The sequence below is a fragment of the Hemiscyllium ocellatum genome, chromosome 22, assembly GCF_020745735.1.
Source record: "Hemiscyllium ocellatum isolate sHemOce1 chromosome 22, sHemOce1.pat.X.cur, whole genome shotgun sequence".
Classification (NCBI taxonomy): domain Eukaryota; kingdom Metazoa; phylum Chordata; class Chondrichthyes; order Orectolobiformes; family Hemiscylliidae; genus Hemiscyllium; species Hemiscyllium ocellatum.
Genome location: NC_083422.1, coordinates 42,786,654 through 42,913,366, shown reverse-complemented (window position 1 = coordinate 42,913,366; position 126,713 = coordinate 42,786,654). Strand labels below are relative to the sequence as shown.

Below are 126,713 nucleotides of genomic sequence, written 5' to 3'. Positions count from 1 at the left end.
AGCAGAAATCGGGAAAAACATTTTATATAAAGCTATTCAAGAAATGATCTATTTAGCTTAGAGGCAACAACCTCAGACACAGGGAAGAGATATCTTCAGGAATTTAAGGAAAGCAATCAAGTAAATCCTATGTAGGTGTATAAAAGATAATGAAATAATTATATGAAATGCAAACTTTGTTTTCCTCTGAACAATGGATTTAAGAAATCAAAAATGCTTTTTATAATCATCGGGTTATTGTGCTGCGTAACAATATATCGTGTCATGGCTATCTGCAGCACAGAAACAGAACCTTCGATCCAACTCGACCATCCTGACCAGATACCCTATATAAGTAGTCCCATTTGCCTTAGCCCTCAATCCTTCCTATTCATATACCCATCTTGATGCCTTTTAAATATGGCAATTGTACCAGCCTCTACCACTTTGGCAGCTCATTCCATACACTCACTACCCTCTGAAAACATTACTCCTTGGGTCACTTTTATCTCCCACCCCCTCAGCCTTAAACCTATGCCCTCTATTTTTGGACTCTCCCATCTTGGAGAAGAAACCTTGTACATTTACCCTATCCATGCCCTTCATGATTTTAAAAACCCCTAAGGTCACCCCTCAGCCTCTGACTCTCCAGGGAAAATAACCTCAGGCTATTCAATGCCTCAATATAGCTCAAACCCTCCAACCCTGCCAACATCCTTAAATGTCTTCTGAACCCTTCCAGGTTTAACTACATCCTTCCTATAGAAGGGAAATCATAATTTAATGCAGTATTCCAAATGGAGCCTAAACAATGTCCTGTACAGCAGCAACATGACCTCCTATGTCTTCAACTCTTAAACTCCATGCACATACTTACTTCACTAGCCTATTTACCGGTGACTCCACTTTTAAGGAACCTTTTGACTCACTGGATTCATTGTACTATCTGAGACCATAGCCTTATGATAAGGGTATTTAGAAATTCCAGCCTTGGCAGTACTCCTCCTACAATATTTTTGAATAACAAAGTCAAATACCTGAATATATCTAATAAGGATTATTTTAAAACAAAGTGCTGTTTGTTCTGTATCTATCACAGGAGTGTTATCTAGCTTGTCACTAATGTGTGCAGTGTTTCAGATATACTCAGATGACTGATTATATACATATGCTGTCACTGATTCATAAACTTAACATTGGGCTGAGAAACATCAGGCCCAGAGCATCACTATTAGGCACTCATTCCCAGCCATAAAAACCCTCATCTGTCACCTCATCCAATTTGAGCTGCACCATGAAAATATCAAAACCAACAATAGTCTAACTGGAACTAGATTATATTACTGAATGGCTTCTGGTGGACTAAAGCTATTAACAACAGTTCAACATTATGACCTTTTTGCACAACTAAGTTTGAGTCTGACTTCCATGATTTATGTGAGGTGCTGCATTTTGGGAAAGCAAATCTTAGCAGGACTTATACACTTAATGATAAGGTCCTAAGGAGTGTTGCTGAACAAAGAGACCTTGGAGTGCAGGTTCATAGCTCCTTGAAAGTAGAGTCGCAGGTAGATAGAATGGTGAAGAAGGTGTTTGGTATGCTTTCCTTTATTGGTCAGAGTATTGTGTACAGGAGTTGGAAGGTCATGTTGCGGCTGTACAGGACATTGGTTCGGCCACTGTTGAAATATTGTGTGCAATTCTGGTCTCCCTCTTATTGGAAAGATGTTGTGAAACTTGAAAGGGTTCAGAAAAGATTTACAAGGATATTGCCAGGGTTGGAAGATCTGAGCTACAGGGAGAGGCTGAACAGGCTGGGGCTGATTTCCCTGGAGCGCGAAGGCTGAGGGGTGACCTTAAAGAGGTTTACAAAATTGAGGGGCATGGATAGGATAAGTAGACAGTCTTCTCCCTGGGGTCGGGGAGTCATAGATATGTACAGCATAAAAACAGACCCTTCGGTCCAACTTGTCCATGCCAACCAAATATCCCAACCCAATCTAGTCCCACCTGCCAGCGCCCAGCCCATATCCCTCCAAACCCTTCCTATTCATGTACCTATCCAAATGCCTCTTAAATGTTGCAGTTGTACCAGCCTCCACCACATCCTCTGACAGCTCATTCCATACACGTACCACCCTCTGCGTGGAAAAAGTTGCCCTTTAGGTCTCTTTTATATCTTTCCCCTCTCGCCCTAAACCTATGCCCTCTAGTTCTGGACTCCCTGACCCCAGGGAAAAGACTTTGTCTGTTTATCCTATCCATGCCCCTCATAATTTTGTAAACCTCTGTGAGGTCGCCCCTCAGCCTCCGACGCTCCAGGGAAAACAGCCCCAGCCTGTTCAGCCTCTCCCTGTAGTTCAGATCGTCCAACCCTGGCAACATCCTTGTAAATCTTTTCTGAACCCTTTCAAGTTTCACAACATCTTTCCGATAGGAAGGAGTTCGATTTCATGAGTAGTTCAAACAGTAAGTTGATGTGATATGTAATTATCATTTGGTTGTACAAAAATTTAGCTGGGTGAAAATGTTAAAAATAATCACATGGAATCAATCCAAAGATTAGGTGAATTGGCCATGCTAAATTGCCCATAGTGTTCAGGGATATGTAGGTTAGGTACATTAGTCAGGGGTAAATGTAGAGTAGTGGGTTTGGATGGGATAATCTTCAGAGGGTTGGTGTGGACTTGTTGGGCCAAACAGCCTGCTTCTACACTGGAGGGATTCTGATTCTCATTCAAACTTATAAAAATTGGAGCTGATGGCTGGAGCTATTTGGCAGAATTGTTGTGCAGAATTGTTTAAAGAATAACAACTTTTTTCAGTGTCTGTTAGTGCCATCTTGTGTTACCCCTCCTATTCAGCAATATTAGCAGCATCTGATAACTATTGATCTTAAGTTCTGTTCTTGTCGTGAAACTCATCACAAACCATTTGGATGAAGAAAACCTGATATCCTATCCTCTTCGATTACTCAATGGTAGTAAAAATGGTACATTCACAAGCAAAGTTTCCCTAATACAGAATTGTTTAAGGAAACATTTCACTACATTTAAGACCCAGAATTAAAGGCCTAACATTCTTTTTGCATTTTATTTTTAAGTGCTACATTGAATAATAGCTGCTGTCTATTCTTGGCACCAAATTCATGACGGATATTCAGACCTTTTGGAATGAGCCCAAAAGAGGTTTGAAATGAAAACTAAGTGCTGAAGAAGCTCATTAAGTGTGCCTGTTTTGCTTTTATTTCAAAGGACATTTACTAAAATGGTGTAAGAAGCTCGATCTATTATGCAAGTAATAGGTATAGCACCTTTTTATGATGAAACATTTCAGTGTACTTCATTGTATTATAATGATCCTAAGTTTGACACCAAGTTATGTAGATTGGTGAGGGGGGGGGGCATTTAAGTGGGGCAATGGGTTTTAACCATCTATAGTATCTTGTAAGGTTTGCTTCATGATTTATCACACCACTGACTTTCATGTCATCTGTGAACTTAAAGATCATATGCTTTGGCAGTTCATAAAAAGATATCTCCCATACTAGCTTTGTCCATTTTAATAAATCTCCTTTAAAATAAAAATAAAACAGGCAGACTTGCTGAGCTTCACTGTTTTCATTTCAAACCTCCTTTGGGCTCATTCCAAGGCCTGAATATTCTTGAATTGTGTCAAGAATAGACTGCAATTTATTATTCAATGCAACACTTTCTTAGAAGCCTAAAATGTAAAAGGTTTTTTTTTTAAGACCTAAAATTGAATGCAATAAAATGTTTCCTTCTACAAAATTCTGTAGAAGGCAACTTTGCTTGTGAATGTGTTTTCTTACTACCATTGAATAATCTGTCCATTAGTTAGCTAAGAGCATCTGAGAATTAGCATGATATCAGCCTTCCTTCAGCCAAATGGTTTGAAATAGTTTAATGACAAGAACAGAACTTTTTAAAACCAATGGCTATCAGGTACTACTAATATTGCTGAACAGGAGAGAGCACAAGATGGCACTAACAGACACCGAAAAGCTGTTATTCTTTAATTGTAACAGTAATTCTGCCAAAATGCAGCCATCAGCTCCAATATTTATAGGCGTGCATGTGCTTATTTTTAACACTTTCACCCAGCTAAATTTTTGTACAGCCAATTTGATAATTGAGCAGATGTGATATAATGTTTGAACTCCTCATGAAATCTTGGAAAACCGGCTCAAACCTAGTTGCGCAAGAAGTTCTTAATGTTGAACTGTTCATAACTTTAGTCCTCCAGAAGCCATTCGGTAATATAATTAGCTCCCTTTAGGCTATTCTTGGTCTAAGTGTTTTCCTTTTTTTTTGTTTGTAGCTCAAGTTGGATGAGATGACATGATTTTTTTAATGCCTGGCAATGAATGCCTAATAGTGATGCTCTAGGCCTGATTCTTCTCAGCCCATTACTATTGAGCTTTAATGTATCAGTGTCTATATATTAAGTATATTTGAAACATTTGTGCACATTAGTGACACAAGCTAGATAATAATCCTTGAAATAGTTGCAAGGCAAATTCCAGAGTTTGGGGGCTGGACAGCTAAAACTACACTTAAGTGATAAGTGATTAAAATTGGGGATGCTCCAGTGGCCTGAATTGGATGAGCACAGATCGTTTGGAAGATTTTAGAGTTGGGTGAAATTACAGACCTGAGGGGAGGGCTACACAGACATTTGAAAACCAGGATGGGAGTAAGCAGTAAAAAGCAACACCGAACTATCTGGAGTAGGAGTTAGAACTAGTGATATACAGACAGGATTTGGTGCGAGTTAAGATAGGGCAGCAAGTTTGGATATTCCAGTAGCAGATTCGATGGTAATTTTTGGAAATTAAAATTCATATAACACGAGGTTACAGTCCAACGGGTTTATTAGAAAGTACTAGCGCTGCTCCGAAAAGCGCACCGAAAGCTAGCGCTTTCAAATAAACCTGTTAGACTATAACCTGGTGTTTGTATGAATTTTAATTTCAAAAATTACCATTGAATCTGCTGCGGGAACATCCAAACTTGCTGCCCTATCTTAACGCACCAAATCCTGTCTGTATATCACTAGTTCTAACTCCTACTCCAGATAGTTCGGTGTAATTTTGTACACCCTAGTCCAACACTGGCACCTCCAAATCAATTTTTAAAAGTGAATTAAGATGTAGTTTGAAAATCATTTAATACATTTCAACATCAAGACCGATGGAAAAAGCGATTGAGATACGTGCTTGAAAGAGCTAGTTCAGGGACGATGAGAATCTTACTAATGTAATTCTACGATTCTGGAACGATGGCTCCAAACAGTGCGGTTTTGAAAATTCAAAATGCGTTTCAGACATAACGCATTACAAATATATATGAAGTGTAATGTTGGAGGCGCTATTTCAATCCTGACTATATTTACGTGGTGATTCACTTTATCGAGTGGATCAGCTTTTGAAGTATCCCAAGTTCAAAACCAAGGAGTTGCGCCTTTGTTTTCCATTTGATTCACGGTTTCTGTGTCTCCCCCACTTGCCTGCAAATGCAGTTGAGCTCTTGACCTGTAAAGCACTCATTCTACCGAACTCGATAGTAAGTTTGAAAACGACAGTATGAATCGGCCTTTGGCGCTGTTTTAGGGGCTGTGTGTGTAATATACCGGCTCCATGATCTGTTCCACACTTTCCATTTTAAAGTCTACATTTGTGCGTGTTCCAACGTGGAATTGAGAACCACGTCTCTAAGATTACCCTTTGAACCCAATTAAGTTAATGGCGAATTTAAAACCAGTATACTAGTTTCTAAATAGATGTGGAATTTGCTAACTGGTTGCTAAAACGGCATAAAATTAACTTTAATACAGTATGTATTCCTCTGCGGTAATTTTACACACAGTAGAGTTTACACACTTGGCAATATCATGATTAACTCAAAATCCCCCTTAAAACAGAAGCTCAATCATGACATTTTCTTTCTCAATCCCATCTAGAACTATGGAGTTCCTTTCAAGGAAACAATCTTTTTGTTCCCTGTGGTTTTGTTTCACAGGGTGTGTTTGAGAATTACCTGACTGCAGCTCACTCGGGGTTGAGGTGCAGCTGCAATTGCGCTATAGTATCGGGCAATCTCTCCACTTCCTGTTAACATTTCAAATCCGGGAGCGAGTACATCACTCACTCACTCAACGTTCCCGGCAAAGATGGCCTCTCGTGAGGAAGAAAATCACATCAGAAATCTGAACGAGTTGTCGAAACAAGGTGCGTGCAGCATTATTGCAGATCGTGATTAAACCTGAAATGATTTGAAACATCTCAGGCAAATACAGAAATTGCTAGGAAAAGTTCTGCAGGTCTGGCAGCATCTGCTGAGAGAAATCCGAGTTACTGTTTCGGGTCGAATGACCCTTCCTCAGGTTCTCCTGCCTAACCTGCTGAGCTTTTCCAGCAATTTCTGTTTCCGTTTCTGATTTCCAGCATCCGCAATTCTTTCGGTTTTTATGAAATATCTGAGAGCCGGGTCAACAAGTTGGCTTCCTCGCCTATTTGGAGTGGAGAGGATACCTTTGTCAATCTGCCTGTTGCAGACTCTCAGGGGATGTGTCAAATTAAGTATCACATTTGGCACTTGTCAAGAATGTGGGCAGCTGAGCGCAAGTGGGAGTCCCTGATTCTGTGTGAAATAATTTCGCCTTTAACTTAATTTGCACATCTTGTAAAGATTACTTACAGTGTGGAAACAGGCCCTTCGGCCCAACAAGTCCACACCGACCTGCCGAAGCGCAACCCACCCATACCCTTACATTTACCCCTTACCTAACACTACGGGCAATTTAGCATGTCCAATTCACCTGACCCGCACATCTTTGGACTGTGGGAGGAAACCGGAGTACCCGGAGGAAACCCACGCAGACACGGGGAGAACGTGCAAACTCCACACAGTCAGTCGCCTGAGGCGGGAATTGAACCCGGGTCTCTGGCGCTGTGAGGCAGCAGTGCTAACCACTGTGCCACCGTGCCGCCCAACTTATGAATATGTTTGGATACAATATTTGCTTCAACTAACTAAATCACAGAGGCCTCAACTTCATTGTTGAATACATTCGACGTTAAACATTGCTTTTACATTGGAGATGGGTCTTGCAAAATTCTTGCATTTCCGTGATATTACTCATTGACAAATGTTACATTGTAACTTCGTCATTGCAGTTGTTTTTAGTGGCAGAACTATCAGAAACTAAACGTTATGCTCATCATAAATGATGTCCCGAATTTGTCAATGACGTAATGATCGCTCGCATAATCTTCGTATCAGCTATTTGCCAAAAATAATTCATTTTTTTGAAATGTGTATAAATTGAGCAGATGTCTTGACGAGAGACCGTCACGTCAAATAGCACAAACTCCCTAATTTTCAATGCAAAGGTGCTGCAGTATAATGACCATCTGTCCCATTATTGTATAACTCTCCACCAAACGACAGCATGAAGTAGACTCAAACAAGCTTGCAGAATTGATGTCTTGAAATTGAGTAACACACTGGGTTACATTTCATCTTAATGACTTGGATTGGAAACCAGTTTGAACTGATGATTAAAGGTACCAGTTCGCTTTGGAAATGAAGTCTAAGTTTTCGATATCTTAACCTATTTTAACAGGTGTGAGATTGAGCACTAATTCCATCAGATCACACACATATGAGAAAAACAATGATGCAGAAGATTAGATTAGATTCCCTACAGTGTGGAAACAGGCCCTTTGACCCAACAAATCCACACCGATGTTTCGAAGAGTAACCCACCCAGTCCCATTTCTCTCTGACTAATGCACCTATTACTATGGGTAATTTAGCATGGCCAATTCACCTGACCTGTACATCTTTGGACTGTGGGAGGAAACTGGAGCACCTGGGGGAAACCCACGCAGGCATGGGGAGAATGTGCAAACTCCATACAGACAGTCACCCAAAGCTGGAATTGAACCTGGGTCTCTAGTGCTGTGTGGCAGCAGTGCTAACCACTGCCACCGTGCAGAAAATGCAATTATCTCTTTGATTTTGTAGGGGGTGGACTTTCATGTTTGTAATAGAGCACACTGAAAATTATTGGACAAGATAAAAGATCCACGAATGTTTAAATGGTTACAATGTGAGAAATTAACTCTTAGACTATATTTTCCCTGCACGTATAATTTTTAGGTCTAGTTATGTACATTATGGATATGAACCAAAATCTGCTAAAGGAAGAGACCGATATAGTCACCAGTGGCAGGGTTGTTCATTGTCTTGGGGAGCAGAATAGACTGAGACATTATAAAAATAAGGTACTAAAAGGAGAGAAACTGAGAGTTAAAAGGAAGCACTGAAAAAAAAATATTTTGAAAGGCTGTCATTTAAAGATTTTTTTAAACAATATGTTCAGATATGTTACGGCATATCTCTGGGGCAGGTGGGACCTGCACCTGGGCCTTCTGGCCCAGAGTAGGGACAGTACCTGTTCATCACAAAAGTAATTTATAGGCCAAGGAAAGGAAGACAACACGAGCCTTGGACAGAGTTTGAACAAAGGTTCTTAAATATTGTCTGAAGAAGGAGGACTCAAAATCTAGCTCTGTTTCTCTCTCCAAGGCTGCTCCCTGATCTGCCGAGTTCCTCCAGCACTTTGTATTTGTGATTTTCAACATCTGCAATATTTTGCTTTTATTCCTAATTGGTCACATTCATGTCGCTGTTTGGGGAGTCATCTGAAATAGAAGTAACAAAGAAAGATTGGGAAGTAGCTGACATAACAGCGATCTGTTTTTTAAAAAAGGGGCGATAAGATAAATACAGAGAACTAAGGCATAAACTTATCGTTTGATGTACGGAAGCAATAAAAGAGGGTAGCATAGCTCAGTGGTTGGCATTGCTGTCTCACAGCGCTAGGGACATGAGTTCAATTCCAGCCTTGGGTTACTGTCTGTGTGCTATTTACACATTCTCCCCTTGTCTGCTTGGGTTTATTCTAGGTCCTCCAGTTTCCTTGCACAGTCCAAAGATGTGCAGGTTAGGTGGATTGGCCATGTTGAATTGCCCATTGTGTCCAAGGATGTGCAGGCTAGGTGGGTTAGCCATGGGAAATGCAGGGTTACAGGGATGGGATGGGTGTGGGTGGGATCCTCTTCGGGGGGTCAGTGTTGACTCGGTGGATGGAATGGCCTGCTTACACACTGTAAAGATTCTATGAAAAGGTTTTGTGAATGAAAGTATCATAAAAAAGCTTGGACAGAAAACATGATAGGCATTGTTAACAAAATAAATTCCATGCATTTGATATATTTAGATTTCATTAAAAAAATTATGATCTTGTATTACACAAGCAATGAGTTTATATGGCAGAATGACAATGGAACAAGAGGTGAGAGTCTGAACTAGATTGGATGTTGCCAAGATCAGAATAAAGCAAAGAGTGTTTGTGAATAGATCTGTATCAAAATGACAGACTCATTAGAAGGGGTGCCATAGTAATCAGCACTTAGCCATTGCTGTTTGAGGTGAATATAAATGATTTGTTACTAGGGACAAAAACAAAGCTCCATTTGCAGATGATATGTAATTTGGCATAGGGGTGTCAAACAATGAAAAACAGGCAAACTGAGCGCAGAGATATGTTGGGAAGATGGCTCATGTATATACCCGCATTAACTTGCATGACAAATTGCATTTAATAAGATTGCAGAAAAGAAATAAAGAAAAAGACGACGGCTCTAGGCTAGAGGATGAAACACCAGGCATGGATCTATAAACACTGGTGTATATTCTGTTGAAACCAGTTATGCCACAGCAGTAAGGAAATTTAACTACACTCTGTTGTATAAAACCACAGCACGATATTGAGTCCGTACACAATATTGACAGGGCCAAATCTGACGGACTGTATATTATTCTGGTCAAGATTACAGGGAGCATATTCAGTGATTGTAAATGATGCAGGAAAGGGTAATCAAACTGATACTCAATTTATGATCTCTGGCCATGAATTCAGATTTAAGAGACTACTCTTTTTTACATTATGGAAGACTAAAATATTGAAAACTCTTATGGATTGCTGCAGTACAGAATCAGGAGATATAACGTCAAGCTCTGAAGAAGCAAGGTGCATTGACAATTTTTAGAATTGTTTAAACAAGAATAGAACCCCTTAAAGATCAGCAAGACAGCCTATGTGTGGAACCACAGGAGATGGGGGAGATGCTAGGCACGGTGGCACAGTGGTTAGCACTGCTGCCTCACAGCGCCTGAAGACCCGGGTTCAATTCCCGACTCAGGCGACTGACTGTGTGGAGTTTGCACGTTCTCCCCGTGTCTGCGTGGGTTTCCTCCGGGTGCTCCGGTTTCCTCCCACAGTCCAAAGATGTGCGGGTGAGGTGAATTGGCCATGCTAAATTGCCCGTAGTGTTAGGTAAGGGGTAATGTAGGGGTATGGGTGGGTTTCGCTTCGGCGGGTCGGTGTGGACTTGTTGGGCCGAAGGGCCTGTTTCCACACTGTAAGTCTAAAAAAAAAAAAAAAAAGTATTTTGCATCAGTGTTTACTGTGGAGAAGGACATGGAAAACACAGAATGTGGGGAAATGGATGGTGACATCTTGAAAAATGTCCAGATTACAGAGGAGGAAGTGCTGGATGTCTTAAAATGCATCAATGCAGATAAATCCCCAGGACCCTAGAACTCAGTGGGAACTAGGGAAGTGATTGATGGGCCCCTTACTGAGATATTTGTATCATTGATAGTCACAGGTGAGGTGCTGGAAGACTAAAGGTGGACTAATGTGGTGCTGCTATTTAAGAATGGTTGTAAGCAAAAACAAGGGAGCTATAGACTAGTGAGCCTGTTATCGGTCGTAGGAATGTTGTTAGAGAGAATCCTGAGGGACAGGACTTACATGTATTTGGATAGGCAAAGAATGATTAGGGATAGTCAACATGGCTTTATGCATGGGAAAGGATTCCTGAAGAAGGGCTCATGCCTGAAACATCGACTCTCCTGCTCCTTGGATGCTGCCTGACCTGCTGTGCTTTAACCAGCAACGCATTTTCAACAGTGAAGAAAGTTACCTCAGAGTACAATAGGATCTTGATCAGATGGGCCATTGGGCCGAGGAATGCAGACGGAGTTTAATTTAGATAAATGTGAGGTGCTGCATTTTGGAAAGGCAAATCAGGATAGGACTTATACACTTAATGGTAAGGTCCTGGGGAGTGTTGCTGAACAAAGAGACCTTGGAGTACCGGTTCATAGCTCCTTGAAAGTGGTGTCTCGGGTAGATAGGAGAGAGGAGAAGGTATTTGGTATGCTTTCATTTATTGGTCAGAGCATTGAGTACAGGAGTTGGCGGTCATGTTGCGGCTGCACAGGACACTAGTTAGGCCACTTTTGGAATATTGTCTGCAATCCTCGTCTCCTGCCTATAGGAAAGATGTTGTGAAACTTGAAAGAGTTCAGAAAGGTTTTACAAGGGTGTTGCCAGGATTGGAGGGTTTGGGCTATCGGGAGAGGCTGAATAGGCTGGGGCATCGGAGGCAACCTTATAGACTTATGTAAAATTATGAGGGGCATGGAAAGGGTAAATAGACAACGTCTTTTGCCTGGGGTTGGGGTAGTCTAGAACTAGGGGGCATGGGTTTAGGGTGAGAGGGCAAAAATTTTAAAGGGACCTAAGGGGCAACTTTTACTGCAGAGGGTGTATGCAATAGCTGCCAGAGGAAGTTGTGGAGGCTGGTACAATTACAACATTTAAAAAGCATCTGGATGGATATATGAATATGAAGGATTTGGAGGGATATGGGTCAAGTGCTGGCAAATGGGACTAGATTAATTTGGGATATCCAGTCAGCATGGACAAGTTGATCTGAAGGATCGGTTTCCATGCTGTACATCTCTATAACTCTATGACTGTAATTTTAAATTGTCATTATTCTGCCTGAGCAGAAATGAGCATAAGTATCATCTGATTACACAAAAGTTCCAAGAGTATATGAATACTTTTTCATGTGGCTATTTCAAACGGCAGCTTAAGAAGAAAATCCAAGCAGCACAGAAAATTCAAAACCATGTTGCTTTTCATTGATAAAACATAAGTTAAATGAATGTAGGAATAAAAATGCTGGCTATCTATTAAATAGCTTTGTTGTTCCCTTGTTAAAGAATGTAGTCTGTGGCAAACCATTCCATAGTCTATTCATCCTGTGTATAATATTTTCTTACTTGTCCTTTTAATACTATGTATGATAATCTTACCCAAATATCTATCCTTTATTAGGTGTGACTTTAATATGAAGCTTTGAATTGTGGATAAATACCTCTTTCCAGTATTTTAAGCTTGATGAATAGCCATTGGTAGCTCTACAATGTGATCTCCTGGAGGAATAATTGAAAATTGTACTGACTTAATTTTTATGTGAAGTGTCTTTTTCCTCTATTGTAGCAATTGATGAATGTGAAGAATTGATAAAAGAAAATGAGAGAATAAGAGATGAGGTTAGTATTTTTCCAATAGTTCAAAACTGACTGACTATCCTATACATATAGACTTCTTTAATTACTTTGTGGATTATAGAGACTATACACTTGGTAATAGTTCCTGTATATACCCTCCTACAGAATATAGTGTGGAAGGAGACCATTCAGCCCATCGAGTCCCCACCCAGACCCACTGCCCACCCTATCCCTGTTACTCCGCATTTCCCATGGCTGACCCAGATAGCCTGTGGATATGATGGACACATTGCATTTTTAAAAAGCATAATGTAATAGATATTTTCTAATTACAAAAGAACTGCGATTATCTGAATGAGATGGGTGGGCACTATTTCATTCAGATAATTGATTATTCGGATAATCGATTTTACCTTAAACAAAGGAAGCCGTGCTGACCTAACACTCTGCTCTACCAGAGAATTTGTTTAAGTCTATAATTTTAATGTATTGAGTGCAGATTTCACATGATGAACAAAATAAAGCAATGATAACATGATGAATCTTTTTAAAAATGCAGCAGTAGTTACCATTTGGCAAGGAGTGGTGAAGGCAGCATTAAACAAAGTCCTGAACAGCAGTATTTGTCAGTTTCTGGGAACCTAGTCTCGCAATAGAAAGACAGAAGCACAGCCTCGCACATGCATTGATGTTCTCAGCCTTTTTTTTAATATACGGCCTGGTAAAGTGATGGGAATACCTGTACAATAATGTAGAACACTTACTTTTGCAAAGGGCTGTGTAACTAACCCTTGCCCAAAAAAGTATCCAGTTGCTGATGCTTGGGCTGCTTGTGTTTCTTTGTTTTTGCCATCGTTTTCACATGTTCTTCAGTGTGGTAAATCGAATACCTGTAACATTTTGGCGGGACCATGAAGTCTTTTTTGGAAATTCGGATGATTGATATTCGGATAATCAAGGTTCCTTTGTAACCTGGTCAGAGATGTTATTACACAACTTTGGAGGACATGGGATTGAATCCAGGCTTCCAGCCCAGAGCAGGGACACGAGCCCTCAAGCATGAGCTAATTAAGCTTGCCAAAAAAATCTATTGACAACTCCTGTATGTGACATCCATTTATTCCTGTTATCTACTTCATCACTGAATCAATTTGGCTGTACACATTCCTCGCGCTGTTTTTCATCCCCTCCCCCTGCTTTCATGCCGTGATTGGTCCTGTTCCCTCCATGTTATCAAATCTTCATGCTATTTAAATACCACACCATCCTGAGGCACATTCTGGCTCTTGCCTTTCCCAACTCACTAAAACAGGCAAATACGTCTATTCTGTCTTGATTGATCAAGTACAGTTTTGTTGGCCAGTAACTGAATCCTCTTCCACAATGTAATAAGATGGGTTCCATCCTGCACCCCTTCTCTCCAACCGCTTTAATTGGCCAAATATCTTGCAATATCTTTTCTTTCTCCAACTGTCACCTTGCTCATTCTTTTCCTTCCCTTAACTCTCTTTATCCTGTCTCCCATCCTTTTCCCATTCTCCCCCCGCCTTGTCTTCCTGAAACCCTTTTCTTCTTATTTCCCTATTACCTCCTATATGCCTCATCAATGCCATCATTTTCTATTTTACACTCCATTCTTCTCCTGTAATGCTTCTTTCTTTGTTTGTCTCTCTATCCTGCTCCATTTATGCCTATATCTTTCTCTTCTGACAAATACATCTCCTTTATCATCTCCCATACCCCTTTCTCTCACTTTTTCTTCCTTTTTCTCTCCTCTTCTCCCCTCTTATTCTTCTTTTCCTTCTATGTCCAGTTAGCTTCCTTCTAATACCTTAGAATACTTCACTTGCTCTCAACTCTTTATGTGAAACACCACACAGATTGACTAGTTAATTACTAATTATAACTGGTCTATTCAATTCCCTCTTAATTATAAATTTGAATGGCATTTATAGAAATGTTTACTGCAAAATGAGGTATTGTATCTTAATTGCATTTTATTATTAAAATGTTTAGAATTTTGCTACAAAAAGCAAACATTAAATTTCTCCCATGGGATGTTGCATGAATACAAATTTTGATTTATTGTAAAAACAAGCCATCAGTCACATAACTGTATTTATTATCCTTAAGCTGGACAATGGAATGGAGGTAAGAAACTGTCTTTGTTTTTATAGGCCTTATGCTGCAGATCATTGGTAATGTTGCAGTAATAGAATTTTTCATTAACTTCTGTTAATTTTGTGCATTGTTCATTTATTGTTGTATTAATATATTCATCTATTGAATGTATTCCAAAGTTAATTATTTAATTAAAAATAATTGACTATTTAGTGGATTCTGGGTCAATGGAGTAGCCATTGAATAGGTTGTGACTTTGATGGAAATCTATTGTAATTGTATTAAGATATAATTAACAATTGTGATCATGCAGCATAGTGTTATGAATCTTGAGCAGGGATTATAAAAGGTAATTGCAATATGCTTTTCTAATGTGTTGCATAAAATATGCCTTCCTTTAATTGTTTAATGGAAATATGTAAACCTATAATATAGGTCCTCTTTGGCTCAAGAATACTGAAAGTAAAAGCTAAGTAAAGTTAAAATATTTAACCAGTCGCGTTGATGGACTATACATGAAGTAATCTAAACATGAATTGTAAAATGATCTTGTCCAGACTAAAATATATTTAGTTTTGAATTTCATCCTCATTCAATGTCAAGTTCATGTAGTAATTAAGGTATTCTAAATAAAATTGACCTCATCTTAATAAAGTGTAACGTTATCATCTGCTCAGTCAATCAAACACTATGGTCTTAAAATATAATTTTAAATTCACATTAGTATACATTATTGAGCAGGAAATTCTATTTGTATCTTAGGTGGTTTCTTCCAGTTGTCTCTCCATTAAGTGTAGGAGTTCTGTACGTTTGAGATAATTATTGAAGTTTCAGATTTTATTATTATTGCTGAGGAGTATTGTTATATTTTCTCAGCATTTGGCAATGAGTCACTTAACCTTCCCAAATGTTATATGCACATTCATCATATAATGGTATGATTCCCTTGCTATTAATGTGTCTTCTCTCAGCCACATCATTTCTAAGAAACACATCCTTTATAAAATAGTGCTTTCATTTTTAAATAATTTATACAGGCAGAAGTAGTATTAAGACAGTGCACAATGTTCTGAGCCAGGCAGGGACCTGAGTGGCTCCACCGAAAGAATCCCTTGCTATGGTAATTGTTAATTCGTCATCACTCTTGTCAACTCCCTTTATTTCCACATTGCAAACATAACCTATCATGATGATATATGTGCAAATTTAACAATTGATTCAGTAAAGAAGAGCACCATGGTGGCTCAGTGGTTAGCACTGCTGCCTCACAGTGCCAGGGACCCAGGTTTCATTCCACCCCCGGGCAGCTGTCTGTGTGGAGTTTGTACATTCTCCCTGCATGGGTTTCCTTTGAGTGCTCCAGTTTCCTCCCACAGTCCAAAAATTTGCAGATTAGGTGGACTGTTCAAGTTAAATTGCCCATAGTGTCCAGGGATGTGCAGGCTGATTGGATTAGCCATGGGAAATGCAGGTTACAGGGATAGGGTAGGAAGTGGGATGCTCTTCACAGGGTCGGTGTGGACCGAATGGCCTGCTTCCACATTGTAGGGTTTCTATCAAATTGATTTTGTTATTAATGTTTGAAAAAGAAAGAAAGGGCCCCAACACAAATCTTTGCAAAAACCCCTTGCAAGGCAAACATCTTACAGAGTATCTTCATTTCAGAGGATGTGCTGCAAAGTGTTGATTAAACATTGCAATCTAAACCACTGCACAAATTCATATTTTTACAAATACCTGTTGGCACAGTTTCTTCCCATCCTCTTTAAATTATAAATTCAGTTCAGTATGGTGTTGTCTAGATAACTGTTTACAAGATGGAACTTATAAAATGCAATGCACAGTTGGCAGCCCTATGCTATAATGTGATTTGTATCTTCAGTGGCACACTTGCACAGAGCTTTGTTTGCCAGCCAATGAAGTTGATTTCAGTACCGTAACACTTACAACCTTTAAATTATTTACATTTAAGGCTGGCCAATTGATTATTTTGGAATGTAAGTTTACACCAGATTGGGAAATGAAGTTGTTTCCTTTTGCACATAGCCAGTGTCACATCAATGATTTCCAGATCAGTAAAAGTGCCCATTTATAGGGTCAGAACCATGTGCCATATTTATAAACCTGTAAACAAGGAGCAACAGTAGTCTACATGGCTCTCCCCACCTCCTCTGCCATTCAATAATATCATGAGTGATCTGATTTTAACCTCAACTTTACAATCCTGCACAACCCAGTCACCTTTCATCCTCTTGGTAATCAAGAACCTATCTACCTCCTCCCCAAAAATATTTAAAGATTCTGCATCTAGTGCTTTTGAAGAGGGAATTTCAAAGACACTCAATCTTCTGAGAGTTTTTCATTACCTGTCCCTTAAATAGACAACCCCTTATTTTTAACAATGGCTTCTAGTAGGTGGGATGTGTAAACCTAATATGTTTTAGGGCTGGGCAGAATCATAACTGCATGCAGAATTTCTAGTGATTTTGACTTTGGCAACACCATGTAAATCATGTTTTATTGCTATCCCAGAAAACCCATGAGTACAAAAAGAATGCTAGAGGAAATTGTATAATGTTTGCAAAAGAAAAGTCACAGGAGAGATCCCAAAGGACTGAGGAATAGCCAGTGTTGTTCCTTTATTTAAGGAGGGCAACATACTTAATCCATAGTGAAATTATTGGAGAAGATTGTTATTTGGAAAAAAAATGACTTACCAGTGATAGGCAGCACAGCTTTGTACGGGGAATGTCGTGTCTCACAAACTTGATTGTGGTTTTTGGTGGAAGTGACAAAGTTGATTGATGAGGGCACAGTGCTAGATGTCTTTTTGAACTTTAGCAAGGCCTTTGACAAAATTGCTCAAGGTAGGCTGAAACAAAAGGCGAATCAAATGAGGTCTGTGGTGAGCTGGTAAGATGGATACAGAATTGGCTTAGTTATAGAGGACAGAGAGTAGCAGTAGAAGGGTATTTTTCTGACTGGAGATCTCAGACTAGTAGAGTTCCGCAGGAATCAGTGTTCAGACCCCAGTTTGTCTTGTACAGCAAACTTTTTATTAACTTGTGGGACCAGGTGTGTGGAATATTAAATATTCCAGATAATCAAGAGGTCCACGTAATCAATGTAGAAACACACACTAAGTAATAGAAATGTAATGCAAATGTAACTGTCATACTTTATACTTTACTGTCATACTTTATTTACAGCATAAATCAATAAATAATAAATCAACTTTGCCTTAAACAAAATTTAGCTGCAGGGAGCCTTTTCACTCACACCCTCAACTGACTACTTGAACGTCACAGTAGATCATGGTATTTGAGGTGAAATTGACATGAAATTGAATTGACTGTTGATATTTCATGAGGCTATTCAATTGAACAAGATGTATATTTACATTGAGGTAAATAAATTTATAAACTATGATAATTAGACAAAATAAGAAAGGAAACGTCACCATATTTGAGGTACACCATCTTTGCTGGTTATCAAAAGTGCCAGTTCATAAGGTGCTGGTTAAAACAAAGTTTGCTGAATATAATTGGTTTTCAAGAGAATGTAGGTGACCTGATTAGTAAGTTTGTGGATGATACAAAGATTGGGGGAGCTGGGATAGTGAGGAGAAATTGCCAGAGGATGCAGCAGCATATAGAAAGGCTGGAGACGTGGGTGGAGAAATGGCAGATGAAGTTAAATCCAGTCAAATGCAAGATGATGCACTTTGAAAGATATAATGCAGGACAGAAGTATACAGTAAGTGGCAAGACCCTTACTAACATCAATAAACAGAGGTGTCGAGACATACAGTTCCATCAAAGTGGCAACACAAGTGGATAAGGTGGGCAATCAGAGCATAGCGTATAAAAATTGGCAAGTCATGTTGCAGTAGTATAGAACTTTAGTATGGCAACATTTGGAACATTGTGTATAGTTCTGGTTGCCATGTCACCAGAAGAACATGGAGGCTTTGGAGAGGCTACTCAAATGGTCCAAGAGGATGTTGCCTTGTTTGGGAAGTGTTAGTTATGAGGAATGATGGACAAACTTGGTTTGTTTTCACCGAAAACGAAAACTGCTGGAGATCACAATGGGTCAAGCAGCATCTATGGAGAGAGAGCAAGCTAACATTTCGAATGTAGATGACTCTTCATCAGAGCTGGCGTGAAGTGTGAAGGGGACAGCATTTATGCAATAGTTGGGGGTGGGGGGGTGAGGAGGGTTGGAGTACTGTAGGCAAAAGGATGTTGATAGTTCAGACTAAGTGATCAGAATGTGAAAACGGCAGAACAATGCTGTGTCTAACTGCCAGACTGGAAAGAACAAAATCCCACTGGGTTAGAGGGAAGGGAGAGAGGACGTGATAACAGAGAATGTAGCAAGTAAGATAAAAAGAAAGGGAAGGAATGGAAGTGGGTTCACAATTTCGAGGTGCTGACCTCAATATTAAGTTCAGAAGGTTGGAAAGTGCCTAGTATGAAGATGAGATGTTATTCTTCCAGTTTACGCTGTGGTTTACTGGAGCGTTACAGCATGCCCAGGACTGAGAAGTGAGCGTGCAAACAGGATGCTGTGTTAAAATGACTGGAAGGTTGGGATCAGGTTTACACAAAGACTGGCGGAATTCCGCAAAGTAATCCCCCAGTCTGCGTTTGTAGAGTAGGCCACATTGGGTGAAGCAAATGCAATACACAAGATTGAAGGAGATGCAAGGGAAATGCTGCTTCACCTCCTAATTCTATTTAGGCCCTCAAATGGTGAGCAAGAAGGAGGTGAAGGGGCAGTTGTTGTACCTTTTGCAGTTACATCGGGAGGTGCTGTGGGAAGGGGAAGTATGGTGGTGGTGTTTGAGGAATGGACTAGGGTGCCCTGGAGGGAACAATTCCTGTGAAAAGCAGACAGGGGAACTGAGCAGAAGAGGTGTTTGGTGGTGGCGTTTTACTTGAGTTGTCTGAAATGGCAAAGAATGATCCTTTGAACGCGGAGATTGGTGGCATGAGAAGTCAGGACAAGTGGAAATCGATCACGTTGTGAGTGATGAGAAGGGGCAAGGTGATAGCTTGGATACAGTTGAGGACCCTATCACCACAATGAGTAGGAAACCATGGTTATGGAAGAAGCAAGCAATGTTGGCAGGGCTGTTTTGGAAGGTGGCATCAACTGAACAGACATGACATAAGCAAAGGAACTGGAAAAATGGGATGAAGTCCCTGCAGCTGTGGGATGTGAAGAACTGTAGTGAAGGTAGCTATGGGAGTCAGTGACTTTGTTATGGATGGCAGTGGACAGTTTATTCCACAAAATGGAGAAAGAGAGGTCAAAGAAAGGAAAGGAAGTATCAGAAATAGAAGATGTGAAAGTTATAGAGGGGTGGAAATTGGAGGCAAAATAGACAAATTTTTCAAGATCCTAGAGGGAGCATGAAGTGGCACAGAAACCGTCGGTGAAGTCCCAGAAAAAAGTTGAGGGAGGGGGCAAATGTAAGACTGGAACAAGGATTGTTCCACATACCCCATAAAGAGTCAGGCAAAACTGCGACCCATGCGGGTGCCCACAGCTAGCCCTTTGACTTGGCAGAATTGAGAAGAATTAAAGGAGAAATTGTTCAGTGAGAACACAAGTTCAGCCAAGAAGAGGGGAGTACTGGTTGGAGATTATTCAGGCCTCTCGTTGAGGAATAAGTCAAGAGTTCTCATATTATCCTGGTCAGGAATGGAGGTATAGAGGGATTGGACATCCGTGGTGAACAGAAGGCAGTTAGGGCCAGGGAACTGGAAATGGCAAAGGGCATCAGAGGAATCGAGGTTGTAGGTGAGCAGGGTCTGGATAAGTGGAGAGTGGATGGAGTCCAGGCAGGAGGAAATGAGTTTGGTGGGGCAGGAACAGACTGATACCATGGGCATACCAGGGCAGACTGGTTTCTGTATTTGGGAAGGAGCTAGACGCAGGCTGTCCAGGATTAGGAGACTATAAGGTTGGGGCAATAGGGGAGAAGATCTCCAGAGGTAATGAGATCGGTGACAGTCCTCGCAACAATATCTTGATGTTCAGATGTGGGGTCATGGTCCAGGGGGCTGTAGTAAGAAGTGTCTGAGAGTTAGCGTTGAGCCCCTGCAAGGTAAAGATCAGTGTGCCAGACTACAACAGCACCACTTTTCTCGGCTGGTTTAATTATCGAGTTAGGGTTGGACCTGTGAGCAGCAATTTCAAAAGGGGACAGGTTAGGGTGGATGAGAGGAGCAGAGACATTGAGACAGAAGATGTCACGCTGGCTGTTTTCACTGAAAAGATCATGGGCAGGTAAGAAGCCAGAAGAAGGGGTCCTAGTGGAGGGTGAGTACTGGAGGTGTGTAAAGGGATCAGTGGAAAGAGGGGGGAATCCTGCCCAAAGGAGTGAGTGCAGAGATGGAGGCGGAAAAACAATTTGACATCATGGTGAGCCCAAAATTTATTAAGATGGGGGTGTAAGGGTATGAAGCTGAGTCCTTTGCTGAGGACTTGAATACTGAAGGATGAGTGGTAACCTTATGGAAGTTTACAAAGTTATGCAAGGCATATATCAAATGGATAGTTGGAGTCTTTTTCCTTAGGGTAGAAATATCAATTACTTGGGGACCTAGGTTTAAAGTAGAAGGAGTTAAGTTAAAAGGAAATATGAGGGAAATGTTTACAAAGCATCTGGTAAATACCTGGAATGTGCTGCCAGAGGAGGTGATGGAGACAGACACAATAGCAAGATTTAAGAGACATCTTCACATACATGAACAGGCAAGCATTGGAGGGGTATGGACCATGTAGAGGCAAAATGCTTTTAGTTCAGAGAGGCATCACGTGTTGGTGCATTCTTGGTTGGCCGAAGGGCCTGTTCCTGTGCTGTAATTTTCTTTGTTCTTTGTAAAAAGCTGTTTAGCAAACGTACATATACCCAAGTTTAACCATGCTAAGTCAGTTTTATGTTTAAACTTCTATTTCTCAAAGCAGTGCCTTTTCTGGATAATCTTTCCAAATTAGGATTAATGCTCTGCCTTCATGCTGTGAGTCCATTGGTTGTTGTAAAAAGAAGCAGAGAGTGCACATAATCCCAATTTCCATTCGGTATTATTTTAAAGTAGTGAAATACACTGGGGACTTCACAGAAGAGACAATTTCTGTTAATCAATTACTAGACTTTGGCAAGCAGTGTGATAAACCAGAGACAGAGGCCGTTCAAGAGGGCTGATGGTGAGAAAGAGCTGGATGCCATCCACTTACTTGTGCACTGTGCTGTTGTGGCTTTGGATGATGGTATTGGGAGGATTTGTGTAGATTGAAAATATGAGGGCATTAAGAATGGATTTTTACTGGGGAATGAAACTCCAGGGAAAATGGTGTGGAAGGGGAAGAGATGTTATTCCAGGTCATTTTCTGATTGTGATTCTACAAATAGGAATGAAATTGGATGAAGGCATTCCCAGATAGTTGAACAACAGAAGTGAGATGTTGGGGGGAATTGTGATTTGAAGATGCCGGTGTGTGATTATAGTAAAACTACAAGAAAGACTTTGATCAGAATAAAAGTGATGGACAGAGAGAACTGATCAGACACACCAAAGGTAACTCGTGGCTGAGGCCCATTTTACTGCTGTAATAGGGTGGAAATTTGGTTAGAGACATTCACATGTATAACTACAGGAACTATAGGCCTGCATGTCTGAATGACTCTGTGTCTCCAGCCTTTCTTTCAACTCCAGAGTAGTAGGAGTAAAGGCAGAGGGTTGAGGATGGGTGTTTCAGGAGAGGTTGGTGATGTTAGGAGGCCAGGTGGGGAAGTGGGCAGTTCATGAGTTGAGAGTAACAATATCAAGCCAATATGTATGTGGTGAGGTGTGCTGCCCTTTTAATAGAGTGGGTCAGGTAGCCCAGAGGTGGGACTAGAAGCACTGTCTCGGATGATAGAGCTGAGAGGATGCATAATAGAGCATTCCCTGTTCAAGTTTACCTTATGTTCAATTTCTGGTTCTAGTGAACCACAAACAGAACAGAACCAGAAAAGGAATTGGGGTGTTATGAAAATGAAAATTTTATTGATTTGATTTTAAAGTTGTGAACAAATTATATGGAATACTAACAAAACAATATTGGAAATACTCAGAAGCTCAGGCAACATCTGTGGAGAGGAACAGAGTTGACATTTCAGATAGATAATGCTTCATTTGCTCTGGTTAAGAGGAAGTGGGAGCTAGGTATCTTGGAGAAGCTGAACTGTGGGAGAGCATTGTGAGAATGGCACTGAGACTGGAGTGGAACTAGAGAAGGGTGCAAAGTCAAGGTGAGGTGATGGGGGAACCTGGGTGAATTTAGCGCAGTAACTTTTGATAAAGTGGGGAAACAACAGAAGCAGTTTAATGCTCTGAATCCTAGTGGGGGAAAAACGGTCTCATCGCATTGTTGGAGGAGAAGATCGAGTTGGCAAAGGTTTTAAGAATCCCTTTTACCACTTTAAGTAGCAGAGAAGAGAAGGCAGGTTATCTGAGCTCTTGACATTCCTACATCTTATATTGGTTACCTCACTAAATATTTTAGAAAGTAAATAACTTCTAAATTTATGCAGATAATTAAATATTATTTTCCATTGACAAATAACCACCTAAAAAATTACCTCAGCTCTTCCAGACACAGCCACTAATCTCCATTTCATCATTTCTATGACAATATGAAGGTGAGAGTAAGAAACAAAAGGAGGGAAATTGAAAAAATGGAAACAATGCTGAGTGACTGCAATATCTCCTTCCTTACCTTAGCTGTCTAAGTTTTCATTGGAGAAAGCTACAGTATTATTAAATTGGATCTTAGGTATAAAGGGACTATCTTATGATGAGAGGATAAGTAGATTGGTCCTGTACTCAGTTGAGTTCCAAAGAATGAGAGGCAACATTAATGAAACAAAAAAGGCTTTTAAGGGACTTGGCAGGGCAGGTGGGGAAAGCTTGTGGGAGAGTCTTGGACCAGAGGCATTTCAGATTAAGTGGTGATACATTTAAGAAAGAGATGAGAATTTTCTTCTGTCACATGGTTGTGAATGTTTGGAAGTCCTTACTGCTGAAGGCTGTTGAGATTGTTTCATTAAAGTACATACAAAGCTGAGGTAGACGCATCAGCCAGGAAAGTGGAGTTAATAATTCTCACATCAGCCATGAGCTCCTTCAGTGGCAAAGCAGACTCAATGGGCTAAATGGCTTTATTCCCTCACTAGTGAACACATCTCCTCAACAATTACCCTATCAAGCCCGCTCAAAAACTTGCATTTTTCAACAATATTATCCTTCATTCTTCTAAGCACTAAGAAATAAAGGCCTAACCTATTTAGACATCCTAATAAACCAAGCTCTTAATCTGAGGAACAATCTTAATGAATCACTTTTGAATGGCCTCCATTTTTTAAATACAAGTGTCAAAACCGTATATACAATGTCTGGTACAGCCTCATTAACAACCTGTACAGATGTAGCGAGACTTCCTTATTGTAATCTTCAACTACTCAGCAATAGAGGAGCAGGAAAATCGACGTTTCGGGCAAAAGCCCTTTATCAGGAATGAGGCTGGAAGCTTTGGGGGTGGAGAGATAAATGGGAAGGGGTTGGGGCTGGAGGAAGCCCCAATAGGCTATATTGCAGATTCATTCTGTCCTCATCACAACATGCCCTTCCACCTAGTTTTGCATCATCCATGAATTCTAGTGTGTTATACTCTGTCCCCTCTTCCAAGTTATGACTTCATATAGTAAATAATTGAGGCCTTCGGAATGATCCTCGTGGCATTCCAATTGTCATGATTTTCCAACCTGTAAAGTGCCCATAAATCCTAATTCTTCATCTTCTGATGTTGGGAGTTTCTATCTTGTCCAATCATTTTTTATTTGGCCCCTTATGGAATACCTTCTGGAAATCCAAATGCAATACACCTCCTGATTCTTTTTTTTTCAAATCAACTCTACTTGTTATTATCATGCAAAGCAAGTTTATCAAACATGATTTCTCTTTCACAAAACCACATTGATTCTGATTGTATTAAGGTTTTCTAAATGTCACTCTATTTCTTCCTTAATAATGGATTCTAGCATCTTCCCAAATCCAAAAGTAGGCTAACTGCCCTACAACTTTTGCTTTCTGTCTCCCTCCCAGATGTGGCACGGTGGCTTAGTGGTTAGCACTGCTGCCTCACCGTGTCAAGGACCCACGTTCAATTCCAGCCTCGGGCAACTGTGTGAAGTTTGTCCATCCTCCTCATGTCTTTGTAAGTTTTCCCCAGGTGCACCAGTTTCCTCCCACATCACAAAGATTTGCAGGTTAGGTGAATTGACTGTGCTAAATTGCCCATAGTGTTCAGGTATGTTAGGTGCATTAGTCAGAGAAAATGTAGAGTAATAGGGTAGGGGAATGGGTCTGGGTGGGTTACTCGTTGGAGAGTCATTATGAATTTGTTGGGGCAAATGGCCTATTTTCACAGTGTAGGGATTCTATAACTTCTATAACATCCTTTCTGCAATAGTGGTGTCACAATGGGAGTTTTCCATTCCACTGGACCCTTTAATGAATCCACTAAGTTCTGAAATGTTTTGACCCATGCCTATTATCTTTATAGCTACTTCCTTTGAAACCCTTGGATGTAGGCCATCAGGTCCTGGGGACATGTCTGCCTAAAGTCCCATTAGTTTGTCAAATACTTTGTCACTCATGATAGATTTTTCCTCTCTCTGCTTTTCTGTTATTTTCAGATATTTATAACATTCTCCACCATGAAAATTGAGGCAAAGTATTGGTTCAAACTATTGCCTTTTCCTTTTTCCTCTATTAAAAATTTTCAGTTACATTCACCCCTCAAATTGAATTTGAGATTCCCTCAAGCCAAGATTGCTATAAAGAGGATTCTAAAAATGCGATCTCTTAATATTTCTCGTCATTACACATTACTAAACTGAAATAGCCTGTTCCTGGTTAGGTTCTGTAATGTACTGCTCTCAGAAATAATCCCTGATGCAATCTACAAATTAGTTTCCCATGTTACTTTTGCCCATTTGATTTGGCCAATCAATATGAAAATTAAAATCAAGATGAGAGTGGTGCTAGATAAGCACACCAGGTCAGGAAGCTTCCGAGGAGCAGGAAAATTGATGTTTCGGGCAAAAGCCCTTCATCAGGAATGAGGCTGGAAGCTTTGGGGATGGAGAGACAAATGCGAAGTGGTTGGGGCTGGGAGAAGGTAGCTGAGAGTGCAATAGATGGATGGAGGTGGGGGTACAGTCTCTACAGTCAGCTCTGCCTCAACTGAGGGCCACATTCTCTCAGAACTGCAAAGGATACCTACTGTATTCCACCTCCATCCACCTATTGCCCTCTCAGCTACCTTCCCCAACCTCACTAGCCCCCCCCCCACCACCACCATTTATTTATCCACCTCTGAGGCTCCCAGCCTCATTCCTGATGAAGGGCTTTTGTCCAAAAAGTCGATTTTCCTGCTCCTTGGATAAGACCATAAGACATAGGAGTGGAAGTAAGGCCATCCGGCCCATCGAGTCCACTCCGCCATTCAATCATAGCTGATGGGCATTTCAACTCCACTTACCAGCATTCTCCCCGTAGCCTTTAATTCCTTGTGACATCAAGAATTTATCAATCTCTGCATTGAAGACATTTAGCATCCCGGCCTCCACTGCACTCTGCGGCAATGAATTCCACAGGCCCACCACTCTCTGGCTGAAGAAATGTCTCCGCATTTCTGTTCTGAATTGACCCGCTTTAATTCTCAGGCTGTGTCCCCGGGTCCTAGTCTCCTCGCCTAATGGAAACAATTTCCTAGCGTCCACCCTTTCCAAGCCACGTATTATCTTGAACGTTTCTTTTAACTCTCCCCTTAATCTTCTAAACTCCAAAGAATACAACTCCAGGATCTCAGCCGTTCTTCGTATGTTAGACCTACCATTCCAGGGATCATCCGTGTGAATCTCCACTGGACACGCTCCAGTGCCAGTATGTCCTTCCTGAGGTGTGGGGACCAAAACTGGACACAGTACTCCAAATGGGGCCTAACCAGAGCTTTATAAAGTCTCAGTAGCACAATGGTGCTTTTATATTCCAACTATCTTGAGATAAATGACAACATTGCATTCACTTTCTTAATCATGGACTCAACCTGCATGTTTACCTTTAGAGAATCCTCGACTAGCACTCCCAGATCCTTTGTACTTTGGCTTTACGAATTTTCTCACTGTTTAGAAAGTAGTCTATGCTTTTATTCTTTTTGCCAAAGTGCAAGACCTCACATTTGCTCACGTTGAATTCCATCAGCCATTTCCTGGACCACTCTCCCAAACTGTCTAGATCCTTCTGCAGCCTCCCCACTTCCTCAGTACTACCTGCCTGTCCACCTAACTTTGTATCATCGACAAACTTCGCTAGAATGCCCCCAGTCCCTTCATCCAGATCATTAATATATAATGTGAACAGCTGCAGCCCCAACACTGAACCTTGCGGGACACCGCTTGTCACCAGCTGACATTCCGAAAAAGAACCTTTTATCCCAACTCTCTGCCTTCTGTCAGACAGCCAATCCTCAATCCATCCCAGTAGCTCACCTCGAACACCATGGGCCCTCACCTTGCTCAGCAGCCTCCCATGTGACACCTTATCAAAGGCCTTTTGGAAGTCTAGATAGACCACATCCACTGGGTTTCCCTGGTCTAATCTACTTGTCACCTCTTCAAAGAATTCCAACAGGTTTATCAGATACGACCTCCCCTTACTAAATCCATGTTGACTTGTTCTAATCAGACTGTGCTCTTCCAAGAATTTAGAAACCTCATCCTTAATGATGGATTCTAGAATTTTACCAACAACCGAGGTTAGGCTAATTGGCCTATAATTTTCCATCTTTTGTCTTGATCCTTTCTTGAACAAGGGGGTTACAACAGCCATCTTCCAATCATCCGTGACTTTCCCTGACTCCAGTGACTTTTGAAAGATCTCAACCAATGCCTCTGCTATTTCCTCAGCCACCTCTCTCAGAACTCTAGGGTGTATCCCATCAGGGCCAGGTGATTTATCAATTTTAAGACCTTTTAGCTTTTCTAGCACTTTCTCTTTTGTAATGGCAACCATACTCAACTCAGCACCCTGACTCCCTTTAATTGTTGGGATATTACTCATGTCTTCCACTGTGGAGACTGACGCAAAGTACTTGTTAAGTTCTCCTGCTATTTCCTTATCTCCCATCACTAGGCTTCCTGAATCAGTTTGAAGTGGCTCAATGTCTACTTCTGCCTGTCGTTTGTTTCTTATGTATTGAAGGAAACTTTTACCATCATTTCTAATATTACTGGCTAGCCTACCTTTATATTTGATCCTCTCCTTCCTTATTTCTCTCTTTGTTATCCTCTGTTTGTTTTTGTAGCCTTCCCAATCTTCTGATTTCCCACTGCTCTTGGCCACTGTATAGGATCTCTCTTTTTCTTTAATACATTTCCTGACTTCCTTTGTCAGCCATGGCTGTCTAATCCCTCCCCGGATAATCTTCCCTTTCTTGGGGATGAACCTCTGTACAGTGTCCTCAATTATACCCACAAACTCCTGCCATTTTTGTTCTACTGTCTTCCAGTCTATTTTTGTCAGTTCCTCTCTCATGCCCCTGTAATTACCTTTATTTAACTGTAACACCATTACATCCGATTTTGTCTTCTCTCTTTCAAACTGCAGACTGAACTCTACCATATTATGATCGCTGCTTCCTAAGGGTTCCCTTACTTTAAGATCTTTTATAAAGTCTGGTTCATTACAATGCACTAGGTCCAGAATAGCCTGCTCCCTTGTGGGCTCCATGACAAGCTGTTCCAAAAAGCCATCCTGTAAGCATTCCATGAATTCCCTTTCTTTGGATCCACTGGCAACATTATTTACCCAGTCCACCTGCATATTGAAGTCTCCCATGATCACCGTGACCATGCCTTTCTGACATGCCTTCTCTATTTCCCAGTACATGTTGCGCCCCTGGTCCTGACCACTGTTAGGAGGTCTGTACATAACTCCCATTATGGTTTTTTTTTGCCTTTGTAGTTCCTCAATTCCACCCACACAGACTCCACATCATCCGACTGACCTGCTGCGCTTTTACAGCACTACTCTAACCTCCAGCATCTGCAGTACTCGCTTTCGCCTGAAAGTTAAAATCGCCCATGACAATTGTAGTGACCGTCTTGCATACCTCTACTATATTCAGATTTATGCTTCACAGTTAAATTCTAGATCCCTATCCATGTTTCATCCATGAGTCACACCCTGACCAAGAGCAAATTTGGCTTAATCGAAAGGGTGTGACTGACTCCTGAAAGGTAATATCCAGGTACCTCTTTTCCCCCAGCCTGATGTGTTGCGGTGTCGGCTGCTTGGACATGAGCTCCACAAAGCTGAACAAAATCCCCTTGAATAAGCAGCACTTGCTGCAAATGTGGTCCCAGCGGCATCACCAAATCCCACCTACTACAGCTGCAACACATTGCCTGCTCAGCCATCTCTATTCTGCTTAGTTAATTAATATGGATGTTAAATATATTAAAAGTGAACTTCTCAAATGTGGTCTTGAGCTGCAATGTGTCTCCTGATTTAAATCATTTGGTAAAACATAAGAGACACTGAAAAAAAACCAAGTAGTCACCTATCTATTTTCCCATGACATCACATTTCAGTTCAGACAGGTTAGAAACAGTTTAAAGGGACACAGTGCTGCTGGTTTTAATCTCCTCCCACTGCTGTCCTTCTCACACAGGTCTACTCTTCTCTTTGTGAATCTGCTGTTTCCATGCTCTGTCATGTTGGGAAAGGTTGCTGACCATTGTCTCTCTCCCTCTCCCTCTCTGTCCTGCCTTTAGTGAAGCTGCCATTCCCACACTGTTTTGCAGTGTTTAAGAAGCTATTACCTCAACTCTATCTCAAGTTGTTTTAGAATCAAAAGTAGAAATGCTAAAACCTGTACAGCTAAATGGTAAATCAGTGATGGCAACTCTGAGCAAAATCTTGTGATCATTGTTGGTGTAATTTTGATTCATTTTCCTTTTTGTGAGTAGAATGCAAAATTGATTGAAGAAAGAAATAATGCTATTCATCAACTGAAGGAGTTTCATAGAGGTAAGTCAATGTGTTTTGATGTGTTGACATTCACTGAGTGTTACAGTAGCTGCAAAAAGCAAGTGAGTTTTCTAGAATTTGTAGCCTTATCAGACCTATTGTGGGAATGTGTAGAAATAAAGCAGGAAGTCCAAAATTAGGAACAGATAACTCTGCAAATGTACTCTAGGTTTGTCAGTAATTGAGTGTGACAAGATAAGGTGGTGTCTCAGGCTTTCAGTCTTCAACAATGAACTAAATTACCTCCTCTGTTGAAATGTCTATGGTTTTATTATCGGACTTGGTACAGCGCAGGAACAGAGCCCATTTATAGGATTAACCAAAGTAAAGAAAGGAAGAGAGAACAATATGTAAAGGTCAAGAGTACAGATTTGCTTTCTCAGGTAATTAGCTACCTTAAATGCTGTGTATATAAATGAAGGTTAATTCATTATTTACATTCTTCAATCTCTTTCTCCGCCCCTACTCTCACTGCAATAATAATAATGCAGAGGACGTTGATTCCACCAGGTGCATATTGGCTACAATATATTACAGACTGTGTGTTTTATATTTCTTCAAAGATTTATGACAGTCTTTCTAATGCAACTGATAAGTGTTTCATTTTGTTTAGTAAGCTCAGGCCTACTTTAAATGTAATGAAGAAAAAAGGGGAAAGGAATAATTGTAAAGGACATAGAGAGCTATAAAGGCAAGCTTCTGAATGCTAAAATATGACACTAGAGCTTGTGTCAAAATTGGTTTAAAGTAAAGATACCATAAAGTACATAATGAGAATTTTCCTTTTTGGCTTGAATGTTATGGGGCTGTAATAGAATGATTAATTGTGTACAATTAATTCTGGATGTACCTAAACTCTAGTCCAATTGGCACTTCATAGTTTACAGATTTATGTGGTTGAGCCATAAAATAAGAAACATGGCAGCTCTGGAACTTTGTTTCCTGTGTCTGTAAATGAGTAAGCTCTGCTTTCCCTGCTAATCACAACACCGTAAGATGTAGGAGCAACAGTAGCCATTCAGCAAAGGGCTGGAGAATCTGTGCACAGCATCTGTCTGATGTTGTGGCCTCAGGAGGTGAGCCAGTTGGCTGCCACTGTGGAGAGCCAAATCCTGCAGAAAGACTGGTATCTCCTCTTATGCACAGGGGCCTCTAGTCTATTTGCTCAAGTCTGCATGGTTAGCACCATCTGGCCCAGTGACAGAATGCCATGGGAATGTGACTCCCACTGAGTTTCCTATCTACTTAGTTGTATGAGAGATACCATTGTCACTGATCGGTCACTGCCAAGGTGCCTTGCTGCCCACTGAAATAACTCCACAGAGGCTGGCATCCAGTCACCAAGTCACACTTTATTTACACACAGAGAGTCTTTGACACTGATTCAACTCCCTCAGAGTGAACAGAACCTCCACCACTCCTTTATATCTGTCAGCCAGGACTCCCTGATTGGACCAGATTAACTGCCCCAATCAGGGAACTCTTATTCTATGAGGTCCACCTGTCTGACCTCATCACAATTACTACTTCCCTCCCTTTCTGAATTCAAGGACATAGGCCTTTTTTTTGTAGCTCCTCCATTTATTTTAGCACCAGGTCTGGTTGCTCTAGCTCTGCCTCAGATATGACTCACGTGTAACGTACAGTAGCTCACCTCTTACACCCAGAGCATCTTGGAAGAATTTCATTCTTCTATTCAGGCAACAAAGGCAACGAGATGTCTACCGTGTCCATCTCCAATTCTGAGGTATCTTCAATGCTTGATGGAGAGGGCGAACCCACCAGTTCCAGAACAGTCAGAAATGCAGTCAAGGAGCTGGGTATGTTTTGCTTCCATACAGTTTGTGAGTTTACACCTTTCATATGATCCACGTGCCTGTTCAGGACCATCTCACCTACCCGAACTCTATATTTCACTGGACCTGACCTCGCATCGACTATACCTGTTACCAATGCATTGCCATTCCCGTGGTTCCTACACTTAACTTCATTCCCTGAAGTAAACTGTCTTTCTTGCTTAGTATTCTTCTATCCAGCATTGGCATTCCTGATGCTATTTCACTGCCCTTGTATGATGAATACTATTTCATTTTAGGAAATAGTCACATTTCCTGTTGGTAAAGGATGGCCCATAATCTGTGACCAACACTTTCAGTAGTCCATATATTGCAAAAGATGTTCAGTTTTTTTTATCGTTGCCCCGTGTTTGACGAACGAACTCTGTGCACATCCAAACTACTTTGAATGGACATCCACAATGACTAAGAATATTGAGCCCAGGAACTGCTGGCGGGTAACGTTTGTCCCTGTTAGCACTGCCCCACTAGTGCAGCTATGTCTGCATGCAATTCTGGCCATCAGACATTACTTCTCTCCAACATCTTCATGTTTGAAATCCCTGGCTGACCCTGGTAGGGGAGTTCAGCCAGTATCTGGTGGTGACCTTTGTTCGGGACAATCGCTCTTGCTTCCTGTAATAATATGCTGTCCTCTACTGTGATTTGGTCTCACAGGGTCCAAAAAGATTTCAGCCCTGGATGTCTCAGCCCTTTGGTTTGTCTCATTACCACCAGCTGTTTTAGTTTTGCCTAGACCAGATCTTCTGCATCCAAAGTCAGACATTGTTGGCTGTGACTGGAAATGTGTCCAGAAAGTTTAAAACCATTATGGACTTTTCCAGTGGCAGTATTACCATTCGTGTATCTGCCAGCGCGAGGCAGCTCAATGCATCCACGTTCGCTACTACACCTCCCAAACGGTGTTTCAACTTGTAATTATATGCACTTAGTATTAGACCTCACCACTGAATTCATCCTGAAGCTATGGGTGGCACTGCTGTGTCCTCTTTAAATAGACCTAGCAGTGGTTTGTGGTCTGGTATTATTACAAATTTACGTTCGTAAAGGTATTGGTGGAATGTCCTGACTCCAAGCGTGGCCCCAAACCTACCTTCTCTATCTGGGTGTATTTATTCTCTGCATTAGCCAAAGTCCTGAATGCATACACTATCGGACATTTCTCTCCATTTGGCCACCTATGAGCTAAATCTACCCAGATATCGTATGCAGAGGCACTGTATGTCAATACCAGATTTCACTTGGGATTAAAGTGTATCAATACCTTAAAAGTTGATAGCTGTTTCTTCAATTCCCTGAAAGCTATGGCATGGCTATGCAACCATTTCAAAGGCTGACCATTTTTTAAGAATTGTCGCAAAGGTGCCAGGTTAGGCATGAACCTCCTGTAATAGTTCACCAGCCCAAGGAAAGACCTAAGCTCCGGTACAGATGTGGGAGCTGTGGCTCCTTTGATTGTCCTCAATTTATCTTCCAACCTGGTGTAATCTGCTTTTTATAGGTCACTTGGGTTGGCTGAAAGTCACATTTTTCCCTTCTACAACATATGCCCTCTGGGAGAAACATCCAAGAGCTAGGCTCAAGTTCTGTAGGTGCTCCTTTTTAGTCTTCCCTGTTATTAGCACACCATCTACATAAATGGATCATGACCACCTTCATGAAGGACAGACCTCTGCCAGCATTGTATATGAATCTGCCCTGCAAGGGATCGGGTATTTATCCAGCTGTGAAAAGCAGTTTACTATTTGTTTAAAATCCTCACAAAGTTGAACCAACCCATTGGGCTTCACAATGGTACGACCAGTGCTGCCCATTCTGCAAACTGGATTGGTTTGATAACTCCTTCGCTTTCCGGTCTCCTGACTCTGCCTGTACTTTTGCCCATAAGGCAAATGACAATAGATAGGTCTTGCAGAATTGCTTCCTGCTCAATATGCAAGGTGGCTTTGGATCCTTTGCTAATCCTTCCTGAAAAACTTCTAGGTATTTAATTATGACTTCTCTCAGGTAGCTATTTTTAATCAAAAAATGTTGAGCCAATCCAGGTGAATCTTTCTCAACCAATTGCACTCCATCAAGCTTGGGCCCAAGCCTTTTACTACAATCAGTGATAACTGAACCAGCTGCGTCTCATAGGTGATTGGATCCAAAGTTGTAATCTTAATCTGTAAAGCTTCTCTGGTATAGGTTCTCAGTCTAGCTGAGGTCTTGCGCAAACTTAAGGGCTGGAGTCCGGAGTGAATTTTGTTAAAGATTGGTTCTGTGATCACTGAAACAGCCATACCTGTATCAGCCTCCACTGGAACTGGATGACCATTTAACCAAATGTTTATTTTGATTTGTCATGATTAGGATGCTGCTAAAGCAGTTTAACTGTTCCAAACCACATGTAAGTGGACTTCCAAGGGTGTGCACTCTCCGAAATGCTGGTCTATGAGATCTCTTATTCAGTTTAGTTCAAGTGGGACTCCCTTGCTGTCTCAAGTCCACAAGTTATGAAGGGCTGCCAGCCCGAAGCCAGAAGAAAATTTTAATCATTTGGCCAAAGCTTGGCTTTGTTTTGGGATTTTGCTGTGGGTTGACCTAGAGTTCCTCTGTTCAGGACATGTCTGGAATGAGGCAATGCAATTTTCTTCACTCAAGTGGCATTCCCCAAGCTCAGTCAGACTGACGTGAATGTCTTCTTCCATCGAAATACCCTGCAATTCAAATGTTCTGTTTGCTGCATTTTCTAATGATAAAGCCAGTTGTAGTGCGTGAAGTCCAGCTAGTAGGTGTTTTTGCATGGTTACATCACTAATCCTACAGACCAAACGGTCTCTCAGTATCTCATTAAAGGTTAAACCAAAGTCACATGGCTCTGCCGGTTGTCTTAACCTCGTCAAAAATCCAGTTCCGTATTCCCCTGGTTCTCAAACTTCCAAGTAGAACTGATGGCGTCTCAGAATTAGAGGAGGCTTGGAGTCCTTAACTAAACCTGTCAACTCTTGAAAGGTTTGATTATCTGGTGCCTTAGGAAAAGCTTAATGAGACAAATTGCATTGCCTTCCTGTAAAAGGCACGGGTGAACTCTGTTGACTGGGGGATGCTGCATATATTCCCAGCTGAGGTTTGAAAGGAGCCAGTGGCACAGACATTCAGTAAGGCTGTGATCTTCAGTGCCACTGTACCATTGCCTTCCAAGCTGCATGATTACAGAACTGCTGCAGGAGGCGACGAATATACATGATAGCTTCACCAATCATACAGAGAGCTCTGTGGAACTGCTTTTCACTGATCTGCTTGCAGTTGGAATGCTGTCAGAATGCCGTCTCTTGTTACATCTGGATTTCCTCCTCAGGTGATGCTTCTTTATCCACAAAGCAGTCTCTGAGTCTCGAATATCTGGTTCTGTTGGTGTTGTTCATCCTGTCTCTCCTCTTCCTTATTCATTTCAACCTTCATAAAGCTAATACAGCCACTGGGTTAACTTGGTGAAATATCTCATGGAAGTATAGATCTGTGATGCAGTATCAGGAGTGAGATGTGTTTTTTTTTTATTTTCCAGGTACTGCATAACATGTCTTCATCTTTCAGATGCAAGAGCCTATGAGTGCTCCAGCCCAGCTACATGTACAATAAACACCCAGCATCATCACTGCTGCTGTTGATTCTTGGGTTCCCTTCTTATCAAAGGATTAATGAATGACAGACATGGTTGTGATGTTGTTCGGCACTGAAAGAGCTTAATTATCTTTATTCTGCAACAAATGCTTAACTTGAGTGCAAAGCCCTTAACTGAGAGCTGTGAGTAATGGGACTTTTCAGTTTCTGTTTTGATTACCTCACTTTGGTGTGTTTGCACACTGCGGGAACATGTGCAGACAGCTCTGGGGCCCCTCCTATTTGTGTGGTGCATTTTCTGAGAGTCCTTCTTTTGAAAAATGGTTTTCAGAACGATGGTGGTTCTAAAGTTTTCCTTTTATAATTTCTCCACCTACCCTTCTCCTCTAGACTATAATTTGTGCCCATCATTGTAGATTATTTTCTCCTGCCCTCTGATGTCCTCTCTGACCTGCTTCATTCTCTCTGAGACTATCGGCCTTTTCACTACCCCATGGACATTCTTAGCTATTGCCCTTCATTCCACTCAAATCTAGATTCCTGTGCCCAACTCCATCCTTATACCACCCCTTAGTTGACTTATCTGCTTTTCCTCCCTCCCCAGCACACTGAATTATCCCATTGAGTTCCTCACAATAAATATGTAGTCCCCATCTTTCCTTGTCTGCCTTGTGGGCTCACTGTGACTCTCCCAGTTTTCTCCCTCCATTCCCCAGGATTCTTCCAATGTCCATGATAACCATATCCTTTAACAGCCACTCCTTACTGTTCTTATCCACCAGTATAATCTTTCTGTAAACATAGAAAATAAGAGCACAGGCAGGCCATTTGGCTCTGTTCCATAATTCAATAGGATCATGGCTGGTTCTCAATCCTATAGGCTCATTCTCACTTTCCCCCATATTTGTGGAATGCTTGAACATCTAGAAACTTATCTATTTCTTGAATACATTCAGTGATTTTGGCTTTCTCAGCTGTCTGTGGTGGAGAATTCCACAGGTTCACTACAGTTTGAGTGTCAAAATATTTCCTTATCTCCATCCTAAATTGTCAGTCCCATTCCCTGAGATTGTGAGCCCTGATGTTTTTTCCCCGCACAGGGAACATATCATCCCTGCATCTTGTGTCCAGAACTGTTAGAAAGTCATACCTTTTGAGGGTGAGCCCCCCTCCCTGATCAGATTTGCTGGCATCAGCCATCTTGGCTGCCACTCTCAGGCAGATGAGTAGGCACAGTGAGCCTTCACCCCTGTCAGTGCCAACATTTGTGTAAAGGGAGAGCTTGGTTATAAGGAAGGCAAGTTACTGAAGAAGTTTGTACTCATCAGAGCTTCAGAGAAGAAGAAGCCAGGTTCTCGCCTCACGTGCGTGGTTGGTGTTTGTGAACTGATGTCTTTTCTGGTTTTGGCTGACAAGATTGCACCTAGTAATGTAATTCCATTGTGTTGGGTGTTCATGAGTAATCGTGGTTCGTTAAAAAATATAACAGAGGCTTAGGGCACTTAGCTGCCTGAAAGTTGTTGATCGCACATTAAGAAAACTTTAAGCTGCTGTTGGAAAACTGAATGTATGCCACCCATAAAATTAAATTTACTCATATGTTTGTCTAAAAGGTTTGTGAGGGAGTGGGAAATTTTCCTCTTCACTTTAGGGTTAACAAATGGTTACATCATGGAAGCCGGTTATGTCTGTGCTGATCCCCCAAAGGAACCACTTAGCCAATTCCACTTCCTTGTTTTCTCCCTGTAGTACCGCCTGTTCTTCCTTTTCGGCTAAATCCCTCTTGAATGCCTAATTGAACCTGTCTCCATCACACTCTTGGCCATTGTGCAGATCCAACAACTCACTGGGTGAAAACATTTGTCATCATGTTTCCATTACTTTCATTTCAAATCACCTTTCATTAGTTTACCCTGTGATTTTTGATCCTTCCAACAATGGGAATTTCCTTGTCTATTTTGTTCATGATTTTGAAAACCTCCATCGAATCTTCTATCAGTCTTCTGCAGGGAAAGCAGCCCCAACTTCTCCAGTCTACCTGCATAACTGAAGTTCCTCACCCTGGGAGCATTCTCATGAATCTTTTCTGCATCTTCTTTACTGTCTCCACATCATTGCCAAAGTGTGACTGTCAGAACTGGAAGCATTACTCCAGATGACGCTGAATTAGTGCTCCATACAAGTTTAACATATCATCCTTGCTTTAATCATTCATGCACCCATTCATAAGGTTTAGGATGCTGTGTGCTTTGTTAACTGCTTTGAGCGAGTGTATCTGTATATAGACATGGTCTAGGAAAATTCTTGCTTGTCTATTGCACCCTGACCTTGTCATTTCATTGTTAACAACTAAGATAATTAGGAAAAATACCAAAGGGGACATGAAGACTTTTGTTTTGAAATAACAGCTTATCATTATCTGGAATGTTTGATTGGAAAGCAAATTTGATAGTAATTTCCAGAAGAGAATTGGATAAATGAGTTTGCAAAGGGAGTATTTGTACAGCTATAGGAAAATGAATAAGGGAGTGAGATTAATTGGATAGCTCTTTAAAAGAGCCAGCATATGCATGTCGGATTGAATGGGCCCATTCAATAATGTAAGATTCCACTATTTTTACTGAATTGGGGGTTACACTGAGCTCTAAGGAGGAGACCTTGAAATGAGTCACAGAAAAACATGCTTCCATAAAATAATTCAAAATAATTCAATATGTCAACATAACATTCAAACTTGCATTTAAACAGAAGCATCTGGGTCAAAATTTAAGTTTTTAAAGCAATACTTTAAGAAAATGTAACTTACTTTTATCCCTTCAAATATCTTTATTTTATAGATCAGTATCCATCATAAACCATTCTGTAAACTGCATTCTCTGCTTGATAACACATCCTTTGAAGTAAGGTTAAGCTTTAGCATTTAATTACACAGTGGAATTATTCTTTTAAGTTCAGTAAATTAACTATATTTGGTATTAAAGAAAATGTATTTGACCTGGCCACACTTCTGTTTGATCTGGCCATGTATTTTATATAGATTTCATGGTTTTGGCTTTTCCTTAACTGGAAGGTTTAGAAACTGGAAACATTTTGCTGTCACTGGATTGTTTCCAGAATGAAGAGTGCTAGTTTGCATTGGTTATATTCAATAAGCAGCAAGTATTTCAGACATAAACCTTACTAAAACTCAGGGCAAGGATATTAATGAGCTGAATATTTTTTCAAATAAGCACATTTTAAGTATTTAAGGACATACATACATATAACAATTCTCAAAGCGAAACCATAACAATACGAACTTAAGTAGAGTTGAATGTAGTCTTGAAAGTATTTTGTTAAGCCTTCTGCTTGGGGTTACAGAGGTCAATGGTTTAATGTTGATGTAAGCATAAATCAGAAGTACAGTATTAAGAAATGACCTTGGTCTATAATTAAGCTTGAAATGAGAAAAGATCGACATTGGTCAAATTCCAACTCTCCAATCTTAGTTCCAGCTATTTTATGATTCTAAATTATCTTGAGTTCTGTTCTGTTTTGATTTGTATTTAGGCATGAACACATATTGTGTGCAAGTCCTGTTTACTAATGTCAGTTCGTATGTGAAGCAGCTGCATTCTATACCCAATTACATGATTTCATAGATCTCTGAAAATTGGTTCTATTCACAGTCAGCAATAGAAAACCTCAACACAATCATTTCTTTTCAATTGACAGTGGCAAGGTTGATGACAACATGACCATTGTGTTATAATGATAAGACCACCAAGGCATTTGTACTTTTCATCAAGGCGTTTCACAGAGTAGATACAATTTAATTCACTACACTGTCAGCAATGCTCACATTTGTCTGATACCATTATGCTGCCCGTCTCCACAGTTATAATCACTGTCCTAAGAGAAATGCTGTTAAATGATCTCCAGCAGTCAGAGAAACTCTCAATTAGGCCTGCCACTTTCAATGTGTCAGATTGTCTTATGCACTTGTACAATTTCGGTTCCAATCCTGTTTATTTACAATGCCTACCAGTAATTATACTTAACATGTCATTAGCTGAGAAGGGGACCCTGCCAAGGAGACTGCCAGAAACTGTGAAGGTTTTAGGGGGAGTTACTGGAAGACAGCACCATCAGAGGCTTTTAGCCTCTGATGGGATGCTGTGGTAGTGATTATAATGCAAGAATCAAGCTCATCAAGTCATAATTAGATGCCACTCAAATGTGCCACTTGTAATAACAGTGTTGATTCATGTTTTCTCTGTGACAGCATCTGCTAATTAGTTAAGTGGATTCAGTTGGCCTGTTTGCTACAGTTTATGATTACCTCTGAAAATGTCAAGGTTATTGATGCTTTCCAGTGACTGTTGTGCTGTGAAAACTTTTAAAAAACATTGTATAGAGTGAGGTAGAGTTTATTTTAAGGAATTTAACTTGATGTTCTCTGGAAGTGAAATGATCAAAGCTGTATACTTCTTTTTGCAGTTTCACAGTTGGTGATTGAGGAAGTCAGTACTATACAAAACCACCTTGACATTGAGAAAAGTTGCCGTGAAAATGCAGAAGTGTTTGCTTCGAAGGTATATGTTGTTCAGTATTTTATGCTGTCTCCTCCTCTAGGATTTCAAAACTGTAGAACTCTATGCTTTTCTCATGCTTCCAGCCCTTGTTTGTCCCCAAGAAACATTCACGATGTTATTTAACCACATCCTACCGGCTCTCTGTTTCCCTCCCTCCACTATTGTACCATTGATCTGTTGCAGTCTTGTAAGCTTCCACTTAATGCTGAATTTGAAAACAGCGATACATTTTGCTGCATTCCTAGAGAACTGCTTCCTTTTTTGATAGAAAATTATAGAAGGAATGTAATCCTATGCTAAGTGTAACTCTGTATATTAATGTCATGGGAGCTTTTCATAACAATTTAATAATTCCGTTCACAGAATTAGTTTTAAAAACCTGATGTTCCCTTTAATTAACTCCAATTAGATTTTAATGTGCATTTTGCATTTCCTAAAATAAAGTGTTTAATATTAAGTGTGATTAGATTGTACTAAACAAATTAAATTAGGTAATGCAACTATATTTTAGCAGGAGTTGCATCATTTCCATTTTTATTTTATTGCTTTTATTATTAATGTATGAAATTTAAACTGTTTTTGTTTGTTTCTTAGCTTCATTTTCAGTGTGCCTAACCCATTGACTGTTTGAGTAAAGTTAGTATTCCTGCACTGATGCTCAAGTACGACTTGTAATAGGGTATAGAATAGCGAATGTGAGATTAAGGTATAGAATATGTGACTTGTAATAGATTTGTAATCATTGACGCTAAACATTAGAATAAAGTAACTGAACTAGTGACAGTACTTAATTGTGCTAATAATTAACTGCTAAAGCATAATTTTAACTAGAAGGAGAAAAAGGATTAAATACATGTCTTATGCTCACCATGGGGTCTTTTCCTCATTTTCCTGTGTTCTCCTCTCCTCTCTATCCTGAAGATAATTATATTTTAATTACCCCTATTCTGACTATTGTAACCTATTTTGTTCCATTCCAACCCTTTCCTCTCCCTAATTTTATGAAGTTCAAAGCAATTTACTTACTCTTGAAGCACGCACTGTCCATTTGGAGATGATGGTAGCTTTTGAGAATAGCAGTAGGGTTACACAGTATTCTTCATTGTGATTAAGGTATTTTGTTTCAAGGCAAGATAAAGAGAGATTCCTATCTCTGATGAGAGTATGAGGATGGTTTTTAAACTCTCTTTTTAGAGATGGTGGAAGTATTTGGTTTGAATGTCTCCTGGAAAATCTACCGTAATGACTTGCCTGAATGGCAAATACCTGAATAGAAGAGGACCGCAGTTAGATTAAATGTTCATGTAATAGGAGTGAGAAACTCATTTTTGTTATTACTTATCTTCTTGACATATGCATTTTTATAGTGAAAAACAAGAAATAAATAAAATGGGAACTCATTCTTTGTTACATCTTGTTTCCTCCACTAAACCTTGCATTGTATTTTTAAGCAGCATTTTTTGGTAAGCATTTTAATACATATCACCTGCAAATTACACACAGAATATTTGATTTTTTTTATTGATCCTAACTAAGGTAAGGGAACTTTGTGCTGAGGAATAAAACTTATTTTCCATTTTGAGCATTCATCAGTGTAAAGGATCCTCATTACCAGTGAAACAGTTATAACTCTTCCTTGATTTCAGAAGACCTGCCCCTTACCGCACCAAAGTGACAATTTTGCTGTTTAACATATCAGCCACCATGTAGCCTCTGAGCAAGATTGCCAATTAGCGACAACTTAGAGGCAGTTTTGTGCTGTACATCCGCACCCACTAGGAACAGGATGGATTGAGGCAGACCAGCTCATTTCACAAAGGACCCTTACTGTCAGAAGACAGAAGAGACTTCCACCTCATCAGTCAGAGTTGGATTTGAATGCAGATTCCGGAGGTGAAAGGCTCTGTAAACCTCAATCATAGTATAACCCTTACAAAAGTTAGTGAAATACAGCAACTTTTGTCCATAATTTAAATAGAAGAGGTGCAGCTGGGTAACCATTACTAAATAAGGAGACCTATTTGAAGTCACTTCTCATTTTTTTGAGATTTCTGTGTGGTTTTATCTATTTGCAATCTTACTAAATTTGATCACTGGAGGTAATGTCATCCACCAGTGTATAATATGGAAATTTTGCCTTTTTAGAATTAGAATTAGAATCCCTACAGTGTGGAAACAGGCCCTTCAGCCCAACAAGTCCACATCAACTCTGGGATGTGTAACCCACCCAGACCTATCCCCCTACCCTATATTTACCTCTGACTAATGCACCTAACCTAACCTACACATCCCTGAACACGATAGGCAATTTAGCATGGCCAATTCACCTAACCTGCACATCTTTGGATTGTGGGAGGAAGCCCACACAGACATAGGGAGAATGTGCAAACTCCACACAGACAATCGCCCAAGGGGGGGAATTGAACCCAGGTCCCTGGCACTGTGAGGCAGCAATGCTAACCATTGAGCCACTGTGCTGCCACTTTGGTTGCCTCCAGAAAAGAGTTCATCCTATTCGTTGTTTTAATGGTGAATACAAAAATTGTAAGTGGTATTTTTAATTACTGAAAAGGGAATAGGGAGGATCAAGGACGTGGCGTACTTAGATTTTTAGAAGACTTTTGATAAAGTCCCCTCAGGGGGCTGGTTATACAGATTAAAGCACATGGGATAGTAGGTAGTGTATTAATGATTGGCTAGTAGACAGAAAACAGCAAGTAGGAAGAAATGGGTCATTTTCACATTGGCAGGCTAGTGGGGTACTATAAGGATCAGTACTTGGGCCCAGCTGTTCACAATATATATCAATCATTTGGAGTGGGGAACCAATGTAATATTTCCAAACTTGCAGATGATCAAAAGTTAAATGGTAATGTGTGTTGTGAGCAAGATGTAAAGTGCTTCAGGAGGATTTGGGCAGGATTAGTGAATAAGCTAGAACATAGCAGATGGAATATAATGTGGAAAAGTGTGAAGTTGTCCCCAGCATGGTAGGTCAAATGCAGCCTCCAATACCAATCCCAGGGTTTATACATTGTTACTCAGCCATTCAAGCAGTCAGTCAGGATCTACTGCACTTAAGGGGTGAGGAACTGAATGTCCAGCAGCCCACCACCCACCTCGTCTGTTTCTGCTGTTTTGTAGGCCTTTTCCCTCCTGAAATGTGAGAGTGACAGGAATTAGGAGAGATGAAAGTGGGTCGCCAAGCTGTTACCTTTTGCTGAAGGGGAGGGGAAATGTCCTGAGTCACTGAATAGATAGCACAGAGGGCATGCAGTGTTGTTAGGCTTTGGGATAGATGAAATTGAGAAAGGAATGATGTTGCAGGTAATAATGAGAATGGTAGCGTATGAATCTTGGTGGGAGGTGGGTTACACAGAGCGAGATTGCGTGTGTCAACTATTGCAGGTGTTTTTCTCCAGGCGGTAGAGACTGCCCTGACAATTTTAGACTCGACTGGCATGGTCTAGTGTTGCGGCCTTACCTGAAATGTCAAATAAAAACAACACTGAAAAATTACTAATGCACCTAACCTAACCTACACATTACATTACAAAAATTACATTGTATTGAGTTAGGGAGCAGAAATGAAGAATGTATAAACTGCAAAATTGATCCTGCAAAGTCTCTCTTACTGACATTTGGGGAGATGTACCAAAATCATTGTACTTGTTCCATAAGTTAACGAAGGGGAAACTGGACAGAAATAGGCTAAGTTATACTTTACACCAAATATCCCAGATGCTTTCATTGCCAACCCTGGGTATGTTGTGTCCCAACTGCAGAACAGACCCACCGAGATACCAACAAAGTCTTGTGGTATGAGATTAAACACAGGCAAGGAAACCTTCTACTGATTTCCATCTTCTGCTGTCCCTCAGCTGATGAAGCAGTACCTTTTCATGTTAAACACCCTCTGTTGAGAGAGAAAAACATGGTGACTGATTCCAGTCCGGTAGGACTGTTTTTCCATACTGAAGAGACATGGAAATGTTATGGTTCTATGTTATTGAAAAAGTCAGGAGGAGCAAGTGGGAAGAAGGGAAGGTTAAAGGGTGAAGGAGGTTAGAGGTAATTGACATCAGAGAACAAAAGGCACAGGAAGTGGTAACAGGTATAGACAAGTGAAAAAGCATGGATCTAGAATAGACACTAATGAAAATAGTCAGTTTTAACTGGAAACAAAATATGGAACCAAGGAGAATGAACAAAGTATATCAAAATGGAGGGCTGAGTTCATGGTCTGAAGTTTTGAAGGCCTGAGCAGGAAATGAGGTGTTGTTTCTCCATTTTGCATTGGGCTCTGCTGGAGCATGACAGCGGACATAGGATAGAAATGTTAGTCTGAGAGCTAAAAGTGTATGGAATGACAAGCAACTGGAAGGGAATCAAAAGCCATTGCTTCGAGGACGGTCTCTAGCCTCATCTTCTACCACCACCACCCGCTCCCCCCCTGCCCCCCCACCCCCACCCCACCCCCACTGCTACTGCCTTCCAAAAATTCACAAACTAGGAAAGCTATTTCTTCCTACCTTGAGTCTTTCTTTCACCATTGTCCAATCTTTTCAATCATATTGTTGTCTAACCCAAAGGGCTAACTGATATCATGAGCTAAGCCCATCAGAAAACAAAGGACTGTTCCTGTTTTCTGTGTTGACAGTAATTGTATTTGCACTGACAAGTCTGATGTCTCATGAGAGACTATCTCAGATGTAATGTAGTCAGCTATTAAATACGATGTAATAAGCCCATTCTATTTATCACATTGAGCCCGTCATCCACCAAAGATTTTGTGTAGGTATCTTTCCCATCAATTTCAGTAACTTAGACTAGGACCACTAAGAGATTGGGTAATAGGGAAGTTACCTAAGGAATCTCAGATGGTCATGATGAACACAACCACAACACATTGCACAGTCTTTGTAGAGATGACATTATCTGCTTTCATCTGAAATTGGAAACATTAATCCATTTGACCTCCATTTTCCTGTCTTCTCTCACCTTCATCCAATCCTTCTCTGGCTCTTCTCTTCCTTAAGTTTCTTTGTCTCCCTTTTCAGGGATTGTTTGTCTTAGTAATATTCATTCCAAATACACCAACTCCCACAACTATTTTGATCACACTTTCTCATATCATGTTCCCAGTTTCTCTAGTACTGTTGAATCTGTTCTGATGATGGCACCTTCCACGATGGAGTTTCTGAAATGTCTTCCTTTAATCCTCATCTAAGTAAAAGATGTAATAGATAATGAGGCACTGTGGGCCAAAATCAGCAGCAAGACGATATTCCATCATGACCTGGAACTTGGCATAAGATCCTCGATCTACCATTACCATCAAGCTGGGAGACTTGATTCTATAAAGAGTGCAGGAGGTCATGCCAGAAACAGCATAGATATGCTTAAAAATGAGACTTCCCATCTGTTGAAGCTATAAAATAACATAATATATAATGCTAACCAATGGATACAGCCAGTTATAAACAGAACCAAGCAAACTCACAACCAACAATAGTGCAGTCCTGCCCCATCTAATTGTGAACAGTGGTGGGAAATTACACACTCAACCACTGTGCAGACTCCAAAATCATCCCCATTTTTGATGGGGATGGCAGCCAGCACATTAGAAACAACAATGACATTTGAGGATTTACAACCATCTTCAGGTAGAAGGGCTGAACATGAAAATACAACTTACATGCTGGTTCAGCAAGAAATGAGGAAGGCAAAACACATTTGGATCTTTATTATCGGGGATTGGGAGTCAACGTTCCATGTAAGTATTTTTTGCCGTTGGGCAGATTTCCAATGTTGGAGGTGGAAGTCATTCTTTGGCATGTCAATTGATGTGCTTGGAGCTTCCAAGAGACTGCATAGCTGTGCTTGGAAGTTGATTGGATTACAAGAAAATGGAGGCTGTGTTGTTACCTATACAGATCTTCAGTGTGATCACAACTGTGTGCGGTTTTTGCTTCCATAATTAGGGACAACCATCGTTGCATTGGAGGTTGTGCAGGAAAGCTTCATTGGTTTGGTTCCTCCTGTGATGAGGGGCTGAGTAAGTCCTGTTTCTTGTGTTATATTCTTATTCATCTCAACCACCTGACGAGGTCCTCTATATCACAAAAACCCATCTTCGCGCACTTTGATTCAATTCACATGATGTCAATAAATAGATGTTAAGCACTGGCAACTGCAATGGCTATGAAACCCTGACAATATCCTTGCCGTAGTGCTGAAGATCTGGTGCTCCTAAACGAAGCGCCTTCCTAGCCAAGTTGTTCCAGTATATATAGCTACAACATTGGCAACCTAAAAAATTGCCCAGGGTGGCAGGAGACAAGGGAACCTGAGCTACGGATCAGGTGGAGTAAGTAGTGATACAGCATGCAGAGAGTCTGTGAGGAGGGATAGGCACTTGCAGTCAGTGTGATGAGTTGAAATGTGTCTATTTGTGCTGATCAGGGATAATGGAGGGAACTTGTGCCAGTATTCGGAGAAAGTAGAGGAGGTCCTTAATGAATACTTTGCTTCAGTATTCACAACTGAAAGGGACCTTGACGTTTCTGAGGACAGCATGAAACAGGGTGATGTAGGAAGGAGAATGTGTTGAAAATTTTGAAAAACACAAGGATAGATTAATTCCCTGGGCCAGACGGGATATAGTAGTAAAAGGTGAGGTCTGCAGATACTGGAGATCAGAGCTGAAAATGTGTTGCTGGTTAAAACACAGCAGGTCAGGCAGCATCCTGTTCCTTGGATGCTGCCTGACCTGCTGCGCTTTAACCAGCAACACGTTTTCAGCCCAGACGGGATTACTACAGGAAGCGAGGGAAGTGATTGCTGCTTATTTGGCGATGAACTTTGAACTTTGTGTCCTCACTGGAGTAGTGCCAGATGATTGGAGGGTGGAAAATGTATTCCCTTGTTCAAGAAAGAGAATAGGGTAAATCCTGAGAATTACAGACTAGTCAGTCTGATGTCAGTGGTAGGCAAAGTATTGGAGAGTGTTCTGACATACAGGATTTATAATTACTTGGAAAACAATAGTTTTATTAGAGATAGTCAGCATGCTTTGAGAGGAGTAGGTCATGCCTCACAAACCCTTTTGAATTCTTTGATGATGTGACAAAACACAATGATGAAGTAGAGCCTTGGCTGTGGTGTACATGGATTTTAGCAAAACTTTTGAGAAGGTTCCCCATGGTAGGGTCATTCAGAAAGTAAGAAGGCATAGGATACAGGGAAATCTGGCTGTCTGGATACAGAATTGACTGGCCCATAGAAGACAGGGTGGTAGTAGATGGAAAGTATTCAGCCTGGAGCTTGGTGACCAATGGTGTTCCACAGGGATTGGTTGTGGGACCTCAGTCCTTTGTGATTTTATAAATGACTTAGATGATGAAGTGGAAAGGTGGGTTAGTAAGTTTGCTGATGACACAAAGATTGGTGGAGTTGTGGATAGTGTGGAGGGTTATTGTAGGTTGCATTGGAACATTGACAGAATGCAGAGCTGGGCTGGTAAGTGGCAAATGGAGTTCAACCTGGAAAAGTGTGAAGTGATTCATTTTAGAAGGTTGAATTTGAATGCAGAATACAGGGTTAAAGGCAGGATTCTTGACAGTATGGAGGAACAGAGGGATCTTGGGATCCGTGTCCATAGATCCCTCAAAAGTTGCCACCCAAGTTGATAGGGTTGTTAAGAAGGCATAAGGCTTTCATTAGTAAAGGTATTGAGTTTAAGAACCACGAGGTTATGCAGCAGCTCAATAGAACCCTGGTTAGACCACATTTGGAATATTGTGTTCAGTCCTGGTCGCTTCATTATAGGAAAGATGTGGAAGCTTTGGGGAAGGTGCAGAGGAGAGTTCGCAGGATGCTACCCTGATTGGAGGGCATGTCTTATGAAGAAAGGTTGAGGGACCTAGGGCTTTTCTCATTGAAGCGAAGAAGGATGAGAGGTGACTTGATAGAGGTGTACAAGATGTTGAGAGGCATAGACAGAGTTGACAGCCAGAGACTTTTTCCCATGGTGAAAATGTCTACCATGTGGGGGCATAATTTTAAGATGATTGATGGAAATTTTAGGGGAGATGTCAGAGGTATGTTCTTTACAGAGAGTGGTGGGTGTGTGGAATGCACTGCCAGCAGTGGTAGTAGAGTCAGATACATTAGGGACATTTAAGTAACTCTTGGATAGGCACATGGAAGATAGTACAATGAAGGGTATGTTGGTGAGTCTGACCTTCGAGTAGGATAAAAGGCTGGCACAACAACAAGCATCAAAAGGCCTGTACTGTGCTGTATTGTTTTATATTCTAAGTATCTCCTGTACAGAAAAGGCAGAACAAATTCAGTCCAGCAGATTTCGACTTCCTTTGTTTACTCTGACGAGCAATGCAATGGAATGTGCTGTCAGCAGTGTTATTGAGCAGCATTTAATCAGTAATGATCTGTTCACTGATGCTTAGTTTGAATTCTAATAGAGCTACTCAATTGCAGATCTCATCGCAGCTTTGGAGAAGATATGGACAAAAGAAGTTTGTAATTTCCAATGCTAAGGTGAGAGTGACATAAAGGCTGCATTTGACTCAATATGGCTTCAAGGAGCTCCAGCAAAACTGGAGTTGATGGGAATCAGGGAAAACATCAGAGTCCTGCCTAACACAATTGTTGATGGTAATAGCTGTTGGGGGCCAACCATCTCAGTTGCTGAATATTGCCGCTGAAATACCTCAGAGTAGTGTCCTCGGGCAAACCATCTTCGTCTGTTGCTTAATCAGATGGTCAAAAATGGATCTACAGTGGAATGAATCAAAGTGCATGAAGTGGTGATCAAGACTTTGGGAGGTATTTGAGATGGGTAAGAACACAATTTAAAAATGGGATTTGTTCAGCTTCTCCTCATATAACAAACCTCATTCCCCCATCCAATGGCACCTTGCTAAGTTTTTTGCAGTCACACTCGTCATTTTCCTCTATCCTGAACTGAAGAAGGTTATGACGAAGAGTCATACAGGACTCGAAATGTTAACTCTATTTCTGTTTCCTTAGATGTGCTGAGTTTCTCCAGCATTTTCTGTGTTGTTTCTGATTTCCAGCATCCTCAGTGTTTTGCTTTTATTTGAATGCATCCAACCTACTATATTCACTACTCACAATGCAGCCTCCTCTGCAAGGCAGAGACCAAATGCAGACTGGGTGGCCGCTTTGAAGAATGCATTTACTCAGATTGCAAGCCAACCTTCAGGGCATAACTGCTTGCCATTTCAATATACCATCTTGCTGTCATGCTAACTTTTCTGTCCTAGTCCTGCTGCAGTGCTCCTGTGAAGCCCTGTGTAACAGGGCAACAGCGCCTGTTTTTCTCATAAGGCAGTTCTTACAGCCTTCAGATCTCAGCATTGAGCTCAACAACTTCAGGCCACAAATTCTTTCTTCCATTTGAATATTAGTTCTATGTTTTTGTTTTTGGTTAGAAGTGATCTATTTTGTCATCAGCATCTACTTTGAATCTATGCTTTGTCCCTTCTTTACAATTGCCACTTCCTATCCAATGATAACTAATCTTCTTCGCTCTTTAACCTTTCCATAACCTTCCTTTCTGTTCCACTTGATCCTCTCCCCTTTCCCAAAAGCATAAAACCCATCACATTTCTACGTCTCTTCATTTCTGAAGATTAGATTAGATTAGACTTACAGTGTGGAAACAGGCCCTTCGGCCCAACAAGTCCACACCGACCCGCCGAAGCGAAACCCACCCATACCCTTACATTACCCCTTACCTAACACTACGGGCAATTTAGCATGGCCAATTCACCTGACCCGCACATCTTTGGACTGTGGGAGGAAACCGGAGCACCCAGAGGAAACCCACGCAGACACGGGGAGAACGTGCAAACTCCACACAGTCAGTCGCCTGAGTCGGGAATTGAACCCGGGTCTTCAGGCGCTGTGAGGCAGCAGTGCTAACCACTGTGCCACCGTGCCGCCCACACGGCGACACGGCGAAGAGTCGACATTAACTTTCTTCCTCTATCTACCAATGCTGCATGATCTATTGAGTTTTTCCAGCACTTTCTAATTTTTATATCTTCCCAGATTTTGCAGATCATTCGACTGTCTCTCTGTCTGCCACTGTGAACAGTGTGTACCATCTACAATATGCACTGTTGCAACTCACCCAGACTCCTTTGACAGTACCTTCCAAATGCACAAACTCACCCACCACAAGGAGGACAATAAATGCTAGGAACATGACAACTTGCAATTTACCTCCAAATCACACACCATCTTAATTTAAAAATACATTGCTAACTCCTTCACAGTCATTGGGTAAAAATCCTGGAAGTCCTTTCTTAATAGCACCACATGACACCGACATCAGGTTGATTGTAGCTATTCAAGATGGTAATTCACCTTCACCTTTTCAGCAGGAGTATGAGTTGGAGATGGATAATAAATGCAGGCCTTGTTACGACATTTGAATACAATAGCCTTTATTGTTATGTGTACTCCATTATAGAAGTACAGAGAAAAGGTTTTACAATGGTTGCCTCTTATGTCGCCATTTTAGGTACAAGTACCTAGGTACAACAGAGAAATGAAAAGTAGTTAAACAAATAAGTTAGAAATAAGACAACGTTAAAGGATTGACATTACGGTCAGGTAAAACATTTCAGATAAACATTACACTGTAGCAGCTCAGTGCAGGGCCTATGCATGTGGTCCGACCACTGCCTCCAGACCTCAGTCCAACAGCTGTCCCTGCTCGAGGCTTCTAATCCACTCAGTACCAGCACTCAGCTGTTCCAAGGTAAGTTCCAGGATGGCCTCCCCTGTGCTGGTCTCTGTCCAGGACTTGCAGCCCATGTGCTGTTCCGGGTCTCACAGTCCACGTGCTGTTCCGGGTCTCGCAGCCCACGTGCTGTTCCAGGTCTCGCAGCCCACGTGCTGTTCCGGGGTTTGCAGCCACCTGCTGGTGCTCCAGGATTTGCCTCTTGGGTAAGGGGAGCAAAAAAGGAAAAAAGAAAAGAGAGAAAAGGCAGAGCAAAGGAGCCTCCTACTCTTGCCACCATCTTGCAGGAAGAATATGTCAAGAATGAATGAAACAGATGTAATATCTAGAATTGTAAACAGTCCTGCACATTTGGTTAAACCAGGGCTTGTGCCCGAAGCGTCGAATTTCCTGTTCCTTAGATGCTGCCTGACCTGCTGCGCTTTAACCAGCAACACATTTTCAGCTTAAACCAGGCATAACAAGCTTAACTGTAGGAAAGCTTACTTCTCTAATGTCCTTGATCTTGTCATGTAAGTTGTGTGAATTCTATATATTTTGATATTATTTATTTTGGATTTTGACGTAGTGGCATGTGGGTTTATTCTATGTATGAAGAGTTTCAGTGATTAACTTGTAAGCATTTCTGTAGCCATGACTATTTCTTCAGAAAAACAGTATGAGAGAGAATTCTTGGAGGCTTATGAAAATATGTTGGTGAGTTTTACAAGCAAACGGAGTAAAACAGTTTTGCATTTGGTTCAGATAGAAATATCTGGAGAATTTGTTTTAGCGTGGGAGAAATGCCCATAGCTTGGGGAAAGCCATTTGGATTTCAAGTTTGCGGAAGTCTTGGCAGAAGCTTCATGTGTACAACTATTGTTCTTGAAGAAGAGAGAGAGCTTAGAAATGTTCAGAAATAGGTTCCTCAGTGTAAGACATTAGTTTGAAAGTTTGAAATCAAACATTGGTTAAAATTCCAAAGCTCAGAAAATGCTTTGGGCGGCATGGTGGCACAGTGGTTAGTACTGCTGCCTCACAGTGCTAGGGACCCAGGTTCAATTCTCGACTCAGGCGACTGACTGTGTGGAGTTTGCACATTCTTCCTGTGTCTGCGGTTTCCTCCCACAGTCCAAAAATGTGCAGGTTAGGTGAATTGGCCATGCTAAATTGCACGTAGTGGTAGGTGAAGGGGTAAAGTTAGGGGTATGGGTGGGTTGTGCTTCGGCGGGTCGGTGGGGACTTGTTGGGCTGAAGGGCCTGTAAGTAATCTAATCTAATCTAAGTAAGCTTTGTTGTGTAAAGATTCAAGGAAGAAGCTATCAAATTCTTGAGACTCTGAATTGAAGCCACTGTTAAACTAAGAAAACTATAGAAAAGTCTGCTTGAGTTCTGTAAGGGAGCGATGTTGGGATTAATGGCATTATCTTTTACCATGGCGAAAGTGACTACTGCAGATGCTGGAGATTAGAGTCAAGATTAGAATGGTGCTGGAAAAGCACAGCAGGTCAGGCAGCATCCGAGGAGCAGAAAATTGAATCATTCCTGATGAAAGGCTTTTGCCTGAAACATCTTTTCCAGCACCACTCTAATCTTGTGGGTTACCATGTATGTCAAAATCTTTAAATTTAAGCTATATGTAAATAGTTTGTTTATTTTACTTTTTCTTCATTTCTTTTGTGAAATAAACTTCTGTTTTATTATTGAAATTAAATCTACAGCAATGCATTCTTATGTTTCAGTGAAAGACCACCTCGTTAAACTAAAGAAAAAGAAACAATATATGATCTATCGAGCCAGATTTCAGTCTGGGGCTTAACTTTTCCAGTAATAACATCAACTGGGGTCATAACACTCTCCAGATATACTTTTCTCATACATTTCACTTTATTCGTTATTGCGGTGTAAATGATTAAAAAGGTTGTGTAATAAAAATAATTGAACCTAGCTGAATTTACTAATAGTTTAATTCTCTATATATAAATGTAACACCCAACATTTTGATTAGCAAACAAAGAATCCAGAACAAAACATTGAATGTAAATTACCGCTTTAGAAATGCTGATTTTTCTTTTACAGTGTGGACTGTAAACAAGATTTTATAACTATAACTTAATGATGACCCCTGTTCTCAGTTGCTGATGAGTTTTAGGAAGTGTGTAATTTTACGATGTCTGCTTCATCAGAGATGCATTATTTTATGAGTTTTTTTTAGCTTTAGTATATCCTGTTGATTGCACTCTAGCTTACTCATCAGTAAATAGATTGAAGTAATTGCAAGGGCAAGTTGCTTAATAATATATGCCATTTTAAAGCTTATTTTTGTCTGAGATACTAAAAATCATACCTTCTAGAAACTAGATTTGATGGAACTAGCTGTGCATTTCCCAAGGAGTTAACTCGGTTCTTTGATTGTAATGATATATCACAGCCTATTAACATGTCCTCACAATGTCATTATTTGGCATTAATTCAGATGTTATCACGGAAAATTGTGTAAAGGTACAAGGTTATTACACGATGCTGGAATGACGTTTTAGATTTTAAAATTTTATACATTTAGAAGCTGTCATGTCAACATGCATGATCAATCAAATCCTTGTTAGACAAATCTGTCTTTTGAAAAAGAACATTGATGTAAATTCTAGCATTTGAAAATCAGCTTTTTAGGGTAGCTACCTTGTCATTTAAAGAAGCTTATTATATACTTTTATGCAGGAAGAACTAGAAAACATCCAAGCTTAGGCTGATAACTGTGCCACAAAAGAAAGTTTAACTATATCCTCTTGACTTTCATTGGCATTGTCTGTGTCAAAAGAAAAGCCAGCCTTAATATCCTGCTAGTAATAATTTGCAATAGAATTGTGGCTTCCAGAACAGGTCAGAGGCTGGACATTCTGCAGTGAGCAGCTCACCACCTTATTTGCCAAAGTCTGTCCACTAGCGACAAGACAGAAGTCAGGAGAGTTCTCTCTACTCACCTGATTTGGAGTTAACCTTCTTGTCCATTATGTTTCTCTATCCTCATTGTCGTCTTCTTCCTATCCTGTCTTTGTTGCTCCTCATCTCTCTCCAGAAGGTACAGAAATGCTTCAGAACTGCATTAAAACCCCAGAGAAGAACAAGTGAACACATTTCTTGATTCTGCAGGTCCAGTAGCAGATCATGGTTAAAAAGAACATAATGCAAGAGAAGAGACAGATACCCATGCTTTTAAGAGTATTTGACAAATGTTTTATGTTAAGAAGCAACCACAGACTGGCAAGAGAAACATTTAACAGAAGGTACAGCTCTTAGCAGTACCTGTTGACACTTTTGATTAGATTAGATTGGAAACAGGCCACACCGACCCTCTGAAGAGTAACCCACCCAGACTCACTATCCTCCGACTAATGCACCCATCACTATGAGCAATTTAGCATGGCCAATTCACCTGACCTGCACATCTTTGTACTGTAGGAGGAAACCGGAGCACCCGGAGGAAACTGGGAGAATGCGCAATCTCCACACAGACAGTCGCCCCAGGCTGGAATCAAACCTGGGACCCTGGTGCTGTGAGGCAGCAGAGCTAACCACTGAGCCATTGTGCCACCCCTTTGTGAATGATTATTATGCATTGTCAGAATTATCAGATTATGATGACTTACAACCAGAACTAATTCAAGACAGAATAGTCATCAGAATTTTGGATCCATTTCTTTAAGATGTGCTAAAATGAAAAGAGGATCTCATTTGAAAAGAGCTATCCAAATGGTGGTAGAAACTGAAATCTAAAAGCAGTGCAGGGAAATTATTGGAACAGAAAATCAACTAACCCTAAGAAGGTCATCAGAGTTTGTCAACTTTCTAAGGTTTTAAAAAACAGAACAGCACAGAACATTTTTGTTTTGTGTTGGTCTATCATTTTGATACTGTAAGTTACTATATCAGATTCATATTTTTTTAAATGACAGAACCAGTAACAATGAACAGCTTTATAAAGCCATTTCATAAGAAAGTGGGACATTTCCAGAAAATGTTGTAAAGTCAAAAACAGCCTTTCAACAACAGAATTAATCATGGTCGCTTGTGAAAGAGGTTAAAACCCGACACTCAGAAAACTAAGACATTCCTTCATTAGAACGAATGCCCTTGTATGAAGTACCACTTTTACAGAATGCAACACAACTATTCTGAAGATAAAAGGTTACTCATCCGAACCAGATAGGATCAAGATCATCCAACTCATTTTTAACTTAACACTATGATACGTGATTCTGTATTATCTGAAAAAGTAAACCAGCCTTTGACTTAGTTCTTCATTGGGGGAGTGTTTGGAACAACATTAAGGCATAAAGATTATTACTAAACAGAAAAGGCATAAGTTATCTGTATTCAGCATATCTTGTCATTGAACAAGAATGCATGGACCTCCCCTGCTGAATATACAACTCATAACCACGAGAAGAGTAGGTTTGAGAAAAAAAATACCCTAAACTATTCACAGGTTCAGGTTAACATACCACAGAATGTAGCATTGCACTAATGCAAAAATGATAAATCATTTTGTCTGTTCACAGCTAGGAAGAGTCTTCATCTTTTAAATGAAGTAAATAAAAAACGCTTACAGGAGGTGACCAGTATAGGTGTCATTTCAAGCTGACAAATCCAACAGGATGGTGTTTGACCATTGGAAATGGTCATACCAAAATCTCTCTGTTCTATCAGAATATGCATTGATCTTACGAATCTCAATAAGGCAGTGGCTAGAGCAATCCAACTGATGGCTGATATGGATTAGAGCTAATCCAAACTCTCTGAAAGTAAGATCTGGACCAAGCTCATTGGCAGTTACTGGCAGGTTTCATGAGGTGAAATATTCATCCCACATACACTACTCCATTTGAGACTTTTGGAATCATCTCGAATCCAGAGATGTTCCAACATCTTAATCCAACATTCTACAAACATTGGAGGGCAGTAAATGTCATATGGACAATATTCTGATCCTCAGGGAAAAGTACATATTTCTGACCAAGGAGTAAGTTCAGCTTAACACAAATGTACGGCAGCAAGGCTTATCAATGGGAAATGTGAATTCTAGAAGAACTCTATTCAATTCCTGGGTCATTATGGACAAAAATAATATTAAGCCAGACTCCCAATAAGCAAGAGATGTAAAAGTCAGTCTATAACTTAGAAAGATTTCTGGGAGTGCCAAACTTTTATTCCACTTGGCATCATCATCTTGAGACACCTACTCATAAAGTCTCATAGATTGTTAGAGACACAATACAAAGAGACTTTCATAAGATCAAAGACACACTGACTTCCACAGATGTCTTGGCCATGTGATGAATATAAATTGTAGTCCATGATTAGATAGTTGGGATTCCATGCATGACAAATATTTCATGTAGGACTTTGAAGACTCCATCTGCAATTATGTATTAACATTAATTAATTTTAGTCGACTGAGAGAAATATTACATCCAATTCACAGTGGATTAGACCACAGGGACTAAAGTATATGTGCGTTATTTGATACATGTGGTTGTGTCCACCAGTGCCATCTCAGATGCTTTGGATAGGTTCAGTGCTACCCATCTTGGTCTAATTTATAGAAACTAAAGTGGGGAAAGATGCCTACCTGACATCTTCAGCAGAAGGAAAAAAATGGACAAAGAATGTTTATAACATAGCACTCACTAGTCAGTTACATATATTTGAGTTAAATGAGACCCTCTTGTGAGACCTCAGGCTCAAATGTAAGAGTAAATACACATTACTGTTTCGCTACATAGAACTTTGCACTGAATGTGCAACTGGAACGAGAGCTGGTAATGAACAGAACCTAGAACTGGTTAGCTGCTCTCGAGTACTGTTTTAAACCCTGATGGACAAAGTTTGCCTCATATGGTTAGATAACCTTTTCAAGTATCAACTGTCTCAAATAATCTTGCCCCAAGCTATATTCTGGTTATTAATTCTTTGTGCAATTGTTTCCCCAACCCCAAAATCTCTGACTTGATAGAATCAGTCAATCCAGAAGTCTGTCTAATTGTGTATGCACGAAACCTGTTCCTCCACTGTTTGAGGATAATTGATTTGAATATTAGTCTAATGTTTGAGTTGATTGTGGCTGATCAGATTCTTGCTTTATCCTATTGAAGTAGTGACGCCTTGTGATTCTCAAATGTGATATGGTATCTGCGATTCTAACACATTGTTCCCCCAGAGGTGTTCGTGAGGTATGAGTTGTTAATTTGGGACATGGTTTATGACAGTACTGTTCCTGTTCTGATACTTGATTCATACCAATTGACCTTAATCCAGACTTCCCAAGGTTTTCATGCCTGTTGTGGTTAGCCGCTTGTAGTTAATAAAATTTATGTTCTTTGCGGCAAACCTGCAGGAATATTTTTGTGAAGTCGACTGTTCTGAGAGACTAGAAAGGTGAAGTCATCTGTGCTCTTCTTTGACTGTTTAGACTGGACCATTCAACTGAGAGTATCTTGGTGAACTAGTCATGTGCTCGTACCCTGAAATGGTCACAACTTTCTCAATTGCTTCTTTGGCAAATTGTGGTCCATTATTAGATATAACTACAACTGGGATTCCATGCATGACAAATATTTCATGGAGGACTTTGAAGACTCCATTTGCGGTTATGTATGAACATTAGTTAATTTTGGTCGATTGAGAGAAATAATTGACTACTATTAAATAAGTGCCCTTCAAGTACAAACAGGCTAGCTCCTATTTATTCCCATCTAGTCTGGTGGGAAGAGTAGCAGGAATGAATGCTTCACTTCTTTCAAGGCCATTGTGATAATCACTCAGGACAACTTCTAGCTGTTTAGTGATTAGCATCCACCATACTGATGCCTGAGCTCCAATTCCATACTTGGTGATGTCCAGATGACCTTCAAGTCATCCACAATCATGAAATGCTATCTACATTTGATAACGTTTTTGATAGTTAAGCCATTACATTTCTTTTCTGGCCACCTTGGGCTTGCTGCAAGAATTGAGATGATTTGTAAATTCTTTGTCAGCTAAAAAAAAGGTTGTCCGCAGTAACTCTGGAAGGGGCATCTGCTGACAGCTATCATTTGCCTTGTGTGCATTTGATCTTACATGCAAATCCCATAAGATGAAAACGAAGCTGCTTTATACAAAGAGGCAATCTTGCTAAATCCTTTTCATCTAACTGAGACCAACTTTGAGGCCCAGCTTGTAATCTCTCATGGGCCCATGTAATTTAGAGAGCGTCTTTCCAATAACTTAATATTGAATTTCTGTATCCAATAATACTCTGGATACATAGTATACTGGTTTTATGTATCCTCTGACCAATACCTGCACCCGAGGCATTTAGAACAATAGTACTGGGAAATGATGAGCTGAGGATGTGTGAAGTTAGGCTCCATTATCGAAATGTGCTGGTGGCATAACCTATGGAGTTGGAAGCTCATCTCAGGATCAGTTATGGCATCAAGGTTGTGAACAGGCAGGTTTAGACTCAGACTGTTGCAAAGGGAGAGGAATAGAATTTCTAATGAGATTGAAAACAATGGTTTCAGTCTTCCTTTTTTTTCTACTAGAGGAAGTTGCTGCTCATCTGTTGCTCAATGTTGGTTAAACAGTCTGGTTAATTAGTGACTTTGAGGGAGTTGAGAGAGTTGTTGGTGAGGTAGAATTGAGTGTCTTCATTTAGTTTGAAAACTGAAGACATACTTCTGCATCATGACGTTGAGGAGTAGCACGAAGATGAATATTGGTAGGAGGCTGAGGATCATCCCAGAGGAACTGGGGAGATAATGGTTGAAGGAGGAATCATTGCCAGTGATTTTCTGACTAAGATTAGATTATTAAGATGGAATCAAGTAACAGAAGTCCCCATAACAGTTAACAGTAAAGCAGCGAAGGAGGAGGATGATGTTGCTAACTCAGTCAAAGATGCTACAGAGGTCAAAAAGGACGAGGAGGGATAGTTTACCTTTCTCAGCTCATTCACATAGATGCCATTTGTGATGTTGATAACAGCCTGTTGATATGCTGTTGCAGGTAATCTTTTGGGAGGAGTTTAAACATGGAGTTCCAAGAAAGATAAGCATGGATTTGGGAGACAACAACACAATGTCTTTGGTGGAAACATTGTACTTTGCGAAGACATTGAGGTTAACAAATGGTTTCGTGTTGACAAGATGGGAGCTGATGGCAGATTTAAAGAAGACATAGAGTCATGGAGATGTACTGCATGGAAACAGACCCTTCAGTCCAACCTGTCCATGCCGACTAGATATCCCAACCCAAACTAGTCCCACCTGCCAGCACCTGGCCCATATCCCTCGAAACCCTTCCTATTCATATACCCATCCAAATGCCTTTTAAATGTTGCAATTGTACCAGCCTCCACCACTTCCTCTGACAGCTCATTCCATACACGTATCACCCTCTGTGTGAAAAAATTGCCCCTTAGGTCTGTTTTATATTTTTCCCCTCTCACCCTAAACCTATACCCTCTAGTTCTGGACTCCCCGATCCCAGGGAAAAGACTTTGTCAATTAACCTATCAATGCCCCTCATAATTTTGTAAATCTCTATAAAATCACCCCTCAGCCTCCGATGCTCCAGGGAAAACAGCCCCAGCCTGTTCAGCTCAAATAGCTATAGCTCAAATCCTCCAACCCTGGCAACATCCTTGTAAATCTTTTCTGAACCCTACAAAATCTGAAGAGAGAAAGAAGTCCATTAACAATTATTGACTCGGATGGGGACCAGAAAAGAAAGGGGCTGGTCAGATGTCTAATAGAATTAGAGTTAAAGGAGCCAGGTGTTTGGGTCTTGTGGACAAAATGGCTTAGGAAGAGAATGAAGGGAGATGGGAGAAACTAGATTTAGTTGAGAGTTCTGTGCAAGAGCAGGGAGGAACTTTCAAAGGAAGTTTACTCAGTGGCCTAATGGCGACATGGAATGCGGCAGACACAGCTGATTCGACATTGTTTTCTTTGTTACAAAGTAGCCCATGAACTCCTTGGATTGTTTGTTGGAGGTGAATTTGGAGAGTACAAAGGGATATGGTTTACAAAAGACTGCTTGCAATAAGGAAAGGAGGTTGGCTTTTCAGGAATGTCTGGGAATAATGGCAGGCAATGGATTTGACTCAGGAAATATCCTGGGGACAGGAGTTCAAATTCCACAAGCTGACATGATGGGGTTTGAATTCAATAATAATCTTAAAATAAGAGTCTAATGATGACCATGAAACCACTGGGGAAATCCCATCTAGGAAGGAAATCTACCATCCTTACCTGGTCTGACCTATATGGGACTTCAAACGCACAGCAATGTGGTTGACTCTTAACTACCCTCTGGGCAATTAGGGATGGGCAATAATGCTAACCTAGGTAGTGATGCCCACATCCTATGAATGAATAAAAATAAAGAGCCGATCAGAGCAGGACTGGGTAGTGCTTTCTGTGGTAGTTGAGATCTAATGATTGATAACTAAACCATTTGACCACTACATCCTTTGAGACCTACTATCTTTTTGAAAGCAGTTTCCAGGAGATGTGCAGGTTAGCTGGATTGGCCATATTAAATTGCCCATAGTGTCCAGGGATTTGCAAGCTAGGTGGATTAGTCATGGAAAATGCACAGTTACAAGGATAAACGAAAGGGGCATATCTGATTGGATGCTCCTCTTTGGAGGGGCAGTGTGGACTCAATGGACCAAATGGCCCGCTTTCCCACATAGGGATTCTCTGATTTAGTATGCACAGAAAGTTTTAATTAAAGCATAGAAATAAGAATAGAAAGAATAACTTTAAAATTTGGACTAAATTATTTTTTGTGCCATGTGGTTCAGCTACTCACAGCCCTCTATCCTTGCTTCATTTGAAGATTGTATTTGGTCTTGAGTTGGTTTGCACAATGTCAAATGGGATGATTTGTTTGTATCAATTATGAAAGAAACACTTCTTGTTTTCACAGAATAATTAGCAAAATTGCAGAGTTTGATGCAAAAGCAATGGTAGAAATTATAGATGTTACATAATAACACCAATGTTTGTTGGAAGACAACTGAGCAATGGCCTTGCAAAGAACAATAACATTAGCATTGTAAAATCTTGCATCTCTGAATCATTGTGAACAATGGATAGAGATAATTTCATCCACACAAACAGACTTAAAAAGAAATTGCATTTATTTTCTGTTTTGTCGCAAAAAGCATTGTGGAAATTCAGAGATAACGAGAAAAGATAAAGGTGGAAGTGATAGAAAAACTATAGCTTTGTTAAATAGCTAGGTTTTCAAGATGGTCTTGAAGGATAAGTAGAAGGTAGTACATTTTGAGAAGGGAATTCCAGAGCATGATGCTGGTTCCTTGACTGACAATGAAGGAGTGGGTAGGGCATGAGGATGAACAAGCTCCTACAGTGTGAAGATTGAAGTATTGTAGTCGGGGGAATCTGGAAGGCTGGAGGAAGTTACAAAAATAATGAGATTTAAGATGTGTCCATCCTACAAAGGGGTTTAAAGACAAGAAATGGAATTTTCAATTTGCAATTTTGGAATGCAGCGTTTAGGAAGAGGTGAAATTTACAGAGAGTGGAGAAACGAAGGTTGACCAAGAATGCACGTAATGAAAAGGCAAGGCTTCATTGAAAATGGAGGTGATATCACAGAGTAGAAGAAGGTGGTGTGTATGATGGAGAGGTTATGGGGCTATAATCTTCATTCGTAATTTATTAAGGCAGGGAGGGAAACTAAATCAACAATAATGATCCATAAATGGGTCATCTAGATAGAGTGCTAATTTTAATTGCTAGTTTGGGTGTGCAGTGGGAGGAAAATTCGTGACTGGCACAGGAGTATTATTAGCAGTGGGAGTGGGTAAAAGGTACTGGGTGGCAGGGATTGGCGTGCATGAGATATGAAGAGTGAAAGGGTTGTGGGCGGCACGATGGCACAGTTTTTAGGACTGCTGCCTCACAGCACCTGAGACCTGGGTTCAATTCCCGACTCAGCCGACTGTGTGGAGTTTGCACGTTCTCCCGTGTCTGCGTGGGTTTCCTCCTGGTGCTCCGGTTTCCTCCCACAGTCCAAAGATGTGCGGGTCAAGTGAATTGGCCATGCTAAATTGCCTGTAGTGTTAGGTAAGGGGTAAATGTAGGGATATGGGTGGGTTGCGCTTCGGGTTGGTGTGGACTTGTTGGGCCGAAGGGCCTGTTTCCACACTGTAAGTAATCTAATCTTGACAGCTGAAAGAGAGTTTCGTAATTTATTATTTTAATTTTGTGGACACAGTGTAGGATGTCCTGAAGAACGTTTCCAGCCTTGCTCACCTCAGAACCTCCTTGGCTCTTCCCGGATTGCTTGGCCAATTTCCAATCCAACCCATAGCTCCTTCCACCATCCCAACTAAAAAGAGGGATTGCAGGTGACTGTTTCTAGCAGTTGGGTTGTAGAGCTGAAAATTCTCTAGCCTGCATACCAGATCTGGGAATGAACGTCAGGGCCTCTGTCTTTTATTTTCATGTTTTTATTATAAGTACTGATGTCCACATTTGTAAGAATGACTGACTTAAATGTTCCCTGCAGTAATTGCACAATTCGCAGTGCCATCATTAGCAGGAGGATGTAATTTCAGCTTGACAAGCTCAGAGTCAGTTTCCATTATAAAAGTGGACAGAGAGATTTAAGAAAACTAGGTTTATGTCTAGTTTCTTTAGCCTCCATGTGCATTGCTTGTCGACAAAGCTTATTATTGTCAGGATTTTTGATCCAAATTTTAACATTGACAGATTAAACTGCCTACATGAACATGTTTGACAGCAATTCAGACAAATAACTCTCTCAGAAGATATAGTTGCATTTTTGACTTACCCAACTTTCTTTCCACCACCATTCTGGTTTTCCTTACTTTCAGCGATTTGTTCCCTCTTTATCCCGTTTTTGAATCCTCAGATTTCCGGCCGACCAAATATTCTCAAGGGGGAGAGGGGCCAGCAGGAAGTCATTGTACACATTGGAACCAATGACATAGGAAGGGAAAAGGTGGAGATTCTGAAGGGAGATTACAGAGAGTTAAGCAGGATTTGAAAAAGGAGATCCTCGAGAGTAGTAATATCTGGATTACTCCCGATGCTACAAGCTAGTGAGGGCAGGAATAGGAAGGTACAGCAGAAGAGTGCATGGCTGAGGAGCTGATGTACGGGTGAAGGATTCACATTTTTGGATCATTGGAAGCTGTTTTGGGGTAGAAGTGACTTGTACAAGAAGGACGCACTGCACCTAAATTAGAAGGGGACTAATATACTGGCAGAGACATTTGCTAGAGCTGCTTGGGTGGATTTAAACTAGTTGGTTGGTTGGTTGGTGAGGGTGTGGTGGCGGAGGGGAGGTGGTTGTGGGAGAGGAGGGAGGAAGTTGTTGGTGGAGGGTGTTGGGGATGGGTGGGACCCAGGGAGATAGTGAGGAAAGATTTCAATCTAAGACTGGTATAGTTGAGAACAAAGGCGAGTCAAGCTGTCAGGACAGGCGGGGCAAAGCAGAGAACAAGGAAGGACTGATGAATTAAACTGTATTTATTTCAATGCAAGAGGCCTCACAGGGAAGGTAGATGAACTCAGGGCATGGATAGGAACATGGGACTGGGATACCATAGCAATTACAGAAACATGGCTCAGGGACAGACAGACAGAAATAGACAGCTTAATGTTGCAGGATACAAGTGCTACAGGAAGGACAGAAAGGGAGGCAAGAGAGGAGGGGTAGGGGGTTTTTTGAGAAGGGACAGCATTACAGCTGTACCGAGGGAGGATATTCCCGAAAATACACCCAGGGAAGTTACTTGAGTGGAACTGAGAAATAAGAAAAGGATGACCACCTTATTGGGATTGTATTACAGACGACCTAATAGTCAGAGGGAAATCGAGAAACAAATTTGTAAGAGATCTGTTATCTTTAAGAACAATAGGGTGGTAATGGTAGGGGATTTTAACTTTTGAAACATAGACTGGGATTGCCATAGTGTTAAGGGTTTAGATGGAGAGGAATTTGTTAAGTGTGTACAAGAAAATTTTCTGATTCAGTATGTGGATGTAAAGAAGGTGCAAAACTTGACCTACTCTTGGGAAATAAGGCAGGGCAGGTGACTGAGGTGTCAGTGGGGGAACCTTGGGGTCAGCAACCATAATTCTATTAGTTTTAAAATAGTGATGGTAAAGGATAGACCAGATCTAAAAGATGAAGGAAGGCCAATTTTGACAGTATCAGGCAAAATCTTTCAAAAGCTGATTGGGGGCAGATGTTCGCAGTAAAAGGATGGCTGGAAAATGGGAAGCCTTCAGAAATGAGATAACTCGAGTCCAGAGAAAGTATATTCCTGTTAGGGTGAAAGGAAATGCTGGTAGGTATAGGGAACACTGGATGACTAAAGAAATCAAGGGTTTGGTTAACAAAAAGAAGGAAGCATATGTCAGGGATAGGCAGGACAGATCGAGTGAATCCTTATAAGAGTATAAAGGCAGTAGGAGTATACTTAATAGAGAAATCAGGTGGGCAAAAAGGGGATGTGAGATAACTTTGGCAAATAGAATTAAAGAGAATCCAAAGGGTTTTTACAAATACATTAAGGTCAAAAGGGTAACTAGGGAGAGAATAGGGCCCCTCAAAGATCAACAAGGCGGCCTTTGTGTGGAGCAGCAGGAGATGGGGCAGATACTAAATGAGTATTTTGCATCAGTATTTACTGTGGAAAAAGACCTGGAAGATATAGAATGTGGAGAAATAGATGGTGACATCTTGAAAAATGTCCGTGTTACAGAGGAGGAAGTGTTGGATGTATTGAAACGCATAAAAATGGATAAATCCCCAGGACTTGATCAGGTGTACCCAAGAACTCTGTGGGAAGCTAGAGAAGTGATTGTTGGGCCTCTTACTGAGATATTTGTATTATCAATAGTCAAAGGTGAGGTGCCAGACGACTGGAGTTTGGCTCACGTGGTGCCACTGTTTAAGAAAGGTAGTAAGGACAAGCCCGGGAACTATAGATCAGTAAGTGACGTCAGTGGTGGGCAAGTTGTTGGAGGGAATCCTGAGGGACAGGATGTACATGTATTTGGAAAGGCAAGGACTGATCAGAGATAGTCAACATGGCTTTATGCGTGGAAAATCATGTCTCACAAAATTGAGGTTTTTGGAGAAGTAATGAAGAGGATTGATGAGGGCACAGTAGTACATGTGATCTATATGGATTTCAGTCAGACGTTCGACAAGGTTCCCAATGGGAGACTGGTGAGCAAGGTTAGATCCCATGGAATATAGACCATTTCAATACAGAACTGACTCGAAGGTAGAAGACAGAGGGTGGTGGTGGAGAGTTGTTTTCAGACTGGAGGCCTCTGACCAGTGGAGTCCACTACTTTTCATAATGTATATATATGATTTGGATGTGAGTGTAAGTGGTGTAGTTAGTAAGTTTGCAGATGGCACCAAAATCGGAGGTGTAGTGGACAGCAAAGAGGGTTACCTCAGATTACAACAGGATCTAGACCAGATGGGCCAATGGGCTGAGAAGTGACAGATGGAGTTTAATTTAGATAAATGTGAGGTGCTGCATTTTGGGAAAGCAAATCTTAGTAAGATTATACACTGAATGGAAGGTCCTAGGGAGTGTTGCTGAACAAAGAGACCTTGGAGTGCAGGTTCATAGCTCCTTGAAAGTAGAGTCGCAGGTAGATAGGATAGTGAAGTAGGTGTTCGGTATGCTTTTCTTTATTGGTCAGAGTATTGAGTACAGGAATTGGGAGTTATGTTGCAGCTGTACAGGATATTGGTAGGGCCACTGTTGGAATATTTTGTTCAATTCTGGTCTCTTTCCTATTGGAAAGATGTTGTAAAACTTGAAAGAGTTCAGAAAAGATTTGCAAGAATGTTGCCAGGGTTGGAAGATTCAAGCTATCAGGAGAGGTTGAATAGGCTGGGGCTGTTTTCCCTGGAGTGTCAGAGGCTGAAGAGTGACATTATAGACATTCATAAAATCATGAGGGGCATGGATAGGATAAATGGACAAAGTCTTTTCCTTGGGGTGGGGGAGTCCAGAATTGGAGGGCATAGGTTTAGGCTGAGAAGGGCAAAATATAAAAGAGACCTAAGGGTCAACTTTTTCACTCAGAGGGTGGTACGTGTATGGAAAGAGCTGCCAGAGGAAGTGGTGGAGGCTGGTACAATTGCAAAATTCAAAAGGCATCTGGATGAGTATGTGAATAGAAAGGGCTTGGTGCTGGCAGGTGGGACTAGATTGGGTTGGGATATCTGGTCGACACGGACGAGCTAGACTGAAGGGTCTGTTTCCATGCTATACATCTCTATAACTCTATGACTTTAAGTGCTTTGCCTGTTTTCAGGACTCATGTGCATGTAGAGGGAGCTCCTCCACTCAAGTTCAGAATTGTCGTCCTCTATCGTGCCAACATTTCTGTTGTAAGTGAGCTTGGACGCTTGTGCTTTTTATACAATGTCTGTGGTTTGTTTTTCTGTTATGATTGCATGATACTTAAAAACAAACACATTCTTCCAACCCAAATTCTCATTTTGTTCTTCAGCCTTTGGCATTCTTCATGTCACTTGAGCAGTTTCTCTTTTAAAATGTATGATCACCACATTCATTGAGAATATTGAGATTAAACTGCTAAGGTGTACTGATCCAGACTCTCGGTGGATAACACCAAGGTTTATTGAAATGTCTGTTTATGTTGGCAAAGTGTGTATTTATGTCCACTTGACCTCAACTCTTCCTTTGCATTCTGCACATTAATTTTGAACAGATCACTATTCTCCCCCCACCTCCCAAGTCTGACAGAGTTTCTGGCTGCTAACCCACTCTCCTCTCCCCTCACAAGTCTCTGATGTGAAACTAAATAGGGGGTGGGGTCAGTGACATGGGAAATTATGGATCAAATTAAAGAGAGGGAGGCCTCAGCAGAGGTTATTAAAATTGCCAGAACAATAGCTGCACAGAGAAAATGGTAAAGGTCAGGAGTCTAACTTCAGGCACAGTGGATAGTGGGACAACTATGAGAAGTGGGTGGAGGTGCAGTCAATGCAGGACTGAAGGTGTCGGTGCGCTCAGTACGTGAAACAAGATAAGTGGGCTTGTAACATCACTTGAAATTGGCAGATATGATGTTGTGGGCATCAGAGACATGGCTGCAAGGGGATCAGGGCTGGGAACTAAATATCCAAGGGTAAATGTCCTATCGAAAGGACATGCAGAGGGCGCAGGGTTGCATTATTAGTAAGAAATTGAATTCAAGTGATCGCTGGAAGCAGTGTAGAGTTGGAAAATGTAGAATCTGTGTGGGAAGAGTTGAGGAACTGCGTTGTCAGGACATGAGGAAGAAAGTAAATCAGGAAATAGAAAAGGCATTTTCAGAAAGGCACTTTTACAATAATGATTGGGTACTTCAGTATGCAGGTAGACTGGGGAAATCAAGTTGGTAGTGGATCCCATAAGAAGGAATTTGTGGAGATGGGTTTTTTATTAGAGCAGCTTGTGGTACAGCCCATCAGGGAACAAGCAATTCTGGATTGGTGAAGTGTGATACAGACTTGAGCAGGGAGCCTAAGGTGAAGGATCCCTTAGGAAGCAGTGACCATAATATGATAGAATTCACCCTGCAGTTGAGGGGGAGAAGCTTGAATCATGTGTGACGATATTACAGTTGAGTAAAGATAACTACACTGAGCTGAAAAAGGAGCTAGCCAGAACCGATTGGAAGTGAAGACAGTGGAGCAGCAATGGCAGGAGTCTCTGGAGATAGTCCATCCCAAGGAAAAAGAAGCATACTAAATGGCAGGTGAAGCAACAATGGCTGTCAAGGGACAGCATAAACCCAAACAAACACACATGATGTGGTGAAGGATAGTAGGACCCAGAGGTTTGGGAAGCCTTTAAAAACCAGCAGAGAACAACTCGATTAGAGGGTAGCTGATTGAAACTTACAGAGAGGCCTGGATAGAATGGACGTGGAGAAGATGTTTCTATGAGCAGGAGAGACTCGGACCTGAGGGCACAGTCTCAGTGAAGTGACAATGCTTTAGAACTGAGATGAGGGGGAATTGCTTCAGCCAGTGGGTGGTTAATCTGAGGAGCCCATTGCCAAAAAGTCTGTGGAGGCCAAATCATTCATTGTATTTAAGATAAAAATAAATTGGTTCATGTTGAGTAAAGAGATCAAAGGTTGCAGGAAAATGGGGTTAAGAAGCATTTCAATAAAGATGGAATGGTGGAGAAGATTAAATGGGCCAAATGGCCAAATTCTGCTCTTATACCTTTTGATTTTTTGATTCTGTAGTTCACTGGTTTCCCAGTGCTACCCTGGTAATTTAGCAGATATTTTAAATCTATATTTTAGAAGCCATTGCATTTCCTTTATCCTTTCTTCTATCTCTTCATATAATTCTATAAAATTACTTAGCAGTTTTCTTTAAAAAATATATTTATCTGTTTCTAATTTATTTCTATTTCAGCAAGTGCTTCATAATTTCATACCTTGTTACAGAATAGTTGGTTTATTAACAAATGAAGTAACACTAATGGCAGGTATTATTCAGGATTATTCCTCGCTCTGAGCAAAACCACTAGAAATCAGACAGAAATGCCAGACTGAATGCTGACCTTTAGAAAGCTGAATTCACTCTGCACCAAGGGAAGAAAATTACTTTGATGATCAGTGTTTGGTGCAAAATTGCTAATCTTTGCAGAAATTCTATCTTTCAGCTGGAGAAAGACAACAAGTCTCTTAAAAGAATCAGCAATTTGTATATGGCCAAACTTGGAAAGGAGACCACCTCGCTAGACTTGTCTTTAGATGAGGATTCAGCAATTGATGTGACAAATGCAACATTGGACAAAGATGCCAAATGTTCCTCTGTTGACTGCCAACATCAAATCCAAGGTGAAGTATTGTTAAAAAAAAGATATCTCATTGAAAAGAGAAATCCTCAATCCACCCATGCAGTTCCTTGAAATTAAAAAAAAGTAATTGCCTCAAGTGTTAATATTTTTATTCTTGCAAAGCATTATGGATGTGTAATATATGTGAGAATACACAAGAACATACAAACTAGGAGCAGGAGTAGGCCACCTGGTCCTTTGAGCCTGCTCCACTATTTGATAAGATCGTGGTTGATTTTTTTTGTGGCCTCAGCTCATCTTACCCACCTTCTCACCATACCCCTTAATTTCTTTACTGTTCAAAAATCTACCTATCTTTGCCTTAAAAAGATTCAATGGGCAGCCTCAACTGCTTTACTGGGCAGGGAATTCCACAGATTCGCAACCCTTTGTGTGAACAAGTTCCTCCCGAAGTCAATCCTAAATCTGGTCTCCCTTATTTTGAGGCAGTGCCTTAATGGAGGTTACTTTTTCATCTTTGCATCTTTAGTAAGCTGCATACTTTTCAAACTGGATCATTTCCAAAAACTAAAACAAACATGAATCAATCATCTGAGACCAGTTCAAAGATGAACTCGCATTCTAGATTGGATTCTTATTTCCTGGTCTATAACAACACTTAAAGTGGTTTTAAAACATTTCCAAACAGCCTATTAAGATCTATAGAAGTTTCTTTTGCATTTGCTTTAAAGTTGGTAGCATTTACCCTGTACTAACAAAATGGAATCATAATTTGATCGCTGCTACAGAGAGCACAAGTGTCTATTTTCTGTGGGCAAACCACAAAATTGAGTCAATAGTGTAACTTGGTTGTCCCAATTGCACAATGCTGAAGAGTTGCTGACATTACAAGTATATGTAATGTATAATGCTTGTCGTTTGTAAAGAAATAACTGTTATAAGAATGGCTGAATTTACCATGGTAAAGTGGTGGCTCATTGCGCTAGAGACTCTGGGTTCGATTACATCCTTGGGCACTGCCCCATATTCTCCATGTGTCTGCATGGGTTTCCTACAGGAGCTCTAGTTTCCTCCCACAGTCCAAAGATATGGATTAGCCATGGGAGATGTGGAATTACAGGAATGGCGGGTTGGGGTGGATTTTGGTGAGATTCTATTCTAAGGATTGGTGTGACTCAATGGGCCCAATACCCTGCTTCTACACTGTAGGGATTCTGTGATTCATTTGGATTAAGGCCCAATCTTAGAACACATAGAATTTTATTAAACTACGTATATCCAACCTAGAAACATGCATAACCAATATTCTTCCATTCTTCAATATTGAGAACCTTTATTCTGACAATTGCAAACTTTGCTAAAAGTAAAGTAAGACAAGAAAGCTGTTATTTATGTCATTAAGAAATCTTTCTAAATATAGAACTTCAAAATGAATTGATATCAACACTTGAAGAGAAGAAGCAGTTATCTTTTCAGTTGGAAAACCTGAAAGGTCATTGGGAGGACCTAACTGATAAAGTAAGTATTGGATTCAGTGTAAGAAATGTTACTGCTAAGTAACATAAGACATTTGAAATAACTATGATCTCAATTTTACTCTTGGACTTTATTAGGTGAGTAGTATCAACTTTAATTCTGAAGTTCATATGTTCAAGTTGCTATCCACAGATTTGAGAATAGGATCGATGTAGTGTTGAGGAAGTGCTGCCTGTTGGGTTGCAGATCCATAAGGAGCAAAAGAGGTCTTCTCATGTTCTGCACCTTTATTCCTCAGTTCACAAGAACATGTTTTAATTATTTGGTCACATGCCTCGATTCTGCTTGCTTGGACTGTGTGCACAAATAGATGTTGCATTACATTATAACAGTGACTAGACTTTAAAAATACTTCATTTTAGCAATGGGAAGGCTGAAATTAATGTAAAATCAATTGCCTGCAGCTAGATTAATGGAAGAATCTATTGGTGCAACAAAAAGACTAAATATCATTGTACATAATATTCAGTCTGAGAAAGATCCTGGAGTATTAGGTCTTTCATGATATTTTAATGCATCATCAGTTTTCTTCTGAGTGTGGTTTCCTTTTGTCTGTTGTAATCCTGCCACTAAATCCATTTTCTATCTTTAAAGTTAGTTTGAAATACATATCACTCATCAAAATATTGACATTATTGCCATCTCAGAATTAAGATAGTGAAAAGGAAACGAACAAGGGTCCGAACTAAGAGCATTTTAAATATTTTTCAAAAGTGGACTAGTTAAGTTAGTCAGCATGATAACATTATTGATCAGATGACAGATTCACCTTTTTGACTGTACTTAACAGCAAGAAGTCAGATACCAGAAGAAATATGTGTCGCACACTGTACAAAAATATTGGTGACGGCTGTTCATCTTGCTCAAAGTTAGTCATTAGGAAGTAAAATAAAAACAGAAACTTGCTGCCTCTAAAATGACATCTCAGTCAGTATCTGAGCAATAAAAAATGAGTTGGTATTGTATGTAATGAGTTTAGAAAGATTAACATTTTGAATCTGCAATAGAACAGAATTCAGTGAAACATATATTGATTTAAAATGAACAAATGTTCATGTCAGAAATTGTGACATCAAGGGAGACATACTCAGAAATTTGGAACTGTGGAGACCCATAGGGATGTATGAATCCACAAAACACAAAAAAACTAGTGTGCAGGTCCAAAACTAATCAGAAAGGTTAATTGAAATGTCCTTATTTGCCTAAAGGGGGCTGGGTGGATGAAGTTTACGTCAGTTGAACAGAGCCTTGTAAGGAATATGTCTTTAGTTTTGGGCACCACTTTTTTTTTCTTTTCTTTGGTTTTGAGCCTTTCAGGCTCAGCTGACATGTATGTGACATCTCTGATTGTTGGCAGTGGTGACTCACCTCCTAACAATATGTTTGCTCTGCCATTTCTGAGGGAAGTTAATTGTTGCACCCAGGTGAGGAAAAGTCACAGCATCCCTTTTTTTTCAACAGTCTCTCGGTTAGTCACAGCAAAGATGTTGTTTTAAAACATAGTTAAAAATCACACAACACCAGGTTATAGTCCAACAGGTTTAATTGGAAGCACACTAGTTTTCGGACTGATGCTCCTTCGTCAGGTTTTAAAACATAGCTGTCAGGCTTCAATTAAACTCAATTAAGCAGATCAATAATGAAGGACAGCCAATTCCAGGGTTTTCTTGATTGAATGAGTATAGAATCTTATTACCTACTGCGTGGAAAATGTAGCAAAACATGACATCAATAATAAACCCAAAAATAGATAGAATTCAGAAAAGCATTGTTGGGGCCACTGGCATGTAGTAGGGACAGGAAAATACAGTTACAAAGATAAAGAGTCCCTTGGGTTGTAAAATTGAAAAGACCTGAATGTAGAGTTTAGTTATTGTCTTGTTTCTTTCACTGTGGCTAAGTTTGCATATCTTGAATCCTCAATGAACAGGATTTTTCCAAGTTACTGTTTCACCAGCACTAGTTTGTGCAATTGTGAAAGAGAGAGAGAAATATCCTTGCTGTTATTAGTCCATGTTGCTTTCTCTCCCATTTTGTTCAAAGGCTGCTGTCAATATACTGCTACTTAGTGACTCTGGGGTGTCTGTGTCAATATTTCATTCCAAACTGAATAATTGTAGGCAACCTTTCATCTCTCAATAAGTGCAGTTATCATGCAAATGTGAATAAACCAAGAGGTGGGAATTTCTTGACTGAAAACAAAAAATGCTGGAGATCACAGCAGGTTAGTCATCTAGACTGGAAATGTTAGCTTGCGCTCTCTCAGTGGAAGCTGCCTGACCCACTGTGATCTCCAGTGTTTTTTGTTTTTACTGCAAATGCTGGATTCTGCACTGATTTGCTCCCGTGATGGGAATTTAGATTAGATTAGATTAGATTAGATTACTTAGTGTGGAAACAGACCCTTCGGCCCAACAAATCCACACCGATCCACCGAAGCACAACCCACCCATTCCCCTACATTTACCCCTTTACTTAACACTACGCACAATTTAGCATGGCCAATTCACCTAACCTGCACATCTTTGGACTGTGGGAGGAAACCGGAGCACCCAGAGGAAACCCACGCAGACACAGGGAGAATGTGCAAACTCCACACAGTCAGTCGCCTGAGTCGGGAATTGAACCCGGGTCTCTGGCGCTGTGAGGCAGCAGTGCTAACCACTGTGCTACTGTGCCACCGTGCCGCCCGCGTGTCTTCAAGTGGACAGGGCCTGGGAAATGAATATTCAAGGCTACACGTGCTTTTGTAAGGAGAGACTGACAGGCAGAGGGGGTGGGGTGGCCATGTTGGTAAGGGATGATATTCAGTCCCTTGTGCGGGGGGACCTAGAACAATTTCTTCGTTCCTCGCTGAGTTTTAGTGCTTGTTAATTAAATTGGTAATTTTGAGGGTGCCAGGTTTGTTTATTCCACATGAGGTTCCTGGGCTTGTCAGGTGATCACAGCTGCCATTCTAGATCAGCAGTGTCATTTTTAGAACAATTTTTAGTCCATGAACATCTCAGTGTTAAAGTCAAATGATGAAACTCGAATATGGTCAGTCCATTTTCATTACAATCTTAAAGGAATCAACCATGTTGCTGTGGAACTGGAGTCACGCGTGGATCAAACCAGATAAGGACAATAAGATTTCCTTTCCTAAAGGACATTAGAGGGATTTTAGTTGCACATCAGCACGTAGATGAAAAGCAGACTAAGGATAGATCCTTATTACATGCAGGAGGTAATATCATAAGAGCAGAATGAGAAGCTATTGGAAGTGTTATTCTCTCCGAGAAGATCAATAAGAATGGAACCAAGTAAGAGCACCTAATTGGATATCATTGGAGAGGCACTGGGGAAGGGCAGGTAAGGACCAGATCACTCACTGTCTACTTGATGAACAAAATTGACTGAAGGGGATGAATTATCTTCTCCTGCATTTGTAAATATCCATATGGAAAGTAAAATAATAGTCTTGATACTTGAATCACTCAAAAAGACTGGTTACTATTATAGGGAATTTTATATTTTAAGTGAATTTAAGTAAGTTTTGCTGTTTATATGCTGCTTGTATTAAGTATAATGATGTATTTTTATTCTTATTTCTAGCTACAGAAGGAAGAGCAGAGAAACATTGATCTGGCTGCAGAGATTGATAAGCAGAATCAACTTCTAGCCAAGTACAACAAAGGTTTAATTTCTTATCTCCGATAAAACTATGGAATTAGAACAATGATTAATTGTTAAATCAGAGAAATAACTACTGGTTTTCAAAAATGCCATAAGACTTACTAAATGCTACTGTAAAGTCTTTGAGTCTCAACAACAATGATAGATAAAAATAATTAATTTCATTTCAACATACGTATACCGAGTATAGTCTAATATGGCTTTGGATTATCAATGAATAAGTGTGTATTTCCTGAATCATTAATATTTTATTGGCATCATTCTCAATCCATAACTACTCAGTTACAATAGGCATTAGAAATAAGGTGGATGAGCTTGAGGCTCTTTTGGAAATTGGCAGATACGATATTGTGGGGATAACTGAGACGTGGCTTCAAGTGAACAGGGCCTGGGAAATGAACATTCAAGGCTACATGTGCTTTCGTAAGGAGAGACTGATGGGCAGAGGAAGTGAGGTGGCCATGTGGGTAAGGGATGACATTCAGTCCCTTGCTCGGGGGGAACCTAGACTCAGGGGATGTAGAGTCAGTGTGGATAGAGCTGAGAAATTCTAAGGGTAAAAAGACCCTCTTGGGAGTTATCTACAGGTCCCCAAACAGTAGTCTGGATGTTGGATGTAAGTTGAATCAGGAGCTGAAATTGACCTTTTGCAAAGATGTTACTACAGTTGTTATGGGGGATTTCAACGTGAAGGTAAACTGAGAGAATCAGGATGGTATTGGACCTCAAGAAAGAGACTTTGTGGAGTGCCTCCGAGATAGATTCTTCGAACAGCTGGTGTTGGAGCCTACCAGGGAGAAGGCAATTCGAGATCTGGTATTGTGCAACGAACCAGAATTGATCAGTGACCTCCAAGTGAAAGGAGCCATTGGGAAGTAGTGACCATAATACAATAAGGTTCAATCTGCAATTTGAGAGGAAGAGGGTAGAATCGGAAGTGACAATATTTCAGTTGAATAAAGGGAACTATGGAGCTATGAGGGAGGAGCTGGCACAAGTTCAATGGTGTAATACCTTAGCAGGAATGACAGTGGAGGAACAATGGCAGATATTTCTGTGTATAATGCAGAAGATGCAGGATCAGTTCATTCCAAAAAGGAAGAAAGATCCTAGGAGGAGGCATGGGATGCCGTGGCTGACGAGAGAAGTTAAGAAAAATATAAAGTTAAAAGAGAAAAAGTATAACATAGCAAAGATAAGTGGGAAAACGGAGGACTGGGAAGCTTTTAAAGAACAACAGAGGATTAGTAAGAAGGAAATACACAGAGAAAAAATGAGGTACGAAGGTAAACTGGCCAAAAATATAAAGGAGGATAGTAAAAGCTTTTTAAAGTATGTGAAAGGCAAAAAAATGGTTAAGACTAAAATTGGGCCCTTGAAGACAGAAACAGGGGAATATATTACGGGGAACAAAGAAATGACAGAAGAATTGAATTGTTACTTCAGATCTGTGTTCACTGGGGAAGACACAAACAATCTCCCTGAGGTAGCAGTGGCTGAAGGACCTGCACTTAAGGGAATTTATATTGCCAGGAATTGATGTTTGAGAGACTGTTAGGTCTAAAGGTTGGTAAGTCTCCGGGGCCTGATGGTCTACATCCCAGGGTACTGAAGGAGGTGGCTCGAGAAATCGTGGATGCGTTGGTGATTATTTTCCAGAGTTCGATAGATTCGGGATCAGTTCCTGCGGATTGGAGGGTGGCTAATGTACCACTTTTTAAGAAAGGTGGGGGAGAGAAAGCAGGAAATTATAGACCAGTTAGTCTGATCTCAGTGGTGAGAAAGATGCTGGAGTCTATTATAAAGGATGAAATTACGACACATCTGGATAGTAGTAACAGGATAGGTCAGAGTCAGCATGGATTTATGAAGGGGAAATCATGCTTGACAAATCTTCTGGAATCTTTTGAGGATGTAACTCTGAAGATAGACAAGGGAGATCCAGTAGATGTAGTGTACCTGGACTTTCAGAAAGTTTTGATAAAGTCCCACCTAGGAGGTTAGTGAGCAAAATTAGGGCGCATGGTATTGGGGGCAAAGTACTAACTTGGATTGAAAGTTGGTTGGCTGACAGGAAACAAAGAGTAGTGATAAACGGCACCATTTTCGAATGGCAGGCAGTGACCAGTGGGGTACCGCAGGGATCAGTGCTGGGACCGCAGCTTTTTACAATATATATTAATGATGTAGAAGATGGTATTAGTAATACCATTAGCAAATTTGCTGATGATACTAAGCTGGGTGGCAGGGTGAAATGTGAGGAGGATGTTAGGAGATTACAGGGTGGCCTGGACAGGTTAGGTGAGTGGTCAGATGAATGGCAGATGCAGTTTAATGTGGATAAATGTATAGTTATCCACTTTGGTGTCAAGAACAGGAAGGCAGATTACTACCTAAATGGAATCAAAATGGATCTATACAAAAGAGATCTGAGTGTTCTTGTGTACCAGTCAATGAAGGTAAGCATGCAGGTACAGCAGGTAGTGAAGAAGGCTAATAGCATGCTGGTCTTCATAACAAGAGGGATCGAGTATAGAAGCAAAAAGGTTCTTCTACAGCTGTACAGGGCCCTGGTGAGACCACACCTGGAGTACTGCGTGTAGTTCTGGTCTCCAAATTTGAGGAAAGCCATTCCGGCTATTGAGGGCGTGCAGTGTAGGTTCACGAGGTCAATTCCTGGAATGACGGGACTACCTTACGCTGAAAGACTGGAGCGACTGGGCTTGTATACCCTTGCGTTTAGAAGGCTGAGAGGGGATCTGATTGAGACATATAAGATTATTAAAGGATTGGACACTCTGGAGGCAGGAAACATGTTTCCGCTGATGGGTGAGTGCCGAACCAGAGGACACAGCTTAAAAATATGGAGTAGACCATTTAGGACAGAGATGAGGAGAAACTTCTTCACTCAGAGAATGGTGGCTGTGTGGAATGCTCTGCCCCAGAGGGAGTGGAGGCCGAGTTTCTGGATTCATTTAAGAAATAGTTGGATAGAGCTCTCAAGGATATCAAGGGTTATGGAGATAAGGCAGGAACAGGATACTGATTAAGGATGATCAGCCATAATCATATTGAATGGTGGTGCAGGCTCGAAGGGCAGAATGGCCTACTCCTGCACCTATTGTCTATTGTCTATTATGGCTGCCTCAGGACCATTTGATACAGGAACATCATCTATTCTTCTGATCTTCATAATTTATCAATATTCGTCCTTCAGGTAGCCTCCTTGATTATTTGTTGGTTGCTAACCATCAGTATTTGGCATGGTTTTACTACAGGTCAGGGTGAGGAGACAGACCCTAAGTCTGCTTCAGCTGGAATGGGGATCAAAGCCTGCACTGCTGGTGTTATTTTGAACTATATACCAACCATCTAGCTGATTGAGCTAACCAGCATTCCCTCTCCATTAACATTCTTTCTTTCTAAATGCAAGCAAGTGATTCCTTTCTATTGGTGATTTATTCTATTCTTTCTTAAGGTTGTGCCTTTAAACAAAAGAAATGTGTAAAGGCATACAACCACCTTTGATAACATTAGAGTTCATCAGTTCTAGATACTTAGAATAGAATAGAATCCTCACAATGTAAAAACAGGCCATTCAGGCCAACAAATCCGCACTGACCCTCTGAAAAACATCCTACCCAACCCCATTCCCCTATCCTTTCTCTGTAACCCTGCATTTCCCATGGCTAATCCACTTAGTCTATGCATCCCTGAACATCATGGGCAATTTAGCATGGACTGTAGAAGGAAATCCATGCAGACACCGGAGAATGTGCAAACTGCACATAGACAGTTGCCCAAGGGTGGAATTGAACCCGGATCCCGAGCACTGTGAGGCAGCAGTGCTAACCACCGAACTGCCCAAATATTACCTTTTTGTATTCATTTGTGGCACTTGGGCATGGCTGGCTGCCCAGCATTGATAGCCCATCCCTTTTTGTCCTTGAGAAGCTGGTGGTCAACTGTCTAAATTGATTGTGGTTAGCTTGTCTACCAGCATAATTCATTGTTGTAATTTCACTGCTCAAGATTTTACAACTACTCAGCTTCTCAAAAGTTCTACCTAAGCAATGATACAGTTTCTTTGATGATCTTGGTCTAAATTTTTTTCATAATTATTCTCTATTTAAAGACTGACGAAATGTAATTAATATTCATGGACTTAAACCATAAACTGTGAACACAGCATTTTTATTTCCTAAGTCTCCATGGTAACAATATGACTTGTGTGGTTAAGGAGTGGAAACCTGTTTCTGTTTTAATCATGAAATTTGCTGGAGGAGTAACTAATCAGTCATAGAGTCTATAAACTGGCCCAGAGCTAAAAACAGAAAGTGTAAAAAAAAGGTCAGATGTAATATAATTCTCCATAATAAACATTGGCTTTAAATTCAACCAAGCGGAGATATGAAACATGCTTCAAATGTTCTGTCAATAAAGATTGAATAAAACCATTAAGAGTGTTTTAAGACCTATCCTTCTCTTTAACTATTTAGGGAAAGTGGAATCTATGGGGAGAAAATATTGGTTCACAGAAATCAAACAGTAATCACAGTGTTATTGAAATTGTGAAGCATATTGATTAATACCTGCCGGCCTTTTACAAAACATTGTTCTAGTTAATGCATAATGCTGCTTTTTAAAAAAAGAAGAAACTACAACAAATTCCCAAGTTTCCTTGCTGTTACCTTGAAAAGATAAAGGCAGTGAGTGATTTCCCTTCACCTGCAACTATGTATGAATGGGAACAAAAGGAAATGGAAGTATTCCTTCCTATTATCCCTATTGCTAAGTCTTTTGCACAAAATGCATTGTTCTTTAAACGAGAGCATGGCATTGTCAGATGAGCCTCCACCTTCTCCATGAGCAATTTAGGTGATAAAATCAATTCAGTTAGGGAAGCTGGACATTGTCCATCCAGTTCCACCACCCAGAGCCTCTACTCTAGCAATAAAAAAACTGGTGCTCCATCTAGTGATGTGAAAGAGAACAAGCAAAATATGTTCGACTCAAAGGAGTAAGAGTTATTTATAATAGAAATGTGTCCTTGATGGGGTTATTCAGTGCAGAATTTGGAATTTGTTTACTGTAAAGTGAAATGCTTTAGCCATGCACAGACTTTAAATGTTCTTCCTGACATTTCATTTCAAAAGAGATGTAGTTTAGTTAGTTTTTTTTAAATATTACAGTCTCAGCTGATGTTACTACTGGACAAGTTATATCCCAGAATGTAACCTGGCTTGATAGATCATATTTTGTTCTTTTTTCCAAAACTTATTATGGTGGTCCTTCACTGAAGCACAATAACACCAAGCTGCAGATTGTATTTTAATGGTTAAACCGATATATTACAAACAAGAAAAAAATTAAAACTAGCCAAGGTATCTACATGTAACACAGTTTAAACTATTTCAAACTCCTGGCAAACAACAAAAAAATCCCATCTCCTCCCCAACATCAGAGGCAGATAGTGGGGATGCTGGTATTGTTACTGGGCTAGTAAATGAGAACACCAGGCTAATGTTCCGAGACATATATTTGAAACCAACCATGGGAGATGGTGAAATTTAATTTTAATTAGGATGAATTTGGAATCAAAACCTAGTTTATTAACTATCATGTGGTCACTGTTAATTGTCACACAAATTCATTTGGTTCACTAATGTCCTTTATGGAAGGAAAGCTTCCTTCCTTACTAGATCCAGACCCACTGTGATGTGGAGGGTTCTTAGCTGCCCTCCTGGGCAAATAGGTATGGGCAATAGCTGTTGGCCTTGCCAACGATGCCCACTTCTGATGAATAAAAAAATCAATTTAAAATTAACCAAAACCTAGAGAAACTTTCCTTTCCAATAAACCTTTATGTTAATTTAACTGCTTTTCCATTCCAGTTCTGAGAGATCAGAAGTCTTCCCCTTGTCCACTCAACCCACTTAGATTTCCTCAGTGCCTTAATAATCTGCAGAGTTCTAACCAAACATCCTGGAAGTTTTCACAAACTACAGTCCTTACACTGAAGTAACCACTATCAACTATTTCTAACTCTACAAGCAAGTCAATTTGCATTTGACGCCAGTCGGGTCTTCTTTGAACTGATTAAAAGCTTTTCATTGTCTAGATTCTCTCTTAAATGTTTCACTTTTCATACAATTAAGAAAAAGTACTGATACTGTAGATTCAAATATTTTCATGCATGTGACTTCTGATAATCCATTAATGGCATTCAGGTTTGCAACACATAATCTTATTTTTCACTCAGGTTGAAGGGACATATGTTACACACACACACAGTCATAGAGATGTTCAGCACGGAAACAGACCGTTCGGTCCAACTTGTCCATGCCGACCAGATATCCCAACCCAATCTCGTCCTACCTCCCAGCACCCAGCCCATATCCCTCCAAACCCTTCCTGTTCATATACCCATCCAAATGCCTTCTAAATGTTGCAATTGTACCAACCTCCACCACCTCTTCTGGCAGCTCATTCCATACACGTACCACCCTCTGCATGAAAAAGATGCCTCTTAGGTCTCTTTTATATCTTTTACCCCTCACCCCTAAACCTATGCCCTCTTTTTCTGGACTCTCCCAATCCAGAGAAGCGACTTTGTCTATTTACCCTATCCATGCCCCTCATGATTTTATAAACCTCTATAAGGTCACCCTTCAGCCTCCAACACTCCAGGGAAAACAATCTGAACCTATTCAACCTCTCCCTATAGCTCAAATCCTCCAACCCTGATAACATCCTTGTAAATCTTTTCTGAACCCTTTCAAGTTTCACAACATCTTTCCGATAGGAAGGAGACCGTAATTGCATGCAATATTCCAACAGTGTCCGAACCAATGTCCTATACAGCTGCAACATGACCTCCCAACTCCAGTACTCAATATTGTAAGGTAACCTTCTTCACTGTCCACTGCACCTCCAATTTTGGTGTCATCTGCAAACGTACTAACTATACCTCTTATGCTCATCCAAATCATTTGTATAAATGATGAAAAGTAGTGGACCTAGCACCGATCCTTTTGGCACTCCACTGGTCACAGGCTACCAGTCTGAAAAACAACCCTCCACCACCAACTCTGTCTTCTATCTTTGAGCCAGTTCTGTATCCAAATGGCTAGTTTTCCCTGTATTCCATGAGATCTAACCTTGCTAATCAGTCTCCCATGGGGAACCTTGTTGATTGCATTCCTGAAATCCATATAGATCACATCTACTGCTCTGCTGTCATCAATCCTCTTTGTTACTTCTTCATCTATGAATTAAGTAAAAATATTTACTAATACAGAAAGTAACTTTTGTTCAAAATATGGTATAACTATAATGTAATCTAAAAAAAATTAAAATTTGTGTTTCTGTAAGTTTCCATTTTGGCCCTGGAGGAATATGAGGACCTGGAAAAAAGTCTGGATCTGGAGAAGGATCTCCGAAAGGAGGCAGAAACTTTTGCCCATGAGGTACAAAAGTTAATATCAGATCAATGAAATACAGTGTATCTGAATGGTTACATTTTCAAGACTACAAAAAACAGTATATTCCCAGTATTGGTGTTGAATTTGAGACCCTCATCATGTTACTTGTTTGAAATATTATTTTTGATTGGCATATTGTTTAATAAATGTTAACTAGCATTGTCCTCCAAGTACGTTGATAACATACATCAATTGTTGTCAGATTAAGCATTGAGTCAAATATGCTGTAATAATCAGATAAGAACATATGGATAAAATATACTTACCATGATCTCTCTCCACTCTACCCTCCTATACAATTTTCTACTTGAGATGCAAAGAAAACAATCATTGCACCCCACCTCCCCCCCTCAACCTAGTTTATGACAGCTCTTCAAGCATTTGCTGGGATTGGAGTGTCCAAACTCTTTGTCTTGGCCAGCCACTTAAGCTCAAACAATGGAACTTTATAGGAGAAAGTGAGGACCGCAGATGCTGGAGATCAGAATCGAGAGTGTGGTGCTGGAAAAGCACAGCAGGTCAGGCAGCATCCAGGAAGCAGGAGAATCAACATTTCAGGCAAGAGCCCTTCATCAGGAACCCTTTGTAGACTACCTGTAATGTTTATATCATCTGGAGTTCCTCTAAAACAGCCCCTTCCAAATCTCTGGCTTAAAAATTACATCAGGACAAACTAACAAGCAAGAAATAAAAGTGTAAAGTCTAGCAATGTGCCAGGCTTTTGTGAGCTTGACTTTCAGAATGCATCAGCTGCCTGAAAGTCTACATATACACTGCTTGTTCAAGCTAACCAGCAATTTCCATGTCATAGAATGGTTATATGCCTTTTTTAGTTTTGAGATTCATATTTTATACCACACCTAGGTGCAGCTGGGGACAATTGTAAAGTGTAACAAGGACAGTTGTTTCATTAAACTAAAATTTTGGTTAAATTGGATGATGGGACAAGCAATGACACAGGTTAGTTGCTTTGTCAGGAAAAGAATTTAACTTGTAGGTTGTTGGAGCCATTAAACATATTTGTCATTATCTGAAAGAATCAAAAAACAACACTGAAGGCATAAAACTAGACTTTGATGGTATGGGGGAAATGAAAATGCAGTGATATAGTCATTGGGCTGAGAGAGACCTGGAGGACATGGACTTTGTGTATGCAATATAATATAAGCAAAAAAAAAAGTGGATGTATGACTGGACTAAATCATTGAAAAGAGGTGTGTGGAGACAATGCACTCTTTAGGAGCATCTAAATTGATGGTAAAAAGCGAGTTGGCCAGAACACCATAAGCTAAAGCATAAATGATGAATTTGAGAAGAAACTATTTATTCATGAGCCTAGCATTAGTGTGAGGCTATGAGCCTTCCATAGTGATTGGTACCATTCCAGGCATTAGATTTGATGATGATGAAAATGACTCTCAAAACAGGCAGGCACAAATTTCCTAAGATGGATAACATGGGGAAAAGATCACCAGTGGTCATGTTGTAAACTAAATAATAAATTTGTTGAGAAGTGTGATTGCAGTTTAAATAAATTTGTCTTCACGGCAGATGCTTTTGGAACAAAAGAAACTTAAAAGGCAAAGTCAAATTCTTATTCAGAAGATGGTGCCTAATGAGCAGTTGATGAAAGCACTTGATGACCTTGCTATTGTCACAGAGACTATAGAGGAGGAGCGAATTCTGCATGAGAAAAAGGTAAGATGTACTAGTGAGATTAGTCCTGGAAAAAAATGTGCTACTTTAATAGAAGTTCATTTTGGCATGAAAGGCTTGACATTTTTGCTGATTCCTAGTTTACTGAACAGAGGTGAAAACTTTCCTTACTAAACCACATCAGAGGTCAATTCAGAGTCAACACATTGATGTCAGAATGAAATGATATATAGGGCTGAAACATATATATGCTGATATCTTTCCTTTCCTAAAGTACATTTATGGACAAAATGAATTTTAAGAGAACCTAATTTTGTCACTCCATAGTCTTTTAATATGGAGGTCTACAGCACAGAAAAAGGCCCTTCAATTTAGCAAGTCTTCCAATCCATGTCTTAAACTTGATGCAGTCTGCAGACTATAGTTTAAAGTTTATATATAACTAATATAAACACTTTATAATTTTCTTAGCACTTTGATTGTTGACAATGTTTTAAATTCCAATTTTTACAAAAAAAAAGCCATGTCAATTTCTGAAACTGCCACGGTAGAATTTGAAACCACTGTTACATGATTTGTCCAAACCTCAGTGACAGCTCCTGCAATGATCTTTCAGCAACACAAATTTTATTGTGATTTTTTTTTGTCTGTTAAAGGACATCCATTTGATCCACACACAGTTTTATATATATTGACTGATGAGTAAAATTATTAATATTTAAGTTACTGATAAGAAACATAAGAATGTGAGGGTAAATTAAAGTGTCTTACTGGAAAACAGGATGGAGTAAAATTTTGGGTCTTATTAATGTGAGATCATGGATGACAATAGGCAGGCCACATCACTCAGAAAAGCTAAGAACCAAAGGACCTGAGACAGGCTGTCAGCAACATCCAGAAGAGCTGTCAAAGTGAGGACCCACATGACAGGCAGCTATCATCACCTAGAGGAGTAGGTAAGAAAAATAGGCAGTCAGTAGCACTTAAATGCTTTCATCAAATGAGTGGAGCTGCAGGACAAAAATATTAAAATTCCAACCAAAAATCATGAACAAAATGAGATTTTCTTTGCAAAACAAATCACTGTTTTCTAACAGAATTTGCAATAGAAGTGGAATCATTCAATCAAGTCAAACGTGGCTGGTGAGAATAAACAGTTCACTTGTCATCAGCTTCAAGGTTAAAGTTGTTTCTGAATTTTGCTTATTGCTGGACTTGAAGATCTGATAACAACTGTTGAATTGTCTCCAAATTGATTTGCATGCCTGGATCTCAACTTGGAGAGTTTGCTTTGCAGCATATTTTGTGTATCATTCTGGGAGTGACTAATAAAAAGTTCTCAATTCGGTAAGTCAGCATCACTTAAAAGAGAAATTGAAGTTATGACATCATGACAGGCAGTTAGCATCATCGAGAAGAGCAGATGAGAAATAAAAACCCTAAATCAGGGAGTCAGTTTCAGAGGATTCATTGGAGTTTGCTTTTCTTGTACTACAGAGAAAGGAATGAGCTATTTTGTGAGTCTGTGTTAAGTGATTAAGGTCTTTTCTATCCTTACGTTTTAACGTAGTATAAAAATTGATGATAAAGTTGACAAAACATAAAACACAACATAAATAATTGAATAATGTCATCAATTATTTAGAACTTGTTAACGGCAGCAAAATGTTTCAAGGCTGCAGCGTATGAGAGCTCATGGATGCTATTATGATCTAGGGCATATCCATCTGTGGCAAATGTTAAATGTTCAAGTGGTTGCTGCTCAGAGTTTGAACTGGAGGCTGAACCAAAGACATTGTGATGCATCAGGGAATGGGAAAGTTATCAAGATTCATTGAAGCAGGAGGCCATAACACAACTTACCATTGGATCTTCTGATTTGGTGAACAGTCAGGGACAAGGACAGAGCGATATGATTGTGAGAGAGGTAGGTAAGGGAACCCAGACAGCAGGATTGTCAGCCTCCACAATTGTCCAATAGGTTTGAGGTTTTCTCAGATTGATTGGATGAGATGGGGTGCTGCAGAGCGAATGAGCTAACTGACCATGGCACCATCACTGGGGGAGCAACAAAGAACGTAGTGGTAGTAGGTAATCATTGTGAGATGGATCAATACAATTCTTTTCAGTGAAGAACAAGTATTGCTTGTCCAGTGCCAGAATGTTTGCTCAGGACTTGAGCAAAATTTGCAATATCGTAGAATCCCGACAGTGTGGAAACAGATCCTTCGGCCCAACACGTCCACACCAACCCTCCAAAGAGTAATCCACCCAGACTTATTGCCCTACCCTAGTATCCTATGTCTACCACTGACTAATGCACGTAGCCTACACACCCCTAAACACTATGGGCAATTTAGCATGGTCAGTTCACCTGTACTGCACATCTTTGGATCATGGGAGGAAACCTGAGCACCTGGAGGAAACCCATGTAAACACAGGGAGAATGTACAAACTGCACACAGACTGGAATTGAACCCGGGTTCCTAGTGCTGTGAGGCAGCAGTGTTAACCACTGAGCCACTAGGTCGTGATGATGTAAATATGAGGGATGAAGATTCAGTCAATGTCAGTGCCAATGACGTAGGTAGCACAAGGAGAGAGGTTCGACACAGACAGTATGAGGAGCCAGGCACTAAATAATAATGCAGAACCTCAAAGCTTATGGTTTTTGACTTGTTAACTGAGCCACATGCAATTTGGCATAAGATATGAAAAGCTGGATAGATGAATACGTGGCTCAAAGATTGGTATGGAAGATGTGGTTTTATGTTTCATTGGCCACTGGCATCAATACTATAAAAAGTGGAAGCTTTACCAGTGATAAAGTCAACACAAACATTCAAACAAGAACAAGAGTAGGCCACTTGGTCCTTTGAGCCTGCTCCACTGTTCAATAAGATCATGCCCGATAATTGTTCATCCCTTGATAATCAAGAATTTATTTGTCTCTGCCAAAAAAAATTTAAAGATTCTGCATTGACTGCTTTTTTGAAGAATGGAATTTCAAGGACTGAGTCCTCTGAGAGAAAAGATATTTCCAAGTCATTACCTTAAATTGGTGACCACTTTTTTGTACTTGAGCAGAGCAGAGACTAGTGTTCTTGCAAATCATGTAACTAAGGGAGTAGATAGGAGTTTAAATACTGGTGACAAAGGATGAAATGTGGCATGATATGATATATCAAAGATAGATTCGACGAGGAAAATAGTAATATGGAAAGTGAGGGTCAGAGAATGGCAGAAAGAGGCAGAGCAAAAACCCAGAACTATACCTGCAATCAAGTCTAAACACTACACAGATATCAAAAAGACAAAGGTATATGTTCTGAAGGTATCTGAAAGAATGTAGTATTCATAACAATGTTAACAAATTGAGAGCACACTTTCAAGTAAGTACAATGACTGCAGATTGACAAGGATTGGGTCCTGAGCTGAAGGATAGGTGACTTTCAGGAAGAATAGGATGCTAGGTAAATGTGAAGGGGTAGCACTTATACTGAAAGATGGCTTTCTTTGTCTGTTCTTCTCCCTTTTTAAACTGCTGTTGTTTTGACTTTTTTTCCAAAGTTACAAAATAATGCAACAGCATATGAAACAGTAATTGCTGCTCCTGGAATTCGAGGAATTCACCTCCAGCATCTAACATAGCTCAAAAAAAGGAGCAGCTCTTACAGCCCAAAATTTTTCCCATCCTCCGTTTTGGATTACCCCTCATCCCTCTTGTTATGAAGGCCAGCATGCTATTAGCCTTTTTCACTACCTGCTGTACTTGCATGCTTACCTTCATTGACTGGTGTACAAGAACACGCAGATTTTTTGTACTGCCCCTTTACCTAAATTGATTCCATTTAGGTAGTAATCTGCCTTCCTGTTCTTGACACCAAAGTGGATAACCATACATTTATCCACATTAAACTGCATCTGCCATGCATCTGACCACTCACCTAACCTGTCCAGGTCACCCTGTAATCTCCTAACATCCTCCTTACATTTCACCCTGCCACCCAGCTTAGTATCATCAGCAAATTTGCTAATGGTATTACTAATACCATCTTCTATATCATTAACATATATTGTAAAAAGTTGCAGTCCCAGCACTGCTCCCTGCGGTACCCCACTGGTCACTGCCTGCCATTCCGAAATGGAACCGTTTATCACTACTCTTTGTTTCCTATCAGCCAACCAACTTTCAATCCAAGTTAGTACTTTGCCCCCAATACCATGCGTCCTAATTTTGCTCACTAACCTCCTATGTGGGACTTTATCAAAAGCTTTCTGAAAGTCCAGGTACACTATATCTACTAGATCTACCTCGTCCATCTTCAGAGTTATATCCCCAAAAAATTCCAGAAGATTAGTCAAGCATGATTTCCCCTTCATAAATCCATGCTGACTTTGACCTATCCTGTTACTACTATCCAGATGTGTTGTAATTTCATCCTGACTCCAGCATCTTTCCCACCCTGAGGTCAGACTAACTGGTCTATAATTTCCTGCTTTCTCTCTCCCACCTTTCTTAAAAAGTGGTACAACATTAGCCACCCTCCAATCCGCAGGAACTGATCCTGAATCTATCGAACTCTGGAAAATAATCACCAACGCATCCACGATTTCTCGAGTCACCTCCTTCAGTACGCTGGGATGTAGACCATGAGGCTCCTTCAGACCTAACAGTCTCTCCATCACCAATTCCTGGCAAATATAAATTCCCTTAAGTGCCCTTCAGCCACTGTTACCTCGGGAGATTTCTTGTGTCTTCCCCAGTGAACACAGATCTGAAGTAACAATTCAATTCTTCTGCCATTTCTTTGTTCCCCGTAATATGTTCCCCTGTTTCTGTCTTCAAGTGCAGAAAATGTGTTGTTGGAAAAGTGCAGCAGGTCAGGCAGCATCCAAGGAGCAGGAGAATCGACGTGCTCCTTGGATGCTGCCTGACCTGCTGTGCTTTTCCAGCAACACATTTTCTGCTCTGATCTCCAGCATTTGCAGTCCTCACTTTTTCCTCTGTCTTCAAGGGCCCAATTTTAGCCTTAACCGGTAGGAGTATACTTAAAAGGGAAATCAGGAGGGCTAAAAGGGGACATGAGATAGCTTTGGCAAATTAAGGAGAATCCAAAGGGTTTTTACAATAACATTAAGGACAAAAGGTTAACTGGGAAAGAATAGGTCCCCTCAAAGATCAGCAAGGCAGCCTTTGTGTGGAGCCGCAGAAAATGGGGGAGATACTAAATGAGTATTTTGCATAAGCATTTACAGTGGAAAAGGATATTGAAGATATAGTAAGTAGTAAAATAGATGGTGACACCTTGCAAAATGTCCATATTACAGAAAAGGAAGTGTTGCATGTATTGAAATGCATAAAAGTGGATAAATGCCCAGGACCTGATCAGGTGTGCCCTAGAACTCTCTGGGAATCTAGAGAAGTGATTGCTGGCCCTCTTGCTGAGATATGTGTATCATCAATAGTCACAGGTGAGGTGCTGGGAGACTGGAGGTTGGCTAACGTGGTGCCACTGTTTAAGAAGGGTGGCAAGGACAAGTCAGGGAACTATAGACCAGTGAGCCTGACGTCAGTGGTGGGCAAATTGTTGGAGGGAACCCTGAGGGACAGGATGTACATGCATTTGGAAAGGCAAGGACTGATTAGGGATAGTCAACATGGCTTTGTGCATGGGAAATCATGTCTCACAAACTTGATTGAGTTTTTTGAAGAAGTAACAAAGATGGCAGAGTGGTAGATGTGATCTAGATGAACTTCAGTAAGGTGTTTGACAAGGTTCCCCATGGGAGACTGGTTAGCAAGGTTAGATCTCACAGAATACAGGGAGAACTAGCCATTTGTATACAGAACTGGCCCAAAGGTAGAAGATAGAGGGAGATGGTGGAGGGTTATTTTTCACACCGGAGGCCTGTGACCAGTGGAGTGCCACAAGGGTTGGTGCTGGGTTCTTTACAACAGGATATTGATTAGATGGGCCAGTGGGCTAAGAAGTGGCAGATTAAGTTTAATTCAGATATATGCAAGGTGCTGCATTTTGGGAAAGCGAATCTTAGCAGGACTTATACACTTCATGATAAGGTCCTAGGGAATGTTGCTGAACAAAGAGACCTTGGAGTGCAGGTTTATAGCTCCTTGAAAGTGGAGTCACAGGTAGTTAGAATAATGAAGAAGGCATTTGGTATGCTTCCCTTTATTGGTCAGAGTATTGCGTACAGGAGGTCATGTTGCGGCAGTACAGGTCATTGGTTAGGCCACTGTTGGAATATTGTATGCAATTCTGGTCTCCATCCTATCGGAAAGATGTTGTGAAACTTGAAAGGGCTCAGAAAAGATTTACAAGGATGTTGCTAGGGTTGGAGGATTTGAGCTGTAAGGAGAGGCTGAACAGGCTGGGACTGTTTTCCCTGGAGCGTCGGAAGCTGAATGGTGACCTGATAGAGGTTTATAAAATTATGAGGGGCATGGATAGGATAAATAGACAAAGTATTTTCCCTGGGTTGGGGGAGTCCAGAACTAGAGGGCATAGGTTTAGGGTGAGAGGGGAAAGATATAAAAGAGACCTAAGGGGCAACGTTTTCACACTCAGGGTGGTACGTGTATGGAATGAGCTGCCAGAGGAAGTGGTGGAGGCTGGTACAATTTTAACATTTAAAAGACATTTGGATAGGTATATGAATAGGAAAGGTTTAGAGGGATATGGGCCAGGTGCTGGCAGGTGGGACTAGATTGGGTTGGGATATCTGGTCAGCAAGGATGGTTGGACCAAAGGGTGTGTTTCCATGCTGTACATCTCTAAAACTTATAGAGTTTTAGCATTATATTACCAATTAATGGGCATTTTAAGGGCATTAAAGCTTGCAATGATGTTGCTAGGGATAGCAATTAACACCAAATGAGACATCCACAATATTACTAAACCCATTTCAGAACAAGTGGATAAGCTTGAGGTCAAATTTAAGGAATGTTTTCCATCTGAAGATAATCCTCAGATTGAATTTTTGTGCGCAATGGATCTGTTCATTCACTCTCGCAGTCAAACAATAAGCTGTCATTTTTCAGAGTCATTGAATTAGGAAGTGATCCAGCATTGGAATAATTATTCAAGACTCTGCCTTTGCAAACTCTCTGGCTTGAAGTAAAGACAGAATATGAACAACTTAGTAAAAAGCTATTAATAGGTTTTATCAAAAGTTGTTCTTAAGAAATAACTGCCCTTTTCTTCCATGTATCTTCTTGTTGAATTTTCATTGCTGACTTAAGTTATCAAAGTACTCAGTAGTGCTCAATATACTTGAACTCAGCATGTCTTTACTGCAAACGTCTCGTCAAATTGTGAATTTTCATTCCAGAACCAGTCATTGTTTCCACACGTATGACACCTAATGGAATACCTACCATATCATTTCCAAGCTTTGAGAATTTACATTGAATATAGCTGTCATCATACTTTCTCTTTGTAATCATATTCTGTTTCTTCTTAGCTGGAATATCTCCTTCAGATTTTTCCAATGTTTTTGATGAAATTATGCCAAATCTTTGAGACCTTGCTAGGTCATTTTTATTCTTATGGTATATCATTCCTGTCATAAAATAAATGTAAGCATCAGTTATAAAAAAGAACCAATGGTATTATTCCGCATCAGCATTTTCAACTGGCCCTACATGTGGGAGGATTATATAAAAAACAATCTAACATATAATGCCTTAATCTGACTGATCGTAGGGCATTATATGTGAAATTGCTCTTCAGATAATCCTCCCTTGTTATCATGTAAGCCTAGTTGAAAATGCTGTTGTGGAATAATGCCATTGGTCTGTGAAACAATCATTTATAAATATAGAGAAAACTGGCAATTAAATATAGGAATAATTTTATTCATAGTGACCCTCAACTGTGGACTCATGTATAGTGAGAATACAAATGTCTTTAAAAGTCTCCATGATAAGCAAAATGAAAATAGAAATGAAGCTGGGCTTGATACATTTTAACGCTCCAAGCTAAATACATGCGTACCCTGCAATTTTATTTCCCAGCTTGGAAGAGTGTCCCCATACTCATTTTTGGTTGGTGATACAGTTCCTTGTATTTTGTTTAGATTCATTTGTGTAAGATGGTGGAATGAAATTCATAGTTCAATAAAATTAGCTGGTTTAGGGGCTATAATTAAGTTGGTATGGTTAGGCAAATGCAGGTGATGAAGTGTTATGATATGTTGAGTGAAGTGTTCGTATGGACAGCTAATATAAACAAAAACTCATTACTCTCTGGAAACATTTTTTCTCATTCTGCGTTTTCAAATAAATCGCTATGGATAAAGAAACACCTTTATTCATTCATGGATATGACATGCTGGCTATGCTCATCCCCAAACACTCAGAGGGTATTTAAGAGTCAGCCATGTTGCTGTACATCTGGAATCACATGTAGGCCAAATGAGGTAAGGAAAACAAATTTCCTTCCCTAAAAGACATTATTGCCCCTGATGAGTTTTTATACAATTGGAAATGTTTTCATGGCCACAATTAAGCTAGCTGTTTTATTCCCTTTTTATCATTGAAATAAAACTCACCATCTGTCATGGTACGATTCAATGTCCCTTGAACATCAGCCTGGGATTCTGGATTGCTAATCCAGTGACATAACCACTATCTTCCTCTAATCCCTTATAACAGCTAATTGTCAAAAGCCCTTTAGACACACAGAAAACCCATATGTCACTAGTTCAGATTCAAAGATCCAAACTCAAGAATAAATGATATACATTTTATATATATATATATATATATACACACACACATACATACATACACACACATACATATGTGTATATATATATATATATACACACACACATATATATATATATGTGTGTATATCCATATATATATCTTTGAATTTGAACTAGTGACATATGTACAGGTCACTGGTTAGGCCACCTTTGGAATACTGCATGCAATTCTGGTTTCCCTACTATAGGAACGATGTTGTGAAACATGAAACAGTTCAGAAAAGATTTACAAGGATGTTGCTAGGGTTGGAGGGTTTGAGCTATAGGGAGAGGCTAAATTGGCTGGGGCTACTTTCCCTGGAGTGTCAGGGGCTGAGGGGTGACCTTGTAGAGGTTTATAAAATCATAAGGAACATGGAATAGTGTGAGTAGCCTAAGCCTTTTCTCCAGGGTAGGGGTGTCCAAAACTAGAGGGCTTAGGTTTAAAGTGATTGGGGAAAATTTTTGAAGTGGCTTAAGGGGCATGTTTTTTCATGGAGAAGATGGTGCATGTATGGAATGTTAGTAAGAGCTCTAGACCAAAAGTGTTTGGTTACAACATGAAGGGCTTATCTGATGCTCAGTAAGTTTATGCTCTGTGTATGAAAATTTGAGGAAGACACTGTCAGATTCTTTGAAATTACCTTTAAATTCTATGGTGTTTTGAAAATGGAAATTCACTCTGGTGTGAGTATGGGATTTTTGAATTAAAGGTGCTTTTGGGATTAAATGGAGTTAAATCTTTAAATATGTGTTCTATGTAAATGGTTTGCTTTATTCTATTTTATCTTCATTTCTTTGTGTAATAAACTTGAATTTTAATGTTAAGCCTAAATCTGTAGCATAACAAGCTTGTGTTTCAGTGAAAGACCACTTCATTAAAACAAAAAAAAAGACCTATCAAGCCAGATTTCAATCTGGGATCTGATTTGTCCAGTATAAACATTAGTTACAATCCATAATACTAGGGGACACTGTTTTTAAACTTAGTGGCCACTTTTTTATAACAGAGATGAGGGGAAATATTTTTCTGTCAGAGCATTGTGCAACTTTGGCACACTGCCCCTGGCAGTGGAGGGAGAGTCATTAAATATTTTTAAGGCAGAAGTAGGTTCTTGTTAAGAAAGGAAATCAAAAGTTATTGAGGATGGATGGGAAAATGGAAATTGAAACATAAACAAATCAGCTATGATATTATTGAAAGGCAGAGTGGGCTAGAGGGATCAAATGCAATGGTGCAGAAAAGATTTACAAGGGTTGGCGTGTTTGAGCTATTGGGAGATATTGAATAGGCTATGGGGTGTTTTCCCTTGAGAATCGGACGCTGAGCAGTGACCATATAGAAGTTTATAAAATCATGAGGGGCATAGATAGGATGAATAACCAAGGTCTTTATCCCAGGGTAAAGGAATCCAAAACTAGAGTGCATACATTTAAGGTGAGAGGTGAAAGTTTTAAAGGAACCTAAAGAGGCTTTTTTTTCATAGAGAGTGGTGCATGAATGGAATGAGCTGCTACAGGAAGCGGTGGAGGCTGGTACAAATGCAGCATTTAGAAGGCATGTGGATGGGTACATGAATAGGAAGGAGTCAAGAGTGTGATGCTGGAAAAGCACAGCAGGTCAGGCATCATCTGAGGAGCAGGAGAATCGTCATTGATGAAGGCTGTTGCCTGAAACATTGATTCTCTTGCTTCTTGGATGCTGCCTGACCTGTGCTTTTCCAGCACCACGCTCTTGCCTCTGATCTCCAGCATCTACAGTCCTCACTTTCCCCTTTTTTGAATAGGAAGGGTTGAGAGGGATATGGGCCAAATTCTGGCAAATGGGATTAGATTCATTTTAGGATATCTGGTTGGCATGGACGAGTTGGACTGAAGGGTCTGTTTTTTGTGCTGTACAACTCAATGACTTTATAATTCTAAATGTTTCTGCTTTACTTCTGCTTCCATTTCATATGTAAGTAACATAAAGACCTTTAACAGACACAGGGAACGTAGAGCAGATGTACATAATCAATGTAATCCTTTCCTCCTTATGCTGACAGCTAAAGGAGATGCAGGAACAATTAGATGATTGCACCCTTAAGAAGGAATTAAATTCACTGATGAAACAGCTTGAGCTTCTCAAAGAAGACAAAGAAGAACTCGAACTAAAATGCCAAAACTATTCCCAGCAAGTGAAAGATCTGAAACACACCAGTAAGTGTAATGTTGGCACTGTAATGTAATGTGGATTTGTAATAATGCAGTTTAACCTGGTGCTAATGCAAGCAAAGTAAAAACCAAAGAATGCTGTAAGTGCTCAGCAGGTCTGGGCAGTATTTGTGGAGAGAAAGGTAGAGTTACGTTTCGGGTCAATGACCACATATGCTGCTTGACTTCCAACATTCGCTGCTTTTATTTTTAATTCTGCGTCAAATGGCAAAGACCGAGTTTGACTTCTGAAAATTGTGTGCAAAATATTTTGAAAACATTTGTTTACTGATACCCCCAACAATGTTTGTGGAACTTTGAGCTTTTTGAATGTGGCTCTGAATTGGATTTGTGCTAGCATCAAAACTTCACATTTTTCCCAGCTTCTTCTGACATTGTGAGTTTTAGTCCACGACACAATGGTACCGTATGTTTTTCATGAAAGATTATTTATCTGCTTTTACACATTGTGTAACAACTTGTGTTTAAATTAATTTCCTCACATAGACATCTTGGAACTTTTTGTAATTGGAGAGGCTTCAGTAGGAATGAAAGAAAGGAAACAATCTCCAGAGAAGCTGGATGAAGGAACTTAAAGTATATCAAAATGAATGACTTTTAAAGCAGGAAGGAGGTGACCATTGAGAGGAAAACAGCTCAGAGCAGGGGCTGGCCCGCAGTGAGTGAATGGATGGGCATCAGTTGTGAAGTGGAGGAAACGAGACTCTGTTACATGATTTAGAGTATATGAGAACAGAGAATGAGATTGGCTCTCTCATGAAGAGTGAGATAAATAGTACTTTGAAAATAAAAGCAATAATTTTCAAATTGACTCACTGGAGGGAATTGGTGCAAAAAAGGATGTGGTCTGCAAGATTTTGGATGAAGCAGGGATATTGATTACGAAAGTAGTGAAGAAATGAAAGTTTTAGTAGTTAAAAATGGACAAAGGTTTCAATCAGAGCAGAGGTTGAGTGGTGCAGGCAATATTGATTGGTTGGAAGAAAGTGGTCTGGTAAGCAGCAAATGTGGTGGAGGATGGTGGAACAAAAGATAGTCATTTTGGAAGCTGCAGAAAATATTCACCTCAGCAACTGAAACCTAATTGATGTATCTTTTTTCATACACAGAATGTCATTATGATTCTCTATAACTTGCAAATACTCTTACCACTGGATTTAAAACTCTGATACCTCTGTTACAGTTGATGAGCTACAGAAGCAGATCCAACAAGCAGAAAAGTCAACGCTATCACTGCCGCCGCCACCACCTCCTCCGCCACCTCCAATGTCATCACCCTCTTCAAGTCCACTCAAGTAATAAAAGTATATTTTTTTCTAGAATCAGTTTTAGCGATATGTGATTCAGGGCTGTTTAAATTGTACTAGCATTTTCAAGGAGGATGATGTCTTCCAGCAACATTTGGCAACTGTTTAATGCTATGTTAAATATGTGAACATTCCGTTTACTATATTTCAACTTAACTTTGTACAGTACAGTTATTTCATAAAAAGTGTTTCTTTTATATTATTTTAAGATTTAACTCAGTCAAAATCCTAGAACTTCCTCCCAAACAACTTTGTGGGTACTTCTGCACCAAATGGATTTCAGTAGTTTGAGACAGCTCATCACTACCTTTTCAAGGACAAGTATTGATGGGCAGTAAAGTCAAGTCCACATCCCCTGAATGAATAAAGAAGAAAACAATCAAAGAACCTCAAGAGGCTGTGAAGTTTCATCACTACCACTGTGAAAAATCTTGCCATCCCAAGCTACCTCTGGCTAGAGTGAACAATTGATCTATTGGGCAGTGATAACACCAGTCCATGGATGCCATTAGATATCTTGGCTGTACCATTACTGTTCCTTCAATCAAACTCAGTGCTAAGGGGCGGGTAATGCAATATATAGAGCTTTCATTAAAGGAATGAGAGATACAAAGCTGCAGTGAAAGGAGGGCCAGGTAACAGTCTTGTATAAGTTTCAACTCACCCACAACCTTTCTGTTGTGAGAGTTTGAAATCTTAAAGGTTAACAGTGCTGTGGTTTACTTCTCTATTCATAAACTTTTTGCTTTGAATGGAGTGTGCCTGTTATGCCAGGAGCAACAAGCTCATGCAAAGGCCTAATGCACATCTTGTATGTAATAAAATGCAGAAAGCCACTTGCTCAACACAATTTGCCACATTGCATTTAGCAGTTAGAAATGTATGCTGTTTGGTGGTTACAACTTGACACTCTTCATACTGACAATAACTTCCAGCTGTAGAAATCTGGAGGCAGTACATATTGGAAATTGAATGGGCATGGATTGCTGACACACACTTTGAAAATTCAGATCTATTTTCTCACCATTTTCTGACCAGTGGATAGTTTCATTTGGGAGGCAGCCCTATTCCAAGTCCCAAGAAACCTTCATTAAACTATTCCATATTTGACTGGTATGAGCAGTGGAACATGATGTTTTCTTGTGTTTGGCATGCAATTTTATATTGCAAAATCTTTGCTATAAAATGATTAATTTTGCCATTAGAAAAAATACCTGAAATACTTAAATAAATACAACATTGCAAGTTTCATATTTTTGATGTAACATTGGATAAGATGAGGGCATTTTTCAGCCATTCAGCTCATGAGGCTGAGCTGCTCTTGCCCAGGGAACAATGTGCCCAGGGAATGCCTGATGAGGAATTTCCTGCCATGTTTTGGCCTTTATTCACTGCACTTAATGAGTGTGGATTCTCATCTGGAATATAATGGCAGAATTAGCCAGAATTATTAGCATGATGGTCAGTTTAGGATTGGTAACCAAAACTGATAAGTCAGGTCTTCCACTTTTGTAGAGTAACTTAGTCTAGATCTTCTGTTTGGTGTTGGAACTGTTCGAATTAATGCCGATTACAGGTAAAGGTACCAACTAAACGGCCCATGCTTTTTATGGCCAGTATTCCAATGCTGGCTGCTCTCTGAAACTTCCATCGTAGGAAAGTGGGGAGGCTGTGATGTAAGGGAGGGGGCGTGGAGGGCAAGTGAATCCTCACCATGTGTGATCGACAGGATCTGGCAATTCCCCCTCAGAGCAACAGCAGATTATGTAAGGGTTAAATTGCTCAATAAATTGTAAATTCCACAGTAGATTGGATTAGTTCTGCAGCATTTTTCAGATATCACATAGCTTTCCTTTCTGTTTAATTTAAGAGATTTAATATCATTGCTATTGAGCACTTTAAAATTTCTTTTAAATATTTCATATCTAAGAGTAATTAGATTTTCATGTTTAGTATTCTGCACTAATTAATTCTTAGTAAGAAGGTGAGGAAGGTAAGTGGGTAAGGAGATGTGAGTGTGAGGTAAGTAAGAGGATAGGGTGGCATCTGGGTGGAGTGGTGTCTGTTAAAGTGGGAGGTAGACATGGACATGGATGGGGTGGATCGGATATTGAGAAATTAGGTTAGGATTGGGTTAGGCCTGAGAATGTTGGGATGTTGAGGGGTTCAGGGATTGAGCCAGGCTAGGGGAGGCAGCCTGGAGGTGTTGGGGGAGGTACTGGTGGGTTGGGTGATAGGTTAATGGAGGAATAGGGTGAATCAGTTGGATCCAGAGTGATGGGTACGTGGGCAGGCAACCAGGTGGTGAAGTGATAGGGGCTTTCACATTTCCTGTTCCATATTGCCAGTCTATCCACTACAATAAATATCTTCCTACCAGTGGAGCTGGGCCTGAATGTTACCATCCAAATGGGGACTTTAAGAAAACATATTTATGTTTCAACAGAAATCTGATGAAGATCATTTCTAAAGGACAGAAAACATCCAATTTGTCTGGTGTTGGAAAGGCCCTACCTGAAGAAGCAGGTAAGCAACAGGATCCAACGCATTTCACTTGTGTGCTTTAAAAAAAAATATTTAAAATATGTCAGAACTGGAAACTTAACTTTAATTGGTTAAAACTATATTTAATATCTGAATTGGTTAGCCTTCTGTTTTCTTGCTCCATATTTTTAACAAGAGCAAACCCTGCGATGTTCTTTCATTTTGAGTAAGTCTCCGTGATGTTGGAGCCGTTTGTGCTGACAGTTGACATGTTCTGAACAACATCCAGGTTCCAGCTGATAAGTAGCCAAGTGGTTTGTTTGTTTTGTCAGAAAGTATCGGGGAGCTACTAGTGTGGCAATTTCATCAACAGATGCCTAAGGGAAAGACAATGGAACGAGGACATGCCACAACCCAAAGGACTAGCCACACTACCATACATCAAGAGCATTTCTGAACTGACTGCCAGACTGCTGCGACCACTAGGACTCATAACAGCTCACAAACCAACAGCCACTCTCAGACAACAACTCACCAGAACGAAGGACTTGATACCCAGCATGAGCAAAACCAATGTAGTGTATAAAATCCCATGTAAGGACTGCACAAAACACTACATAGGACCAACAGGAAGACAGCTAGTGATCTGCATCCATGAACACCAACTAGCCACGAAACAACACGACCAGCTATCCTTAGTAGCCACACATGCAGATGACAAGCAACATGAATTCGACTGGGACAACACTACTATTATAGGACAATCCAAACAGAGAACAGCCAGGGAATTCCTAGAGGCATGGCACTCATCCACAGATTCAATCCATAAGCACATCGACCTGGACCCAATATACCGGCCACTGCAACGGACAGCTGGAACAGACAAGCGGAAGTGGCAGATTCAAACCACTACAAATGCTGGAGGAAAGATCACAGAAGCGCTTCCCAGGAGGCTCCGAAGCACTGAGGATGTCACCTAGACAGGGGACGAAACGTCTGCAACACAAATTCCCAGCTCGGCGAACAGAACCACAACAGTTATAAACACCATTATGTGAATAATCCTCTAGGTTTATATTAGTCTCTCCCATAAAATTAATTTCCTACCAATATTACAGAGGGGAAGGTTAAATTTTAATATTCATGAGAACAATGATAATCACTGATAAACTGCTCAATAACCGATACTTCGAAGCACTAGCTCAAATGGAGGTAAGTGTGGAAGCTCCCAAGTTACTTGGTCCACCTGGAGAATTGCTTCAAAATTAACAAGCGGGCCCCTGAAAGAAAATGTATGTGGTGGCCCTGTACACACTGTATCTCTGAGACAGGTAGTTCATTGTTGACCATGTGGTTGCTGCACAGCAGGATAAATGACCCCCAGGAGCAGGGTTACAGAACAGGGTAGTGAAATCCTCAATTTAGCTACCTTGATCGCTATGGGAGAGCACTAACTGAACATCTCCTGGGATCCATATAAGCTACCTCATTTTGTTTTTCTTTATGCAAAATAAATTGGTAAATGGAAATTAGACTGCAGTATATAAGGGTGCCATAATTGTTTTGCAACTTAAAGATCAAGTGGGCTTATGTGGTCTACATTTTAGCTGCTCAAGGTTACATTACTTTCTGCACTGAGAGGGGTACCTTATGAGACAGTATAGCTCCAGACACCTTGGAGTTAAGGAGAAAATGCCCAACAACAGTTGCAGTTTATACCAAACCTGTGAGTGCAATGCATTCTGAGACATCCAGAAACCTGCAAACAAGAAGCATCTCTCTCTCTCTGGAAAAAAAGACAAAACTCAAAACTTCTGAAAAGTAAAAGGTCTAATCCAGGAAAAGGCCTAGGTTCACTCAATTAACTATTGAATCAAAAATTGACCATCCCCCTGCAAACCACATCATGTTACAATTACTTTTAAAAATAACTCTGAGAAACAACACATTCCACGTTTGTGGTCTGGACACTTCACATGAAGTGCAGCTCTAAACATACTCAAGCAGTTTGACATTGTTCAGGACAAACAGCCTACATTATTGTCACCATCTCAACAAAAGTTCACTCCCTCCATCACTGATACTCAGTAGCGGTAGGACATACCATCTCCAAGGTGCGTTGCAGAAATTCACTAAAGTTCATTAGAGACAACACCTTCCAAACCCACTACCCCCATCTAGAAGGACAAGGGCAACAGATACACAGGGATAGGTTGAAATGTTGAAATGAAGCTGCTTCAGGTGGGTTTTATTTTTGCCAGTGGAATGTCCAGAACATGATTCCTGTGGTTCAGATCTATTAGCAGAAGGTTAAAAGGTACTGGATTTCTTTAGAGAGGTTGGGCATTCTTTTGGATGATCTCCGACATATTTGCAAAGAGAAGATGCTCTTTGGAATTTTTAAATATCAAAATAATATGTGTAAAAATGTATAAACTCATTGGAATTGTTAAGAGAGCTGGAAAAGGAGCTGTCAAGTCATTTAAAGACTCCCATCCTTTACGTGCTTACTATTTCATTCTGTCTCTTCATATAAGCTTGAAGGTTCACATTATGGGATTAAGCTCCATGACTGATTTTTGCTGTACTTCATTGTCACAGTGGGATTCCTGTCAGTTCTGTATTTGATTGACAAGTCCAATTCACCGTAGAAAATATAACAAACAAAAACAGAAATTGCTGGAGAAATTCAGCAGGTCTGGCAGTATCTGTGGAGAGAAAGCAGTCAGCATTTTGGGATCCAGTGACTCTTCTTCAGAACTGATTTCTCAGAATTTGTAGTGTTTACCATCTCCCAAGCTGCATTGGAGAAGTTACCTGAAGCTTGTTAGTGATGGCAGCTTCCAAACCAGCTGTTTTTGTTTCAGATTTCCAGCATTGCAGATTTTTGTTTTTTGCTTATAAACTGAAGTTTGACTGAGTCCTAAAAGTTGTTTTCATTAAGGACTAAAGTGAGTTAAATGTAGTGACAGTTTTATTTTCATCATCTAAAGCTTTTTCTTTTGAAATAGTAAATTTATCTTTGGACAATTAAGGAATTTTAAGGGTCTTGAAGTCTACCAATTGTATCCACTATATGAGCTGGCATTTGTTGGTGTAAGTCAAATGGAGGTACGTTCAGGGGAACATGTTAGCATGAATTGGCAATAAATTAACATACAGCCTTAAAACGTGTGGATAGGAGGGGCATACGGTGGTATGGAGGCTATGAAGGGCTATTGGGGGTAAGCAAAGGGTTATATCTTGGTATGAAGTACAAGGAAACCTAGGAGGTGAGTTGAAGAGAATAGTTTAGCGTGGAGAGTTTGAGAGGCCTTTCAGCTAGTGTATAGGTTGCTATGGAGCAAGAGGATCATCAAGTGCATGGAATGGCATAGTTTGGCATGGAGGATATGATGTTCTACAATGGATTGGTGGGGGAATGAGGTAGCATTGGTTAGCATGGGAAAGGTGAGAACTGGAGGGTAGTCTTTGACATGTTCAGGGGTAAACCACAGTTGTCAGGCCTCTGGCACTGAGCCTGGCACTGTGGCTCAGAAGGGAAGGGGTGAAAATAGAAAAGCGCTAGTGGTAGGGGACTCAATCGTCAGACAGATTGACAGGAGATTTTGTGGTCAGGAACGGGACTCACGAAAGATATGTTGCCGATCAGGTTTACAAGATTCTGAAGGGGGAGGGAGAACAGCCAGAAATCGTGGTACATATTTACATCAATGATATAGCCAGGAAAGGGATTGAGGATCTGAAAAGTGACTACAGTTAGGTTGGAAGCTGAAGAGCAGGATAAATAGAGTAGTGATTTCAGGTTTGCTACCGGTGCCACGAGATAGTGAGATGAGGAACAGTCAGCGAATGCAGCTTAACATGTGGCTGCGAGGAGGGAGGGCTTCAGATACCTAGACCATTGGGATACCTTCTGGGGAAGGTGGGACCTGTACATGAAGGACAGGTTGCACCTGAACTGGAGGGGTACAAATGTCCTGGGTGCGAGATTTGCTTGTGAGATTCAGGAGGGTTTAAACTAATTTGGCAGGGGGGGTGGGAGTCAGAGCAACATATCTGAGAGGGGGGTCAGTTGCAGACGTGACAGTGACAGGATATGTTGAATCTAAAAGGAAGGCTTTTCATGCGATGAAACAAGGGGGTCGGTTAAAGTGTGTCTGCTTTAACGCAAGGAGTGTCCGAAATAAGAGTGGCGAACTTAGAGCATGGATCAGTATTTGGGACTACAATGTTGTGGCCATAACGGAGACGTGGTTTCACTGTGGCAGGAATGGTTGATTGATGTTCCAGGGTTTAGAATGTTTAAAAAGAACAGGGAGGGTGGAAAAAGAGGAGGGAGTGTAGCATTGCTCATCAGAGAGTGCATCACAGCTACAGAAATGAAGGTTGCTGAGGAAGGTTTGTTTCCTGAGTCAGCATGGATGGAAATTAGGAACAGCCACTGCATTGGGAGTTTTCCACAGACCACCTAATAGCAATAGGTAGATTGAAGATCTCATAGGCAAGCAGATTCTAGAACAATGCAAAAGTAGCAGGGTTGTTGTTATGGGTGATTTCAACTTTCCCAATATCGACTGGAACCTCCTAAGTGTAGATTGTTCAGATGGAGCCAATTTTGTCAGGTGTGTTCAGGAGGGTTTCCTTACTCAGTATGTTGACAGACCGACGAAGGGAGAGGGCATTTTGGATTTGGTGCTCGGCAATGAGTCAGGACAGGTGACACATCTCGCAGTGGGAGAGCACTTTGGTGACACTGATCACAACTGTCTCACATTTAGCATAGCCTTGGAAAGTGAAAGGAGCAATTACCAAGGGAAGGTATTCAACTGGGGAAAAGGAAGTTATGACGCTATCAGACAGCAGTTGGGAAGTATAGATTGGGAGCAATTGTTTACAGAAAGGGCACAACAGACATGTGGAGACTATTTAAGGAGCAGTTGTTGCGAGTGATGCACAAATTTGTTCCTCTGAGGCAGGTAAGAAGTGGTAAGATTAAGGAACCTTGGATGACGAGAATAGAGGAACTTCTCGTCAAAAGCAAGAAGGCTGCTTATGTAAGGTGGAGGAAGCAAGGATCTAGTGCAGCCTTAGAGGATTACCGCCTTACTAGAAAGGAGCTCAGAAATGGACTGAGGAGACCCAGGAGGCGACACAAAAAAGGCTTGGCAAAAAAGATTAGGGAGAACCCAAAGGCGTTTTACTCAACAATAAGAGAATGATCAGGGAGAAGGTAAGGCCCGATCAGAGATAACGGGGGGAACTTGTGCGTGGAGTCTGAGCAGATACGGGAAGCCCTAAGTGAGTTTTTTGCTTCGGTTTTTGCCAAGGAAAGGAACTTGTTATAAATGAAAACTTAGAGGAGCTGGGACACAGTCTTGACCAGACCAAGAGTGATGAAGTTTTTGTGCTAGAAATTTTGGAAAACATTAAGATTGATAAGTCCCCAGGGCCAGACCAGATTTATCCTAGGCTGCTCTGGGAAGTGAGAAAGGAGGTTGCTAAGCCGCTGGTGAGGATATTTGCCTCCTCACTCTCTAGAGGGTTGGAAGGAGGCGAATGTTGTTCCTCTTTTCAAGAAGGGTAATGGGGAAATCCCTGGCAATTACAGACCAGTCAGTCTAACATCTGTGGTCAGCAAAGTTTTTGAAAGAATTCTGAGGGATAGGATTTATGACTATTTGGTAAAGCATAGTGTAATTAAAGGCAGTCAGCATGGCTTTGTGAGAGGTAGGTCATGCCTCACAAATCTTATTGAGTTCTTTGAGGAGGTGTCAAGACAGGTTGATGATGGCCGAGCAGTGGATGTGGTGTATATGGATTCAGCAAGGCATTTGATAGGGTTCCCCATGGTAGGCTCATCCATGAGGTCAGGAAGTATGGGATACAGGGAGATTTGGCTATCTGGATTCAGAATTGGCTGGCTGACAGAAGGCAGAGAGTGGTTGTAGATGGAAAGTATTCTGCCTGGAGGACAGAGTTGAGTGGGATCCCACAGGGCTCTGTACTTGGGCCTCTGCTCTTTGTAGTTTTTATGAATGACTTGGATGAGGAGGTTGAGGGGTGGGTTAGTAAATTTGCAGATGACACAAAGGTTGGAGGTGCTGTCGATAATATAGAGGGCTACTGTAGGCTGCAGCATGACATAGACAAGATGCAGAGCTGGGCTGAGAAATGGCAGATAGAGTTCAACTTGGATAAATGCGAAGTGATGCATTTTGGAAGGTCGAACTCGAATGCTGAATATAGAATTAAAGACAGGATTCTTGGCAGTGTGGAGGAACAGAGGGATCTGGGTATACAAGTACATAGATCCCTCAAAGTTGCCACCCAAGTGGATAGGGTTGTTAAGAAAGCATATGGTGTTTTGGCTTTCATCAACAGGGGGATAGAATTTAAGAGCTGTGAGGTTTTGCTGCAGCTCTACAAGTCCCTGGTGAGGCCACACTTGGAATATTGTGTCCAATTCTGATTGCCTTACTATAGGAAAGATACAGAGGCTTTGGAGAGGGTGCAAAGAAGGTTTACCAGGATGATACCTGGACTGGAGAGCTTGCTTTATGAAGAAAGGTTGAATAGGCTTGGACTTTTCTCTCTGGAGAGAAGGAGGAAGAGAGGAATAGATAGAGTCAATAGCCAGAGACATTTCCCAGGGCAGAATTGACTGTTATGAGAAGTCATAGTTTGAAGATATTAGGAGGAAGATATAAAGGAGATGTCAGAGGTAGGTTTTTTACATAGAATTGTGAATGCATGGAATGTGTTTCCAGCGGTGTCATTGGGGACATTTAAGCGACTTCTGGACATGCACCATGGATGAGTTGAGTTGAGGGGTGCGTAGGTCAAGTTACTATATTTTACATTAGTATTAAATCTCGGCAGAACATCGTGGGCCAAAGGGCCTGTTCTGTGCTGTACTTTTCTATGTTATATGTTGTTTAGTGCTTTGACAAAATATCAGCACGTGACTCTACCTTCCATCCAGCCTACCTCCATACCTGGCAACCTCTGCACTGTTTCTGGGGTCAGCACACAGATTGCTATGAAACCTGTCCTCCAGAATGAGCTTCTGATTTTCTGGGGCACTTTCTTTTTCCCAGGTTTATGAAATCTGGAATTACCTCAACTCTGCAAATTCTGACATTCCTTTTCTTTCGTCCGGGAATACTGTCAGACCTGCTAAGTATCTCTCAAATGTTCTGTTATTTATTGCATGTCAGAAACTCATTTTCTGAATATTATTTTTCAAATATATAAGTTGTTTTTTTTTTCTCCAGGGAAACCTTTAGAAGATCTGAAGAAACAGGCTGTTGATGAAATGATGGAGAGAATTAAGAAGGGTGTTCACCTTCGGAAAGTTGATCATACTAACAGGGTAGCTCAACAGTTATTGCAAATCATTGTTGATAGCAACATGTGATGAATTTCTATTCCTTTACAAAGTCTGCAATCCAAACACACAGTGACAGCTGAGATACATAGCTGAGATTAAGCAACCTCTGGCAAGTCATTTTATTTGTATACTTTCAGATGAGAGTTAGTCATCAGTCTTCTTAGTGAGTGAGGGAAATAGATAATTTTGGACAGATTCAATAGGATGTGATCACCGTTAAATTACCTGAACAGCTTGCTTTCAATTGACACCAAATATGAAGGCACAGAAACTCCAGATAGGGTATTGAACTTTGTGGCAGATCCTCAATAGTTATTTATGTAACATAGAATTCATATATTGATAGCTGGTAGCAATGATTCAAGTCAACAAATGCACTATTCCACTTATTATACTTCTTTATACCTTACTGCTCACAAACATTCTGACTTTCGCTTTATGTAATCAACTCCTGGGAGCAAGAGCGATGGCAACTAATTGTCCAGCAGCTAAGTCCTTCAGGATCATGACTTAGTGCTAAAATGTGTGATGCTGTTCCTGGATTTAATCACTTTAGTCCTGCCTGAATTAATCCAATACAGGGTTGGACATCGTGTAATTCTTACAATGCCAAGATTTCATCAGATTCCTAATGAACATAATTTCAACTGAATGGTACAATGAATACAGTACTTCTAATCAAATGTTAAAATTCTGAACAGTAGACAATTACGAAATATTTGAAATTCTGAAACAAAGTAACATTCATATTGCTCCTTTGTTTTTTTGTTCAAATATGCGCATCAGTTTGTACTAAATAAGATTTGTACTAGTTGACACAATTTAATTTAATAAATAACCACATTAGTCAAGTTTAAAGGTCAGTCCAAAATGCAAATCACAAGTACTTACTTAACCCAGAATTGTTGCTTCCAGTATTTTACTTCCTGAAAAGGTTTCTCATCAAAATTCATTTATTTGTTGTCTTTCATTATCCTCATTTTCTGAACACAGTAGAATAGATTATTTAATGTAGTATCCTTCAGAGGCTGTTAGTTGCAGCTATTAATGCAGTTAATTAGCTTCACATCTGAGTGCTTTACTCTTCTTGTTTACAGTCTACTTCTTTGTTTCTAGACTCGGCTGAATAAGAATGAACCTCCGGAAGAAAATGCACTCCAAGAACTCAGAGGAATGTTGGTAAGTCTTGAGTTTAATTCCCAAGCATTTTTTAAAAAATTCTCTTCCTCGGTTTAGGTTCATTTCTATCTGCTGACACGAGTTGTCCACAAACACTTGCAGATGCTATTGTCAAAACTACCTCAGAGTGACCTGGGTCAAACTGACTCTTTTGCTGTAGGTGCAGTTCTCCCAGTCTCTAATTGGTCTCATGTTGTACTCCAACATGGGCCAGCAGTATAAGAAATCAGGAAGGAAAGTGAAGTGACTCCGGTTGGATACTACAGACTTTGCTTTGATTCTTTATAAAGCAGCATAATCTGCCTTACCAGTCGAATGTAAGAGAGATGATCTAATGGTTGTTAACAAACAAAGTGAAAAGGATTACTACTGTCGATTGTCGGGGTGCACAGACAACAGATGCTGTGTTTTAGGCTTAGAGTCTAATGTGTTGTCCACAATCCAAATTGATTCACTGCTTTGTATAGCAAATGCTGACAGAGTCAAACAGGCATAGCTTCCTGTTTTGGACACAGGCGCTACAGCTTGGAGAAAAAATTAGCAAGGGATTTAGAGAAAAATTGTTGTCTGTATGTGAGGGGAGAAGTTTTTTATCTATTTGGAAAGCTGCTATGCTAGAAAACTCTTTCAGCGATGGTGTATGACTCAACAATGCAGAGGTTAAGGTTCCACTTCTAATTTCAGTTCATTGCTGATTAGCTCATCTTTGGAGGCGGTGAATACATGATAGTTGACCTTCAGCAATAATAGAGGGAAAATTGCTCCAAGTTCTCATTCCTGATTTGTTATCTGGCAATCAATGCAAAAATGTGAATATATGAAGATATCAGATGAGGACAAGATTGGGATTGGCTGTGAAACCTATTATGATTAAATTGTTCATCAATGATTATTTTTATGCTAGCACAAACAAAAGCCAGTTCTCCTGATCTCACCCCTAGCTTCTTGCTGATAATTTTGATATTGTGACCCCCCCTAGTTACTGACATACAAACTAGTGGATTCAGAATATTCTTTACTCTGTCAAAATTGATCATCATTTTGAATATCTCAGTAAAGCCAGCTCTTAATCAAGGAGAATAACCCCAATCTCTAATCTTTCCTTGTATCCAAAATCCCTCATTCCTTGTATCATTCTCATAAATCTGCTTTGCACAATCTCCAGAACTTTAAATATTGTGTCCAGAACTGAACAGATTAGAGTGATCTAGAAAAGCACAGTGGGTCAGGCAGCATCCAAGGAGGAGGAAAATCGATATTTTGGACAAAAGCCTTTCATCAGGTCCCATTTCTAATTTGCTAACCAACCTTCCATGTGACCCCTATTAACTGCTTTCTCCAAGTTCAAATAAACATCCACAGCACTACCCTCATCCACTCTGTGCCACCTCATCAAAGATCTCAATTAAAATTACCAGACATAATCTTCCTTTAACAAAGCCACATTGCCTGTAACCATGTTACCTTATCCTTAATTATGGCGTCCATCAATTTTCCCACAATTGATGTCAAGCCAACAGGTCTGCAGTTTCCTGAGTTATCCTTTGCCTGTTCTTAAACAATGGTGTCACATTTACAATCCTCCAGTTACCCAGTATTAATCTTGTGTTTCAAGAAAAGGTTTCTGTCAAATGCTTCGCGATTTGCTTCCTTACCCATTTCAGCAATCCGGGATGCATCCCATCAGGGCCTGGCGAGTTCTCTTCCTGAAGTGCTGCTGGCTTTTGTAGCACCTCTTTAGTCAGTTGCTCACATTGACCATTACGTTTGAAGAACACTTTACTGTTTGTTTTAGCACAGCCAGCAATCCTTTCTATGTGCTTCCTCTTAGCCTTTCTTATGCCAGTCATCTGCATTGATTTCTATTGCTATTATTATTCCAGTATGCATCATATGCTTCCTTTGTCTTCCTTATTTTCTCACCAATAACTTTAGTAATCCAGGGTACTCTAGTTTGGAATACCCTGCAGTTATTTCTCATGGGTATATACCTAGCTTGCACTACTTGACTCTCTTTTGAAATTTTCTCATTTTTCATCCATCGTTTTATCCAACAAAATGCAGTTCCAAGCAACTCTATTTTGGTATTAAAATTTGTATGTTAATGCTTGCAGTCCACTTGGCTCATTTTTAAATCCAAAGCCTGGTTTTCTCTTGGTCAAGAAATTTTAATCATTAAAAGCATAAGATCTAGGATTAGCTGAAGGCCATTCAGCCCATCAGGTCTACTCTGTCAGTCAATGAGATCACAGCTGATCTGATCATTCTCAATACCACTTTCCTTCCTCCTCCCTATAACACTGATTTTCTCACTGATTAAAAATCTGTCTGAGCCTTGATCTTAAAGTATATTCAAACCCAATTATTGTGTTGAAAAATATTGACTTGTTTTTTTATAATCTTTGCCCTCCAGTACTATCCAGAAATATAGATTTTAACAATACTTTGGAAAATCCCATTTCTGTTCTGCCATTCCAGCTAAGGAAGTATTGTTTGGGACAAGCTTGTACTCTAATCCTTTGCAAAATTTCAATTAGAGAGAATATTTTGTGTGTGTGATGTACATTGCAGACAGTTGTGAAACACAACTGAAAAATGCAAGCCTGGCATTACTATTGGTTTATTTATCCTGAATGCATTATAAGAAGGGAGCAACAAATAATCTGTTGCCCCTCATAAGCTGCAAGTGTGATGTTAGAAGTTATTCTTTGTCAGAATATCTGGCAGAGTTTGACTTGTAATAAAGCTATAAATATCTATAACAACATTCTGAAATGACCTAGTAAACTATTCCATTCAAAGGCAGTTACAGATGGACTCCAATTGACTGTAATGCTCACATCCCATGAAAGAATAAATGAAAATGAAACTTATTTGAATACTTCATTTGCAAATTGCTCCAATTCCCTGTCGTAATAGGTTCTTAAATGTGGCTTCTTTCTGGTTTGCAATCTGAAATATAACTAAAATTTTACAAGCAGATACTAACAAAGATAGTTAACAGAAGCTTTCAGGAACTGAAGATGCCTGTGCTGTGCACTGAATTTAAATTGTGCTTTATGTTTTGTAATGGGTTTGTTTTCTTTCTCCTGAAGAAATCTAGTAAAGTTGGAACATTGACAACAATTACTCAGGTTGCTGAAGAAAACGAGCTGGAAAGAGTTCTTCGACACAGAAAGGCAGCAGCAGAAACTAATGCTAGTGGCAAGATCTCAATAAACTCGGTTTATAATCCATAGCTAATGATTCTTCAAGAGCAATTGGCTACCGGGTGTTTTTTTTATCCAAGCTGGACCATTTTCTTCCACTTATGGCACGGTGAATAGAAATGTTTCATCACTAATATTTTTTTTTGTGTACTACTTGCAACCTTAAAGAACAAGATCAAGTGTTCATCTTAATTTTCTAATATGACAACTATTTTCTGACTTTTAAAGATTGAAAACTATATTTTCATTTAAAAGTTAGCAGCTTTTTGTATAACAAAGTAATAGAAAAGTCAAAAAATGCTTCCCAGATAATTTGCTTGTCAATCTTAAAGGTTTTCGCCAACAACTGTCTGAATGGCTTACTTATTTTGAGTAAAGGTGGTTATAGACAGCCCAGTATTATAATAGGACATTACAATCAGCACTTCTTTTTATTTGCCTTCAGGAAACGACAGCTGGTTTACTGAATTCAAACCTTTAACTGGGATGCAAGTACATCTCTGTTTTAATAATTTGTGCTTTCAAAACATGGAGAATTTCCCCTTAAATCATCCCATTATATTGGTGTAAAGTCTGGACTATGCTGCCATCTTTCATGCTTTGAGCCAAAGACTGTTTTGCATATTGAATTTTCAGGCAACAATTGTCTGATGCTAACTGTATATTTTATAGGATTTCTTTTGACTTTTAGTAGTATTCATTTGATTCTACCCTCACGGTCAGTTTTCCATGATTTTTCAGGTAGTTTTTAGCAAGCTGCATCACTTACACAATATCCAATGAATTGAAGGAGAAAATGGGCTTCCCTTGCTACACATTGCCCAGTACTAAACATGTTTAAAAAAAGGAGAGAAAATTGAGAATCCAACACTAAAATATAATCCTGAACATGTCTCTTCTTGGAAATCTTATTGATGAAATCAAAAGCATTAACTGGAGTTATAAATCAGCTTTTTCCTCCCCCCAACAAAAGGATGGTATTAATTTCCATTTCAAAGAAACTAATTATAGTGAGGCTATACATAAAGAACTTTTAAAATCCAGTTAGATTGGAATATTTAATTAAGAAAATATACAGGACATAACGAAACCCAGAAGGTTTTGTTGAGTGAACATTAAGTGAAGTGAGAGAAAATGAATGCTGTGACATATGTTGTGACTTCAAGTGTCTTATTAACCCCAACTCCAAGGTGAACATTTCATTGGTTTGTATTAGAAGTATTAGCTTTTCTTTCAAAACTAAGTTGTTTGTTTTTAAGTCAAATGAGAGTAATTGTTCCATCTGTCACATATGAGGATTCCGGATAAATTGTCAGAACAAAAAGTGCTAAGTAAATGGGATCAACTTGTTGCTTTGTGCAGTCATCAGTAATTGAAGCTTTGGTGCCTCATACTGTTGAGAAATAAATCTAGCCTTTACAGGTGTGTGCCACTCAAAGATTACAGAGGGAATTGAAAGGAGTTAAGTCAGCACAAATGGAAACGGAAATTACCTGCCGATCCAAGTCTCGTTATGTTGTGGCTGCATTCGATTGAAGCAATCTGTTTTTATTTTCTGATGCACATGTAATCATTTCTCAAAAGGTCTGATAAATCATGAAAGAAGGACCAAAAGCAGAAAGCCATCCAAATATTTTTTTGTCTATACAGAAGTTTTGTACATTTTGGACTTGTTGAACCAAAGAGATCACAGGATGTATAAGAGAGTGTTCTGTTTTCTGCCCTTTTCAGCAATATTTTTTTCACAGTTCATTTGTGAACAACAATACTGTTGTACAGTTAGTGAAAAAAAGGGATAAATTTAATTTGCTTAAGTGAAAGTTTTTTGAAGTTGCCTTTTGTCAATGTGCTTAGGTTTTTGTCCATTCTTTAAAGAGTAGATTTTAATAACTGTTCCAAAGTGTCTATGGTACCAAAGTTTTGATCCTCTATATAATTTATTTTGCTGTATGAAGTACAAATTACCTTCACAGGAAAGGAAATGAAATAAACCTGTGTAAATGCAGGCACAATACATGATAAATTGAAACTGGAACGCACTTTGTATTTTAGTATTCTGCACAGTCATGGTGATTATGTGGAATAAAAGAGTTATGTGAACTTTATCATTTAGTCCACTGCCTGCTTATTAACTGATGAAAAATGATACTCTACCATAAATCCTTCACCCTTAAATAAGCACTTCCTTTGTTTTCCATTAACTGTAGCTTTGCTGGAGTTTCTTTTAAGAAATAAATATTGATCCAGTGTTCTCGTTTCTATATTCTTGAATGCCATGGTTCAGACAGATTGAAACAATAAAGATTTAAAAAGAATGCTAACAGGAAACAGGTAGGGCAACAGTAAAGTTCTCTAATACTGCTCCTCCCCTGGGATCTATGTGATGGCAGGTGAAAAAAAATACAATCAATTCTTCTTCAATAGAATCTTTGGTCATAAAAAGACCAGACATTTTACCAGTTCTATTCCATGGTTTATTAGAGAATAAAAATTTTTTGTGGTATACCAAAGTCTCAATTTTCCATTAAATCCACATTTAGCAAGCTAGATTACCGCAGAAGCATCTTGTGTGGGGCTATTCTCGTATTCTCATGTGTTTTGATATAGTTATTACTTATGGTTCCTTTTGTTCTAAATTGTAGGACTTTTATTATAATTCACTTTGTGAAACACCTACATTCAAAGTTTTCGCAGCAGGTCACTTTATAATAGAAGTGCAACATGTATCATTTTATATTTGTGTTGGTGAATGACTTGCTCTTGGTGGATATCAAGCAACTATTAAACATTCTAACGACTTTCAATTTTTCTTTTCAGATCAATTTTCAAACTGGTTCACTTTGGAGAAAGGCTGTTTCTGACCAGCTTTGTAACTGCTTCCAAAAAAGGAACAGCATTGTTAATGCTTCTTTTCCACTGAGAAACTAACATGCCTTTGTTGAGTTGTAATTAATTCTGCTGACATGTCAGGTTGATCTAAAGCAAGGACGTTTCTGCATGCATTTGGAGCATTTAATTAATTGTTATGTAGAAGCAGCATGTTTCTTACAGAAAAACTCAGTTTCAAAAATCTCAATGAATCAAGTGTTACTCACTGCTGAGAATCCTTTTAGTTATCAGTGTAATTTCTTAGGTTTACTACAAAGAAAGCAATCCAGTTGTTGAATTACATTATTTATGTTGAGTGGGTGTTAATGTAAGACTGTGCCACAATACTGCAATGCACTGCCTTCTTTTTCAAGCTACACTTGATTATTATTGTAACAAAAAAATGAGGTTTCTCTTTCTTAGAATTTCTGATGATACAAAGACACGACTGTTGTCTAACCAGTTTGTCCTCAAAATTGTGATTTCCTATACAGTGCAATATATACTGTCTGTACCCCATGTTGAAACCATTTGACCTCCTGGGATGGGCTAAAGAAAAAGCCATGTTAAAGTGCAGACCAATTTATCATAGGATGACAGAATGTCACAGCACAGAAGGACGCCATTTGGCACACCACATTCTGTGTGAGAATAATTCACCTCATCCCACTCTCCCTCTTTTTCCCGGTGACCCTACACATTTCTTTTCTTCAGATAAATGATCCAATTCAAACTGTAAGATGAAAGTCTAGGAGATTCTTCTCCATCTCCCTGACGTGATAGAAACTAGATGCTACCTCTAGCTCCCTCTGAGCCTAATAATTCTACTTTTTGTATGAGATGACCTCTTATCCAGTCAGAAACTATCCCACGTTTTGGTGCAAGGAGTTCAGGAATGTCACCCAGTGTGTGGTCATTCAGCCGGTTCTAGGAGTCAGAGGGCTTTGGGCAGAAAAAAAAGTATGTCTGCCATCCAACCTAGATCTGGTCTTTTATACTGTAAAATTATAAAATAGTGGCTTTAAAATTATAGCCACTATTTGCCCCTAACATGCTTAACTGTTAATGTGAAAACAATCTATTTTCATCATCGTTCTACAAACTTCACTTAGATCACTAAGTATATTGAACTTGGAAGAGTTGTGCTATCCTGTCCCATCCCCCCTAGTCCAGGAACTCCCCACATACGTTCGAGACACCACTCATGCCCTCCACCTGCTCCAAGATTTCCAATTCCCCGGCCCCAATGCCTCATCTTCACCATGGACATCCAATCCCTCTACACCTCCATGGGCCTCCAATCCCTCTATTTCTTCCTCTCCCGACGTCCCCAACAGTACCCTTCCACTGACACTCTCACTCATTTGGCTGAACTGGTCCTCACCCTTAACAATTTCTCCTTCGAATCCTCCCACTTCCTCCAGACCAAAGGGGTAGCCATGGGCATCCGTATGGGCCCCAGCTATGCCTGTCTCTTTGTCGGCTATGTAAACAGTCAATCTTCCGTAGTTACCCCGGTACCACTCTCCACCTCTTCCTCCGCTACATTGGTGACTGCATCAGCGCCACCTCGTGCTCCCACGAGGAGGTTGAGTAGTTCATCAACTTCACCAACACATTCCATCCTGACCTTAAATTCACCTGGACCATCTCTGACACCTCCCTCCCCTTCCTGGACCTCTCCATCTCCATTAATGATGACCGACTTGACATCAACATTTTTTACAAACCCACTGACTCCCACAGCTACCTGGATTAAGAACAAAGAATAAAGAAAATTTACAGACCAGGAACAGGCCCTTTGGCCTTCCAAGCCTGAGCCGATCCAAATGTACTGTCTAAACCTGTCGGTCAATTCCTAAGCATTTGTATCCCTCTGCTCCCCACCTACTCATGCATCTTTCCAGACACATCTTAAATGAATCTACCATGCCTGCCTCTACCACCTCTGCTGGCAACGCATTCCAAACACCCACCACCCTCTGTGTGAAGTACTTGCTGCATGTATCCCCCTTAAACTTTCCACCTTTCACCTCTCATTATTGAATCCTTCACTCTGGGAAAAAGCTTGTCTATATCCGCCCTGTCTATACCCTTCATGATTTTGTAAACCTCAATCAGGTCCCCCCCCAAACTCCTTTTTTCTAGTGAAAATAAACCTAACCTACTCAACCTCTCTTCATAGCTAGTACCTTCCATACCAGGCAACATCCTCGTGAACCTTCTGGGCACCTTCTCCAAAGCGTCCACATCCTTTTGGTAATGTGGCGACCACAACTGTACTAAATGTGGCCGAACCAATGTCTTGTACAATTTTAACATGACTTGCCAGCTCTTATACTCAATACCCCGTCCAATGAAGGCGAAAATACTGTATGCCTTCTTTACCACTCTATCCATCTGTGTAGCAACCTTCAGGGTATAATGGACCTGCACCATCAGATCTCTCTGCCCATCAACTTTTCCCAAGGCTCTTCCATTAATTCACTCTAGAATTAGACTTGCCTAAATGCATCACCTCTTCACCAACACATTCCACCCTGACCTTAAATTCACCTGGACCATCTCTGACACCTCCCTCTCCTTCTTGGACTTCTCCATCTCCATTAAACCTTTTCCCACCCCACCTCCTGCAAAAATGCCATCTCGTATTCCCAATTCCTCCGCCTCCGCCGTATCTGCTCCCAGGAGGACCAGTTCCACCATAGAACACACCAAATGGCCTCCTTCTTTAGAAATCACAATTTCCCTTCTCATGTGGTTGAAGATGCCCTCCAACGCATCTCATCCACATCCTGCATCTCCGCCCTCAAACCCCACCTCTCCAACCGTAACAAGGACAGAACCCCCTGCTCCTCACTTTCCACCCTACCAACTTTCGCATTAATCATATCATCCACCAACATTTCTGCCACCTCCAAACGAACACCACTACCACGGACATATCTCCCTCCCCACCCCTTTCTGCCTTCAGCAAAGACCATTCCCTCTGTATCTACCTGGTCATGTCCATGCGCCCCCCCCCCCACCCCCCCCAACAAACCACCCTCCCATCCTGGCACCCTTCCCTGCCACCGCAGGAATTGCAAAACCTGCGCCCACACCTCCTCTCTCACCACCATCCAAGGCCCCAAAGGAACCTTCCACATCCATCAAAGTTTCACCTGCACATCACTAATGTCATTTATTGTATTTGTTGTTCCCAACATGTTCTCCTCTACATTGGGGAGACTGGACGCCTCCTCGCAGAGTGCTTCAGGGAAAATCTCTGGGACACTTGCACCAATCAACCCTACTGCCCCCATGACCCAATATTTCAACTCCCCCTCCCACTCTACCGAGGACTTGCAGGTCCTGGGTCTCCTCCACTGCCGCTCCCTCACCACCCAACGCCTGGAGGAAGAACGCCTCATCTTCCGCCTAGGAACACTTCAGCCCCAGGGCATCAATGTGGACTTCACCAGCTTCCTCATTCCCCCTCCCCCCACTTTACCTCAGTTCCAACCTTCCAGCTCAGCACTGTCCCCATGACCTGTCCTACCTGTCAATCACCTTTCCACCTATCCGCTCCACCCTCCCCTCTGACCTATCACCTCCATCCCCACCCCCACTCACCTATTGTACTCTTTGCTACCTCCCCCCCACCCCCACCCCCACCCCTTTGTGTCTACACTCTGCAGGCACCCTGCTTCTATTCCTGATGATGGGCTTTTGCCCGAAACGTCGATTTTCCTGCTCCTTGGATGCTGCCTGACCTGCTGTGCTTTTCCAGCACCACTCTAATCTAAACTCTGGTTTCCAGCATTTGCAGTCCTCACTTTTGCCAGAGTTGGGCTATGCCAAGATGCTGGTAAAATTGGCCGAAATGATCACCTTGATGTGAGAAGGTCTTGCTGCAACTTCCCCCTCACCTTTTCCTCAAGTAGTTTAGCGTGGTTGTTACCAGGCAGCAGTGAGTTCCCAAATGATGCTCTTTATTTATTGATAAATGGTTTGGTAAGAGCCCAACTTGCCACATGTTGCAATCTTGTCAAATGTGCCATATGAACAAGCTGTTCGAAAAAATTGACATGGAAATCCGAGTGGATACTTAGCCAATTCAGCTCGTTGCTTACTCCAAGTGACCTGAGGTTTGGCTGTTGGCAGCATGGAGATCAGGCCATGACCGACCAACACCAGCCACATGCACCTTCTCACCACATATGCTGTCACGCGGCTTTCAGAGAGCTATTGCACTATCTTGACATTGAGACAGTGCACTAGCATTGTGCCCTGCAGCCAGCAGTTATATTAGCTGCGAAGGAAAAACATCCAGTTTGTGGTGAAGGTGGGGGCTGTACACAAGCAGTTACTGGACGATGACAGGGGAAGACCATTGCCATTGCATACAAGAGGTGATGATGATACAGACATGCAGGCTGTGTGCTCCCTGGTCATCGTGTAGCATTGACCCTCACTGTGTTGGACCTTTCTGGCACTGTCACTACAGGGGGAAACTGTCAGAACCGTGGGTCGTTATTGAAGGGCAGGTATCACAGAGTGGGCCAGTGTGATGTACAGTACACACATTGTTAAACCTGTTCCCAAACGATGTCATTGATGCTGAGTATATACACAATCAACCTAGCGCATCCTTAGGGACTGAGGAATGATGCTGCAAGGCAAAATGAAACATCCAGCAACTACAAAGATGTTGTGGACAACCACATGAAACATGAGAAACAAACCTTTATCATGATCTCGAACCATGTCCATAAGTGTCAGCGATGGGCCCCACATGCCATCACAAAACATTTCCCCTCCTCTCTATCCCACTCTACCTCACTGAGCTCCCCTACTGTAAGGCTGGGGTTGAGGGAGCCTGCATGCTCTGGTTAGGTGACCCCGGTGGCATTTTTGTCCAGAGGGACAGGCATACTGAGTGCCTTTATGCCTGAAGCAAAGTGTCCTGTCCTTGGCAGAATTCTCAGGATCAAAAAGGGGGACAGGCTAGGAATAAATGACTGCTGAGGGATCTGTGGATGGGTCCTCTCCTGTCTCCATGTGACAATGAGGCACTTGGCCAAGTCTTTCCACTGCTCCCTCATCTTGGCATCAGTCCTGAGGACCAGTGCCCACGGCAGTGGAGAGCAGGTGTGTGCGACTTTCCAGCAGACCCTGAGAATGCAGAGCCAGTCTCTCCATTGTGACCACAAACCTGTAAACGGAGGCAGCCTGATGCTCATTGGACTGAATGCATTGCTTCAGCCCCTCAATGAGGAGAGCTATAGTGTCCCAAACACCCGCCTGATGATCGTCTCATCTCTGAAGGTGCCCATAAAGACCCTCATCATTGGGATCAAAGGCTTTTCTCTTGCTGTGGACTCAGCTGCAGACTGATCCCCTACACTCCTCTGAGTGCCAGTGACCTTGAGTATTTAACATTCACTCATCTGTCCAACTGTGAGTGAGAGGTCCACTGTGGCCTCCCAGCCCACACGGCCTTTACCTGTTGTACCTACCAAGGTTCTGGTGTTGCTGGTGGTGGTGGTGCGGGCGGTGATGGGAGGAAGGGGCAGATGGGGGCAAGGTAGTCCAGCAGTCAGCCTTGTTGATGGCTCTTCCAGGGCCTGCTCACCACCTTCCCCTGAGGTTGAGGAGATCTACTGCAGAGGAAATTGCTGCCTCTTGTCTGCTGCACTCACCTCACTGGCTGCAGCTGTACAAACACGAAAGGCAGAAGACATCATGGCCAATGGTTAGAGGCAGTGCCTGACACAGTACGCTGGCTGTCTGTCACGTGTCAGCAGTTTGTTACCACAAATGATTCTTACCTGGTTGCTGGGGCATAAAGCAGAATGTTGCACATACCCTTGAAACATTGACCTCCTTTTGTCTTGCTGCCCCATTCTCCAAAGCTTAGACAGGTCATTGAGCTGGTGGCAATCTCCGACCAGGCAGACATCATGTAGTGGTGTGGCTTCCTCTGTGTGTCCTCCAAAGAGAGGGCAACTCTCCTGTGGAGGTCTCCGTTGTGAAACCTCAGTGCCGACTTACAATTGACAGGCATCTCAGTCCAGTCGTAAACAGGGCAGATATCTGATGCCAATGCCACCTCAAGTACACTTTGAGCTCTTGAAGGTGGCACAGCTGTAAACAATGCTGATTCATGGTGGTTGTCTAGTGAGTGGTGCATTCTTCTGGGAATGACGTATGTTAATATGGGATGGAGATACAACTTGATTGTTACCATTGAGTTGGCAAAGACAGCACATTTGGTAAACTATGGTGAGAAAATCTGTCCAGTTTTGTTGTGTATTTCACCCCAACAAACACTGTGTGACCCACATTTAGCTCAAAAACGTGGAAGATTCCATCAGACATTTCTCCATAATGCAGAGTCCAAACTCTTTTAACTTGACTTGATCACACAGATGCTTTAAACTATGGATTAGTCCAGTGGCTCTCCTCTGCACCATTTGTGAAGCCTCAATAACTGAGGACAGCATGCAATGGCTGCGAAAGCATTATATAAGTGCAAGTCTGTCGTTTACCAGAGGACAAAGCATTGTTATAATCAACTGATCAGAAATTATATTTTTTGCTTTTTTTTTGGTTTCTCTGAGCTTTGTATTTCAAAGGATGCCTGACTAAGCTCTTGTCTATGCATGTGTAATCAATGGTCCTATAAATGCAGAGCCACCGTCCAATTCAAATTAGCCAACACTCTTCAGTGTTTACTATGAATCTCTACAGATCACAAGTTCTGGCAGTTTTATTCTGCATACTGTAGTGGAACAGAATTGTTAAGTAATATCAATGTGCAGAAGATTTGGAGAGCCTCAGGATCACTGGAAGAATTAACAGAAGAAGAGTGAAAGACCAACTTTGAAGGAGGGACTAAACAAAATGAAAGTTAGCTTAACCAGAATTCTAACATTGAACTCAGCTGTTGTTGCTATGATCAGAAAGTTTGAAGAGTGTGTTTGTCTATGCCACTTGGCATTGTATTTATCAAGGATGAATGTACGGACTTTCAACGTTCAACATCTTTGTGAGCAGCTTTGAGAAAACAACAAGCTCATAGTTATTTTTGTATCAACACGGGTTCTACATGCATATAGTGTGCCCTCTTTACCCAGAAAATATATTTTTAATTTGACGTTTGATTTTCAGTTTTATTATGCTTTTTGGTTCAAGACAAAAATCAAGTTGTTGCTGTCAACTCAAAGTTTAATCCACATTTATGGCTTGACTCTGTTGAGATCATGCAGTTGAGCAATAAAACAATTGCATTATATATCTTTGCTTAGGGTGTAGGTTTGCTCGCTGAGCTGTAGATTTGACATCCAGATGTTTCATTACCTGGCTAGGTAACATCATCAGTGGCGACCTCCAAGTGAAGTGAAGCTGTTGTCTCCTGCTTTCTGTTTATATCTTTCTCCTGGATGGGGTTCCTGGGGTTTATGGTGATGTCATTTCCTGCTCGTTTTCTGAGGGGTTGATAGATGGCATCTATATCTATGTGTTTGTTTATGGCATTGTGGTTGGAGTGCCAGGCCTCTCGGAATTCTCTGGCATGTCTTTGCTTAGCCTGTCCCAGGATAGATGTGTTGTCCCAGTTGAAATGGTGGTTTTTTTCATTCGTGTGTAGGGCTACAAGGGAGAGAGGGTCGTGTCTTTTTGTGGCTAGCTGGTGCTCGTGTATCCTGGTGGCTAACTTTCTTCCTGTTTGTCCTACGTAGTGTTTGTGGGAGTCCTTGCATGGAATTTTGTAGATGATGTTGGTTTTGTCCATGGGTTGTACTGGGTCTTTTAAGTTTGTTAGTTTTTGTTTGAGAGTGTTGGTGGGTTTGTGTGCTACTAGGATTCCGAGGGGTCTTAGTAGTCTGGCTGTCATTTCTGAAACTTCTTTGTTGTATGGTAAGGTGGTTAGAGTTTCTGGCTGTGTTTGGTCTGCTTATTGTGGTTTGTTCTTGAGAAATCTGCGGACTGTATTTTTTGAGTATCTGTTTTTCATGAATACGTTGTATAGGTGGTTCTCCTCTGTTTTCCAAAGTTCATCTGTGCTGCAGTGTGTGGTGGCTCATTGGAATAGTGTTCTGGTACAGCTTTGTTTGTGTGTGTTGAGATGGTTGCTGGTGTAGTTAAGCATTTGGTCAGTGGTTGTCGGTTTTCTGCATACAGGTTTGTAGTTCTCCGTTGTCCTTTCTTTTGACTGTGACATCCAGGAATGCGAGTTTGTTGTCGGTTTCTTCCTCCTTGGTGAACTTTATGCCTGTGAGGATGTTATTCATGATGTTACATGTCTCTTCTATCTTGTTTCGTTTTGTGATGACAAAGATGTCATCTACATAACAGACCCAGATTTTTGATTTGATGGTTGGTAGGGCTGTTTGTTCTAGTCTTAGCATTACTGCTTCTGCTGTGAATCCTGATAGCAGAGATGCCATGGGTATGCTGTTGGTTTGTTTGTAGATTATGTTGTTGAAAGTGAAGTGGGTGGTGAGGCACAGGTCCGCTAGCTTCATGATGTTTTCATTGGTAATGTGATTGATGGTGGTTGGTGTGTGTGTGATGGTCTCTTCTAAAAGTGTGGTAAGTGTTTCCTTTGCCAGGTCGATGTTGATGGAGGTGAACAGTGCTGTTACGTCGAATGAGATCATTGCTTCGTCTTCCTCTATTTTGGTGTTTTTGATGATTTTTAGGAATTCCTGGGTGGAGTAGATGGAGTGCTGTGCTCACAGGCATAAAGTTCACCAAGGAGGAAGAAACCGACAACAAACTCGCATTCCTGGACGTCACGAAAGAAAGGACAACGGAGAACTACAAACCTTCGTATACAGAAAACCGACAAACACTGACCAAGTACTTAACTACACCAGCAACCATCCCAACACACACAAACGAAGCTGTATCAGAACACTATTCCAATGAGCCACCACACACTGCAGCACAGATGAACTTTGGGAAACAGAGGAGAACCACCTATACAATGTATTCATGAAGAACGGGTACTCAAAAAATACAGTGAGCAGATTCCTCGAGAACAAACCACGATGAGCAGACCAAACACAGCCAGAAACCCTAACCACCTTACCATACATCAAAGAAGTTTCAGAAATGACAGCCAGACTACTAAGACCCCTCGGAATCCTAGTAGCACACATGCCCACCAACACTCTCAAACAAAAACTAACAAACTTAAAAGACCCAGTTCAACCCATAGACAAAACCAACGTCATCTACAAAATTCCATGCAAGGACTGCCATAAACACTACGTAGGACAAACAGGAAGAAAGTTAGCCACCAGGATACACAAACACCAGCTAGCCACAAAAAGACACGACCCTCTCTCCCTTGTAGCCCTACACACGAATGAAAAAAACCACCATTTCAACTGGGACAACACATCTATCCTGGGACAGGCTAAGCAAAGACATGCTAGAGAATTCCTAGAGGCCTGGCACTCCAACCACAACGCCATAAACAAACACAGATCTAGATGCCATCTATCAACCCCTCAGAAAACGAACAGGAAATGACATCACCACAAACCCCAGGTACCCCATCCAGGAGAAAGATATAAATAGAAAGCAGGAGACAACAGCTTCGCTTCACTTGGAGGTCGCCACTGATGATGTTACCTAGCCAGGTAATGAAATGTCTGGATATCAAACTTACAGCTCAGCGAGCAAACCTACACCCTAAACCTCAACCTGAGCTACAAACCTTCACCAACCTTGCAAAAATTATCTTTGCTATCTTCAAAATCATAGTGCAGTGCTGGGTGGGGGGTGTGCTGCACTGTTACAGATGTCATCTTTTGCATGAGATGTTGAGCTGAGGGTCCACCTGCCCTCTCATAGATCATTGAGAAAAATCCCTTGAAACCATTTTAAAGAATAGGAGAGTTAGCCCCGGTGTCCTGGCCTTGATGTTTCCTTCATTCAACAATGTAGATTATTTGGTTGTTATCACATTGCTGTTTGTGGGAATTTATTGTGTACATAGTTTGACTGCTGCATTTCCTACATTACAACAGTGTTACACTTCAGAATCACTGTGAAAGCAATCTTTTAATGAAAGTGTTAACTTTACAAGAATATGGAGCATTGTGATTATCTGCTGATCAGGTATTAGCTTCTCCAAAATTTCTTATGCCTTTTTTTTCTTTAAAATATATCTGAATATTCTGACTTGCAGTTCATTCTTCACTATCTCTTTGATTATTTTGTGATTTGTTTACTTTGTAATTATATAAAATTTCCAAGCCTTAAGCAATCAATCTGTTAAAGTGACCTCAAGGGAATGCATGAAAGGAACGCATCACTGTCCCTATAATATGCGTCGTTCCCTCTGTTGAATGGAGGGCATTTTGGTTTCATAAGTATTATATCCCTGCTGGCTCGTCTGAGGTGTGAAAGTCACGGCAAATGGCTGACCTAGCACAGTGCAGTATGGTTTTCCTCCAATGCACCAGGCCACTACACCTGTTCCAGTGCATATTTGTAGCATGTTTAGTGTCTGATTTTAGCAATTTTGTATAAAAAGGTAAGCTGGGATCTCTTCTTTTGGTGTCCAAGTTACACAAGTAACAGTGGCTGTTAGGTGATAATTGACATATCACCCTCACTGATGATGTGACTCACTAGATTGCCAATGACCTGATAAGTAACACCTTAGGAGAATTTCCCAACACTTTGACACATGTGTACTAGGTTACTGTGGCAGATTTCTTTCCCTAGAGCTCATTGATGAATCAGTTGGGTTTTTTTAAAAAAAAGTCAGCGGTGGTTACACGAGCACTATTGGGTTGGCCTTTTCTTTAAAAGTTCCAGATTTTATTGAATTAATCCTTCACTAACTGCCATGCGTATCCCAGAACCTGGGATTCTGGATTACCTATCCGTAATACCGTTATGCCACTCCCCCCCCCCTCTTGTTAGAGGCAAGGTCAAGGTGTGGCTTTCAGGTGCCAGCCCCTTGCCTGCCATCCATAACTCTGCCCCAGAGTAGGGCAATTGGAGGTTTCCTCCTCCACTGAAACCTGTCAGGCAGATAACTCTGGTTTCTCAGTCAGAAAACTAGCAACGTTTCTCCTCCTTCAGGGAGATCAAATTAAATTGCCCGGCGTTGACCATTCATGGCTTTAAATTGCTGGCAAGTTATCCATGAACCTTCTCAACCGGTGTTTAATTATTAAAGATAGCAAGTAGGAGGGGAAGGGACACAACATCCACAAGCATCCACTCCCTCAACCACTGAGGGTCTGTAGCAGCAGTGTGTACTATCCATAAGATGCATTGTAGAAATTCACCAAAAGATCCTCAGACGACAGCTTCTAAATCCACAATCACTTCCATCTAGAAGGACAAGGGTAGCAGACATACGGAAACACCACCACCTTCAGTTTCCCCTCCAAGTCACTCCCCATCCTTACTTGGAAATATTTCACCTTTCCTTCACTGTTGCTGGGTCAAAATCCCGAAACTCCCTCCCTAATGGCATTGCAGGTCAACCCCCAGCAGGTGGACTACAGTGGTTCAAGAAGGCAGCTCATCACCACTTTGCCTAGGGCAACTAGGGGCTTGCAATAAATGCTGACCAGCCAGGGATGCCCACATCCCACAAATTAATAGATTTTTAAAAATTTACCCCAGGGCAATCTGGCCCAATTATTTGCATTTCTCACCATTTCCAGACAGGCTAAAATTCTGTTCCTAATATTTGTCACATGCTCAACCTCATTAAGCAAAATTATTTTCTATATTTGAGGTTGAGCAACAAATAATCCATAACTATTTAAAAAGTACTATAGTAAAGCACTTACCAGTTTATATGACTGTAAAGGTACTTTTTGAAATATTGACAATAACATGAGAGATGAGCTCTAATACAGAGGAAATCCTACTGGTGAAAAGTAACATATATGTGTTCAAATGAATGTTTAATAATTCTGAAGATGAGAAGGAAATGCAATAATCTTCTTCCTTTGTCTTCTCCATTTACGTGGGGGTCCCAGAATGCTGGTTCATTTCTTTGCTCCATCTCCTCCTGTCAGACACTCAATCCTGCTATCTTTAAGCTTCACACCAGTGACTTTGTATCGTTCCACCTGATTTTAGCCCTTCCTCCTGTAGTATATGTATATTTGAACAAAAAATAACAGTTGTGTATAAAATGTGAATACAAATATTCTGGCGTGACTTTTTTACTCAAAGGTTAAGAACTTATTTGTTCACTAATAAATTAGCCACAACCTGGATGAATTTTATTTTGTCATCTCAGCATTTTTTCAGTAACTATTCCCTCCTCCCAATACTTGAGAGTAGGAAATACATTAGACTTTGGACAATAAACCTAGTTATTTGCACCTATCTGCAAATGATTGTTAACCAGGATATGCTCACAACATTTTGCTGTGATTCTTTTTTTCTAATGATAATGAACACCTACAAGAGTATGTTTCTGGAAAGAGACATGGGGGCCTGGTGACATTGTAAATCACTACTTGTGTGTGGTAATTAGTAGGTTGAAGCTTCCTACTTTTTCATCTCTGCATCAGCAGGTGCCAGAGAAAACAAAACACTTATTAGGCCAGAGGTTGAAGTGACAGGTGCTGTTGAAGTACCAAACTATTATCAGGGAAACTTCTTTATTGTGCATGTTGTCTTTCCCTCATTCAGCAGTCAGCTGCTTCTTTGGCTTTAGAAATGGAAAAATGCAAGTTCAACTGCAGATTTTTGCTGAATTAGTGATGTCTATCCATTGTGGTAGGAGAATCCTATAGTTGTCTTTGGCGGATATTAATAGGTGATGATACCGGGGTTGTTAATAAATGTCTTAAATTGTCCAAATTAGTAATATTACTGTGTTTTGCTAATCTCTCCATGGATTGTTGTATAAGCCCATATGATATTATATTCTAGAAAAGGGCTAGATGAAGGGCTGATGAAGGGCTCTGGCCCAAAACGTCGAATTTCCTGTTCCTTGGATGCTGCCTGACCTGCTGTGCTTTAACCAGCAACACATTTTCAGCTATTCTAGAAAAGGCCCAAGTTCAACCCTTAGCCCATACTAGGTTCGCTATCTCAGCCTGGGCAGTGGTCAAATACCAGAGTTGCCTTTTATATTCCTTAACGAATTTTTTTATCCCTCTAGTTATGTACCTGCATTGACCTTTACCTATTGCCTCATGTGGAGAAGTGCATGGGAGCCACATTGCAGTCCTGAAACAGTGGGATACCGAAAAGTGGCGTTGCAGGCCTTATTATGGAACTGGAAAAGAGGAGTAATGTTGGTCGGGCTCCAAGAAGTTGGATATAATTATCTAAAAAGAAAGGGAATTGGAAGGCCTGGTGCTGCTGTATTCATGTAACAAGTCATTATAATAACATTTAGCATTGATACAAGTCAGCAACTGCAACTAGCTTATTTTTTTTAATTTAAATGTAAATGTTTGCTATTCCTAAGTATCAGGTGGAGGTGGTGGGGGGAGGAAGAGTTACAAAAAGAGCTGAAATGATTAAGCAGTTAACCAACTTTGGCTAATTGCAGATGTAAATCTGTCTGAACTGCCTGACTCCATCATTGACTCAGTTGGAATTGAGGTCATACATAACACCTGATAAAAGTTTATAAAATAATAAGAGTTGGTGGGGAGTTATCATTTCCCTCAGATGGGGAATTTCAAGACTAGGGGTGAGAGGAGAGAAATTTGAAAAAGACATGAGGTAATTTTTTTACACAGAGGTTTGTTCGCGTGTTGAATGAACTTCCTGAGGATGTGGTGGATGTGGGTAAAATTACAATGTTTAACAGACATTTGAATGAATACATGAATAGGAAAGATTTGGAGATACACTGGGCAGGAGCAGGTTTAGTTTGGGATTATATTCAGAATGGACTGACTGGTCTGAAGGATCTATTTCCGTGTATGATTCTATAAGCAGCTTTTTGATAGCACAGCATACAACCTTCATTCTGCCCAAAATGTACCAATGCAGTAAGAAGATAGGAGCATTAGTAATGAAAAGCTGGTAGCTTTCTGCATGCACATTTCTTCATTCTCTCTGTTGGTGGAACTCATTAAAGCCACAATAATCAGTCATATTTAATATAGTGAAACATCCCATGGCACATCACATAATGTGAAAATTGACATTGAATAAACAATATTACAGATGTGATTACAAGCTTTATGAAAGAAGTAAGTATAAAAGAGTGTCTTGAAGAAGGAATTCCAGAGGTTACAGCACGCCAAACAACGAATATGCAGCATCCGATGAAATGATTGAAATAGGAATGCTCAAAAAGTTTGAATTAAAGGTGCTCAGATACATTTGGCTGGAGATGTTAAGGGACAAGATCATGACAGGGATTTGAAAACAAAGATAATGATTTTAAAACTAAAGTGTTGTGTAGTTAACTGGGACTTAAAATAGATCAGTGAAACTACAAGCAAAAAATAAATGCTACCTAGTGCAAGTTAGGAGAGGGACACAAGTGTTTTGGATGAC

The 126,713-nt window shown here is 40.6% G+C and overlaps 1 protein-coding gene across 4 annotated transcripts; it reads left to right on the top strand.

Annotated features, from left to right (window-relative positions):
* The first annotated feature begins 6,097 nt into the window (after positions 1–6,097).
* shtn1 (shootin 1) lies at positions 6,098–112,348 on the top strand. Of its 4 annotated transcripts, XR_009645883.1 has the most exons (16): positions 6,098–6,229; positions 12,430–12,482; positions 29,653–29,713; positions 39,652–39,746; positions 68,297–68,474; positions 69,855–69,952; positions 73,565–73,646; positions 81,020–81,114; positions 82,681–82,827; positions 93,603–93,756; positions 94,955–95,066; positions 97,525–97,604; positions 104,840–104,937; positions 106,072–106,134; positions 109,230–109,452; positions 112,161–112,222. XR_009645883.1 is itself a non-coding variant. In XM_060842454.1 (15 exons), the coding sequence occupies exons 1-15, from the start codon at positions 6,172–6,174 to the stop codon at positions 112,269–112,271; spliced, it is 1,485 nt and encodes a 494-aa protein (XP_060698437.1). In that variant the 5' UTR covers positions 6,098–6,171; the 3' UTR covers positions 112,272–112,348. The 4 variants fall into 4 exon arrangements, 2 of the variants coding, with proteins under 2 accessions (XP_060698437.1, XP_060698436.1); XM_060842454.1 differs by lacking the exon at positions 109,230–109,452 and having other exon boundaries at positions 112,161–112,348; XM_060842453.1 differs by lacking the exon at positions 112,161–112,222 and having other exon boundaries at positions 109,230–109,496.
* The last annotated feature ends 14,365 nt before the right edge of the window (positions 112,349–126,713 follow it).

Coding starts and splice junctions, on each gene's coding strand:
- shtn1 (XM_060842453.1), top strand. CDS start 6,172: ATGGCCTCTCGTGAGGAAGAAAATCACATCAGAAATCTGAACGAGTTG. Junction 68,475..69,854: donor CTGCCAACATCAAATCCAAG/GTGAAGTATTGT, acceptor TTCTAAATATAG/AACTTCAAAATGAATTGATA. Junction 73,647..81,019: donor TCTAGCCAAGTACAACAAAG/GTTTAATTTCTT, acceptor TGTTTCTGTAAG/TTTCCATTTTGGCCCTGGAG.